At 38.6% G+C, this 144,179-nt stretch overlaps 2 protein-coding genes across 4 annotated transcripts; both read left to right on the top strand.

Moving 5' to 3' along the window:
* The first annotated feature begins 31,363 nt into the window (after nt 1-31,363).
* Nucleotides 31,364-54,573, top strand: FMO3 (flavin containing dimethylaniline monoxygenase 3). Of its 3 annotated transcripts, none has more exons than XM_082833058.1 (9): nt 31,364-31,505; nt 32,381-32,613; nt 41,675-41,863; nt 42,872-43,034; nt 44,058-44,200; nt 44,974-45,173; nt 49,392-49,747; nt 51,958-52,030; nt 52,731-54,573. In XM_082833058.1, exons 2-9 carry the CDS (start codon nt 32,482-32,484, stop codon nt 53,071-53,073), a joined length of 1,599 nt encoding a protein of 532 aa, XP_082689184.1. In that variant the 5' UTR covers nt 31,364-31,505; nt 32,381-32,481; the 3' UTR covers nt 53,074-54,573. The 3 variants fall into 3 exon arrangements, with proteins under 3 accessions (XP_082689184.1, XP_082689183.1, XP_082689185.1); XM_082833057.1 differs by having other exon boundaries at nt 31,365-31,505; nt 32,476-32,613; XM_082833059.1 differs by lacking the exons at nt 31,364-31,505; nt 32,381-32,613 and adding an exon at nt 38,799-38,936.
* Nucleotides 54,574-72,586: 18,013 nt separating this feature from the next.
* Nucleotides 72,587-130,077, top strand: FMO2 (flavin containing dimethylaniline monoxygenase 2; the record flags this gene model as incomplete). The annotated part of the gene is given in 12 exon segments (XM_082858445.1): nt 72,587-72,718; nt 109,217-109,405; nt 111,420-111,582; nt 120,478-120,620; nt 124,676-124,834; nt 124,838-124,897; nt 126,436-126,447; nt 126,451-126,533; nt 126,535-126,788; nt 128,900-128,972; nt 129,725-130,049; nt 130,051-130,077. Coding segments are annotated over 12 exon segments (1,620 nt in total).
* Nucleotides 130,078-144,179: the final 14,102 nt, after the last annotated feature.

Below are 144,179 nucleotides of genomic sequence, written 5' to 3'. Positions count from 1 at the left end.
AATTGCTGATATTTTGGAGTCCTATTTCTTTACAGCTTGATTTCAGTTAATGCCTTTCTCCATTCCTTTTATTCTCCCTTTTTACCACCAGCATATATGAAATTTGTCCCAAATATGTTCACAAACTATCAGCTACAGAGGAAAGTATTCCATTAAGGGGTGTAACTGTGGCCAAGTGTAACCCCCCCAAAAATGACTTTTTAATTGAAGAGAAGGGATGAATGGAGGAAAACCCACAAGTAATAGGAGTCTTCTGGGCCAACAGTGGCTAAAATGAGCATGACAACCACTACAATAAATGAGTTTGGTAATTCACAGCGTTCTTCAGGAAGATACTGAGGATATAAATCAATAAGGCCTGATATGCATGCAATATTAATTGCATAAATCGTTACAAAACATCTTGGAGTTTGGGAGTATATTAGGTCATTCCTTGCTCTTAAACTGGTCTACACTTTACAGATGTCTTTACTGAAAATCATAAAATAACCCCAACAATGAAATATTATCTAACTACTTCAGAAAAGTTTAAAATAAGCAGAATCCACACATTCAGAGGATATTACAAGTATTTCAAACACTTGTTTTTACTAAAGAAATATATTTTTAATACTATTCTCTCAAAGCATTAACATTGACTTCCAAAATTTCTTCGCAATTTTTTTAATTTGCCACGATTACAAAGTAACAGATACCTGCTTGTCTTTGTAGGTTCTATTGGTTTCCCACTCCCTTCCCCAAATTATGTTTCTATATCTAAAGCTGAGCATAACGAACTTTTACTGAACTCTTTGAGTAAACTCTTCCCAAGAGCCAAGCACTTTATATGTATTATATGATTTCATCCCCAACCTCTGAAGGTAATTTTTTTGTTCTCTTTTTATAGACAAAGGAATGAAAGCACAAAGACAGAGATTAATTTGCCCAAGGATACACGACTAGTACATGAAGTTCAAGGGTTCTAACCCAGATTTCCTGACTCTAACACCCAACTCTTGACTGATAAGCTCTGTTGCTTCTAATCTTATGAGGCTTGTCATATGAGGTCATCACACTTTGTGGTTACAGTATCTTATTCATACAAAGATCCTGATTATCAAAAACATTTTACATCTCTTATCTTCACAACAACTTTATTCACTGTAGATAGGATATATCCCTTTTTAAGATTTTTTTAAAAATAAACTTTAGGTTTGTTACCTTTCCTAATTAAGAGCTGGTCACAGACTGACACAGCCCAAGGAGATGACATAAACTGGTTAGAACCAACAGGTCCAAGATGGTGGACATTTTGACTTCCACTAGACATTGAGCCTCAGTATACGCTCATTGTAACACATCAGCATGCTAAATGACACACCCACAGTCACCATGACAGTTCCAAGGCTGACCATAAAAAGTCAGAAAGTGGGTAGCAGCCCAATTCCTGGAAGTCCCCACCCCTTCCCCAAAATAGCTGTAATACTTCTCCCACTCATTAGCCTGTGAAACTACCCACCCCTATACCCTGAAAATCCTATACCCTGGTGCCTCTCACCTTCTGAAATGGCCCACACTCTGTCTGTGGAGTGTGTTTCTCTCCAAATAAATCTACTTCTTACCTATCACTTTGTCTCTCACTGAATTCTTTCTGCAACGAGAACATCAAGAACCTGAGCTTCATTACGTCCTGAGACCAGCTGTGTGGTCTCAGTTAAAAGACCGTGGGTTCAAGTCTCAATCTGGGTTTTGGCTGGGTTCAAGTCCCAATCTGAGTTGCACGGTTTCAAGTATACAATTATAAATTGTTAACATATGCTATGAAAGGAAATACATTGCACTCTGTGATCTAAAGGGACCTACTATGAAAGGTGGATTTGAGAGGTTTCTTTAAGTTGAGGTATGGGGGTTATAAGGAATGTAGCAGTGGAAGAACTGGAGATCACTCAGGCAGCTGGAACGTGTGTGAAGGGATGGAGGCAGCAATGAGTTGGCACATTTAAGAAACAAAATAAATCAACTGCACTCCAATAAAAATTAATTAAAAAAAAAAAGAAACAAAGACGGCCAGGGTTGATGGAGCACAGTGTGTGCAGGAGGAATAGCACAGGATGATACTGGAATTACTGACAGGGGTGAAGTCTGTGCCAAGAATTTGGTGTTTTATTTCAAGTTTAATGAGAAGCCATTGAAGAGTTTTAGGCAGGGAAATGACATCCAATCTGAGGTTTTAAGAAAGATCGCTTTGGCTGCTTTGTCAAGACAGCATTGGAGGTGAGAAAGTGTGAAATCAGGGAGACTAATCGGGCTGTTACACAAGGCCAAGAAAGAGGTGGAGGTAGTGAACTATGCTGCGACTCATGAGATAGATAAAGCATCCCAACTAGGATGTGTACCACAAACCAAGGTCAAATAGTTACCAGCTCATTGCGACCCACATGCTCCAGGAGAAGACCACTGATTAGCTGTTCTAGTAGTAACTGCATAGACTCATGCTTTCCTAAGACCAGCATCTCCTGCCAAGTTCACAAATTCTGACCAAGACCTTGCTTTCTTCTTCTGTCTTAAAACATCCCTTTGCTAATTCCAGCGCCTGAAATGTGTAAGTACCTTTCGCAATTCCCCCCTTTTAAGATACTGTGAAACTCTGTGAAGGCAGACCAGCTTTCCATGGTCTGCAGGCTTCCCTCTGGTATGTGGCAGCTTTGACAGTAACGTGGGCTGTGTGCTATCAGGGAAAACAGAAAGAAGTGGATGGAGTCAATGTGTATCTCAGACGTAGACTCCATAGGTCTTGAAATCGAACATAAGGGTAAGAGAAGCAAGGTGATAAAGATCAGTCCCAAATTTCTGCTATTTCAACTCTAAGAAAATAAATCTGAGGAACTGATATAATATTTAAGAGCAGATGCTTTGCATCTGGTGAGACAGAAACTGACTCCTTACCCTGTGACCCAGTTGTAATTTTGGGAAAGTGACTTGCCTATTACAAGCCTCAATTCCCATAAATGTGAAATGGGGGAACACAAAGAGAACCCCTGTCCTAAATTCATTATGAGGACTAAATGAAAAAACTATTATAAAGGACTTGGCACAGTTCTTAGCATACATCCAACAGTACATGATACTTACTGTACTGAAGAATATTCACAAGCACAAATTCTAATATGCAAGACATTTAGTTTAATATGTTACCTGCATTTTTGTCTATAACAACTTCATTTTTATCACAAGCTCTCCCTTTTCTGCCTGGTAACAGAAACGTCTTCTCAGTTAATTCAGGTTGCTACCCCAGCTTCATCCTGTGGGTCTGATCCTTAGGGGCTCATGTAGCACCAAGCCATCACGTGCTTGGGCAGGGGGCACAGAAGAGTGATGCAGCTGGTCCTGAGCCAGCATCTCCACAATGACATCTCTGAGACCACCTCATGTCTGTTAGGTGTTCAGTCATTCCTCCTGATGGGGAGGAAAAACTGCTTCCTCTATCCTTCTAGGTTTTTTTGACTGGTCTAATAATTAAATTGACATTAGACAAATTAAGAGGAGAAAATAAAATGTTAATTTCATATGTACAGGAGTTCATAGAAATGTGAAACTCAAAGAAATGATCAAAGCAGGCAGCTTTAATAAGTTTTAGACAAAGAAACAATAAATTTGTGAAGAACTGACAAGACAAAGAAACTTAGGCTTGGGTACTAATTATTGAAGAAACTAAGCAGAGATACATAACTTCACAGCCCTGAATTCCCTGTCTCTGGCAAAAGGAGGTCTCTCTACCTCCTAACGCAGGAAGGGTAACTTTCACACAAGAGATTTATTTTCTGCTTTCAGGGGGACAGAGAGGAGGGTCGGAATGTCCTTTCTGCACCAGCTGTTTCTCAAGTAACTTCAATTAACAATAATCAATATGCCAAAGTGATATATTTGGGGGTGGCCTGCCCTGAACCCCATCAATCCATTAGGTCACCACTGCGCCCTGTTCATTCCCATGCCAAGGTCTCATGACACTCAGCTCTCTCTGCCACTCATGCCTCTTTGACATATGATAAAGAATCAGTTCCTGCTGCTAACCACCACTGTGAGAAATTAGGTAGGGCTGCCTAAGGCGTTTTGCCCTTTATGCTCTACTGTTCCCACTCCATGTTGGGCCAGGGAAGGTCTGGGGTCTTACCAGCGTCCATGTACTTTCCTGGGTCTATAAGGATGGGTGCGAGGCTCAGGTTCTCTGTCACAGATCTGCATTTCTCCCTCTCTCCCATGGAGGGAACTTAAGGGACGGGTGGCTAGAACCAGAGGTTCCAGTTCTCTCTCCTCCACTGAGAAGACAAGCTCACCTGGCCTGATGGATGAGACAAAATTATGTCCTTTCATATCTTTTATGTCCGGAGCTCACAATTTAATTTTTGTTTATTGTGTTCTATTCTGTTATGCCTTTCCTGAGGGCACTAAGTTGTAGCTGCTATCGGAAGGAAGGAAAAGATCACAAAGTTCGGGGGATATTGAGAACAAAAAAATTGGTTAATTATCAAAATATTATCCCATTATATAGTTATTATCATTGTTCATATTTACTGTGAATTCACTGATTTAAGGAGGGTTTATAAAGTTGTGAACAAGCACTTAGGCTCTGGAGCCAAATCGCTTGGGTTCAAATCCTAGCTCCACAGCTAATTATTTCTTTGGGTGATTGACTATGTTTTTAGTGCCTGGATTTCCTTATTTGTCATCGAGATGATCATGGTACCTTCCTCCCAGTGTTGTTTTGCGTGTTGAATGATATAACAAAGGTAAAGTGGTCAGAACCGTGCGCATAGTAAATGCAGTAAAAGTGTTTGCTACTATGACTGTTAAGCTTGTCATGCTCTTTTAACACCTGGCACAGATTCACTGAACATATGGGAATTGGTTCTATAACTATTGGGAGAAAACAAACCACTGTGTCACTCCCCAAAGAAATATGGTATATGAATCCATAAGATGGGACTAAAGTCTCTGTTCTTACCAGCATTAAAGTCATATATGAAGCATAAATTTAAACTATTTAACTAAATACAGCTTGAAAAGACTCCTCATCGTCATTTATTTGTTCTATTTTTATTCAATTAAGTATATGTTTACTAGCACTAGCCACTGCACTAGAAACAGGAGGCACAGTTTAGATTTCATGGTTCTCACAGTCTCCTGGAGGAAGACAAACATAAATAAACTGAGAAAGAAAAAACAGCCCTGACAGCTTCCCAGCCTTTGTTCATGGTTCACAGTTCCAGGTGACCAAAATGATACTAAGTCTATGCCAAAATAATAAGGTTCATTCTCTGCTCTTTCTCTAAGAAATTCTATAATTTTTCCATAATCTTGACACCAGTGACCAGACAATAGAGAAAAATTTGTCAAATCCAGCCATGCTCTACCGGGGAGGATGAAGGAGTACTATTCTTAAAACGATCAGATTTGAAAAGAAGACAGATTTCCAGATTCATTACGCACATTTTGGCATAGCTTGTGATCCATATGAACTGTTAAGCTAGCTGTGGCTTAGTAATATTTAGTTACCACAGGGCCAGCCTAGTTAATGTAAAATATCAGTGCCCAAAGTGCTGAGATTTAACATTAACAATGTGAAAAAGAAGAATGAAATATTGCCATCTGCAGCAACATGGATGGACTTACAGATTATCATACTAAGTAAAGTAAGTCAGACAGAGAAAGACAATATTATATCACTTATATGTGGAATCTAAAAAAATAATACAAATCAACTTATTTATAAAACAGAAACAGACTCACAGACATAGAAAACAAACTTATGGTTACCAAAGGGGAAAAGGAAGGGGAGGGATAAATTAGGAGTATGAGATATAGATACATACCAGTATATATAAAATAGATCAACAAAAAGGATTTATTATATAGCACATGGAGCTATATTCAGTATCTTGTAATAACCTATAATAGAAAAGAATCTGAAGCTGTACACCTGAAACTAACACAACACTGTAAATCAACTACAGGTAAATAAATTTTTTAAAAAATCACTGTGACTTGTGAAGTCATTTAAACTGCTCTGAGCTATATTGCTTGTTTGTAAAATGGAAGAGATAACATCTATTTTGCAGGACTATAGTGAGGATTAGAAGCAATGCATGTACATCTCTTAATATGGTGTCCGGCACATGGTAGGGACTCAAGAATTATGTTCTACTCTGAATGCTTGTAGGGTACTGGGTAATGCCACATATACCTCATTTAATCCCCAGGGCATCATTGTAATGTAGGTATTATTATCATGGTTTTGCATTGGAGGAGACTAAGACTCAGAGTGAATTGTTACAGACCCTTATATGCTCTGATATGCTCACAGGTCACTGTAGGGAAACATACTTGCTACATAAATGAAACAGTTCCAAGTAGCATTGTTGCTCCAGTGCAAGCACAGCATTAGTCCTCTAAAAACTTCAGAATGCCTCACTTGGCTTAACTCTTCCTCAGACCCTAGAGAGACCCAAAAACTAGCTCCCAAATCAACCTCCTGGTGAATGGGTCAAAATGGACTCTTGGAGTTGGGGGCAAAGGGATATATTTTCTTAGGGTTTTCAGCTCACATTACCATTGAGTGTGTACTGTATGTCCAGCACTGTTCTAAGTGCTGGGGATACAGCAGCGAAAAAAAACAAAAGGAATCCTCGCCCTGATGAAGTTTATATTGTAGCAGAAAATAGGAAAATAGACAGTAAACAAAATAAATAAATGAAAGATAGACAACGTTGGCTGACGGGGTGTATTGTAGGGAAAAAAAATAAAGTAGGGAAGGGGGAGAAATGTGAATGAGAGTGAGCTGTTCCAGCAGCCTCTTTTACTCTGCACGTGCCTAGGGTGTAAAACCAGAAAAGGACATCTCAGTACTGGATGTATCAGAGCAGGGCTCGTTTGCTTTTTCCCTACCACAGAAGATTATGGCTAAGAGAGCTACTCTTCTTGGAGTTGCTTGGATGAAGAATTTGAGCCTACCTGCTTGAGAAATACAGTGGCATCGGGCGACTGCGGACATTCAGGATGGAGGCTTTGCTTACGTGGGTTGGTAACTTTCTGTTATTGCTAAGGTTGTTTACTTTAGGTGGCCCAGATAACCTGGCAAGCATACTACTGGAAGGGACAATTTGAGGGCACTCTCCTTGCAGAGTCACCTACCAGTTCAACAAACACACCATGCTCCATGCCAGGCTCTGTGCTGTCCCTGGGAACTCTCTACCCATATAATTTAGTTGCCCTATCAAACAATTTAAAGGGAAGGAGAAGTCGAAGGAAGAGAGTACTTTATAAGGCAAATAAATCAGTTCATGCTATACTGGTGCATACCAGGATTCAGAGATTTTATTTTATGATTTGAAATAAAAAGGCACTTTCACATTTATTATCTCATGACCATTTTTGTTATAAAAGATATTTACAAAGCATATTGTAAACTGATCCCTCAATTGCCATCAATTAACTTTCAGTTTCTTACCTCATAATACTGGTTTTGAATTATTTACCTTTATACTGTCTGCTTTGCTCTCTCTGCAGCCAGTGACTTTCACCCTTATGACTTCAGTCCCCAGTCCCACAGCAACACCCTGGATGTTGTTATCACCAGGAATTACCCCACCACTCATATAAACACAAGCAATCCTGCTTTGGGACCTCAACCTCTTATCTTTCCAAAACCCTGACACCTTCTGTATTAGCTGTTAGAGCTGCCATAAAAAAGTACCACAGAATGAGTGGCTTAAACAACAGAAACTTATTTTCTCACACTTCTGGAGGCTACAAGTCCCAGAGGAAGGTGCTGGAAGTTTTGATTTCTTCTAAGGCGTCTCTCTACTGGACTAGTCAGGGTTCTTCAGAGAAACAGAGCCAATAGGATATATGTAGATCTGTACAACAGGAGATTTATTGTAGGAATTGGTTCACATGCTTGTAAAGGTCAAGAAGTCTCACTGTCTGCTGCCTGCAGGCTGAAGAAACAAGACAGCTGGTGGGATAATTCGGTCTGAGCCCAAAGACCTGAGAACCAGGAGCTCCAACGTTGGAGGGCAGGAGGAAATGGATGTCTCAGCTCAAAAAGAGAGAGCGAGGGCTTCCCTGGTGGCGCAGTGGTTGCGAGTCCGCCTGCCGATGCAGGGGACACGGGTTCATGCCCCGGTCCGGGAGGATCCCACATGCCGCGGAGCGGCTGGGCCCGTGAGCCATGGCCACTGAGCCTGCGCGTCCGGAGCCTGTGCTCCGCAACGGGAGAGGCCACAACAGTGAGAGGCCTGCGTACCACAAAAAAAAAAAAAAAAAAAGAGGTCCTCTACCTTTTTGTTCTATTCAGCCCTAAATGGATTGAATGATGCCCACAGGCATTAGTGAGGACAGGTCCTCTTTACTCACTCTATTGATTCGATAGTAATCTCTCAAAAACACTCTCACAGACACCCCCAGAAATCATGCTTTACCAGCTATCTGTGCATAACTTAGCCCAGAAAAGTTGATACCTAAAACTAACCATCACAGGGGCTTCCCTGGTGGCGCAGTAGTTAAGAATCCGCCTGCCAATGCAAGAAACACGGGTTCGAGCCCTGGTCCGGGAAGATCCCACATGCCATGGAGCAACTAAGCCCATGCGCCACAACTACTGAGCCCACGTGCCACAACCACTGAAGCCTGTGCACCTAGGGCCCGTGCTTTGCAACAAGAGAAGCCACCGCAATGAGAAGCCCACGCACCACAACGAAGAGTAGCCCCCGCTGACCACAACTAGAGAAAGTCCACACGCAGCAACGAAGACCCAACACAGCCAAAAATAAATTAATTAATTAATTAACCATCACAGTTGCTTTCTCTCTGTGTCTTCACATAGTCTTTCTTTTGTGTGTTTCTGTGTCCTGTCTCCTCTTTTTATAAGGGCATCTATCATATTGCACTAGGGCCTGTCCTAATGACCTCATTTAACTTTAATTACCTCTTTAAAGATCCTGTCTCCAGATAAAATCACATTCTGAGATACTGGGAGTTAGGACTTCAGCAGCCGAATTTGGGGGGACACAATTCAGCCCATAACCTTCATTCCTTCTTCACTTGGTCTTTCACTTTAGTAGGACATTCAGACTCGAGCCCATCCTCTCACATCTTCATTTTCTTCTTTGCATGGGTAGGACTCTTGTCTTTCATTTCAGCCACCCTGCTAACAAGAGCCACAGTTCCACCATCCCTCTTCCATTGAACCCATCTAAGAAACACATACCATGGATCAATTCATCTGCTGTACCTCCCTTCTCTGCGCCCAGATTGACATTGCTCCTGGAGAAAAATCACACAAGCACATCCAAAATGGTGCTACTGTGCATGAACAAGTCATGTTCTGTTAGAAATTCATGCTCCTCCACCCCAACTAGACCCTGGGGCCCCGGGCACTCCTTACAGCTATTTCCTACATTTTGCACTCTCCTGAAGTCTACTGTTCTACCACTTGCCACTCATTCTCAACAGATGACTTTGCTCTCTGCATTGAAGAAAAATTAGGAGCCATTACCCAAGAAACCACTCAACTCCATGCTCCTGATCTGTGAGCATTTGTTCCTATTCCCATTCTTAACCACCAATCTACTTGACTTGGAATCAATTTTATTCCAAAATTTATGCTTTCTATTTCTATTGGAGGGAGGGGGTAGCAGAGGTGGTAGGAGAGAGGGAGAAACGAGTTAGCAAGATTATTTCTAATGTGCAGTCAAGCATAAAAATAAAATAAAATATTGTGTTCATGTTTTAATGCACAGTTTTGTATTTTATTCATTCTGTTTTAGGAGCTTTGATATAAAATCATATCCTATCAGGATTAAAATATGTAGGCTTCTTCTTTCTTAAGAGGCTATCAGAAGGTCTTATAAAAGTTACAAGTCAAATTTGAAAACCAACACTTAGGAAGTTGAGCAATGGTTGTATATGTGTATGATATGCACTTGAAACAGATATCTACTGGGCCCTGGAACTACTTCTAGGTCCAACATCCAAGCCTATTAGACCAGGTATCAATTGTGTAGCAGTTGGATGAGGAGTCCAGGTGTCCCTGGCCCATCCCTCCAGGCCTCTCCTTCCTTTTCAGCTCTTTCACCACCCTTTGCTTTTCTTAAAATTAAAAAAAAAAACAAACAGAAACTTCCATTCTAATATTTAATAGCTCCTTGTACTCAGTTTTCTTAGAGGTGATCACACATAAATCACTTTTTATCTCCAGTATAGCCATCAGCTTAAAGATATAAACATGAAATAATTTAACTCAATTATTATGTTAGAAATGAAAATAAAAAATCTGAAAAGAAGCTTAGCTGCAAACTTGGAGGAGTTTTTAGATTGCATACATGATATTTTATCAATCACATATTTTTTATACTGCAAAATTTATCTTCTCAACCAAGAAAAATGATTCTTTTCCAAACATTCACCATGCATTATTGCAGATCTACATATCACTAACATATGAAAAATCTGGCAGTCTTTTCTAAAGTCAATTTCAATATCTACCACATTTTTTACTGACTTTGTTTTTTATTCCAAAACTTCTTTACATCTGTTAATTTCCCTTCAATATGTACACATTCTGTGCTTATTTTTAAGGCTACGTCCCTGTAAGGAGAGCCTTTAAAAAAAAAAACAAAACTCAGAAGTAATGTTTCTGATTGTCCTTCCACACCTGGTCAAGGAGAGATCCCCAAACTCCATACACAGATTCCTCATGTTAATCCCACTGCACTGTCCCTAGTGCCTTTCTATTTTCAAAGGCCTTATGCATAATATCTCATTTTGTTACAGTAACAGCATGAGATACATCCTAATGAATGAGGAATCTGAAGTCTAGAGAATCTAAATGAGTTGTGCATGATGAGGTAGATAGCTGGTGAAGAGAGTTAAATCTTTTAACTCCAATTTCCAAGGTTCAATCTACTAAATTCATGTTTCCAATTTGAACTTTATTATAATTATTATTTTTAATTGTGGTGATACCTTTACCTGTCAGACTGTTAACTGATAAAGAGGCATTGTCTGAGACTCTAAACATCCAATAGGATATCTGGATAGTCTATCACCTTTTCTTGAAAGCTAGAAAATCGACAATTATGTGTTGAAGAAAAACTTTATTTTGCTATCCTTAGTCTCCTAGAGCAGCTCTAATGGAGGACAGAAGTATATTAAGTACCTGCAACTCAACTTTCAGCATATATAAAACAGCCAGAAATGGGTTAGAACTAAAGATCCTAGAACCAGAGAATGTCAGAAAGTAGAAATAGTACCAACCAAGTCTTATGTATACTTATCAGACGCTTTCACTTTCCCCAGCTCTTGTTTCCCATAAATTAACACAAACTATCTGACATTTTATTACTTCCTACACGAGAGTGATACCAAGGACAGAGCCAGAGGGCTGCCATTCATAAATCTCTATTATCACCTCTAAGGAGATGATGACTTCTAGGAAACCATTACAGGTCATCATTTCAGAATATTATCCTAGTTACATGCCTAATAGACAAGTCAGGAGGGATTTCCACACATATGCCAAGCACGGTGGCCTACTGACATATATTCAACTTAAGGGAAGACAAGGAAGAATTTATTAATAAAAATAATAATAATAAATCATAATATACTTGATTAAGGACTCTTCCATTTACAGTGAAATTATATTAGTTTCATTTACAGCAATAAAAGCACTAGAGACTTGGCATTTAGTCCAGGGTTCTTCTACATGAAGGAACAGAGACGGTGACCTTCCTGCAGGCAGAATGGCTCTGAAAGAGAGAGTTCAAGGGGCTAAATCCAGCAGGCTCAGTTCTTTACCCCAAATGCTACTGGGACTGCATCTCTCACTCTCACTTCCTGGGCTAGGTTAAAGTGCAACTCTTCTACTTCCTTATAACTTCAATTCTGGCGCTGCCTCACCATTACCACAATGCCACTGACTGCCACCAATGCCTATAATCTGACACAACAGCACAGGCAATTATGTCTATGTGACCCACTCATAGGACTACAGGAAAAATCGCCCAAATGCCTGCCCTCTTTTGGAGTTGTGCCTTAATCTTTTCATGAAGGAGAACATATGTTTTAAACAGTGTGTAAAAGAGTTGTACCTACTGACTAGATGAGTAAGGCACAATTTACACCTGAATGAAGAGCCAATACATCTGGAACCCCAGACACCTTCTCTCTTTAATTTCAACAAACAAGCTGCCCAGAAATTTCCCATAGTAGTAATAATCATCCCAATGCTATTCTCTCAGGCTGTGTTATCACGAAGTCAAATACAAAGGCCTTTACAGAAACAGTAACACCTTTGAAAGTGGCACAAATACGGAAAACACTGATGCTGTCATCTTTGCCACTGGTGATCCCTTCTCAGGTAAAGCGTCATCTAGTCTAAATCCTCTCCTATGTCCAATTATATTATTTGCCTGCTATATACAGCTGACAAAGAGTTATTCCACTCCTCAGGATCCCATTTCTACACCCCCATACCCTCAGTTTGGGCTGATCATTCTCACCAACTGCATCCATGACAGTCTGAATTTCATCAGTCTGAACTCTTCATCCAGTTCCTGCCTTTGAAATCCAGCAAGCCTTGATCCTCCTTGTTCAATTATCCTCCTGTTGACAGCCTTTCACCATATTCCCTATCTATGGGAAGATTTTGTTGGCACTATCCCTGTTGGTCTTTTCTATATTTGTATAGTCCTAGAAGGATCTCCCACCACCCTGATTTGCACTGACACAGAGACACTTTAATGGAAGAGATGACTTTCTTTTTCTTCAAATGGAGATGAGAGTGGTACCTTCAACGTAACTGAATAAATGATATTTTTTTCTTTCAGAGACATTTTTCAACTTTCCTCTGTTCTGCTAATCTGACTAAAAATGAAAGAATGTTTCTGAAATTAAAATTCTTAGTAGTGAGCCTACCTACTTTTATAATCCAGCTTCATAAACAAATTTTATCTGAGTCATGTTCTTCCCCTTCTTTGAAATAAGACATTTGATTCAACTCAACTTATACAATACTTTCATGCCACTCAATTGCTGGGGGTATATCAAGTATAGGTGTATCTGCCTGTCTACACATCCCAGGTCCAATCTATCATATTTAGCCATATTTAGTAATGTTAGCTATATTTAATTTAAAATTATTTATCATAATTTTAGCTTCAAATATGTATCTTTTGAAAATATTTGCACTATTTAAATGCTTTTCAAATATGTATTTAAATTAGGTGATTACATAAAGTTTGGGTAATTATCATGGGACTTTGTAGAAGCCAAAGCCTAGCTGTTGGGAGAAATTAAACATCCCTAGCGCTAGGCTACTCTGTATCTGACACACTTAACTCTGCTTACCACAAACTCCTGTCTTTCCTTTCTATTATTCTTTTTTACTATTTTTATCCCACATCAATTGACACTTTTATTGAGCACTTTCTGTTTCAAGGTCCTGTGCTAGGCACTGGGAATATCACCATGAGTGCAGTATGTATTCCCTTCCTCCAAAGAGTTTAAAGGATAATTTAAAAGACAAGACAAATAGGAAATTAAATAATACAAGAGATAATAATAACTCAGTGCAAAATGACAAGCAAGGAAGAACATAAAAAGTTGTCATGAGTTAGGGAAAGGGAGTCATAGAGAGAACTGGGACTTCTGAGAACCTGCTTTATGGTGGGCTCTGTACTGGGTAGTTTTATCATTTAAAGCATCTCTAATTGGCAAACAAATTTTGTTAATCAGCATTACATAACTAATGCTGCTTCCTTGAGTTTTACCTGTTTGAGACTTCAAAGTACTGATTGTAATTGAAAATAGTAATTTAATGTAGGAATTTACTATTATAATACGTTCCTATCTAGCTGCTACTATTAATATCCTCATTTTATGAAAGAGAAAATTGAAGCTCGGAAATACTAAGTAATTTGGCCAAGGTCAAATATCCAATAGGTAGAAAAAGCAATTTTTTAAATTCTAGACTTTATGTAAGTCACACAAAAATTTAAGAGTATCTCAAACCCACACTCTGGAATAGGAACCAGATGACTCTCCCTGTAGCTAAGATAAGCATAAATATAAGTAGCATCACGCTAAAAGACGTGAAGCAGAATGATGATATGAATGTGCAGTACTCCTTACTAAGATACTGACCAAGGAAGCCAAAACTCCTAGCCTGTGTGAACAAGGGAACCAAATCTAGTGTGGTCTGGTCAAGTTTATGTACTTTCCCTGATCCTTAAACTCAGCAGTTCTCACATCCAGGGAAGGTTTTTTTCTTTCAGGGCTAGTGGGTGAGGTCAGGTACTATGGGGAAAGTGATTAATTCCTGGGCTTCACCCTTCATTTTTGATCTAGTGATCAGAAATGAAACCTAATCATGGTAATCTGTTTTATTTTGATTTGTAATCCATTCAAGTTATCTTGATGTTCACTGCTGTTTAAGAGCAGTTGCTCTAATGCATGTTTCAGGGCAAAACAGATTAGGTTTGGCTTTGGCTTAAGTGACTCAATAAAGATGACTTACAGTGATTTATCACTTGATTTCTAGGGCTGTTTGCTTACTTCTACTAAGAGCTACAAGGTGCACTGCCTTAACCTAAGAAAGGTTCTCTTAAACAGAAAAGTATACTTTTGTGCCTATATTTTTCTCCCCAGCTGTGCTTTCTTCCAGGAAGATCAAGTTTTGCTGCTAAATGAGTATGTGTGCAAAAATACTCTCTGAGAAGAAGCTTATGCTTATGTTCCATATATATCAGCTTATTTGTCCCTGTGGCCACCTTTTACAGTCGTCATATTCCATACTTTGCTGATTAAGAAACATACAAATGAAATCACTTTCTTAAGGGCATTCAGCTGAGTTTATATATGCTGGAGCTGAGTTTCAAAACAGCTCTGTCTGACTCTAAATCATTCTCCTTGGATTCTTCCCTCTTTGTCTTCATTTTCTCTCCTGCCCTATTCCCTGTCCAAGTCTTGAACCCCATAATATTAACCACAAGCATAGGACTGAAGACGTTGTCAACCTTGGTGTTAGGTAGATTTCTAAACAGACTTTCTGCTCATATATGAGTGTTTGGAATAATTTATTGATTTAATGCCTACTAAAAAGACCAACAAGATTGTTGTTTGGTAACCTCAAGTTTCGTTATAGAGATTATGCATAAATGTTGTCTAATCCTTATTCATTCATTTCATGCTTATCTAATAGCATGCTTCTGAGACCAATTCTGACATGTGTAATAATATGCAATCTATTTTTATAAATGAAATATTATTATTCAATGGTAGTAATAACTAAGACATCATAGTAAATGCCTCTGATAATAATAAGCAAAACTGTCATCTTCCTAAAATAGTATAAGATAATCACTTTTAACCAATCCCCTGCCACCTGGAAACCCCTATGGTAACCATCATCATCATCATCATCATCATTGTAAACATTAAACATCTTCCTCGTCTTCACTTTATAAGTCATCCTGTAACATCCTTCCTCTGAGCTTCATACCACTGTTGAGTTTGAAGTCTCCCTGTTCAAGAAAAGTTTGCTTCTCACACAATAAAGTATTAACATCAAGCAAAGCTCTCTGAATTTTATTTCAACAGTAGATAATGGGTACAGTGATAATTCAGATGTCAAAATAAATGGGTGTGTCTTTGAGACTAAGTAATTCCTTGGAAAGAAAGAAAAAATCACTTTACTATAAAACAGGGATCATACAACTTTACCTTTTTAAAATGTTTTTCAATTGAGACATAGTTGATTAACTTTAACTTTTATCACACCAGAAAATGCTAAGTTTTGTGCTTTAAAGGGGTTCATTTTGTGCTCTGATGAGAGATCAAAGAACATTTGATCCCCCAGCACCTTCAGAAGTCAAGCCAACAAAACTAGTTCACAAAGTTTCATATAAACAAATGGAGCTAATCTTCAGACCAATTTAATTCATCTATAGATAAAATCCACAGTAATCATAACTATACCATTTTTCTTATTATATGTAACATTTTCATAAACTTATACTTTCTAAAGCAATTTCAAAACTTTTTATTATAACTTCTTCCTAATTGCTTCTGTATTACTTATGGACCAGTAAGTGATGGGTCTCCTCCTCTTGATGATATTCTGGGGTTGCAAGAGATAGTGAAATTAAAGAATACTTATTTTAAAACTTACTGGAAATATCCTAAATTTTACAGATGCACCACTGTTGTCAGTCATTTAGGAGTAGAATTGGAAAAGTTGCAACAAAGGAGCTCACTCAGATGTAAGCTACATGAGGGAACGTATCTCTAATGCTTAGAACATTACTGGGCTCACAGTAGGCACTCATTTACTAGATTAATGAATGAAAAGTACATATTAATATAGTTTAAGATACAGATGAAAGGTATCATGTGCATTCCCCATGGTTATAAATTCCAACCAGATCCATGAACCTTATCTATTTGCTATTTTGCCTATTTAATATGTCATCCAACTCGGCACACTGGCAATGTGTGTGTATGTGTATGTGTGTGCTGTGTGTGTGTGTGTACATGTGCGTGTATGTGTGTGTGTATTATAGTGAAGTTAACTATTTATGTGTCTGCCTCCTCTGCTAGCCTCTGCACTCTGTCTTATAAATCTTTATATCATCAGCATCTAGCTCAGTTCCTGACATGTGGTAAGAATTATGAAATATTTGTTGAACTCATCAGCTAAGATTTGAATAAATTAATTAACATCTTTCACATTTTTTGTCTCAAAATAAAATAAGTGGGTTGATCTATAGGTGATTCTCAGTGGCAGCAGTACTTCTACATAGGATCACCTGGAAATGTATGGAGACAGGTTTTTTGTTTTCCTAATGCCAGAGATGTATCACTGGCATTTATTGACTGAGTACCAGGCAAGCTAAATACACTGCAATCACTAAGATAGTCCCACGCATTGAAGAACTGCCCTGCCCAAAATGTCATAGTGAGGCCATTCAGAATTTTAATCCTTAATGTCCTTTCAAACTCTAAAATTCTATAATTCTAAGTGGAAAGTAAATTTTGAAAATTATTGTTTTAAAATGCAGGCATGAGTATCAAGGTAACATCAGTTAATAAGGTTCCTGTTTTGCTTCCTATTTGCCTTTAGGTATGTTCCTAGCTGGCGTATTTCTCTCAAGTACAGTATATGGACTCTATGAGTGAAATGGCCAGCTTTTCTGGTGTGAACCTCAAACTCATGTCCTTGTTCCTCATGGATCCAAAACCAGCCTGGGAAATCTTTTTGGCCCTTGTACATCAACCCAGTTCCAGCTGAGAGAATCTGGGAAACGGAACAGGGCCAAAAGGCTCTCTTATTCTCCCAACCCCCCCCAAATTTATCAAAGCCACCAAGACAAGGAATCTCCCTCTAATGAGTCATAAAAGTGATGATCCTTATTCCTCAAGCCTCCTGCTCTAGATGGAAGGCTGGTGGTAATTGCTGCCATTTTCCTGGTGACTTACGGTTATTTGTAACTTGTGCAACTGATGGAAACTCAGAGATGCACGATAAGCTCTTTTTTATTTAGTTTCTTTCATAACAACCCTTTGATTTTCCTGCTCCTGGGGTAATATTAACAGTGTGAGTAACAACAAACTTGCCCTTTTGTAAAAGAACACCAGGTAGAGGAATGACTCAGTGCCTGTGGTTAGATCCAACTTTCAAGCCTATGTTTCTCAACAGTGCATCCAAGGGTCAAAAATCTGTGCAAATCACAGCCAAACTTTGTCATGGACTCCTGTTCTAATTTTTACCTATTTGTTAGCTCCCAGATGAAATGTAATCTTTTATTACCTAAGTTCTAGAACATTTTGGTTTTATTATTTTCCTGATCAAAAATTTTAGTTATTTTTTAAAATTTTATTTATTTATATATTCACATTCATTCATTTCCTTAGTCTTAGCTCTTTCATCCATTCACGTATAATTACCCCCCAAGGTAAAATATGTATACAACTTGGTATATATCCATTCACATTTTTCTCCCAAATTAAAATCTATTACAGATTATATCAATCCTTATCACTATGTTTCTCATAGCCATTATCTTTCCTTAATTACCAAGTTCTGAGAAACCAATAAGTCATTTGGGTTATACCCCTCTTCTCGCTCCAGGCCCAAAATATGTGAAGTTTCTAACGGAAAACTATAGCTACCATATGGTTCTTACTTCAGGATCATTCCACTTAAAATTGTCCATCCATTCCCTTAGATAAGACATCTAGATGGACTAATGACTAATCATCCCAGGCTCCCATGTAACTGTGGTGTCATGCATTTGGTATCTTTTAATTTGAGGGGATGCTGTGACTCAGCTATGACCATCAAAGGCCTTAACACAGTCCAGCAATTTGTAGCTGAGCTTAAATTGAACGTTAATTACCAACATCGTAACCATAAGGGGTTAATTAGTCAATTCTTGTAGGATGTAAAAATTGTAATTATAAACTTGCACACATATTATCATCAAACAAAATTATCTTAGCAAGCCCTCTTAACCTTTAGCTGTACATATTGTACAGGTATCCACCCTGCTTCTCAAAAGTTTGTTTTATGCCACTTTGCCTTCACGAAAGACCTACAAAAGTACCTGTTGTCACTAACCAAAAGAAATACAAAGAAGATTTTCACTTTTATAAAAAAAGACAGGAAGTGAAAATAGCGTTCAGCGTTTGTTTTGCAGGAGCCCTTAGAGAGGCAGCACGCACCCAAAGCAGGGAGAGTGGCACTGGCAAGCTCCTTCCCTGGGAACTATACTCAGCATCTCAGCATCAAGCCACCATAGCTCTGAACTGCGTCTGTGAGCATCTATGCTTCATCTCTATTTATTTTGTTCATCCATTAGCAAGGTAATTGCTTCTTCCCTTTAAGCCATCGGCTTATGAAAGATTTCATAGGAATGCTCTATTTCTGAATAAGGAGACCTGTATAAGTTTATCTTGCCAAACCCCCAAAACAAAACTCTATAACAACTCATACAAAGCCTAAATAATGTTAATTATTCCATAATTTATAGCATATTTTCTCCAGTTATAATCTCAACCAAACATATTCTAGCCTAACTCCTAATTAAATGAAATTTTAAAATGCTAAAATATTTCTAAAAGTTAAATTTAATGGGCTAGAATTTTTTTTATTCTCTAATAGGTTTAACATGACCCCTCCCAATACTGACACAGCATTTAAAATTTCAAGATTTTTATGGAAAGGAATTTCTTTAGATCTGATTTAGTTAATGTAGCTTAACAATTAAAACAAGGCACTGAAAAATGCCTAGATGAGTTTATAAAACTTCATTAACACACAGGACTGGTCCTAGTCTTTCTATTAATTTTTAATAAAATTACACATGCAAGTATCTGCATCCCCTTGAGAATGCTCTCCAGATCAGTAAAAATTAAAAGGAGCAGGAAACAAGCACAATAATAAACAGTTCATAACGCCTTGCCTAACCACGCCCCCACGGGAGACGTCTGTAATCAAAATTAGGCTATAACGTAAAGTTTGGCTGTTATATTAACTTAATGTCAGGGTTTGTAAATTTCGTGCTCGCTACCACAGTCATGCAATTAACCCAAATTTTAAAAAATTTATCATAAAGCATGTTTAAGATAATTTAATGCTAGTTAAGTTTTAATTAAAACGCTCCAACTAAAATTAAAACAACCTACAGGGGCTTCCCTGGTGGTGCAGTGGTTGAGAGTCCGCCTGCCGATGCAGGGGACACGGATTCGTGCCCCGGTTCGGGTGGATCCCACATGCCGCAGAGCGGCTGGACCCGTAAGCCATGGCCGCTGAGCCTGTGCGTCCGGAGCCTGTGCTCTTCAACGGGAGGGGCCACAACAGTGAGAGGCCCGCGTACCACAAAAAAAAAAAAAAAAAACCAACAACCTACAAAAGTGACTTTAATATTTCTGGTTACACAATAGCTAAGATTCAAGCTAGGATTAGATACCCCATTATGCTTAGACCTAAACTCAAGTAATTAATATAACAAATTTCTTGCCACAGTACTACTAGCAATAGCCTAAAACTCAAAGGACTTCACAGTGCCTTTTACATTCCTCTAGAGGAGCCTGTTCTATAAGTGATAAACCCAGAAAAGCCTCACCACTCCTTGCTGATACAGCCTACATACCACCATCCTCAGTGAATTACAGTAAGCACAACTATCAGCATAAAAACACAAGGTCAAGGTGTAGCTGATGGGTGAAAAGAAATGGGCTACTTTTTCTACATTCAGGACATTAAAAATTATCTGAAAGCCTTTATGAAGCCAAAGACTAAAGGAGGATTTAGTAGTAAATTAAAAATAGCTTAAATGAATCATGGCCATGAAGCATGCACACACCATCCGTCACCCTCCTCAAATATTAATTTCATATTTATAATTATCTAACACATGAGACAAGTCAATGTACAAGATAACATACTGGAAAGCGTGCTTGGACAAATCAACATGCAGCTTAAGTCAAGCATATAGTTTACACCCAGGAAGTTGCATCTTCAAATGACCACTTTGAACTAAAGCTAGTCCAAACTTAACTAAACAATTGTATTTAAATCAAAGAAAACATTTTTTTACAAATAAAAGTATAGGCAATAGAAATCTTAATGGGTGCTCTAAAGTACTATAAGAAAATGAAGAAATAAGCATTTAAAGTATTAAAGAGTAAAGTTTACCCCTTTACCCTTTGCATAATGAATTAAATAGAACAATCTCAGAAGGAAGACTTAAGTCTAATACCCCAAAACCACATGAGCTACTGAGCAGGCAGTTTAAAGAACACACTCAACTACATGGCAAAATAGTGAGAAGATATATTAGTACAAATGAAAAGCCTACTGAGCCCGGTGATAGCTGGCTATCCACAATAGAATTCCAGTTCAACTTTAAATTTACCTAAAAAAAAAAATAAGTCCTATGTAAAGTTAAATGTTATCCAAAAAGGTATAGCTCTTTAGACATAAGAAATAACCTTCCTTAGAGAGTAAGTATTAATAAATCCATAGTTGGCTTAAAAGCAGTCTTTGGTTAAGAAAGCATTCAAACTCAACAATTTTAATATCAGTAATAAAAACTGACTTAGTACTGAATTAATCAACTAATAAAAGAAAACTGTTAATAGCAGTAACAAGAATTATTTTTTGTAATAAGCTTAGATCAGATAACTACTGATACCTAACAATAAATTTAACCTAATAATTAACTATTAAATCGAGTGTTAATTCAACACAAGCATGTGCCTAAGAAGATTTTTAAACATAAAAGAAACTCTGCTAACATAAATCCTGTCTGTTGACCAAAGACACTACCTCTAGCATTTCTAGTATTACAGGCATTTCCTGCCCAATGAAATATGTTTAACGCTGCAGTATCCTGACCATGCAAAGGTAACACAATCATTTGTTCTCTAAAGACTTGTATGAAAGGCCATGCAAGAGTTTTACTGTCTCTTACTTTCAATCAGTGAAATTGACCTTCCTGTAAAAACTAAGGAATAACAAAATAAGATGAGAAGAACCTATGGAGCTTTAATTAATTAATCATCCAAATACAAACATTTTAACCAAACTGAGGAATAATAAAAATTTTAATGGATTAATAATTTTGTTTAGGGTGACCACAGAGTATAAAAATAATTTCAGAGTGGTTTAAATTTGGACCAAAGTAGTCAAAATACATTTTGTCCCTTATTGATCCAAAAATTGATCAACAGAACAAGTTACTCTGGGGATAACTGCAATCCTGTTCAAGAGTTCATATTGACAGTAGGGTTTATGACCTCAATGTTGGATTAGGACATCCCAAAGGGGTAACCCCTATTAATGGTTCTTTTGCTCAAAAGATTAGTATCCCACATGACCTTAGGTCAGACTGGAGTGATCCAGGTCAGTTTCTATCTATTTAATATTTCTTCCAGTATGAAAAGACAAGAGAAATAAGGCCAACTTGACAAAAGTGCCTTCAACATAATAAATGATATAATCTAAGTAATTTCTATCAACCCTGACCAAGAACAGGGCTTGTTAAAGTGGAAGAGTTCAGTAATAGCATAAAACTTAAACCTTTATAACTAGAGGTTTAATTCCTCTTCTTAACAGTATGTTCAGAATTAATCTTCTGTTAATTGTTCCTATTTTACTTGCCATATCATTCCTTTATTAATCAAACAAAAAGCATTGGGTTATACATAACTTCATAAAGGACCAAATATTGTTGGTCTTCATGGTCTGCTTCAACCCACTGTCAATGTTTTCAAATTATTTATCAAAGATATAACCTCACACACGTCAGAATGGCTATCATCAAAAAGACAACAACCAGTGTTGGCAATGATGTAAAGAAAAGGAAACACTTGTACCCTGTTGGTGGGAATTCAATTGGTGCAGCCACTATTAAAAACAGTAGGTAGGTTCCTCAAAACATTAAAATAGAACTACCATATGATCCAGCAAGTCCACTTCTGACTATTTACTGGAAGAAAACAAAAACACTAATTTAAAAAGATATACACACCCCTATGTTCATTGTAGCATTATTTACAGTAAACAACTGCCATTTGGTACAAAATAAATGGACCTATAGGGTATTATGCTAAAGTGAAATTTTAAAAGAATATTTGGATATTTTTGTTATAAAACTGGTCACTAAAATTAGCTCTTACACATTTTTAAATGGCTAGGGATCAGCAGGTGTGTAAATGAATTCATATAATGTTGATTATGGAGGAGTTTTTGCCATTTTTAAATTTGTAAAAGTGATATGAAACGTGTTTATAAATAAAAACAGCTACATAGCAAAAAAAGAGGTACAAATTTTCAATTGTAAAAACATGTCATGGGGATGTAATATACAGCATAAGGAATATAGTCAATAATATTGTAATAATTTTGTATGGTGACAGATGGTTAAGATGGTTACTAGACTTACTGTGGTGGTTGTTTCTTAATGTATTTGATTGTCAAATCATTATGTTGTACACCTGAAAGTAACATAATATTGTGCATCAACTATACTTCAATTTTAAAAAATGGGAAAGACGGAAAACAGTTATTAGTCAAAGAAATTTTATGACCATTAACATCATCAATATGAATTTCACTATGCGTACCATATCCACTATTCAACAAATTTAGGTGTATTATTCTTATTATCTGTATCAAGTTTAACTATTTATTCTCTGATCAGGATGAGCTTCAAGTTCAAAATAGCCTTAATTGGTACACTCTGAGCCATATCACAAACGATGTCATATGAAGTTGTTGCACTAGCGATTATTCAATTAACTGTGCTACTTATAAATGGATCATTACACTATCAACCCAATTATTACTCAGTAATACTTATGACTAATTTTTCCATCGTGACCACCAGCCATAATATGATTTATTTCTACCCTAGCAGAAACCAACCGAGCCCCTTTGTTATTAACAGAGGGAGAATCAGAATTTGTCTCCGGTTTTAACGTCAAATATGCAGCAGGCCCCTTTCTCTATCTTTTCCAGCAGGATATGCCAACATTATCATAATAAAAATTTTACCTCTCTCTCCCTCTCTCTCTTTTTCTCTCTTACTCCTCTTCCTCTTCCTCTTTCTCTTTCTCTGCTACGTGAGGACACAACAAGAAAGCAACCATCTGCAAGTCAAGAAGACAGCTCTCACCAGAGCCCAACCACACTGGCACCTTGACCCCAGACTTCCAGCCTCTAGAACTTACGCGGGCCTCTCCCTGGCGGGGCCTCTCCCGCTGCAGAGCACAGGCTCTGGACGCGCAGGCCCAGCGGCCATGGCTCGCAGGCCCAGCCGCTCCACGGCATGTGGGACCCTCCCGGACCGGGGCACGAACCCACGTCCCCTGCATCGGCAGGCGGACTATCAACCACTGCGCCACCAGGGAAGGCCTGAATGTGGATCTTGAAGTTTGAATATGTTTTAACCTTGCACAATGTCTATACTAACAATGTATGGGTTGTCTGATAAATAAATATTTTAAAATATTTAAAAAAATTTACCAAAAACTGTTTTCTGAGGAACATTCTGCAATCCCTATATACCAGAAAATTATACAATTATCTTCATTATCAAAACCCTTCTATTGGGCTTCCCTGGTGGCGCAGTGGTTGAGAGTCCGCCTACCGATGCAGGGGACGCGGGTTCGTGACCCGGTTTGGGAGGATCCCACATGCCGCGGAGCGGCTGGGCCCGTGAGCCATGGCCGCTGAGCCTGCGCGTCCGGAGCCTGTGCTCCGCAACGGGAGAGGCCACAACAGTGAGAGGCCCGCGTACCGAAAAATAAAACCTTCTATTTTATTTTTATGAACTCAGGCATCTTACCCACAGTTCAGATATGACTAGTTTATGCATCTCTTATGAAGAAATGTTTACTCTAACACTAGCCTCATGCACATGGCATATGTCAAATACCGTTACTATAGCAAGTATTCCACCACAAAGAAATATGCCTGATAAAAAAGTTACTTTGATAGAGTAAATAATACAGGCTTAAACCCTCTTATTTCTAGACTTTTAGGAACTGAACCTAGTCCTAAGAAATCAAAAATCTCCATGTTACCATATTACATCACACTCTATAGTAAAATCAGCTAAATAAATCTTCGAGCCAATACCCCCAAAATGTTGGTTTGTATCTTCCTCATACTAATTAATCCTCTTATCTTTATTACGATTTCATTTACCATTACTACAGATACCATAATATTATATTAAGCTGACATTGATTAATAATCTGAATTGGCTTCAAGATAAATATAATTAATATTCCAATCCTAATCAAAAATTATAATTAGTAACATTAAATCCACGACATATCCACCAAATATTTCCTAACACAAGCCACTACTTCTATACTTCTCATAATAGCTATCATTATTAAAATAATAGATTCTAGTCAACGAACAACTACTAAAATTTTTAATCCAACAGCATCTTCTATTATTACAGTGGCCCTTATTATAAAACTTTGACTTTCCCCATTCCATTTTTGAGTACCAGAAGTTACACAAGGTATTCATTCCATTAATATGAAGCTTAATCTTATCAACATGACAAAAACCTGCACTCATGTCAGTTTTATATCAAATTTCATCATCAATTAATCTAGATATATTCATTATTGCTCTAGTATCAATTATAGTTAGGATACTGAGGAAGGCTCAACTAAACACAACTGCTAAAAATGTTGGCCTATTTATCAATTGGCCATTTAGGCTGAATAGCAGCTATCATGATCTATAACCCAACTTTTATAGCTCTTAATCTATTCATTTATATTATGTTAACATTTACTACATTTGTATTATTTATTTACAGTTCATCCATTACAACACTTCCACACATATGAAACAGAATACCTTTAATTACTACCATAGTTCTTCTAATTATATTATCCCCAGGAGGCCTCCCACCAAAAATAGCAGCATTATTATACCAACATTAATACCTATTGTAGCATTACTTAATCTACATATGATTAATTTATTCTATATCACTAACGTTATTCCTATCAGTAAATAAAATAAAAATAAAATGACAATTTGAAAATATAAAGCAATTTTTTTTTTAATCTCTATCCATTACTGTATCAGCATCAATATTGCCCCTAACGCCAGTATTATCAATACTGGCCTAGGGATTTAGGTTAACATAGACCAAGTCCCTTCAAAGCCCTAAGCAAGTGTTATCTACTTTGTTTCTGAGACATGGATTGCAAGACTCTACCTTGCATCAGCTGCATGCAGATCAAACACTTCCATTAAGCTAAATCCTCACTAGATGGGTATGCTTCCATCCCATGAAATTTTAGCTAACAGTGAAATACTCTAGTCAGCTGGCTTCAGCCTTCTCCAGCTGCTTAGCGGAGAAAGGTAGGAGAAGCCTGGCAGAATTAAAGCTGCCTCTTTGAATTTGCAATTCAATCTGTTATTCACTATAGGGCTTGGTAAAAAGAGGATTCAACCTCTGTCTTTAGATTTAGTCTAATCCTTACTCAGCCATTTTACCTATGTTGATAAACCTCTTATTATTCTCAACAAACCATAAAGATATTGGCATATCATATTTACTATTTGGTGCTTGAACCAGAATAGTAGGAACCTTCCCAAGCCTTCAATCCATACTGAATTAAGTTAAATGACAGCTTTATTAGGAAATGGTAAAATTTATAATGTTATTGCTTACACATTCTAATAACCTTTTTTTTATAGTAATATCTATTATGATCAGGAGCTTTGGCAGTTGATTAGTAACATTAGTCATTGAAGCCCCTGATATAGTAACTCCTTGAATAAACAATGTAAGCTTTTACATCTCATATCATCACTTTTTTTTCTGGTTGCACCAGGTCTTAGTTGTAACAGCCAGGCTCCTTAGTTGCAGCACATGGGCTCCTTAGTTGTGGCATGTGAACTTCGGCATGCATGTGGGATCTAGTTTCCTAACCAGGGATCGAACCCAAGCCCCCTGCATTGGGAGCATGGAGTCTTTTTTTTTTTTTAACATCTTTATTGGAGTATAATTGCTTTACAATGGTGTATTAGTTGCTGCTGTGTAACAAAGTGAATCAGCTATACATATACACATATCCCCGTATCTCCTCCTTCTTGTGTCTCCCTCCCACCCTCCCTATACCACCACTCTAGGTGATCACAAAGCCCCGAGCTGATCTCCTTGTGCTATGCAGCTGCTTCCCACCAGCTATTTTACATTTGGTAGTATATATAAGTCCACGCCACTCTCTCACTTTGTCCCTGCTTACCCTTCCCTCTCCCCATGTCCTCAAGTCCATTCTCTACGTGTCTTTATTCCTGTCCTGCCCCTAAGTTCTTCAGAATCTCTCTTTTTTTAGCTTCCATATATATGTTAGCATACGGTATTTGTTTTTCTCTTTCTGACTTACTTCACTCTGTATGACAGTCTCTATGTCCATCCACCTCACTACAAATAACTCAATTTCATTTCCTTTTACGGCTGAGTAATATTCCATTGTATGTATGTGCCACATCTTCTTCATCCATTCATCTGTCAATGGACACTTAGGTGGGAACACAGAGTCTTATCCACTGTGCCACCAGGCAAGTCCTTGCTCTTGCCTCATCTATAACTGAAGCAGATGTTGGAACAGGATGAACAGTATGACTGCCCTGAACCGGTAATTTAGCTCACAATGGACCTTCTATAGATTTGACTAACTTTTCATTACCTTTAGCAGGTGTCCCATCAATTTTAGGTGCAATCAGTTTTATTACTAGAATTATCAATATAAAACTACCAGTCATATCTCAGTATCAAACACCACTATTTGTTTGATCCATTCTAATTATAGCTGTATTATTATTACTTTCACTCCCAATGCTACCAGCTGATATTACTGTATTATGTATCTTTCCTTCAATATTGAATAATAACCTTGTTGGGTAGAGTATCCTAAGTTGTAGGTTTTTCCCTTTCAGCACTTTAAATATATCATGCCACTCCCTTCTGGCTGCAAAGTTTCTGCAGAAGAGTCAGCTGATAGTCTTATTAGGGTTCACTTGTACATGGTCCTTTGTTTTTCTCTTGCACCCTTTAAAATTCTCTATGTATCTTTTGCCATTTTAATTTTGATATGTCTTGGTGTTGGTCCCTTCGAGTTCATTTTGTTTGAGACTTTCTGATTCATGTACCTGGAAATCTGTCTCCTTCTTCAGCATGGGTAAATTTTCAGCCATAATTTCATCAACTATTTTTTCTCCTTTCTCTCTCTTCTCCTTCTAGTACCCCTACTATGCAAGTGTTAGTAAGCTTGATGTCTTAGAGGTCCCGTAAACTATCCTCATTTTTAATTTTTTTTTTCTTTTTACCGTTCTGATTGTGTGTTTTCGTTATTCTATCTTCCAGATCCCTTACGTGTTCTTCTGTATCACTTAGTCTGTTATTAATTCCTTCTAGTGTGTTTTTCATTTCAGTAATTGTATTCTTTAGCTCTGACTTTTTCCTTTCTATATTTTCTAGTTCCTTGTTAAAATTCTCACTGTGGGGCTTCCCTGGTGGCGCAGTGGTTGAGAGTCCGCCTGCCGATGCAGGGGACACGGGTTCGTGCCCCGGTCCGGGAGGATCCCACATGCCGCGGAGAGGCTGGGCCCGTGAGCCATGGCCGCTGAGCCTGCGCGTCCGGAGCCTGTGCTCTGCAACGGGAGAGGCCACGACAGTGAGAGGCCCGCATACCACACACAAAAAAAAAAATTCTCACTGTGTTCATCTCTTCTTTTCCCAAGTTCAATTAGCATTCTTATTACTAATGCCTTAAACTCTTTATCTAATAAATTATTTATCTCTGTTCCATTAAGTTTTCTTTTAGGGTTTTTTTCTTATTCTCTCCCTTGAAACATGTTCTTCAGTCTTCTCATTTTGTTTAACATTCTCTATCTCTACGAATTAGGTGACAAAGTTACCTGTCCCAGTCTTGAAGGAGTGTCTGTGTGGAAGCATTCCTATACAGTCCATGTGTACTCAGTGGCTTTGGTGGGAGAGCTGCCATGTTAGAAATCAGTGATCTCTTATAAAGTAGGATTCAAAGAGTTTCCTGGGATTCAACTAATCTTGAAGGGAATGTATAAACAGTGGAACATGTTAATTAAGGACACATTTGACTTGGATTTGTCTTTATTTTGTTGGACTTTTTAAACTTTCATTTTACATCATCCTTGGCCGTTGTCACAGCCTGTTGGGATTCATGATCTCTGTGTATAAGCAGATAAGTAAATAGATGGAACTGATAACTTAATTATAGTCCCAGAGAATGGGTAAAGTTCCCAGCCATACCTCCACTAATTGAAGGGTAATTCTGCCTCTTCTCATTTAGGAAGCAGGCAGGAGTGTGAGAACACCTACTATAGAGGAATACATCAACATAGGTACATTGAATTCGCAAGAGGCATATCCACTTAGAAATTCTCTTCCCTAGGAAATTTCTTAAAAACACAACGACATCCTCACACTTTGAAGCTTTTTAGTAAGATCACCTCACAGAAGACCGGTAACACCCTGAACAACGGTTCACTTCAACAATGTTGTTTCTCTAAAGCAGGGGTAGAGCTGTAACCAAATCTGGTCCCATTTGTTTTGCACAACTTGCAAGCCAAGAATTGTTTTACATTTTGAAATGTTTGGAAGAAAATCAAAAGAAGAAGAAGATTTCATAACACATGAAAATTATACAAAATTCACATTTCAGTGTCTAGAGATAAGTGTTATGGGATTACACCCATGCCCATCAATTTTCTATGGCTGTTTTCACACTACAGCATGGTGTGGAATAGTTGCAACAGAGACTTTATGGACCACAAAGGCAAAATATCTGCTATTTGGCCCTTTGCAGAAAAAGTTTGTCAACCTCAGCTCTAGAGCTCATGTGAGGAAAGGAGGCACCGAATCCCCCTGGGTATGTACAAAATGAGCACCTCTTTACAAGCTTGTATGGGCATCTTTGTATGCAGTTATGGGGATTGTACAAGACAAGGAATAGAGAAGAGAGTGAGCTAGTAGGGTCGAGGTGCTTAGTCCCAACATTCCTTCAGGAAATCAGTTGTCATTCCTCTCACTGATGCACCCACTTTTAAACTACCTCCTAGAACCTTGAAACTACAGGATCTGGGAGAAGAATAGTCAAATACAGTGTGTAGGGAATGTGGCCAGGAATCAAGAGTAATCTTATGACCAACAAGGGATGCCTCCTTGGGGTGCCACATGCTCTAAGCTAAATCGTTCTTCCTAATGTTCTCTCTCACCCAGCCCTACTCCAGAGAACATGAAGGAAACCATGTAAAAGAGTGTGGAAAAGAGGGGCAATGAAGCAGGTAGTGGCCACTCCCCCAGCCAGGTCCTGGGCATTTGGCATTCTGAAGATGAAAGAGGTCTTTGCAGAAAGATGCAGCAAGTAAAAACTAGGCAGAGGTGTCCAGGAGAGGGACTGGGGTTAATAAATGGGTCTGTTACAGATGAAATATACTCCTGCAAAGGGAAGAATTGGGAAGAGTAGACTTTTTTACCTTGTGGAGAGAGACAATAGCATTAGAGGTCAAGCTAGAATTGGGTGAGTCCTGCTCATCCTTAGATGAATAAACCTATAGGAATGGTACTGCTTCCTAAGGAAGGTATCCATAATCACTATAGTTTGAGTAGCATTAAAAACTAAAAAGAGCTCTATGTAAAACGAGAGGAGATAAAAACATGTGATCCGAATTGCAGCTTAGAAAATTTAGTGAGCCTGTGATTAAAAAGAAAAACAATTTTACCTACAACATACCTTTACCATTTGGTAATTGCTAACTACATGCCAGGTTTACATATGCGTATATATAAGTGTATAGATATAAATACGTGTGTGTGTGTGTGTGTATATATATATATATATATCCTCTATATATATATATATATATATATATATATATCCTCTAAGCCTTGTAACAATTGAGCAAGATAGATAGTATCCTCATTTTATTAATGAAGAAAACAAGAATTGGAGAGGTTCAATGACTTACCCAAGGCCACACAGCTCTAAGTGACTGAACTAAGATTTGAAGTGTCTCTGACTCTCCACTTCACCACATTTACTTTATAGATGAGCATCACCACCTCCAAGAAACATAAAAAGGCAATTCCTCCAGAATTAAATATATGCCAGTTCATGCTAAGTATTACCTGCTTAATGAGGGGACTCACTGAGTCAAATAATTGAGGTATCATCATTTTAAGTGATAGAGGAATATGGTTGGTAGGGAAACAATTTTTAGAAACTTCAATATACTTCATGACCGGGAGTTAAGTGCAGTTTATTTAGTCTCACCACCAACATAATTTTACCTGGTGCTAATGGATCAATTTATGGAATTTGATCTTTTCCATGACTACACACTGACCAGAATCAAAGAAATACAAATTTGAGAAATCTAGGCCTTTGACCACAAAGGTCCAAAGAGAGGATAAGAGGAAAGAGAGAAAACCCATCTTCACTGCTGGGATATCTCAATTAAACAGCTAGTTTTCAACAGTATTGGGGGGCTACTATGAGATACCCAGAGAAGAATAAGAAATGAGAAAAATAAGGTAAATTTTGAATAACACATCATAAAATGGAGCAGAAAACTGCAGAGTCATCTATCTGGGACAAATGCCGGAGTCCCAGGCCAAGAGTCCAAGAGTGTAAGCAGTAGATTGGGTTTACTAGGACTAAAGGGAAAGCAGGGATTGGGCAGCCAAGAGACTAGAGCAGAGCCCCACCCTTGGCAGGGAGCTTGCTGGAGGACTGGGAAACGAGTTCCTCTTTAAGAGCAGCTCCTCCCATTTTGCAATAATCCCCCCGAGTGCTGGTTCAGGGAAGCATTTTCTCTTTCAAACTGCCCAAATATCTTGGACAAGACTTAAACCTTCAGAAGAACAGAAGATAAAGAAAAGGTAGAAAAAGAAAAAAAGGATGATACTGTAATGATGCGAGAGGGAGGAGAGTGGGATTGGTAAATGGAGAAGGCGCATGCTATATTTATACCAAATATGGCCAAAATGAGAATGACGTATAATTCAAGTAGATATTTTTTACTTTCTGAGAATTAAGGATTATGACTTTTGTCATCCAAATCTACTTCTCTGCATACCTATGTGATTTTGTCTAAAAAGAAAAAAACAAGAGAAAAGTAATAGTCAGGTCTAAAGATATTGTCAGGAATAGGAAAAGATTAGGAAACATAATTTTTTTTAGAAGAGAATGGAGGTTGAGGGTAGCAGCTAGTGGGAAGAAGTTGTTTTTAGATAAAGAGACTTGACTTTTCTTTTTAATTGAGAAGGTGAAGAATATTATTAGGGGAGAAAAGAGGGTGACTTCCTGGCATACCAAAACACAGATATAGCCAGACTTTATTCCTCAAGGCTTATGTTAAAGTAGAGAGAAGAAATAAATATGTGTATTTATATGTGTATATGTATATGCATTTATATACATACACATATATATTTGTTTCTTCCTTCATACATACATAAATGTTTGTGGGTATAAGTGTGTGTATATGTGTTTTAGTGGTGAATCTCCTCTTTCTCCCATTTACTGTCTCTAGTACAGAGTAACTGACAAAAGGCCAAAGGCAAAGAAGACAAATATTTTGCCAGATCACCAGCCTCTTAATTTTGGAGAGTTGACTGAAAACAAAGTGCTTCTTTTGGGAGGAAAAAATATTCTCTTTAGAAATTAAAGAGAAACGCAAAGTATAGTTAGATAACTTAAAAAAAGTTCTGATCTATTTTCTTTCAATATTGCTTTTCTTGGTGCAAAAACAAAGTTGCTTATTAAGCCAAAAAGTGATACCAAAAAAAAATCCAAAAATGAGTCTTCAGCAATACTGTTGCTGGAAATGTTCCCTGGGCCTTTGCACAGGCAACCATGGTGAAGAAAGTGGCCATCATTGGAGCTGGCATCAGTGGCTTGGCCTCCATCAGGAGCTGCCTGGAAGAGGGGCTGGAGCCCACCTGCTTTGAGAAGGGCGAAGACGTTGGGGGCCTGTGGAAATTCTCGGTGAGTGGGATGCCACTGCAATAGACTGGGGAGTGAAATGGGAAGTGTGAGAGCACATTGCTTGAACACAGCCTTCCAAACAAGCTGTCGTGGCAGTTACACTCACTCTATGAAACACAACATCAGAAGCAGGTTGGAAAGTAAGTCCCTTACTTACTTCAAAAGTAAATGAGGTAGTGGGCTGGTTAGTCTCTGTGTACAGAGCTCAACTCCAATAAATCATTAATAAGTGAGCCACTTGGGGATAAAATATATGGTCAAATATTGGTTAGGTTTATGTAATGGAATTACATGAGTTATTCATTTAAAAAGCAATGGCTCTTTCCATTCTTTTGTTGGGGTTCTGGAACATCCTCTTAGTGATTCAGACCACAGATTTTAAGATTTCAGGTGCTGACTTTGGTCTTGCCAAAAACGCATAATTCATGAGATAGCTACGAGAGGAACCAAGAGTAGGACACACTGATTTGAAGTTCTTCAATGACTTTTTACTTCTATGCATTTATATGAAGGACTCTGTCAGCAGACATGCTTGTAAGCTGACGTTAAATCACTTCCTGCGTTGTCTGACAAGCATATCATAGGGTGTGCGGGCTGCCTTGTGCCCCCAACTCCCTCAGTGTCTCCAACCTTAGGAATGCTGTCTGGCTAAGCCTACTCCTGTTTTCTTCTTCTTCTTCTGATAAACCATTAACACATATGCAAACATAGGAAGATCATTAACCCTTTTTAAGTCACCATTTCCTTCTCAAATGCAAAATTAGTATTAAACTTTATAACTTAATGAAAGGTTGTATTTAAGGAGACAGTGTTTGTGACAGCTCTTTAAATATTATAAAGATACGAGAATTATTCTTATTAATGTAGATATTTTCTAGGCTGTAAAGAACTCGTCAAACCATGCAGTATCTTTTATAACATTGTGGAGCCCAGCGTGTCACTGGAATGTGCTGACAGATCTTCAGATTAGCACACTGATGAATCGTAGGGCTATTTTATTGAGCACTTTCTATATGCCAAACACCTTTCCCATTTAATTCAGTCTTTATAATAATCCTATAAGCTAGGTATGAGTTTTTTTCTTTTACAAATGAATCTGAAGCTTAAAAAGAAAAGAAAAAATGATAAATGGCTGGTAAATGGTAAAGACAAGACCCCAATTCAATCTGACTTGTCTCTCCAGCCTGAATTCTTAACCTCTTTTTAAACTACTGGGTGACATTTCAACAAGTGGCTTATTGAGCAGGCAAGTCTTCTACACAGTGATCTTAACCAAATCCTCATATTCAAACTTACTTTGCGGACTTCCCTGATGGCTCAGTGGTTAAGAATCTACCTGCCAATGCAGGGGACACAGGTTCCAGCCCTGGTCCGGGAAGATCCCACATGCCGCAGAACAACAAAGCCCATGTGCCACAACTACTGAGCCTGCGCTCTAGAGCCTGCGAGCCACAACTACTAAGCCCATGTGCCACAACTACTGAAGTCCATGCGTCTAGAGCCCGTGCTCCGCAACAAGAGAAGCCACTGCAATGAGAAGCCTGCGCACCGAAGCAAAGAGTAGCCCCCACTTGCTGCAAGTAGAGAAAGCCCACACGCAGCAACGAAGACCCAACACAGCCAAAAATAAATAAATATAAATAAATAAATAAAAACTTACTTTGCAAAGCATTGCTGAAGAAAGACACTGCTGATATAGCTTTTGAGAGCAGCTGCCTCTCTTGTTATTCAAGGAAGACTTTAAAATTTTGAACCTAGCATCATAGAGTGATAAAACTACACAGCTGCAAATATGTGCTACTCTTCAAGAAAAAGAAAATTAACCCCAGAGGCTGGAACCTCAAACACAGAAGCTGAAGCCTTGAGACACAAATGCTTATTACCAGGTCTTGAAACCTAATAAAACTTGCCCTGCTGGATTCCAAAATTGCTTGGGACTGGTGACTCCTTTTTTCCTTCCATTTTCTTCCTTTTGGAATGGGAACATTTGTAACTGGTACCCTGTGCCTGTCCCATCACTGTATTTTAGAGGAAGACAACATGTTTCCTTGTTTGGTAGGTCCAGAAATGGAGAATTTTATCCCAGGGTGAATCATACTCAATCTCATTCATACCTGATTTAGATGATGAGATTTAGGACTTTTAAGCTGATGATATATAAGTGAGATTTGGGACTTGATTTGATGCTGCAGTGGATTGAGACTGTGGGGATGTTGGGCTGAAGTGAATGTATTTGGCATGTGGGATAAATGTGAATCCTTAGGGGCCTGACAGTGGACTGTGGCAGGCTTTTCAAACAATGGCACCCTCAAAGATATCAGGTCCTGATTCTAGCACCTGTAAATGTTCCTAATAAAGACAAAGGATATTTACAGACATGACTAAATTAAGAATTCTGAGATGATGAGATTATCCTGGATCATCTGGGTGGGCCCGAGATGCCATAACATAAACCCCTAAAATAAAGAGGCAGAGAGAGATTTGACACACAAAGATAGAAAAGAAAATGCGACCTCATCAGAAAGAGAGATTTGAAGATGCTACGTTGTGACCTTGAAGATGGAGAAAGGGGACATTAGCCAAGGAATACAGGTGGCCTCAAGATGCTAAAAGAGCCGAGGAACGCTGGCATCCACCAGAAGCTGGAAGAGACAATGATTTTCCCCTAGAGCCTCTGGAATGAACATGGTCCTGCCAGCACTTTGATTTAGGCCCAGTGATACTGGTTTCCAACTCCTGGTCTCTGGGATCATGAGGGAATAAATTCCTGTTGTTTCAAGCTGTCAAGTTTGTGGTAATTTATTACAATAGCCTCACGAAGCTAATAGAAACTAATATACTTGGTTATTCGGAGTTTCCAAACTATTTCACCTCTGTGAGAGGACTTAAAGATTGCAAATGATGTTGTGACTTGCAGTGTTTCTCAAATACCTCTAGGAGTCTGTAGCAGTATACCTAGAATTCACATCATGGGATTATATTATAAAATCAGGTTAAATTTTGTATTTTCATTATCTTTAGTTTCTAAAGATAGCTCTTTACATTCTCTCAACTTTTTTTTCTTTCAGAGAGATCCAAATATTAGCTATGTGTAAAAAGGGTACAGTGCAGATAATTCACACTTTTGTAGCTGTTTCCTATAGCACTTTCCTATAGCCCTTCTACTTCTTTCTTCTAACGCCGATCTAAAGGCAAGATGATGTATTTCCCTCACCTGCTCTGATCGCTGAGAAGATAAAGTACGTTGTGACTAGGATGCAGGTCTAGGGGAAAGGTCTTTCCTTCTCAGGAGTCCCCCAAACAATATGTGAGTAAACTGGATTTTGGCCTGAAGTGTCATGAATAAAGTCTGTTTTTTTCTGGGCATACAACCCATTGTTCACTTCCCCTGACTTTTTTCTAGCTTATGTATCTATTTGATCTTTAATATTTAGTCTCTCCTTGTGTTAATTATAATCACTATCAAGCTTCCTAAACTCACCCAAAGCTATGAATTCGTCCACCTCTGCATCCCAAATGCACACTAGCAGAGTCAACAACCTAAGGGAGCAGCAGAAAACTCACACCATATTTCAAGATCACATTGCTTTCTGACGCAAACTTGGCAATTAATCTACCATTGAATTACTTGTCAAGAACAAGGCCACAGCCACATTGGCTTTTGATGTGATTGGAATATTCTAGTATTATATTAAAAATTTATATTCTACGGGCCTGAAAACTTTGAGTTATATGAGCCCTAATTCTAAATTTCTAGTGCTCAGTGCTTTTCATTATGAACTGGCAACTCTACATAGAGATCTACAGTTTGATCTTTCATCAGAGGGAAAATCATTTCAGATAGAAAACAATGTTAATTTTTTTAAGGAAAGAAATGTTTTTCTTTGGAGCCCCTTTTGGGTATTTTTTTTTTAACTTTATTTATTTATTATTTTTGGCAGCATCGGGTCTTCGTCGCAGTGCGTGGGCTTCTCATTGCGGTGGCTTCTCTTGTTGTGGAGCACAGGATTTAGGTGCATGGGTTTCAGTAGTTGTGGCATGCAGGCTCAGTAGTTGTGGCTCGTGGGCTCTAGAGCGCAGGCTCAGTAGTTGTGGCGCATGGGCTTATTTGCTCCACGGCACGTGGGATCTTCCCGAACCAGGGCTCAAACCCATGTCCCCTGCATTAGCAGGCAGATTCTTAACCATTGTGCCACCGGGGAAGCCCCTATTTTGGGTTTTTTTTTTTTATTGGCTCTTTAAATTTGAAAGTACAATCTGAAGAATTAGACTAATGTTTACTTTGTTATTTTATTTTTTAAGGATCATAGTTTTGGTCAAATAGTAGCTTAACAACTATTGCATCTTGCACTTTGGTCTGTCACTAGTTGATATACAACACTATAAAAAGATGAAATATGTCTTATTTTCAAGTGCCCATGGAACATTTCTAAAACTGACTCAACCAAAAAGCCTCAAAATTTTTGAAAAAATGTATAAATAAAATGAAATTCTCTGTTGCCAATACAATAAAATAGAAATTTATACCAAAATGATGGAAAATACTGCCTCCAGGAAATTTTTAAGTTCTCTCTTAAAGATCTATTGATTAATGTTCTTTTACAAGTTTGAGCCAATTCAATAAGACAAGCGATTGATAATAAAAAAGAGAAACTGGAAAGGAGGAAAAATTATCAGTTACTGCCTATCTGATTTTATACCATGAAGGACATCAATTGGAAAATGGCTGCAAAAAATAAGATAATACAATGAGGTTGGAACTACCAGACAAAAATCAATAGTTTATACATGTTTTAGAGTTAGCAAACTGGCTCTTTTTATACTAAAGTTGTTCTGTTTTATTTGGTCTATACATTTTTTAAATTTTTTGATCCATTATTTTAAAATCATGATATTTCACATAAAAATCTAGGGATATATCTTCTTTTGAAAAATTAGAAAATCAGGCAACACTGTATCTCCTCTTACTCTAATACCTGGCCTCTTTTAGGCTAAATTTGAATTCTCTGTTCCACCATATTCATTTTTGACCCATTTCTTGTAACTTCCTCTGTATTTACAGAATTTTTTTTGATTGGTGCTATGTACAAACAACAATCCCTTAGAATATTTCAAACAAAAGACACACCCATTTACAAGATTTTCCATCTTCTCTTGTTCATATAGTTATACCATTCTTTTCGTTTAAGTAAACCTTCATGCTTATATTATTATAACCATGTAAATACTGTTCATTGCTATATTTTCTTTCTTAAATAACTTTTTGTTTTCACTGGAGCTAATAACTGCCTTGTGCCCTTTGTTGGTTTAATTTTATAAATGCTATCTCTAATTCAAACCCCAGGCCATCCCACAGAATTCTCTCAGCATGTTTAAACACACAAGGTGTTTCACCAGCTTAATTCTTCTCTCAACTATCTCTTAAAGATACTCTTTCAGATTGTCTTCCTTCTTTTCCCTAGGCTAGCTACACTGCTTTACCCTGGGTAACCCTATTTTCTGGAAACCTTATCTTTCTACTATTTTGTTTATTCTCTCATTTTAGTAGACTATATGAGAGTACATTCTCAGTAGTTTTCTGAAAAATTATATATGTGAAGTAAAAGACTGTAGACTTTGAATGTCTTAGCGTATCATTATTTGATCCAGATTCCCAGTTGATTAGATCTAGTCTTAGCTTTCACCTTTCTTTGGTCTGTTAAGTCAGTTATCACTCATGCATCTATGTTCTACTTTCAAAATATTGTTGTTATTTCTTGTTTGCTTTTACTTTTTTTTCTTTTTTTTCCTTGTGGCTTCATACCTCTGATACCTTTACAGTAATTTTAGTGGAAAAAGAGTTAAATGCATCTACATAATCTTTCATGTTTAATCAGAAGTCTGGATTACTTAAGTAATCAAAAATAAATAAATAAAGCTACTTCCATAAATAACCAAGGTTTGGTTCTTTGTTGAACACTTGCCCCACAAAAAACTTATATTTGAAAATGCAATTTATGACTCTATAGTCATTCTCTTATGAACTTCTTATATCATCAACTTAAAAGAATCAGTCTATAAACATGGGCTCTGAGATACACTATAATACCAAATAGGAACAGTAAGATGTTCATGACATATTTTTGTGTGTTTTTTTTTTTCTTTTTTAAGCAAGTCACACATGATGTGGTTAGTTGATGCTGCAACTCCTCTCTCATTAATCATGGCCTTTTCGGAATCCAAGAAAAACTGAAGACCAATCAGCTCAGCATTGCTAGGGGGATTTACTGAATATTATCCTGAAGCAACCAAAGTTGCAAAAGCACCTCAAACCTGTCTCAAAGGTTTGCATCATTTTTATTATATGAAACTCCTCCCTTGTTGTTACATTACATAATTTTCCCTGACTTTGGCTTGCTCCAAAACCTTACCTTTGGCCTTGTATTAGTTTTCTATTTCTGCGTAGCAAATTACTGCAAACTTTAGCAGCTCAGAAAAACACTTACTTATTACTCTCAGGTGTACAGCATAGTTCAGCTAGGTTCTTTGCTTAGGGTTTCACGAGGTCAAAAATAAGCTGCTAGCTGGGCAGGGCCCTTATCTGGAGGCACAAGGGAAGAATCTGCACCCAAGTTCATACAGGGTGGTGACTGAATTCAGTTCCTTGCTGTGGTAAGATTAAGGTCTTTGTTACCTTGCTGGCTGTAAGTTGGGATTCCTCTCAGCTCCTAAAGGCTGCTAGTATTCCTTGGCATATGGCACCCTCCATCTTCAATGCCAAGAACAACAAGCTGAATCCTCCTCATACTTTGAGTGATATGATATTTACAGGTTTCACCCAGACTCAGAGGGCAAATGACTGTACAAGGCTGAGGAGCACTAAGGGTCACTCTTAAAATTCTGTCTACCAAATGCCTCATGTTATAAGTTGAGGGAAAGTCATGAAGCATGTCAGCGAACCCTAAAACTCTCACTCTGTCCTGGGAGATCCTCTCCCATTTTCTCCTATGAGGTCTTGACATGTTGCAATGTTTCGTCAGTAAGTAATACTAGACTACTAAGTGTTCAGGTCACTCGTTTATGTCTAGCATAAATAGAACAACAGACAAATGTCCAGAATTACATAGAGAGAAGCATAAAAGCATTCTAAGACACAAGGAGTACCCCCAGTTGGCACAGCTTAATCTCTAGGTCTCTTTTGGATCAATGCTCAGTCTTTCAGCTCCCCTCCTTGCCCCTCAGCTCTTTCCAAAATTGTATCTGGGCTTATGGAGAAGGAGAACTTAAATGACCTTGGGGTAAAGGGAAGCCAAAGTTTCCCAAATTCAAACACAGGTCTTGGGACTGTCCTCTGGCCGCTCTGGTCTCCTGATGTTTCTATTCTATTTGGTTACCATTCACACTCATCCTTCAAGAGGATAAGACAGCAGTTGATGAACCTGGAGACTGTCCTCTCTTAACTTAATCAGGAGCCACTGAATCTGCTTGCTGAATAGACCTCACTTGCCAGGTCCAGTTTTCTCACTGAGTCCCTGACTCAAGTGGTCCACTCTGCATCTCTCCTAAAATGTCACTTAGCTTCCTCCATGGCAACTCTCTGGTAAACTACGTACTAAGATTCTCAGATAATTTCTGCATCCCTGTTGGGAGCAAGCAGGAACTCCTATGTTTTGTTCAAACTGAATGGGTTCAAGAGAACTAAACTAAACTAAAGTTCTACCTCTTCCTAATCATTGCTACTTGACTCTCCTGTGTCAACCTCCCCCTACCCAGGCTGGTTCAGGGGGAGGCTTTGATATGTATTCTGGTATCTTACCAGAATTTCAAACGTGAAAACAAAAGCCCCTCTTCCCTCAGTGTTCCCCTCAATGTTAATTTCAGAATTCCAGAATAAAGCTTAGGACTTAAGTAATCCACCATTACCCCTTTTTCTGCCTCTATTCGCCTTTCTCCTTACCCAGTTCTTTAAACCAATGTTTTTCAGACTGGAGATTATGACTCATTAGTGTGCTATGATATAAATTAATGAATCAATCTGCATGTTTAAATGAAATGTATAGGAAGTATGTGTGCAACTCAACTTGTTGAAAATGATTTATTTCATAAAACTTTTGTCCCCACTGTGTGTGTGTTTGTGTGTGTGCACGCACTGGGTTGCAATATAAAATATATTACTAACTATGGGGTATGGGCAAAAACATTTGAAAAACTGTTCTAAACATAACCAAACTTCTCTCTGCCCTAGGTACATAAGAAAATATCATGATCTAATCCACCAGAACTACCTCATGACATGCTAAAGGAAATTTTTTTCATTGTTGTAAATAAACCACAATAAAGATTTGCTGTTTAACCATTTTAAAGTGCATATAGTTCTGTGGCATTAAGTTAATTCACATTACTGTGCAATCATACCACCATCCCTCTCCAGAACATTTTTAATCTTCCCAAAGTAAAATAATACAGAAATTAAACAATAACTCTCGATTCCCTCCTCTCCCTGGTCCCAGGCAACCACTGCTCTTTCAGTCTCTATAAATGTGATCACTCAGGGTACCTCAGCTAAGTGGAATTATACAGTATTTATCTTCTTGTGACTGGCTTATTTCATTTAGCATATATCCTCAAAGTCAATGCCTATCACAGCATATGTCAGAATTTCCTTTCTTTTTAAGGCTGAATAATACTCCATTGTATGTATATATTACATTTTGTTTGTCCATGCTTATGTGTTGACACACTGAAATCATGCATGGGTGAATTTTGGAAAATATCTATCACTGTATTTAATGGCTAAAAGGAATAAAATTATTCCAGTTACATGTTCTTTAAAGGACATGATGAAATTCAGAATTTGTTTCCCTTAGAAAAGCAAAGATGTTAAGCAAGATATATTTTTCCACATTCTAAGTTCCTTTATCATCAAACTGTTTAAGTGAAGTTAATTTATGCCTCATCTTATTTCACTTACTTGTGGGTAAAGGCCGACTGAAAATGAGTGCTAATTATTTGGAACTGGCCCTGACTGTGATAAGTATACTCATTCACAAACTCTCTTCCATTTAAAACCATACTTTCACAGGACCATGCCGAGGAAGGCAGGGCCAGCATTTATCGGTCAGTGTTTACCAACTCTTCCAAAGAGATGACATGTTTTCCGGACTTCCCTTTTCCTGATGACTTTCCCAACTTTATGCATAACAGTAAGCTCCAGGAATACATCACTGCGTTTGCCAAAGAAAAGAACCTCCTGAGATACATTCAACTTAAGGTAAGATGTTATCAAGAAATTAATTCGGGGCATTGCTGTGAGGAATTTTCTTTTTATTAGTAGATTCCCATTAGTTCTTTCAGTGTCTCTTTCTTACTTGTCAACATTTTTAACAATGTGGCTTCTCTGACCCTAGATTTAGAGAATACACATTCTTCTCAAGAATATGTAGGAAATTTACAAAACTTGACCACATTCCATTAACTTAAGAACTCTTTTTTCCTAAACAATTTATGGGTCAAAAAAGAAAATGCAATGGAAATTTTAAAATATTTAGAGCTGAACGATAATTTAAATTCTACATATCGGTATTTGTGGGAAGCAGAGAGAGCAAAACTTTCATGAAAATTATAAGCTTAAATGCTTATATTAGAAAATAAGCTGGGGCTGGGGCTGCTTTCTCCTTTTAGGCTCTGAAACTCCCCCTCCATCCAGTCTAATTTCTCCACTGGTGAGGAGCCTTCCCAAGGTGTGGGAACCTTTCCTCCTTTACAGCTCCCTCCCCGGGCCGCAGGCGCGATCCTGATTCCTAAGGTTTTTCACATAATCCTTACACACACTAAAATTTGAGAAGAACTTATGCTCTGAATACAGACATCTTTCATTTTAAGACAATAATGTTAAAAATAAAATGGCTAATAAAATACGTTAGGAAATGTTGTTACTAAAAAAATTATTGGCCACCAGATTATTTACTACATGTGCTACATGCCTCTTGTAAACTATGATTCAATTCACTGTCATAGCTCCGAAAGGAATCACTCTTCTACTGCAGAAAATACTGGTCATACACAAGGAACCATGTGGGGATAAAAAACATATAGACCATTTAATGTTTTGAATTATTCTGAAGGAATTTTGAATTTGTAATATGTACCTTCATAATGAATTAAGTATTTTTCCTAAGACACTATTAAAGATTTTTTTCAGCCTATTTGATCAAGTTGGTGCCAAACCTACCTGTTAGCATAGAAAAAAAAGAAGGCTATCTTTCTGTGTTTCTCTTAGACACTTGTATCCAGTGTAAATAAACGTCCTGATTTCTCAGTCACTGGCCAATGGGACGTTATCACTGAAAAGGATGGTAAAAAAGAATCAGCTGTCTTTGATGCTGTAATGATTTGTTCTGGACATCATGTGTACCCCAACCTACCAAAAGAGTCCTTTCAAGGTAAGGCCAAAATTTAGGGTGCCATCTACAAATCTGACACGAATGAATGACCTTGATAATGTCTTTCTTACATATATAAAAGTACAATTTATAAAAGTACACATTAAATTAAAATATGCTTCCACTGTATCTAACATACCTGGTGTGCTAAAATTCCAGATTACTGCAACTATATTCACCCACAAGATCTGTTACAGCAGTTTTTTTTTTTTTTTAACATCTTTATTGGGGTATAATTGCTTTACAATGGTGTGTTAGTTTCTGCTTTAGAACAAAGTGAATCAGTCATACATAAACATATGTTCCCATATGTCTTCCCTCTTGCGTCTCCCTCCCTCCCACCCTCCCTATCCCACCCCTCCAGGCTGTCACAAAGCACCGAGCCAATATCCCTGTGCCATGCGGCTGCTTCCCACTAGCTATCTACCTTACTACGTTTGTTAGTGTGTATATGCCCATGACTCTCTCTCGCCCTGTCACAGCTCACCCTTCCCCCTCCCCATAACCTCAAGTCCGTTCTCTAGGAGGTCTGCGTCTTTATTCCTGCTTTACCCCTAGGTTCTTCATGACATTTTTTTTCTTAAATTCCATATATATGTGTTAGCATACGGTATTTGTCTTTTTCTTTCTGACTTACTTCACTCTGTATGACAGACTCTAGGTCTATCCACCTCATTACAAATAGCTCAATTTCATTTCTTTTTATGGCTGAGTAATATTCCATTGTATATATGTGCCACATCTTCTTTATCCATTCATCCGATGACGGGCACTTAGGTTGTTTCCATCTCCGGGCTATTGTAAATAGAGCTGCAATGAACATTTTGGTACATGACTCTTTTTGAATTTTGGTTTTCTCAGGGTATATGCCCAGTAGTGGGATTGCTGGGTCATATGGTAGTTCTATTTGTAGTTTTTTAAGGAACCTCCATACTGTTCTCCATAGTGGCTGAACCAATTCACATTACAGCAGTTTTTTAAATGGAAATCAAATGATTCATATGTTTCCCACTTTTCACTCAGGTCTACAACTTTTTAAAGGCAAATGCTTCCACAGCTGGGACTATAAAGAACCAGGAATATTCAAGGGGAAGCGAGTCCTGGTGATTGGCCTGGGGAATTCGGGCTGTGATATTGCCTCAGAACTCAGCCACACAGCTGAACAGGTACGCCTCCCAGATACTAAGGGAGCTCTTTAAAGGGACAGACACACCATTTGAAAGGTGTGATAACGAAACGGGAGAAGAGCAGGGTGCTTGACCGGAAGACTAAGTAGTGTTTCATATAGCTCAACTTCCCTGGTAACTTGTGAAATTTTAAATAGCTTGTATGGCAAAGGCAGAACATCAGCAAGGAGTGATGTTGCCATTCAACAATCTTCTTCTTTGGGACATTTAGTGTCTAACATGTGTCCAGTAAATTCCTCCGAAACTAATGGGATCATTTTGGGATCATCAGATAAGCACTAGAAGAAATATGACTAGAATGCAGTTATTCGTCATCAACACCAGAGAAGATTTGATTAAGATATGAAAATTTGCCTGGAGGAGCATAACAGAGTGTTGACCCTAAGATGTAGATTATAAGGCAGGGAGTTTATTTGGGAGAGCTCTCTGGATGAATACCTCTGAGGGAAGGGAAAGAAGTTTTCCTTTACTTACTCTGAAGCTAGGACAGTCCTTTAGAATTGTCTCTAGTTGAAGTGAGAGGCTGGGCCTTTATATCCTTCCATGAACCAGTCACTGAATGCAGGGAATCCAAAAAGAGTATAAGTTACCAAACTAACTGCCAAAGAGGGCTGACAGCTGAGGGTTGCCTTCTGGCAACACTCCCAGAAGCTGTTATAATAACTCCATTCCTAAAGGCAGATCTGGGGGATATATCACAATATCCAGTACAAATGGTCACCACTTTAATGGTTGAAATGGTGTTTTTTAAGGTCATCGTCAGCTCCAGAAGTGGCTCCTGGGTGATGAGCCGGGTCTGGCATGGTGGCTATCCATGGGACATGATGTTTATCACTCGATTTGAAACCTTCCTCAACAACAACTTACCAACAGTCATCTCTGACTGGTGGTACGTCAGGCAAATGAATGCAAGATTCAAGCATGAGAACTATGGCTTGATGCCTTTAAATGGGTAAAGTAGACTTAAACATGATATGCCTGCTAATTTTTATTTCAGTGTCAACAACCCTAATGTGTGTTGTAACCCCCAAACAAATCAAAGTGAAGTAATCACCTCTCACTTTTCAGAGGATAAAGAATTGCAAAAGTTAAGGGTATTTTCCTATTCACAATCCTCCTTACCAGATTTGCACAGCTGTGAAGTTATATAATATCAGTACCTCAGGAATTAGTCCCTAGAGTTATGATAATAGTAGTCAACATGTTTTAAGCCCTTAATACACGCCAGAGTCTCTGACACGCATTACCTCCCTTTGTTCTCACAACAACTATGAGGATGGCTCTGTTATAATCTTCATTTCAGAGATGAGAAAACTGTGGTTCAATGTAGTTAACTTTACCAAAGCCGCACAGCCAGGAAGTTAAAGCCATGTCCAAATTTGCTGACTCTAGAGTCCCTCACTCTTAGCCACCTTGCTCTACTGACTCTTTCTTAATGACAAAGTTAAGCAAAGCAGAACTTTCCCTGTGCTTCGCTCTCAACACCTGCCCCTTAATGGAGCCCTCGCACTGAACTATGGCCACAATGTTTACATCTTCAGTCTCCTCCTCACTCTCTCCTATAACATTCCCCAAGCCAGTCACATGATAAGAAATTACTTCGACGTGGGTGAAAAACCCAAGTTTATAAGCTGTTTACATCAAAGTTAATTCATTAATTCAACAAATATTTATTAAGCATTTATTATGTGCCAGGACCTGTGTTAAATCCTGTGGATATAGCAGTGAACAAACACATAAAATCCCTGTCCCACATTCTAGTAGTGGGAAACAGACAATAAACAAATAGCAGAAAATCATACGATGACATGTATCAGGGAGGAAAAACAAAGCAAGCAAGGGTAACAGGGAGTGCCATCAGGACAATTTTAAACACTCCGTAGGGGAGGTCTCACTGAGGAAACTTTTAAGCAAATTCCTGAAAGAGATGAGAAAATGAGCCATGAGGATATCTAGAGAAGAGTATTCTGGACAATGGGAACAGCTAGGACATCACCTCTTCAGGGGTATGACTGGTATGTTCAACAAACTACAATGAGCTTCTCTTCCTGGAGAAGAGGGCTCAGGAGAGTAGCAGGAAATGAAACCAGAGACATCAAAATAGCCAGTTGATGTTGGGTCCTGTAGGCCACTGTAAGGAGTCTGGCCTTTACTCTGCAATTGCAGTGGGAAGCAATTGCAGGCATCTGAGTAAACTGAAGACAAGATCTAAGTTAATTTGAAGAGATCACTTTGGCTTTTATGGTCATCACTCATTATAGATGGGTGGGTCAAGGAAGGAAGTGGAAACACTGGGTAAGAGGCTATTGTCAAAGAGTGTTATTCCTATGTTTTCCTCTAAGAGTTTACATTCTCTGATATAAATCACAACAAGATCTTTTTTGACCCACCTCCTAGAGAAATGGAAATAAAAACAAAAATAAACAAATGGGACCTAATGAAACTTAAAACCTTTTGCACAGCCAAGGAAACTATAAACAAGATGAAAAGACAACCTTCAGAATGTGAGAAAATATTTGCAAATGAATCAACGGACAAAGGATTAATCTCCAAAATATATAAACAGTTCATGCAGCTCAGTATTTAAAAAGCAAACAACCCAATCAAAAAATAGGCAGAAGACCTAAATAGCCGTTTCTCCAAAGAAGACATACAGATGGCCAAGAGACACATGAAAAGCTGCTCAACATCACTAATTATTAGACAAATGCAAATCAAAACTACAATGAGGTATCACCTCACACCAGTTATAATCGGCATCATCAGAAAATCTACAAACAACAAATGCTGGAGAGGGTGTGGAGAAAAGGGAACCCTCTTACACTGTTGGTGGGAATGTAAATTGATACAACCACTATGGAGAACAGTATGGAGGTTCCTTAAAAAACTAAAAATAGAATTACCATATGATCCAGCAATCCTACTACCTGGGCATATAGCCAGAGAAAACCATAATTCAAGAAGACACATGCATCCCAATGTTCGTTGCAGCACTATTTACCAGGTCATGGAAGCAACCTAAATGCCCATCGACAGGCAAATGGATAAAGAAGATGTGGTATATATATACAATGGAATATTACTCAGCCATAAAAAGGAAGGAAACTGGGTCATTTGTAGAGACATGGATGGACCTAGAGACTGTCATACAGAGTGAAAGTCAGAAAAGAGAAAAACAAATATCATATATGAACACATATATGTGGAATCTAGAAAAATGGTACAGATGAACCGGTCTGCAAGGCAGAAATAGAGACACAGATGTAGAGAACAAATGTATGGAAGCAGAGGTAGTGGTGGTGGTGGTGGAATGAATTGGGAGATTGGGATTGACATGTATACACTAATATGTATAAAACAGATAACTAATAAGAACCTGTATAAAAAAAATATATTTTAAAAAAGAGGCTATTGTCAAACATCCAGATGAGAAGGGTAGGTGGCTTGAACTAGGATCGTCAGTGCTCAGAAGTGGTCAGATTTTGGATAGTTTGAAGGTAAACCCAAACAGCATTTTCTGTTAGATTGAATAACAGATGTGAAAGCAAAAAAGGGGTCAAGGATGTCTTCCAGACTTTTGATCTGAGCAAGAGGGCAAGGATGGAGGTGACATCTATTGAGACGTGGAAAACCATGGGAGGAGCGGAAATTTAGTTTTAAACGTATAAAAGTTGGAATGTCTATTCGACATTCGCACAGAAAAATGTGGAAACGCAGTGGGATACACAAGACAGAAGAGACATTCAAACCGTAAGTTTAAAATGTGAACTGAAACAACAACAACAAAAATGTGGACTGGTCAGAATATAGATAGTACTTAAAGAAATGAAAACTAGATGATGTCTCTTGAAGAATGAATGGAGATGGAGAAAACAAAAGGTATGAGGGCTGAGTCCTGGGGCACATCATCATTTAGAGGTCAGGAAGAGGAGAAGAATTCAGCAGGAGACACTGAGAAAGAATAGCGAGGTAGGCAGAAAGGAATCAAGAGTGAGTGATGACCTGAAAGCAAAATGAAGACCGTGTTTCATGGAGGAGGACACCATCAAGTGTGTCAAATGCTGCTAATAAGTTGAGTAAAGTGAGGAGTAGGAGTAGACCATGGGATCTGGCAGCTTGAAGATCCTGGTGGCCTTGACAAAAGAAGTTTCAACACAGCAGTGGGTTTAAGATAAATGGCAGGTAATTCGAGCAGTTGAATCCAGCCTTTTTCCAATCAGCATTCCAACCAATCTCATTGTCTGGCTCAGTTTCCTCCCCAGTGGAGTCTACCTATGGCTCTCTCACAGCTCTCACCGTCCTATAAGAACAAAGTCTTTTCCTCCAACACTATTCAGTTCACCCCTAACTTCAGATTTATGCGCACTCACTAGAGATGTTACTGAATAAAAGTAATCAGAAGTTCTCTCTTTCCAGATTTCCAGCGGCCTCTTCCTGCTCCTGGCCTTATCTAAATTCCTAGATGCTCCCTCCCTCACCTGACTTGTGCCTTTGTCTGCACGGGGCTCACACTTCACATTTTATGATAGAACCTGACTGCAGTCTTCCCACCTTTAGCTTCCTTCCGCCTATCTGATCTTCTTTACATCACGATGACCACTTTGGAGTATGCTATGTTAAGAATAATGTCTAACATTTCGAACACTATGTATGTGCTACAAACTATGCCAAATTCTTTATATTACTTAGGTCTCCCAATGACCTGTGGTAGGTATAACTTTATTGCCACTCCAGATGAGAAAGATGAGGCAAGAGAAAGTAAGAAAACTTAATTTGATCAAGGTTCACAGTTGATAAGTAGCAAAGAAAAAAATCTAAAGACCCAGGTACTCTGACTTAAAGAGTTTTTCCTGCTATAGGTTTTAACAGGGGGAAGGGCCTGAGTGCTTATTCTGGGATTTAGAGAGAGCTCTGTGGAAGAGAAGAGAAAGATCACAGGAAATAGAGAAGGGATCAGCAAACAAACAATTTCTCTTACTCCACAATGTTGCCTTACATCAGTTTTGTTCTTCAACCATATTGGTGACACTCCATGGCACATTAAAAAATCTTGAGTCGTTTTCTCCTTCCTTACTAATTAACTATTAACAATCATTAATTAATTATTATGGACCAATAAAAGAAACAGGAAATGTTACTGTTCTAATGGTCATCTCTGTTTTCCATACAGCACCCTGAGGAAAGAGCCCGTGTTCAATGATGAGCTCCCGGCTCGCATTCTATGTGGCACTGTGACCGTTAAGCCAAATGTGAAGGAGTTTACAGAGACTTCGGCCATTTTTGAGGATGGGACAGTGTTTGAGGCCATTGACTGTGTCATCTTTGCAACAGGCTATAGTTACGCCTACCCCTTCCTTGATGACTCCATCATTAAGAGCAGAGACAACGAGGTCACCTTATTTAAAGGCATCTTCCCACCTTCACTGGAGAAGCCAACCATGGCAGTGATTGGCCTTGTCCAGTCCCTTGGAGCTGTCATCCCCACAACTGACCTGCAGTCTCGCTGGGCAGTACGAGTAATAAAGGGTAAGCAGACAAAGAAGCTCATTGATGGGAAAGATGGAAGCCAATGAGAATGGCTTTGAGTCTTTGTGAAAACAATAATCCTAATAACAAGGGACAAATCCTAGGTCCCATCCAGTTTCCAGAATCTATAATTCTACATTTTTTAGTATTATATTTTATAAACAATTAAAAACATATTACATTGAATTGTCATAAACAATAGTACAAGGTATTATTCAAGGAGTAGTTTGTGATTAATAACTCCTTAGAACTGTTAATTACCCAAGACCTTTCATTAAACTTGAGAACACCAGAGACTCTCATCTTAAATGCATGACAACTTTATAAAATTAAGATTTCAAAACTCAATAGAATGACATTTCTTGAAAGGTTAATAAAAGATGTTTCAAAGCCAATATCCAGCCAACTTTAAACATCCACAGTCATGAAAAAAAATTATCATTGCTAGAGAGGAAGTGGATTTCCTGCTCTATTTTCTTCCCTGCCATGGATCATTAGAAGCAGAAAGCACTTGGTGTGGTAGACAGTCTCTAAGGAATACTAAATCCCTGTATTTTAAAAAGAAAAAGGAAACAACAAACTTGATTGGGGCCAAGCAAAGAAGGCAGGCAGCATCATCCAGCCCTAGGCACTGGGATCAGATTCACACTAAGCTTTAAATGCAGTTGTGGGCCAATTCAGACAATAAGACCGAACAGGGCCATGGTTAAAGAACAAATAGAGATGTCAAAGTTTAGTGTGCAAAGTCTAGTTGGTCTTAAAGGTATGAAAATTATGGATAAGGAATCTTAGCCGGTCTGCTTCCTTTGAAGCCACATCTAAGGCTTCCAGTCCTACCTGACTTGCTGGGGTTTAAATGTTCTTTTATACTGGTGGTTGGAAACTGCAACTACATAGCCTGCATCATCGCCCACCACCAGGCTACTATCCACATCATTACAGTCCTTTATATCAGTGATCTCTCTGAATCTCCTTCCCTCCCTGGTCCCCAAGCAGAGATGTGTTGCAGGATGATGTTACTCCAGTGAGGCAGCAGCCAGGAAGGTGAGGGCATGAAATTCTACTTAGAAAGAGCTAGGCTCAGGGTCCAGGTTCAAAGAGACTGGCATTAAAATGTGGGACACTTACTCTCTGTGTGGACAAGAGTTGTAACCTGGGCTCTGAAGAAAGGAGACAAGGCAGATACCCAATCAACAGAGAACTGATGCACAAGGCAAAGACTCAGTCTTGGGGGAAATGGAAGATAAGGCAAACAATCCAATTCGGGGGAACCAGGGTACCAGGACAGAGGGGTCAGCTACAAGCAGCCCAATGGCAATAGCTGGTGGGCTATGGAATATAGCCTCTTCTCCATCTCTCCTCCTGCCCAAGGACAGAATGAGTTCCAAGGTTTGAAACAAGGCCATGTCTACAGACTGTTCACATGACCCTGTCTATAAGGATTTCAGGAATAGGGAGTTAGGCAAGTCATTGTAGGTCTTGAGCAATCAGAGCTAGGCTGGGAATTCTGGTTCCAGGTGATCGCAGAATTGCCAAAGAAACCACATTAATTTGAAGCATCTGGGTACAGAAGTTTGGGTCTAGATTTCAGAGAATTCTGTAAATTGATGCCAGAAAGAGCGTGAAATCTTGGGGCAGCCTCAACTCAGATTTGGTCTCCTGGGATTTCCCTATATCCTTGGTGACTTACGGACAGTACATATCTTCAGTCTCATTCAGGAGCTATTGGCTTTTCAGAGAGAACCCTGCGGCTTCACTAAATTCTCTATCTTATCTGCTGGAAATTCCCTTTCCTGGCAAAGCAAGATAACTTCCTATGAAGATTTTTTTTCTTAAATCTTAAAAAAGAGATGCCTATTTACCTTTGGCTATAACTTATTAGATAACATACTTAAAAATAAAGCTGAGAGATTAGAATATATAATCTAATATTTTGAAACTGATTTTTTAAATCTGATAACTGGTTTAAGTGCAAAGATACAAAGATAAAAGATTATTTGGGTAATGGCTTTTAATTCTTGTGATGAGTATCATCACTGAGAAGATTGGGAATGACCTGTATGTTTGTCTCAAAATTTTATTTTGCTAGACAGTGACCAAAAATTTGGAAATACTAATATGATTCATAACTCACTATTAAAAAGGAAACATTGCAAGCTGGTCCTGTGCCAGACTTATTTAACTACTATCATGTCTTTCCCTTTTTATAGGAACTTGCACTTTGCCTTCTGTCAAGGACATGATGAATGACATTGATGAAAAAATGGGGAAAAAGCTCAAATGGTAAGAGCAGCTATTGTAAAGGGGATGTAGAATTTTCATAGAAAAAGCAGAATTTGTGAATCCTTGGGACTGTTTTAGTTTTAAATGGCCCTGAGTGAGGTCATTACGTTGACAGCTATGAGCTAAATTCAGCCATTCAACAAATATTTATATCCAGGATCTATTTTGCACCTGATACCCCACTAAATCCTGTTTTAACCCTCCATAGCTCCTGCAATATGTCACAGAAAGGAAACCCAGAAAGATTAGAAGTTAGAGGAGTTTGGGAACATGTGGGTGTGGACTTCAATTTTCTAGCCCATAAATCCTCTAAGATGTAAAGGCTGCCTTCCAACAGATGGCTCTAATAAAATGAGAACTAGTCAGAAGAACCGGGCTCCAGTCCTACCTCTGTCACTAATTAGCTCAGTGGCCATGAAGTAATAACCTCACTTGAGCAAGAGACAATTTACCTACTTGTAAATGTGAATAAAAATGCCTTTCGCAGCTGCCTTGCCGTGTTGTGGAATGTCCAAATGAGATCAGTATGAAAGTCCTTTAGTAACAACTACAAAGTACAGGATAATGAGCAATAGTCCCCTTACCAACACAAAGGATAGATGCTGATTCCCATGGATAAAAAGGTGTGAGGCATTTTCCCCGTTCTTGTTCCTATACAAAGCGTGGATGACCACAGTCTTGTTTCCTCTCCCGCCCCTAGGTTTGGCAAAAGCAATACCATACAGACGGATTATATCGTTTATATGGATGAACTTGCCTCCTTCATTGGGGCAAAGCCCAACATCCCATGGCTGTTTCTCACAGATCCAAAGTTGGCCTTGGAGGTTTACTTCGGCCCTTGCAGCTCATATCAGTTTAGGCTGGTGGGCCCGGGGAAGTGGCCAGGAGCCAGAAATGCCATCCTGACCCAGTGGGACCGGACGTTGAAACCCACGACGACAAGAATTGTTGGGAGTCCTCTGAAGCCTTGCTTATTTTGCAGTTGGTTCAGGCCCATTCTTATTTCTGTTCTGTCAATTGCTGCTTTCCTTGTGTTGTTCTAATCATCATTCCATCTAGGATTCTGAAAGTTACTAACACTACCTGGGAAGAAACTTTGCTATTTAAAAATTAGGAATTGCACACCTCCTACTTTCCTATTTAGCAGGCGTTAGTCAGTAAGACAGTACTATTTCTAGGCCTTTAAATAAGCCCCTGTAAGAATCATGTCATGATCTAAAGAACATTAATCAATTCTCTTCAGGTCCCACTAACATTTCATAATTCCATAACATTTCCATAACATTTCATAATTAGATATATCCTCTTTATCTCTAACCTAAGTCATCTCCTGAAACATTTGACATGATTCCTTTTCTCCTTAAACAATGTTTGAAATATGTATTTCAAATCTAAACAAAGAACAGATTAAGCAGAGTAGCTGCAATATGATAGTCCCAGCCTACTTCTACAAACTATTTGCAGGGAGAATTTGGCTATTATGTTCTATTTCTGTCCTCCAGGTGATTCCTCCTGTCCTGGCCAAGAAACATAGCATGGAGACCCCATTTATAATGAAAGTTAGCAAGAAGTAACTCATTTTATTTAGATTCTCAATAAGGAACCAACTTTCCAACATGTAGCAGCAAAATAATGACAACAATAACAATAATAATGAGTAGAGCACCAAATATACCTTTTAACTGAATGGACAGTCTTTTAAAAAATTAAATATTTAGCCAAAGCTATGACCCAAGCCTAATAAAACCTGATACAGATCATATAAAATTATATACCCTTATAGAATGGGGTGCCAGAATAAATCTAAAATTTTATTTTTTAAAGTATTATTACATGTTACAGATAAATTTTGATAGCTAAAGATTTTCAAGTTTGACATTATGGAGCAGATAAAATAATCTGTCAGCGTCACCAGCCACCAGAGGGCTCTGCATGTTGTTGAACTCCATATTTCTTACTATACCTTCATTTCTTTTTTTTTTTCCCCAAACAGACTTTATTAAAAAAAAAATCTTGTGCTATACTTGGTTATAAAGGGACAGTCACAAATTTGGGGGAAAATACCATTTTATCTTTCTTATTCATTATTCCTTTCTTTATTATGCTTCTTTAGACGAAATACTCCTTACAAAATCCTGGAATCCATATTCCTTATGAAATACTCCTTACAAAATTTCTAATGAAGCCATTAGAGCAACAAGAGAAGGAGGAGATCACATTTTTCTCTAACACTTTCTCCTTTTCTTTTTTTTTAAATTCTCTTGATATTTTAATCTTTGGAGCTAAGATTTATTATGGATGTTGTTGCAGACAACTTTAAATCGTTCCCTTTTCCTAATTGTTTAAGGTAGCAAAATAATATTCTGCTTTTAAGGTCTTCTCACAGATGTGAAGTATTCCCAAATATTCCCAAGTGAAACAGAACTTTTCTTGAAACCCTGTGGCCCACATGGAATCAAGTAAACAAATTAAATACAGCACATAAAATTTATTTTGTTTCATGTTATAAATGCTAGTATGCAAAATAAATTGAAGATTAAAATTGATATGATAGTTTCTTTTATTCTTCCTCATATGATTCTTTAAGTTTTTGTAAACATTAATTGGCTCATTAACAGTTTTCCTAAACTATTGTAGCCAACATACTCTCTTAATAGTCCTATTAACATCTATCTATTCCCATACTAAACTGAACTATTATCAGTCTTAATTACTTTGGTACATAACAGTAATTCTCAATCATTCAATTCCACAAGTTACTCTGATAAGACTAAATATGTGTGTGTGTGTGTATTTCAACTGACACACAATTTGAACATATGAAGCACAAAAGATTTTTTTCACTCCCAGTTTCATCTAGAAATTCTTACCAGTTCTTAAAAGTGCATAGTCAGATATTAAAAATAAAAGCAAATAAGATTTTTTTTGTACAGCTGTCATAGCTATGCTGATTAGATATGAAGCTGACCTGCAGGATCACAGGATTATTGGCCACACCCACTTTCCGCAACGGGAGGAAGGACCTTGAAATGGATTTCGGCAATTCAGCCATTCAGAGGTTTCCAGCTTCTGAAGCCAAGTAGCAGTTTTGAGCCAAATACTGAGACCAAAGTCAGTCTTCAGTGTATTTACCTACCAATCTTCTTCACTTCCTCTTTTCCTTCCTGTCTTCTTCCTCTTTATCTTCCTCTTCTTTCTTCTCTGTTACTATTCTTACTTCTTTTTTTCTTTCTCTAACTTCTTCATCTTCCCTCTTCCCCTTCCTTCTTCCTTTTTCCTTTTCCTTCAGCAGAAATGATTGGAGGCAGGAGTATTCACTTTGAAGGACCCTTGGATCTTCTGGGATGGTGTCCCACATGCTAACCCCAAACTGTCTTCCAAGAAGTGAGCATGCTCCCCTAGACACAATCATGCTACATGCTGTGATGAAGATGCTGAGTTAGATATGGTCCCTGTCTTCAGTCAGGTATAGTCTGGTATGTAACAGAGAACTGAAAAAAAAAAAAGTCTAACTTTGCCTTGAGCAAGCAAAAACTTCTAATTTTTTGTAGAAATCCAGCCTCTGTGTTCTCAATTGCCCAAGATTTTCAGAAATTGCTAGCATCTGCTATGTTAGAGTTTAATTAAAGTAATGAAGCTTAATTCATATTCAGAATAACCCTTTAACACAGGTCTTATCACCAGGGCTTCTCAGAAGTCAAGAGAAGCCTGAGACTTTTTTCTATCAGAACAATTTTTTAAATGAAGAAATGTCAAAAATATTATAAAAACTGTAATTTATTTTAAAAGTTTATATAGAACAAACTAAAACTTTAAAGCAAAAGATATGACACAATATTACATATATATTCAAAAGATAGTTATAGGTTTTATTACAAAAATAGGAATTCATAATACCCTAGCTGTACCCTAAGACACAGCTGCAAATTCAATGTTTTAAGATAGAAAACGTCTTTCAGTTCTATCATTGTGAATCTCATTTGGAGACAACATCAAAAGAATAAATGTGAGGTCCTTTATGAATATGAGTCTTCGGCCAAGTGGTCTCTCTGATGGCCCTTCTGATCAAGATCTCAGAAGTCAATAGTCCTCAACACAATCCAATGCAATGTCCCCCTTTTAATAGTAAGTATTTTACAATGCTCTATTTACAGTCCTGAAGTGAAATTTATAGACAATATAACCTACATACACATATAAAAAATATATCTTAACCACTGTAGCCCCATTGTAATGTTTAGGACCTCTTTGGGTTTTTTACCTACAAATACACAACCACTGGGTTTCAAAAGTTGCTTGAAATATTGGACAAATCATTGTATAGGACTTTACAGGGTATCTAATGTCTAGTACTCCCCAATCATGCAACAACAGAAACTGCCCCTGCAAATTTCAAAAATGTCCTAAATGGAGTGAAATCACCCCTAATAAGAATCATTATAAAATGGTTGAAAAATCTGAGTCTTAGAGATTATAATCCAGGATTACACACTCATCCAGAAAGGGCACAGTTCAAATCCAAAGCCACATCTCATGACATCTAATCCAGTACATTTCTTTCAGAATGTCACAACTGCTCCTAATTTGGAATGGATTTCAAGGTGACATCTGACCTTATTGTGTCTGTCCAAGATCTGTTGATCTTTGAGACCCAGAAATCATGCATCACATAGTTCCCTTCAGTACAAATAACATACAAATCATAGTCCAACTTACCAACACTGATAAATGATATTAGTTCTGTATAACAAGCTCTCTGTGTTGACATCCAAAAGTGATGAGGAATGGTTCTAAATTCCTTTATTTGAACCATTTGTATAACCACTTCTAAATTTTCTAGGTTTACATATACCACTGCCTACTTGATATATTTTCTTGCATGTGGATAGGCATCTCAAACATGTAGTTTTAACTACTAAATTTCACTCTTCATTTTCCCCACCAACAACACACCCATGTATACCCCAAATTGTTTCTTCCTCAGCCTTACTCATCCTGGTAATAAGATGTCTAAATATTCAGTTTCTCAAGCCAAAAACCCAGGCATGATCCTTGATTCCTTTCTTTGTCTCAGGTATTAGTCTGCTAGGGCTGCCTAACATTTCAATTTCTATGTAGCAGCAAAGGTGATCTTTCTCAAACACAAATAGAATCTTGTCACCCCCAAGATTAAATCCCTACAATGGTGAGCCATTGCAATTAGAATAAAATTAAAGTCCCATCATGACCTACAAGATCCTGCTCTACCTTCAACCCCATCTGATACATTTTTCCGCCCTTCTGTATTCCCACCAGACTGGCTTTCTTTCAGACTAAATTCATTCCCAACTGAGAACAGTTACATTTGCTGTCGCTCTGCTAGAAATGCTTTATCTCAAGATCTCTGCATACAGACATTTTCTTATGGTATTCAGATCTCAACTGACATAGGACAATCTCAGGGAAAAAAAAAAACGCCTTTCCTGGCCACCCAATTTACATCAGCATAGCCCTCTTTCAAACCATCCTGTTTTATTTCCCCCTTGGCGCTTCTTTTTTCTGAAATCATCTTATTCATTTTTTTTTTTTACTTGTTTCTTATCTATCTTCCTCTTTCTCACTCCCAGCTACAATATGAACATAAATCCCGCCTGTTTTATTCTCCACTGTATCCTCAGTGCCTTCACTGTGTCTGGTACTAGTGGATACTCTATAAATATTTATTAAATTAGTAAATACATTTGCATGTGTATTCACTACACTTCATAAAAACATGCATTTTAATACATTCTTAATATATATTTATTCAGTAAAATTCTTTAACATGTTCCCTTCAAAGTCATTTTTATTCTGTAAAATAAATAGTATTGTTCATTACTCTCAAATTGTGATATATTCATTATATAAAATGATACATCCATTGGCATTTGGGTAGTGCAATAAAAATACTTTTATAGGTCTTAAATAAGTATTATAGTTACCTTTTATCAAGATGACTAGTATCAAAATTAACCTATCACAACAAATCATATCAATATTAAATGTTAAACCAATTAATATTAAATCAAGAAATATTATGTTTTTTAAGCAATTCTTTCTAATATCCAATCTATTGTTCTTGAAAAGAGGTTTAAAATAGGCCAGGTGATAGATCAGGTTAAGTCAAATTTGTACTCTGTATTTGATACATTCACATTTATAGAAGCAAATGGGAATACTTGAAGGACAAAGGAATCAGATTCTTAAAAACAAACCAGGATATTATTTATTTTGAAGCTGACTATTTGGGGGTTAATAGTCAACTAATGGAAAGAAACCCATGTTACTAATTCATGAGGCTAATCAACTTGCTGCATAAACTCCAGAGGTACCTGGTTGCCCTTGTTCATTATTATTACCATTCCTATCCAGATAGCATTACCTTGTATTTTTAGGGCATCACAGTGTTCTCCAAGTGCATTCAGATTTACTTTTATCGTCCTCTTTTCATGAACAGCATGTAAGCTTACCAGGACATTCTCCATGCCTATATTGCAGATGGGGAAATAAACATGCAAAGAGGTAGCGGTAGAGCCAGGGGTCTTCCAATCCCCTGGCAGGGTGCAGGTTAATTCTGTGACAAAGCACAAGAGGAAAGCAACTATAATCTAGAAACCCAGTTCTCAGTTGACTGTTTTCTTGGGTTAAGAGAACACCATTTAACAAAGAAAGTTCTGAGTACCCTTTCTAATCTTGAGATGGTACCTACACTGCTCAAACCTTTTCTTATAGGCTTTTGTACCTACTGTATTCACAACTGCTTTTCACAAGACTCAGCTACCAGGCTTAGCTATGGAGGAAGGCCTGAAAATATACAGCTTACAAACTTAGAAACACAAGTTGGTCAGAATAATTGTCCATTTCTTCTTGCCAGAAGGATTAGTTGTAATACTATACCCCACATGGAAATGTATAGCCTCCTGCTTGTGGTGTAACTGTGTGGATATCTGGCAAATAGAGATTTCAACTCAAGAGAGAAAGTCCAAGGCACTCCCTGACATTGGGGAAAACTGTGGAGGCAATGAGGTTTGCTTTGAAGTACCAGGTTTTCCTTTCTGCTTTTGTGCTCCTTGGAATATCTGCCATGTTATTCAAATACCCACTGCTTTCATATTTCTCCTGCTTTCACAGTAATCTCAATAAAGAATCTGTAATTCACTCTCATTAAGGATTACTGGAACCAGCTGAAAATATCACCTCTACTGGGGTGTATATTTCAACATCTCATTTAGATGAGTGGTACTTTAATTCTTGATGTATGGGACGCTAGGACCTCAACTGCAGGCTGGTGTGGAAGGCAACAAAGCCCAAAATCACGTAGGCTACAGGCTTGTGCAATTTACCTGCTCATCCTAGGGCTAGCACCACAGATATGTGGCCAGAGGTAAAAGTTCCAGAGTCCAACTTGCCTTAACTAGCTGTTGATATCCAAGAGGAGGACAAGTTGGTGATTTCTTGGTCATAGCAATAATGAAGACAAGGCAGTGAATTTCTAGGTGGTAGCAATAGTCAAAGTCTTACAGATGGTTCCAAAGGACACTGTGATTCTATAGTGTCCACCTATTCAAGTAAGACTTGAGCCAGAAGCAGATGACATGAAAAGATCCAGCTCCTAAATGGAAAGGAGGGAATATTGCTAAGAACCAGACAGGCTATCAGAGTCCCAATAAAGTGGCCTGGAGATCAGAATAGGGCTTCACTTTTGATTTTAAAAACAAAGAGAAAAAGTCCAGTCATACAGAAAGGGTATGTTATTCCAGGGTTCTCAAGAAGCATATGCCAAGACAGGACTAAATGAACACGGATTTTATCAAGAGAAAACTGTTAAAGGTAACAGGGAAGAAACTGGAAAACAGGGAGAGCTGTCACACAGGGAAGCAAGTCTGGGCCAAGCAAAGGAAAGAGGGGAAGAGGGTCGGGTGAAGCATCCTAGGCCGTAGATTAGCCTAAGAAAAGTTTGGCAAGGCCAGGCCATAGGAGAATTACAGATTCAAAGTTGGGTATCAGAGGAGCCCTGTGTCTACAAGGAATAGACTTGCTGAGTATCCCTGCCACACTCAGTCATTGGCTGGGAGCAGCCCAATAAATATGGCCTCAGTTCCAAGGCAGCAAGCAGTAATCAGCTTGAGTCCTTGATCAGTTATGCTTCCCATAGTTGGAGATCTGTTCATTCTTGTGTCTGCCAGAAGGTGTCAGCCCTGTAGGATTTACAGAAGGTCTTGGTGAGGGACCAGGTAAAGACTTTACCAATATTAGTAAACCAAGACTCATTCTAGACCCTGCAGGTGGCCATGTGCACCTTCCACCTTGGAAGCGAATTGGCCCAGGGATTGGGGGCAGCAAAACCAACAGACTGAAAATTCTCTGTGTAGGTAAACAGGTGCCTCTGTGTAAAGGCGCAACTGACAATTATTAATCCTCCTTTCCTAAGCTTATGTAAATTGAGGAAAGGCTGACCCAGACCCAGAGACTTCAAATAAGAAAATTATAACTTGAAACTTTTCCAGCAAGATAATGGTAAACTCTTATCTAAACTTCACTGTGTCACTTACATCCTTCCAACACTAATCCTGTCCAGTGTTTTATGTGGTTCTGCCAACCTCTCCTCTTTTTTTTATATTTATTTATTTTATTTATTTATTTTTGGCTGTGTTGGGTCTTCGTTGCTGCGTGCAGGCTTTCTCTAGTTGTGGCGAGTGGGGTCTACTTTTCGTTGCGGTGCACGAGCCTCTCATCGTGGTGGCTTCTCTTGTTGTGGAACACAAGCTCCAGGTGCACGGGCTTTAGAGCACAGGCTCAGTAGTTGTGGCACACAGGCTTAGTTGCTCTGCGGCACGTGGGATCTTCCCAGACCAGGGCTTGAATCCGTGTCCACTGCATTGGCAGGCAGATTCTCAACCACTGCACCACCAGGAAAGCCCATCCCCAACCTCTTCTTAATCAGTAGTCTTCTGGAAGAACACTAAATACTATTAGTTGCAACACTACTAGTTGCCCCAACTAATAGTGGAAGCAACATAATCTGCTAATTTCTCAGACTGTTACTCTACTGTAAATAGTATTCCAATGCCAGTGTTTTCAACTCCAAAATAATTATCATATTTTCTAGTCCAAAGGTTTTAATAAAAATGATAATAGTAAGGAACAAATAGAATTTATGCTTTCCACCAATAATTATTGAGTACTTATAATGCGCAAGGGCTATACTAAGCCCTGGGGACTCAACAGTAAATTAGATAGAAATTATCTCTACTCTTAAGAAGATTACATTCTACTGGAGGAAAACAGTCAATAAACAAATATACAAAGTAATAAAAATAAAATGTCTTGAATCTATATGAGATGATGGATGTTAACTAAACTTATTGTGATAATCATTTCACAATATTTGTAAGTCAAATCATTATGCTGTACATCTTAAACTTATATAGCACTGTATGTCAATTATATCCCAATAAGACTAGGAAGAAATCCAAAAAAAATTTCATGTCACAGAATAACAGAAAATAGAGAATAAAGGCCTAAAATGTCATCTAGTCCAGTCCTCTAGCTTCAGACCAAAGTGACCCCCAAATTATGGAAGGTTGGTGGTTACCAACCCCAACCCCATTTGAATCCCAGGTGTGTCTTTTTCTTAGCTACTGCAACTATATTCTTCAAGCATATCCGCCCAAGACCTGATGGATTTCTAGTCAATTTTTTGGTACTCTAAAGTCCCAGTTTCCCCAGTAATATCTCTGTAGAGATTCATTCCAGTGTGGAAACTCAGCTGCAAATACATCTATTTTCTCCCAGTAGCATCACAGTCTGACTCAACAGAATGCACCTTTTTGGGCATCTTCACTGCTTATTCCCACCCCACGTTTGCCTTTACCTACTCATTTTCTCATTTACTCCCTCTCTTATATTCGCCCCTCCCCCCCACCTTGCGTGGACTCACATTCACGCCACCAGTTACATAGACTCAAATTTTCACCTCATTTTCCTCTTCTTCCTAGAATCCCCATCTGCAGTGTAAGAATAGATCTTATAAAGTCCACCTTCTACGTGTCCTTTACCTGCCCCCACCTTTTTAATTGTATCTTTATTGTGGAGCACTTGTAGGCTCACAGCAAAATGGAGAAAAATGCACAGAAATTTCTGATATATTCCCTATCCCCACACATGCATAACCTTCCCATTATCAACATCCCTGACCAGAGTGGTACATTTATTACAATCGATGGACCTACACTGACATATCATCACCCAAGATCCATAATTTACATTATGGTTAATTCTTGGTATTGTACATTCTGTGGGTTTGGGCAAATGTATAATGACTTGTATCCACCATTATAGCATCATACAGAATAGTTTCACTGCCCTAAAATTCCTCTGTGCTCTGCCTATTCCTCCCACTCTCCCTGTAACCCTTAGCAACCGCTGATCTTTTTACTGTCTACATAGTTTTGCCTTTTCCAAAGTGTCATACAGTTGGAATCTTATAGTATGGAACCTTTTCGGACTGGCTTCTTTCATTAAGATTCCTCCACGTCTTTTCATAGCTTGACAGCTCACTTCTTTTGAGCACTGAATAATATTCCATTATCTGGATGTACCATTGTTTATTTATACATTCACCTACTGAAGAACATCTTGGTTGCCTCCAAATTTGGGCAATTATGAATAAAGCTGCTATGAACATCCATTTGCATGTTTATGTGTGGACGTAAGTTTTCAATTCCTTTGGGTAAATACCAAGAAGCACGACTGCTGGATCGTATGTTAAGTATGTTTAGCTTTAGCAGAAACTGCCAAATTGTCTTCCAATGTAGGTACACCATTTTGCATTCCTCTCCTCACCTTTTAACTCCTACTGCCAACAAGCTAGATCCAACTACTGTTATTTCCTAAACTATTGAAATGGACCTCTAACTGGCCAGCTAGACTAGTTTCCCTGTCACAGTATATACCCCGTACACCACTGCCAGGTTACCTTTCTGGGATGAGCCCCTAAACACATTACTCCTACTCAAAATCCTTCACCACTTCTTCCTTCCTCCATTTTAATCACATGCAGGGTGCCTCCCAATATAGCTCAACCTGCTTTCCTAGTCTTACTTGCAACCACATTCCAAATTAACTAGATTATTTACAGTTTGATCTCTGAATAGATCCATCTTGATGCCTATAGCTATAGTTATTTTCCTGCTTGGAGTCTAAGCATCTTTCAAACCCGTCTTAAATCTAAACTCTTTCCTCCTGGGTCAGACTTTGTACCTGCTGAGGTTAACTCTGATTATGTGTCTAATGGCAACAAAGAAAGGGTAGATTGGGGTAGAGAACAGAGAATAGTCATCCTGTTGCAAAGTTATTACAGCATCTTTAAGCATCCTCATATATGGGAGGTAGGCTGCTTCCACCATAAGAGAGGCTTAGAGTGACTCAAAAGTTCAAGATTCTCAGGTTTATTGAAAGACTTGATGAGGCTGGGGATTCCACTTATGTTATAATTCTGAAGCCTGCAAAAGTTAAATTTGTTCTGAATTTCAACAAAGTTAGCCCCGAAGAATAAGAGATCCTTTTAAGGTCACCACAGAAGCTCTGCCTCTCTGACCATGCATTGAGCTGAGAGTCTAAAGACTGGAGCCTGTCATTTTCTTTCTTAAGCAGTTCAGTGTGCTCAGAGTAGCCATCCCTCCCCGTGACCTTTCAGTCATCTTTGTTGCCACACAGGTAAGTGCAACAGCCACTTGTTCCTCCAAGGCACTTGCTTTAGTACGTACTTCCCCACAATCAAACATAGGTGATAATATGGTTAGTTGTGATACCACCATTTTCCATGGATCACTGCATCCCAATTCACAATTGTCAAGGGGCTCAGCACTGCATTCAAGTTCAGGGAGATGACCAAACCAACTCCCAAATCTCATTTTTGAGTGTCCATTTCCTTGGACCATTCCTGGCACCAACTTTTGTATCAGTCAGTATCCAGTCAGAAAACAGAAACATCACCACTTATTTTAACATAAAGAATATAATATTAAAAATTGTTGGTGAGGGCTTCCCTGGTGGTGCAGTGGTTGAAAGTCCGCATGCCGATGCAGGGGATGCGGGTTCGTGTTCCAGTCCGGGAAGATCCCACATGCCGCGGAGCAGCTGGGCCCGTGAGCCATGGCCGCTGGGCCTGCGCATCCGGAGCCTGTGCTCCGCAAACGGGAGAGGCCACAACAGTGAGAGGCCCGCGTACCGCAAAAAAAAAAAAAAAAATTGTTGATGAGATATCAGAAACCCTAAAGGACAAAAAGAGAACACAGAATATCATAGAGGCAGCAACTGCCGAAGAAGCTACCACCTCCAGGCCTGAAGAGACAAAGGGGAGAGGCTGGGATTATTGGAATTGAGAAGCTTAGAGGGAACTTGCAGAGCTGAGATGGTACCTCTGAGGAGGCTGCCAGCTGGCTGGTGTTGGTCTCTTTGAAGCAGCATAAATAAATTGGTTCTAGGAGTGTTAGAACAACTGTAACCCGGACCTAGCTATGGCACCAGCATCGCTGCCAGGGGGAAGACAATGCTGCAGCAGTGCTGACAGGAACAGGAAGCAAACAGAAAGGAGCAAGCCCCTTCTTTTCCAGGTTCTAGACACCCCCCAAACAAGGAGCCAGCTGGCAAAGGAGAATGATGTTTGCAGAGTCCCAGGCCCAGCTTCATACAGCAGAGCATGAAAGAACAGGTTTGAGGAAAAGACAACCTACTGAATGGGAAAAAAATGTTTGCAAATGATATGACTAGTAGGGGATTAATATCCAACACATATAAACAGTTCATACAACTCAACATCAAAAAAACAAACAACCTGATTAAAAAATGGGCAGAAGAACTGAATAGACATTTTTCCAAAGGGGAAATGCAGATGGCCAACAGACACATGAAAAGATTCTCAACATTGCTAATCATCAGGGAAATGCAAATCAAAACCACAATGAGATATCACCTCACATCTGTCAGAATGGCTATCATCAAAAAGAACACGAATAGCAAATGTTGACGGGGATACACAGAAAAGGGAACCCTCATACACTGTTGGTGGGAATGTACATTGTTGCAACCACTGTGAAAAACAGTATGGAGGCTTCTCAAAAAACTAAAAATAGAACTACCATATGACCTAGCAATTCCACTCCTGGATATATAGCCCAAAAAAACAAAAACACTAATTCAAAAAGATACATGCACCCCAATATTCACAGCCAAATTATTTACAATTGCCAAGACATGGAAGCAACCTAAATGTCCATCAACAGATGAATGGATAAAGAAGCTGTGATACATATATAATGGAATACTACTCAGTCATAAAAAAGGACAAAATTTTACCATTTGCAGCAACATGGATAGAGGACATTATGCTAAGTGAAACAAGTCATACAGAGAAAGATAATTACTGTACGATATCGCTTATATGTGGAATCTAAAAAGTATAACTACTAGTGAATATAACATAAAAGAAGCAGACTCACAGATATAGGGAATAAACTAGTGGTTACCAGTGAGGGGGAGGGGCAATATAGTGGTGGGGGAGTGAGAGGTACAGACTATTGCATGTAAGATAGGCTCAAGGATGTATTGTACAACATGGGGAATATAGCCAATATTTTTTAATAACTGTAAATGGAAAGTAACATTTAAAAGTTGTACAAAAATTTTAAAAAATAAAATTTTTTTAAAAGAACCTGTTTGAGGTCAAGAGAAAATAATAATCAATCAGCCAGCATTCTTTAAACCCATCTCAAATACCACTTCCCCCATAAAGGCTCTCTTAATTTACCCCTATATAAATGTGTGTTCTCTCTCATTTGAATCCATATAGTAACTTGGTTTCCTTTTGGTGTTACTTATATTTTTCCCTGCACTAGAGTTATGCCTGCACTTGTCTTAATCTCTCCCCTCTCCACCGTCCTTCTCCTCCATACACAAACACACACGTTAGAGATCTGTGAATGCTGGAACAATAACCATTTCTCTCCACATCCCCTGTGACTTCTCAATAACTAGTTGTGTTTACTCACTGCTGAATCCCCAGTGCCTACAACTGGACCTGGCACATAGTAGGTATACATATTTTAATGAAAGACTAAGTAAGTTAGTAAATGAATTTAACTGAACTGAATATCAGTCTAGGCAAATCAGGCTTGGATAACACTAGGGGCTTTTGAATATAGGAACACCTTGGTTAAACGGTATGTCACTTGAGGAAATAAAAGAAAATGTCTTCTTTGTGGAGTGATTGGCCTAATTTCAAACTTAGGAAACTTCTCAGCTTCTAATTCACTGCATTCCCCCACTTCTCCCCCTGACCATATCAGAAGGGAGATGTACGCCAAAATCTCATGGACTTAAGTGGATCCAAATCCTGAAGCCAATTTCATATAACAAAATAAATAGAGAGAATGTATTTTGCAACCAGTACAAAAAACAAACAAACAAACGCATCTGGCATAGACTTGTCTGAAAAGTTAAGCATAGAATATTACATTCAAAACCAAAGAAGAATGGCTCCAAGCATTCCTGTGGAAAGAGATGAAGTCTGTTCCAAATCCCATGATACCAAAGAGTACTTCTGGCAGATGAATTTAATCACTGTTCTGTGTTACTAATAAGAAAACACTTAGAAAGGGGTCATCAAGTTAAATCAACATTTACTTATAGATCTCCTACTGAATACCCAACCCTCTACTGGGTGTTGAGGAAAATAAAATTTAAAGTACACATGATGGTCCATGATAGGAAATATGATATCTGTCTAACAGAGATAAGAATTAACACTCATGAGACAATGAGCACACAACCCCAGAAGTCTACAACATTACGTAGTGTGGGACATCGTATTTGATTTACAGGAACTCAGCAGCAAAGTGTTCAGGTGCCAGGAAGCCTTCTTGAGGAGAGTGAAGTTTGTTCAGGGTTTCGAGATGCACAGGACTTGTACAGACCAAATGGAAGTGGAAGAGTTCCCCCACTCCCGATTTCAGAAGCCTGTGCCAGGAAGGAGCATGATCACAGGCAAAGAGATGAGAAGGAGTGGGGTGTGTGTGATGGACATTAAGGGTGCCAGACATCCTGGCAGACAGGGTATGTGCAGGGAGATGGTGGGATGAGTAAAGCAAGGCAGAGCGTGCGTGCCAGCAGGAAGTGACCATCAACTCCTAAGGAGGAACACGACATAATGGGTGGTTTAGGAAGATTAATTTCCTGAAGTCATTTGAGGTCCCAACTTCAGAAGAATGGCCCCTGAGAAAGAGCAAAAGAAACCACTTTGCTATAGAGATTGGCACAACATTGTAAATCAACTATACTTCAATTAAAAAACAAATTGAAAGAAAGAAAGAAAGAAAAAGGGAAAGAAAGAAAGAAGAGAGAGGGAGGGAGGGAGGGAGGAAAGAAAGACTGCTAACAGCAGAAGAACTCCACAAAAAGAATGGAGTTGAGCCTAAGTTCATTCAACAGGGCAGGGTGGTGCCAAGATGAGGTTGTCACTGAAGAAAGGAACAGGGATCCTGCCATTCTGACCCTTCAGCCTTCCTGACTGAACACCTTTCCTCCGAGTGACCCAGGGCCTCCTCTTGGCTAACCTGACGGGTCAACTTCAAGGTGATGCACCATAATATCCTGTTATTGAAGAAAACTTCCAGGAAAGAGAAGCTTAAACTTTTTCCCTGTCTTCCTCTTCTATCCCTGGGGTAAGCCAAGCAGAGCTAGGCATCAGCCCAGGCAAGGGAGTAAGGGAATATCTCTGTGATCAGAGTGGACCCGGAGATGTGATGGAATGAATCCCAGGGATCTAGAATCACAGTAAAGCAAGGCCTCTGGCTACATTTATGGGTCCCTCAAGACTCCCATAGGTTCAGCAAAATACAATGATGAGAATTTGAAGATGTAGAGTAAGCTAGACCGTCTCCCCAAACCCTCACATGTTCTGCAATAATCGGCCTGTCTGTCAAGCATCAGCACTTCTCACATCTTATACAAGATTGACAGTAAATTTTCCCATTCCCCCCACCCTCCAAACATTCTAGTCTCCTGCCCAGAGAAGCCAGATAACAGGCAGCCTGTTCAAACCACTTCTGCTCTGTTCGGTATTCAAACTACGAACCACCTATGGAATTTAAAAAGTGGAGTACTGAAGTCTATAAAGGTTTAAAACTAATTCTTACTTACACAGATGTTTCGGCTTATACTTCAGAGGCCCCAAAACAATGAAGGTCTCTCCCCAATAGTTCCTTTGACCCAGAAGAGTGGACCCTATTCTGGAAGACACTTCCTCAGCAGCCACTCCTCACATTGGGGTCCCATCGTGCCTCTAGGCAGCCCTATTGGACAGGATCTAATATGACGCCATGTTAGCTCATCTTGGGTGGCTCACATCTGGCCCTCAGGAAACCCTTACACATGCTTTGTCTCAACAGCTCTGGGAGTGCAGGCCAAACCCAGCACAGCAGCAACTGTCCTTCATAGATAGCCAGTCAGAATCTCATCCTCTAGATTTCCCAGGTAGGAAGAAGGTAGACAAAGTCCCCTCAAGCCTCCAATGTCTCTCCAAGTGGTTGGATGGAGCCCCTCCTATGCTTGTGGCAAGAAGCAAGTCTTCTGATCCAGTCTCTTCATGGGATGGGAAAGGGACACACAGCACACCAACAGCTCTTTCCAAAGAGATTCATTTCAAGATTCTATCTCAAGCTTCACTTTCTTTGTTTGTTTTGTTTTTATTTTTATTAAAGTATACTTAATTTACAATGCTGTGTCAGTTGCAAGTGTACAGCAAAGTGACCCAGCCATATACACACATACATATATTCCCTTTCAGGTTCCCCCTTGCTGCATAGGAGGTCCCTGCTTTCTGCCTATTTTGTATATAGTAGTGTGTATATGTTAACCCCAAACTCCTAATTTATCTCTCTCCCCACCCCGTTATCCCCTTTGGTAACTATAAGTTTGTTTTGTATGTCTGTAAGTCTATTTCTGTTTTGTAAATAAGTTCATTTGTATCACTTTTTCAGATTCCACATGTAAGTGATACCATATGATATTTGTCTTTCTCTGTTTGACTTCCTTCATTTAGTATGATAAACTCTAGGTCCATCCATGTGACTGCAAGTGGCATTATTTCATTCTTATTTAAGGCTCAGTAGTATCCCATTGTATATATATGTGTGTGTGTGTGTATATATATATATATATATATATATATATATATATATATACACACCACATCTTCTTTATCCATTCATGTGTTGATGGACATTTAGGCTGCTTCCATGTCCTGGTTATTGTAAATAGTGCTGCTATGAACACTTGGGTGCATGTATCTCTTCAAATTAGAGTTTTTCTCCAGATATATGCCCAGGAGGGGGACTGCAGGATCATATGTTAACTCTATTTTTACTTTTTTAAAGAAACCTCCATACTGTTCTCCATAGAGCCTACACCAATTTACATCCCCACCAACAGTGTAGGAGGGCTCGCTTTTCTCCACACCCTCTCCATCAAGCTCCGCTTTCTTGATGCTCTTATACTTTCAGTTGCATCAGCTGAAACTTCCAATTTAACTTGGCTCTCAGCAGCCAAATTAAATCAACTTTTGGACATCAGGGGCACATAGGTTAAGGAAGATCCTCTTAAGCAGTTTAAATATATTTGTGTTGTCTTGAGCTTATATTTTCTATCTTTGAAAAGGTTTAGTAGGATTTATTCACAGATAAATTAAGAGATTCACAGAATGTCAGAAGGACTTTAGTAATAGTTCAATTTGCTCATTTTACAGAGAGGAGATCTGAAGTCTTGCAAGAATTATCACAAAATATACAACCAAAGGGGTTAATCACTGAGCATTTACTATATTGATATTAGAGAAGAATATGAATATGTTTAGGTGTTCTAGGAACGCAGGACTGGCTTCCATTTCATACCACATAACCCACTGTGCTAGACACTGCTTAGTGACCGTTGGCATATTGACCCTCCTCCAATGGGCTCCCTCCTGCATCCCAAGGACTGGAAGGCTCAAAACTACATTTCTAAGACTTCCTTGGAGTTAGAGCTTGGATACAATTTAGGTTTTTCCATCAAGATAGACATCTGTGGGCTTCCCTGGTGGCGCAGTGGTTGAGAGTCCGCCTGCTGATGCAGGAGACACGGGTTCGTGCCCCGGTCCAGGAAGATCCCACATGCCGCGGAGCGGCTGGGCCCGTGAGCCGTGGCCGCTGAGCCTGCGCGTCCAGAGCCTGTGCTCCGCAACGGGAGAGGCCACAACAGTGAGAGGCCCACGTACCACCAAAAAAAAAAAAAAAAAGATAGACATCTGTGCTTGGAAGGCAAATGGAAGCAGAGGCTAAATTTATGTGATGTATTTATGGGCAAACATGTTCCAACAGATGTGTTTATATCAGCCAAACTCCATACCTCTCCATGTGGAGGCATCTGTGGTGGCAGCAGGAGTTTCCTGCCCTTTGGGTGGTTGCTCTAGTGGTCTGGCCTTATAAGGCCCATGGCAGCCTCCTGGTTTCTGTTCCTCCGGACATTCCATCTATTGCAAGCACCTAATTCCCTGTGCTATATCCCTTTCATTGTGAAATAGAATGTTTTCTGCTTCCTGTACTAAATCATGAGTGATATGCATATAAGCCATAAACATAAAACCTTAAGGATGGAAGGACCTTCTCTGAGGCATCAACTCTATAATCAGTCAGCAAATCCCCAAACATCTACTTCCTATATATCTCGTATGTCCAGTCTCTATGCTCCTTTCCCCTGACATTGGTCTAATTTAGGTCCTCCATATCTCTGCCTAGACTATTGAAATAACCTCCTGACTACTTGATTGTAGTCACTGTTCATTCTAGTTTCCATGTGAATCAGATCTTTTCTGATCTTATCACTTCCTTGTTCAAAATTCTTGAATGGATCACCATAACCTAGAGGATGGTAGGTATCCAAACGCTTGAGTGTGGCACTTCAATACCCTTCATAATCTGGGCCCTGCCTCTTTAATTCATCTGCTATTCCCGACACCTTATGGTTCAGCAACACTGAGCTAATTGCAGCTCACTCTATCATGTTCTCTTACTTTTTTGTGTATTTGCATATATTTTTCTCTGTGGCTGTTCTATGTTCCTTGCCCATAGTCTACCCAGCAAGCATCTATTCTTCCTTCAAGACTCAGCTCTCTTCTTACTTCCTCTTGAAGTCTCTCTCATTCTTCTCCTCGGTGGACCTAGATGTTCTGGCCTGAGTGCCAGCACTCCAGTGAATTACACTTACATTGTGATTTTGATCATCTCTCTCCATTAGACTGCATGTTTCTAGATGGAAACACTGTGCTTTTTCATCTTTGATCCCCCAACAGACTGCTATAAGGCATAACTTATGGTAGGTACTCAGAGAAGTGGAAGGACGAGAGGGAGGGAAGAACAGGAAGAAGAAGGTCTACAGAAGCAGGAAAGGTGGGTACAGAAATGAGAGCCAGAGACAAGATTAAGTGACTTTGCAATTCTGTCCTTTGAGTTCACTACTTTTACAAACGTATTATCTCCAAGAGTTAGCTCACCTCCTCAAATCAGTCCCTCCTAAATTTCCAGAAAATTACGCTGTTTTTTTTCACTGTTGGCACAACAAAACCTTTCATTATAGTCCAGGTGCATAGCCTTTGTTTATATAGTCTATACTTCCAAAGCAAAAAGAAATAGAAGAACCATTGTTCCTCTGATCTCCCAGGGGCTTCACTTTACAGGCTTACTGACCATATCAGTTATTGTTTTAATTTTTGGAACCAGGACCAGTGATCTCATTGTTTCCCTTACCCCATTCCTTTCTTCCTCTGTTCCCCACTCCCCCTCCCTATTCTCCTATCCCTACCACACTTAGCCCTTCTCTTCCAGGTTGTACCAGGGCTGTACATCATGAAAAATACAAGGAAAAAAGACATTTTACTTTAAGAAAAATAACTTCTCCCCCTTTCCCAATGTTTACATCAAAAGACGTTGTTAAAAGCCATTCTCTTCTACGTTCTGAGAACTGCAAGTTCTCTGGGGAAAGAAGGTGGTTGTTTAAGAGTAAGTCCCCTTAAAGCCAAACATTCAAAATAAGTAGGGGTGATTTGGTACAGTGGATTTTATGTAGAAGGCTTGAGTTCTTGTCCCAACTCTTTTACTTGTTAGCTCTGAGACCCTGAAGAAGTAATTTCTAAACTTCTTGGAGTGACAATTGTTTCATTTGCAATTAAGAGGATTAGATTGATGATTTCCAAGGTCCTTCCTGCTCTGGGGTTCACTGGCTCTGCTATTTTTGGCACTTTGAATAATCAGAAGAAACCAGATTTAGTGTCTTACTACAGCAAAAGTGGTAAACATAATGAGCATAAACTCTTAACATGCATCTATTTCTTGTGTTAAGGTGAGGATCCTGACATATATGCCTAGCCTGGTTATTTCTACTCAAAAATTTTAAGCATCCAGGGAAACTCTTCTGAAAAAGCTCCTCTAGATCCTCCTGCAGATGACCATGGTGAAGAGAGTGGCCATCGTTGGAGCTGGTGTCAGTGGCTTGGCCTCCATGTGGTGTTGTCTGGAAGAGAAGCTGGAGCCCACCTGCTTTCAAAGGAGCAATGATGTTGGAGGCCTGTGGCAATTCTTGGTGAGTAGGACAATAGAAGGTAGATGGGACCTACTGTACAGCGTAGGGAACTCTGCTCAATATTCTGTATTGACCTAACTGGGAAAAGAATTTGAAAAAGAAGAGATACTTGTATATGTATAACTGAATCACTTTGCTGTACACCTGAAACTAACACAACATTGCTAATCAACTGTACTCCAGTATAAAATAAAAGATTTTTTAAAAGAGAAGAAAAAAATAGAAGGTAGATGGGTTACAATGCAAATCAATCTTGATCAGTTCCCATTCAGACTTGGGAGGTAGGTCACAAATGACCTACCTCATTTTCAGATCTGGAAAATAAAATCTTATCTCTCCCATCCTACTAAAGTCCTATCACTTAAAACTATTTCACACCAGCAAGGCTTATCCTGGAGAGGACTTCTCCAACTCATTAAACATTGTCACCTATATGGCACAGCCCAAATCTCTAGGCAGTAAAGGGGGTGAAGGGGTCAGTAATTAACAGAAAAACCATACCACCGCCTCCCCATGTAACTGAAAGATTCTATTCCTATTGCTCTTAACTCCTGAGAACCTGGGCGTGCTGGTGGGGGGCGGGGGGATGTAAAAAAGAAAAACCTAGACTGAGGTCATAAGTCTCAACTCAGAATTTTTAAGAAAATAGATTTCAGGAAAGTCACTTTTTCCTTTCTGGACTTCAAATGCTCATTAGTCAAATGCAGAAGATGGAAATTAAGTTACCTCTAATCTGCCTCCCAATTCCAATAGGATACGATTTTATAATTAACTCATGTCTATTGGGTACACATTATGTTATTATAAATGATGATTATACGTGTGGTGTGTGTGGTTAGTAAATACTCTGTCAGGCCAAATCCAGAGAGAAAAATGATTATCTCTGCCATTCAGGCTCATTGCTGGAGAAATAATATAATCAGGAAATATTCATTATAAACACAATTTTTACATTTCAAAAGCCAGGTTTGGGGAAACTTCCAGCTTTTCTGTCCTGAAGTTCCCAGCAATTAGGATTGGATGTAGATGATACCTATTTGGCTTGAAGACATTATATCCGCATGATTTATATCGTAACCATAGTCTGTCCTCATATCTGTCACTGCCCAACCTGAAATAACAGGTTGCTCTGGGGGTCATAAAACTCTGAAAATATTACATGAGATATAGATCATTAATTTGTATTTTCCATTAGAATAACCAAGAGTTATTTTTTATTAATTCGATTTTTTCATTCACATTTGCTCAGGGAGATACGACCTAAATCAAGAAATGGTTGTTTATTATTTTATTAGCAACAATTAAATGCTGCCTGAGCATCTATTTTGACAGAGTTTTGTACTAAGTCCTGGGATGACAAATATGTGACATAATCACTATACATAAATGATTTCTACTTCATTTGGTGTAGCAAGTCTTAATATAGGTCCACAATCCTTGACAGAAAATGATCAAGAACTCATTTAGTAGCAAAACCTGTCCTGAAGTCATATGGTCAAGAAACATGATTGAATTGCACCAGATCTCACTAGGACTATTATGGAGAAAAAACCCAAAATTTACAAATTCTAAAACATATCTGGTCCTAACAGTTCAAACAAAAGAAGTCAAACATTAAAAAGTAGATATTTTAAGATTTCACCTCTAACAAAGTACAAAATTGAAGTTAATCTATGCTCTTAGTAGCCATAATGGTTGTTATCCTTGAAAGGGAATGGCACAGAAATAGGGGCAGGAGAACTAGTAATGCTTTGTTCATTGATTTCGGTGCCGATTACATAGACATGTTTCATTTGTGAAAAATTTATCAACCTATAAACTTATGCACCATATTTAAGAATGCTGTATTTCAAAAAATGTTCAAGTAAGAATATATTCATCTAAAATACAGAAACCAGGCTTCCCTGGTGGCGCAGTGGTTGAGAGTCCACCTGCCAATGCAGGGGACACGGGTTCGTGCCCCAGTCCGGGAAGATCCCACATGCCGCGGAGCGGCTGGGCCGATGAGCCATGGCCGCTGAGCCTGCACGTCCAGAGCCTGTGTTCCGCAACGGGAGAGGCCACAACAGTGAGAGGCCCGCGTACCACAATAAAAAGAAGAAAAATAAATAAGTAAATAAAATAAAATAAAATACAGAAACCACAACAAAAAAAACTAAAAAAATAAAAATTTAATTTCATGACCCCCCCCAAAAAAAAAAAAGATTATAGAACTTTACAACAAGACAGCCCTTGGTGACTGTGAACTAAATAAACAAGTGCCTTGAGATTTAGATGAGGCTGGACTACTAGAATATTAGCAAGTCAAAAGAAACTTCCTACAGGGATAGCACTTAGCTGAGATTTGAAAGATGTTCTCAGACAAGAAAAGTACAGAACCATTATGTGACACAACTCCAGAGAGTGGCATTCTCAACAGTGCAGAACACAACAGTGTGCCAGTATCAGGTAGGAAAAAGGGGTTGCTGGTCACCCTTCTAGATAGGGGTGACCAGCAATCCATGAAAGGCACAGAAGAAGGCAATGAACATGGTGTATCCAGGAATCTGTGAGTCAACTAGTGCAGCCAGATCAGAACATTTATTTGAAGAAGCATTAGATGATAGATCAATAAGATGCAAAGTCAGACTCTGGGTTATCCACAAGAGGGGAATGTCTCTTTTCCATAAAGTCACTGTGCATAAGCAGAATTATACTCAAAAACCCTGTGGGGATGTAAACATATACAAATATTCTAAACTTTAGCCCTCTCCATACACCCCACCCCTTCCTTATTTTCTAAGAAAAGTTGCTTGGTACGCTGCATGATCAGAGAGGAATTTTTGAAAAATGTGTTACATAAGCTTTCATCTTGCAAGTCCTGTTAGGCAGAAGGTAATCCAGAAGAGAGAAACCTGATAATTCTGAACTCTTCACAGTGTGCTTTTTCTGTAAAATGAAAACCAAATGGAGTTTAAATGCTAGCACGCTGAATGTGAGCATGTCTTAGGTTTAATGTACTCCAATATAGGACCTCATGACCTCTCAAGATTTTATTGTTGCTGTAATAAGAGGTTGCTCAACAAGCCTTGTACAATAGGTCAGTATCACTTGGATTGCAAAGGGGAAAATAATAGAACCAGAACTATCTGAACTTTTGTTTCACTCATTCATTCATTTATTCATTCAGAAAATAAATATTTGAGTTCATTATGCATAGGGTACTATGTTAGGCATAGCTGCATATAAGAAGTACAGCAGGCAGACAGTATTCTAAAAGCAAGAGAAAAGAAGTATTAGAATAATCATAATATAAATGAATAGGACAGAGTATGATTAGGGCAGTAAAGACAATTAGAGCTTGGTGGAATGACTTCCAATTGGTGGGAGGGAAGACAAGCAAAGACATGAGAAGGGAGACAGCTTTTAAGCTGGACATTGAGGGTATATCTAGACAAGCAAAAATAGGACTTAATAAGCAGAGATGGAATATCAAAGACCACCAAGGCAGACTGCTAAAATGCATGCACAATACTCTTGAATTAGCCTCTGACCTTGCCCTCAAGTGCCTTATGTTCTAGTGGGGATGATGGGAGATGGACACAGTTATAACCCAAGACAGACAGTGATAATGTGCCCCAGAGCTGCTTGGCATCTAGGTCTAGGACAAGCTCTCTCATCCAGAGGCAGAGTCTGAGCTTAATTTCCTCCTTACTGGCTCAAACCACCCACATATTGAAATAATGAAAATGTGAGCTCTCTGGAGCAATTGTCTGTTGTTATATAATACTTCTGTTTTCCTTTGTTTGGAGAACATCCTTTTAGGGAAAATTCCAAGAAGCTGTAGGGCACATACTCTTCTCTCCTCATGTTACAATTGGCTGGAGTCCAGGAACGAAAGAGCAGGGATTCATTAACGATGGAAATAATGTGAGGTCTTATCACCTTTGTTTTCCGAAGCAGAATCTTACATGTTTTTTAACCAGTCCGCAACCTGCAGCTCAGCCCTCCTTTCAGTGGGCAGCTGAGAAAGCTCCTTCTCACAACCATCAACAGAAGTTACCAGCTACGCATGAACGGTACAGACTCAAACGTGAGAACCTTCCAAGCGTGAGCCTTCACCCTTTTTCTGACCTTAGCAGAAATTTCCAAGTGAGGTTTTAAAAAATTTTAAATCTCTGAGCTTCGCCATTATAAGAAATACAGCAACCATGAGTAGAGGATGCTTTTGTCATGTAAGAGGGAACAGTGAGGCCTGAGGCAGCCCATCAGAGACACAATCCTTTCATTTGGGGTTGTTGGGATGGAGGGAAATAGATGTCTTGAATCCAGGAGCAATATAACATTCCATACTTTTCCTTCATTTCATGAAAGTTCCTTCAGAATATGGGGAAAGAGAGGCTGCCAGCTTTTAGATGTACTTTCAAGGCAGCACATTGTGTGAATTTTTATCCTGTTCTTGAAACAGAGAGGAAATGTTTATTTTGAAGTTAGCCTTCAACTGCTCCTCAAAAGAAACCACTTTTCAGTTACACAGAGGTTTTTGGGTTCTTTTTAGCATCTTTATTGGAGTATAATTGCTTTACAGTGGTGTGTTAGTTTCTGCTGTATCACAAAGTGAATCAGCTATACATATACATATATCCCCATATCCCCTCCGTCCCACCCTCCCTGTCCCACCCCTCTAGGTGGTCACAAAGCACCAAGCTGATCTCCCTGTGCTATGCAGCTGCTTCCCACTAGCTATCTATTGTACATTTGTCCATGCCACTCTTTCACTTCATCCCAGCTTACCCTTCCCCCTCCCTGTGTCCTCAAGTCTATTCTCTACATCTGCGACTGTATTCCTGTCCTGCCCCTAGGTTCTTAATAATTTTTTTTTTTTTAGATTCCATATATGTGCATTAGCATACCGTATTTGTTTTCCTCTTTTTGACTTACTTCGCTCTCTATGACAGACTCTAGGTCCATCCACCTCACTACAAATAACTCAATTTCGTTTCTTTTTATGGCTAATATTCCATTGTATATACATACCAAACCTTCTTTATCCATTCATCTGTCGATGGACATTTAGACTGTGTCCATGTCTTGGCTATTGTAAATAGCACTACAATGAACATTGGGGTGCACGTATCTTTTCAAATTAGCATTTTCATCTTTTCTGGATATATACCCAGGAGTGGGATTGCTGGATCATATGGTAACTCTGTTTTTAGTTTTTTAAGGAAACTCCATACTGTTTTCCAGAGTGGCTGTACCAATTTATACTCCCAGCAACAGTATAGAAGGATTCCCTTTTCTCCACACCCTCTCCAGCATTTATTATTTATAGAATTTTTTTATTGAAGTATAGTTGATTTACAATGTTTCAGGTATACAGCAAAGTGATTCAGTTAAATATATACATATTCTTTTCCAGATTCTCTTACATTATAGGTTATTACAAAATACTGAATATAGTTCCCTGTGCTACACAGTAGGTCTTTATTGTTTATCTATTTTATATATAGTAATGTGTATCTGTTAGTCCCAAATTATTATTTGTAGACTTTTTGATGATGGCCATTCTGACTGGTATGAGGGGGTACCTCATTGTAGTTTTGATTTGCATTTCTCTAATAATTAGCAATGCTGAACATCTTTTCATGTGCTTGTTCGCCATCTATGTCAGACAGATATTCCTAAGGATTGTTACTAGCAACAGGAAAGGACTTTCCCAAAAGAAGAAAGTTTAGTTGTCTTCATGCTGACGATTAACTGCTTACCCTGAAATTTGTTCAGTGCTATGGACTGTTGCAAATATTTTTTGGAAATGAGGTACTTTAGAGCAAGGGCCTTTTTCTCTTGTTTCTCCATAGCACCCTGAGGAAAGAGCCTGTGTTCAATGACGAACCACCATCCCACATGCTATGTGGCACTGTGTCCATCAAGCCCAGTGTGAAAGTGTTCACAGAGACCTCAGCCATGTTTCAGGATGGGACAATGTTTGAGGGCATTGACGTTGTCATCTTTGCAACACGTTATGGGTATGCCTACCCCTTCCTTGATGACTCCATCATCAAAAGCAGAAACAATGAGGTCACCTTGTTTAAAGGCATCTTCCCCTTGCTGATGGAGAAGCCAACCTTGGCTGTGATTGACCTTGTCCGGTCCCTTGGGTCTGCCATCCCTACAGCTGACCTGCAGACCCACTGGACAGTTAAAGTGTTTGCAAGTAAGTGGACCATTCTGTCTTTCATTCATTTAGTCAACAAATATTTACTGAGCACATACTATACACCAAGCACTGTGCTAGGTGCTAGGGATATAAAGGGAATAAGATAGACATGATGCTTGACCTCACAGAGCTTAAAATAAGGTGAGGGGAATGCTGCAATAGGGAAAGTTCTACAGTGTTCTGGTGAGGGGAGTTGGGTAGTGAGTTATTCCACAAAAACGGAACAGCATGAGGAAAGATATAAAGGTAAAGTACAGCATGGAGTGTGTGAGGAACCAGAAACATTTTGGTGTAAGGAAATATAAAGCAGAGGCAGGCAGCAGCAAGAAATAGAGGAAGGAACCAGAGCATGGAGGGCCTTATAACCTGTGTTAAAGAGCTTAGACTTTTCATAGGGGAATTGGTAGGACTTTGCAAGGCTATAAAGGCAAGAGAAGGACAGCAGTGGATCACTGCAATGTCAAGGTACATTGCAAAGGTTGAAAGGACCCTGGTGGGTGTCAGGACATGCTGGAGGCATTACCGATGTCAACTGTGTCAGAATAACAGTGTTGGACCACTCCTACTCTGTTGATAATCTTCTCCCCCCTCCTCCCCCTGGACCCCATGGGTTTCAGGAACTACAAGTATGTTTGTGTGGGCAAATCAAGGATATGAGGAGAAAGGCAATATCTCAAATATCAATTTAATTTACTCCAATCATATTGATCACCACTATTATTGAAAGTATCCTTTTACTCAAGGGTTTGAGAATCTTGGCCAATATAGGTGTACCTTACCTAACTTACCGTCCGTAAAAACTTAGACTACAAGTAATGAAGAAAAAGTTAAAATCATAGAGTATATGTGTATGTTTTCTTAAAATGTTGTGCATAAGTAAGCTTCTATTTCAAATGTACCATGAAAGATTGTTATTTTAAAAAACCCATTATGCTTTGTTGTAGAGCAGAAACTAATACACCATTGTAAAGCAATTATACCCCAATAAAGATGTTAAAAAATAAATAAATAAATAAAAAATTAAAAACCCATTATGAAATCTTTTGTAAGGGTGCTCACTTATAAAATGATTCTATTGTCTTTTTCTCTTGAAAAGCAAAACAGTGCCAAGCATCTGAGGTTTTATGGAAAAATCAGACATAGTTCATAAACCCAAGAAATTTACATAAAACAATGGGCATCATTTATTCATCCAGCAAATATTTACTGAGCACCTGCTATGTGCCAGGTTCTGTCTTGGCACTTAAGATACAACATCAAACAAAATGACCAAAATTCTGGTCCCTTACTTTCTAGCAGGGGCACAGCAAGTATCTGACCACAGGGTACCAGCAGGCTGAGGTGAGATGCTAATAATGACTGGGAAGTATTCATGGGAATGCCATAACTTCTCCTGCCATTATTACAAAGGCAAATGAGCTACAGTTAGCAATTAAAAGAGGCCTCCACTAATATAGTGAAATTTATTAAAAAAATAAAAACTTTTCTGCTGCCCCTTAAAACATCTTCCTTGGCTGCAGGCTGATGCTGGAAAACCCAGGTTTCCTTCCATTGTCCAATTTTAATTGCCATAGACCTTAGATTGAATTATTTTACCAGACTATTTCTTGAGAGAATTCTTAGTAAGAGGATGCAGAAAGAAATGATGAAACTGATAAGGTATTATATGCATGAGGAATGTTGAGGATTGACCCTCCATAATGTCATCAGAAATGTAAGATAGGATGACTTGAAGCTAAAAATTTTTCCACTGTCACTATTTCATTGTAGGCCAGCTTTGCCATTCTCAGAGCAGGTTCATTGGCTTCTCAGATCTTTGTTTCCATGAATTGTTATTCTGCTAAACATACTAAAGATACCTCCTCTTGATACAAAATCTTTTGGGGACATAGTTCATAAACACTGAATGAAATTAATCAAGTATAATTACATATTTCTGATTTCTTTGTCTTTTTCAATATTTCTGTCTTCATTTCTTTTTTAGACTCATGCACCCTGCCAACTACAAATGAAATGATGGATGATATTAATGAGAAAATGGGGAAGAAACTCAAATGGTAAGAGATGGTACTTGCTAATAAACAAATCCTAAAATTTGCCTATATGTGTAGGGAAACATTAATAGATTCTATAATCTTGTCACTAGTCAAAGTTCACATTTTTTAAACACTTGCTATAATCAAGCAGTATTCGATGGGCAAATAATTGTTATTGCACTTCTCCTGTGTAACTCTAGAGCACAGGTTCTCAGATGGGTGATTTTGTCCCCCAGGGGATATTTGGCAAAATTTGGCAACATTTTTGGTCATTGCAAGTGAAGAGGGCATGCTACTAGCATCTAATGGGTCGAAACCGGGGATGCTGCTAAATATCCTACAGTGCAGAGAACAGTCCACCTAAACAAAGAATTATCCATCTCAAAATGCCAATAGTGCTGAGGATGAGAAATGACTCTGACTCTTTCCCCAACAGCTCCTTTCCCACCAGCCATGTGTCTGTCAGCAAACTAGCTAGCTGGAAACTGAGCAGTGGCAGTGATGTAACAAGAAAACCAAATGAAGAATTAAATTGAGTTCACCTGCCCTTGTATTTTCTACTTATTACCCTTTATGTTAGAGGCCAATAGGAATAATGAGGAGGAAAAAGAGCAGCCTCAATGTCAATCTTATTGCTTAAATAAGGGTTTCTAAAAGCAAATGAGATCACACTCCAACTAAACGTATGAAACAATTTATATTAGTAAATTGCAACAATATTAAAACTATACATAAACTCAATTTTAAACACATTGATATAAAAATCTAACATTAGGGGAGATCCTAAGCAATGTCATATAAAGAATAATCATGTATCAAAGAGTAAACTAAGTTAATCAGTCACCTTGAGACCCTAGGGTCAGTTCACTCCAGGCTTCATGACTAGAGACAAAAGCCCAAAATGACATCACACTTGAATAGAGGTTAGGAAGGAGAGGGAAAAAAACAGCTCACTTACAGTCAAAGAACAAATGATAAATTCTGTGTTGTGGAAAAAGGGAGGAGTGGGGGTATTACTGGAGGTGCTGACTAAAATGTTACTTTTCTGAGAGTAAAAAGTAAGAAATTTGTGCTGCTGTTTACAACTGTGGCACTCATTCCAATGTGTTCTTTTCTTTCCCCAGGTTTGGCCAGAGCCAGACTTTGTAGACAGATTACATCACATACATGGATGAGTTGGGCTCCTTCATAGGGGCCAAGCCTAACATACCATGGCTCTTCCTGACTGATCCTCAGCTGGCCCTGGAGGTGCACTTTCGTCCTTGTAGCCCATACCAGCTTCGACTGATGGGACCAGGAAAGTGGGATGGAGCCAGAAATGCCATCCTGACCCAATGGGACAGGACAGTAAAGCCAACCAGAACAAGAGCTGTCAGTGAATCTAAGAGACCCCAACCGTTTTACAATTTGCTTAAAACACTTTTATTCCCAGTGCTTCGTTTGGCTGTTTTACTTGCATTTTATTAATGGGAAAGTTCTTTGGGTTTCAGAGTTCAGCCCAGAAGTTCAATTGCAAATATGCATATACAGATATTAAATTTCATAGCTGCTCTTTCCCTTCCTGCAGACTTAAAATGAATCCTAGCCCATTTGACTAAAGTCTAAATAAAATGGATAATAGCATCTCTCTTTAGATAAGAATCTAAATTGGCAAGTTTGGAGATACTCAAGATAAGGTAAAAGATGGGGCGATAAATGGGAGTGAGCACAGATTTGCTGGCTGAGCAAAGTTTAATCAACTTTTTAACGTGTGTTTTGTCATCACAACAATGTTGAGTCTTCTAACCCATGACACAGTATAGTTCTCCATTTATTTCGATCTCCTTTCTCTCAGTAGTGTTTTGTAGTTTTTGGTGTCTTACCATCTTATGTCAGATTTGTCCTAAGTATTACATATTTTTGAATATTATAAATAGTAGTTTAATTTTGTTTAATTTCTTATTGTTTATTGCTAACAAGTGAACTTATTTATTCTAGGAACTTTATGTAGATTCCATATTTTCTATATAGACAATCATGTTGTCTGAAAATACAGTTTACTTCTCCCATTAAAATTGAATGTATGATATTTCTTTTTCTTGCCTTACTGCACTGGCTAGAAACTCCAGTATTTTGGATAGAAATGGGGAGATCAGACATCCCTTCCTGACCTTAGGATTAAGGCATTCAGTCTTTTACCATTAAGTATGATATTAGCTCTAGATTTTTCATAAATTCCCTTCATTAAGTTGAATAACATTCCTTCTATTCCTAGTTTGCTGACAATTTTCATCAGAATGGATGTTGTCTTTTTTCAGCTGTTTTCTGCATCTATTGAGATGATCTTATGTTTAATTTTTAGTTTATAAATATGGTGAATTCCACTGACTATTAAACCAATCTTGCTTTCCTGAAATAAAACCCACTTGATCATGATATATTATCCATTTTTTATGCAGTAGAATTATATTTGGTAACATTTGTGAGGGGTATTAATCTGTCTTTAATTTTTATAATATTTTTGCCTGGTTTTGGTAACAGTATAAGGATGGCCTCATAGAATGGGTTGGGGAGTATTCTGTCCTCTTTAATTTTCTGGCAGAGTTGTATATAATTGGAATTATTGCTTTCTTAAATATTTGATAGAATTCACCAGTGAAGCCATGTTTAACCTGAAGTTCTTTGTAGGAAAAATTTTAAACTACAAATTTGTGTTCTTTAATAGATGTAGTGTTACTCAGGTTATGTGTTTCTTCTTGAGAGAGCTTTGGCAGTATATGTATTTCAAGCAATTTGTTCATTTTATGTAAGGTAATTCAATAGCTACAAGACAGTCTTTTCAACAAATGGTACTGGAACAATTGGATATTTACACGATATGAAAAAATAGTGATGTGGAAACTGATACAGACACTTGAGGAGAACAAGAAAAGTGATATTTTGAGTGGAGATGTCTATGTTTCAGGAACATGTTTTAGGGTGTAGAAGTCTCCTCCCCATCCAGACCCAGTACTGGAGGGTTGTTTTCCCCAACCAAGATTCTGGTGGAAATGTGGCTAAGTGTAGTGTTGACTCTTCAGAGTTAGAATATTTAAGCCGACTGGAAATTTAGTTGGTAAATTGGAGTCGTTGGTATCTTATTCAATCAAAAGGACAAGATTAATTTTCATCAACCTAAATTTGATGGAATGCTACTTACAACCTCTATGTACTTTGTCCTGTGTAGTAAATAGACATAAGCATGTATCTTCCCAACAGCTTTACCAGTTATGCAAAATAAGGTGTGAACAAAGGAACACTGAGGAGCAACAGAGGTCTAGAGAACAAGGTAACTCAAGGGCATTTTATTCTTCTGACTGGGTACTTAGCTGGATTGCCAGTGAAATTTGTGTTTGTGTGTATGTAAATGTGTATATGTAGGCGCGTGGATATGTTTGTGACTGAATCCAGTGTAAGGACTATAGCAGGCAAGCTCATTAACAAACTGAATAAACAAAACCATTTTTATCAGTTCATTAGCAATGATAATCACTGATTTTTTACAACAGATAGGGAGAAAGGCTAACAGTTAAGAGACTGCTTGGTTTTGTGTCATCAGATACAAAACAAACTATTTTTTAATGTTCTCCTTACCCCTAAAATTCTAGCATAAAGTAATAAACTAAATTGAGATAATATATTTAGTGCTTCAATCACAGGAACTTTTTAATGTTGATTCTCTTTCATGTTTGAGAGTACTTCATTAATCTTTATGGCATTTCCTCTAACCATTATCATCACCTTGCCCTATTTTACAATGAGGCTGTAAAAACTTTGAGGTAACATGGGGATTGAGGGCAGAACTAAGGAGTTATGCCTCTTGCTCCCTATTTCAGAGTTCATTCCAAGAGCTATTTGACTAGTTCCTATCATTTTGTCTAAATAGCACATGAGGGCATTGAGAACAAAAAGGACATACTTATATCACCACCCATGTAATATTCTTCATATATGGTAGTACTCTTCAGGAATATGATTAAATGCATTGTGTACATTTTATATATATACATGTATATACATATATGTTTGTGTATTTGTTTATATAATACATGTGTACATGTTTGTATCTATAAATACATATGTATACATATATATACATGTATGTATAGGTGTATGTATAAATATGGCACAATGCATTTAATCCGATTTCTGAAAAATATATGAATATTATGAGAATATATTATACTGTGTGTTTACATATATATTACATAGTAAAAATGTGATCAAGATTAAAAAGGCAATGTGAAGGAAGTAGTGTAGGAAACAGTAATATTTCCTGGGCATCTCTAGAAAAGCTTCCCAAAGGAGGTGTCATTTGATCTGGACTATGAATAATATGCAGGAGAAGATGGAAAAGAGTATTCTAATAAGAAGGAATGGAATCATTGAAGCCATGAATAAAACAAATTCAAGCTAAGTGATAGGAGTAAAGGGTATTAAAAGGCAAGTGATAGAAAATAAGGATGAACGGGAAGGTAGGGCCAAATTAGATACAGTCTTACATTTTGTGCTAAGGAGTTTAGAATTTATGACACTGAAGAGTAGCACATTATGCCACCACAAAATATGCCACTATGGCATAAGGATTATCTTGAGAAGAAGCCAACTGAGAATCAGACACAAGACAAGCTCTCTACCCTCCTCCTATTTGCCTAAAAGCAGTACATAAATTCACAAAGCAGGGCTCCCCTGGTGGCGCAGTGGTTGAGAGTCTGCCTGCCGATGCAGGGGACATGGGTTCGTGCCCCAGTCAGGGAAGATCCCACATGCCGCAGAGTGGGCTCACTGAGCCTATGCTCTGCAATGGGAGAGGCCACAACAGTGAGAGGCCCACGTACTGCAAAAAAAGAAAAAAGAAAAAAAAAAAAATTCACAAAGCCCTCGTCCTCTCTCTACCAGGAAGAACAAATGTTAATACCTGGAGACAACTTTAGACCCTATCAGCCTGGAAAAGGCACCAGAGGAATCTACATAACAAACTTTACTAAATAGTGTTTACCTTCACCCTTGGAAGCATAAATCTGCTTTATTTTGTCCTGTCCTTTCTCCACAAATTTATTATTCTTTGTTGAAAATGCTATATAAACTGGAATTCCACCCCACCTTGGGGAGTTACTCATTTTTCTCTGGGCATTTCCCATGTACACATGAGGTATACATGTTAATAAACTTCTGTTTTTTTCTCGTTAATCTGTGTTTTATTACAAGGGTCTTAGCCAGGAACTCAGAAGGATAGAGAGAAAATTAATTTTCCTCCCCTATAATGTCTACTGCAGAGAGCCAATAGAGGAAAAGGCAGATGATACGATCTGAATTTTTTGAGATATTAGGAGGTCAAAATTAACCTCAATTTATTTATTTTTTCATGCGTACATTATATCTCTACTTCTGTATACCCTACAGCGTGCCTACCACCGAAAATTGCGTTTCCATGCATCACCATACAGTTGATCCCTTTTACCCATTTTGTCCTCCCCTCGCATTCCTCCCCCTCTGATAACCACTGCTCTGTTCTCTGTATCTACATGGTTGGGGGCTTTTGTTTGGTTTGTTCATTTATTTTGCTATATTTCACATATGAGTGAAATCCTAATCCTGTCTGACTTATTTCACTTAGCATAACACCTTCAAGGTCAATCTGTATTGTCACAAATGGCAAGATTTCATCTTTTTATGGCTGAGTAGTATTACATTATATATATATATACCACATCTTCTTTATCCATCCATCCATTGATGGCCACTTAAGTTGTTTCCATATCTTGGCTATTGCAAATAATGCTGCAATGATTATAGGGGTGGATATATCTTTTCAATTAGTGCTTTTTTATAGTCTTTGGATAAATACCCAAAAGTGGGACACTTGGATCATATGATAGTTCTGTTCTTAATATTTTGTGGAATCTACATACTGTCTTTCAGAGTGGCTGCACCAATTTCCATTCCCACCAACAGTGTATGATTGTTCCCTTTTCTCTAACCCTTGTTATTTCTTGTCTTTTTGATAATAGCCAATCTAACAAGCATGAATATCTCACTGTGCTTTTGATTTGCATTTCCCTAATAATTAGTAATCTTGAACATATTTTCACATGCCTGTTGACCATCTGTATGTCTTATTTGGAAAAATGCCTCTTCAGCTCCTCTGCCCATTTTTTCTTTTTTTAGGTCTAACATTTAATTATTTATTTAGTTAGTTATTTTAAACATCTTTATTGGAGTATAATTGCTTTACAATGGTGTGTTAGTTTCTGCTGTATAACAAAGTGAATCAGCTATACATATACATATATCCCCATATCTCTTCCCTCTTGCATCTCCCTCCCTCCCACCCTTCCTATCCCGCCCCTCTAGGTGGTCACAAAGCACCAAGCTGATCTCCCTGTGCTATGCGGCTGCTTCCCACTAGCTATCGGTTTTACATTTGTTAGTGTATATATGTCCATGCCACTCTCTCACTTTGTCCCAGCTTACCCTTCCCCCTCCCCATGTCCTCAAGTCCATTCTCTAGTAGGTCTGCGTCTTTATTCCCATCCTCCCCCTAGGTCCCTCATGACCTTTTTTTTTTTTTTTAGATTCCATATATATGTGTTAGCATACGGTATTTGTTTTTCTCTTTCTGACTTAATTCACTCTGTATGACAGACTCTGAAACTTAAATGCTTTTGCACAGCAAAGGAAACCATAAACAAGATGAAAAGACAACCCTCAGAATGGGAGAAAATATTTGCAAATGAAGTAACTGATACAGGATTAATCTCCAAAATTTACCAGCAGCTCATGCAGCTCAATATCAAAAAACAAACAACCCAATCCAAAAACGGGCAGAAGACCTAAATAGACATTTCTCCAAAGAAGATATATAGATTGCCAACAAACACATGAAAGAATGCTCAACATCATTAATCATTAGAGAAATGCAAATCAAAACTACAATGAGATATCATCTCACACCATCAGCAAAAAATCTACAATAAGTGCTGGAGAGAGTGTGGACAAAAGGGAACCCTCTTGCACTGTTGGTGGAAATGTAAATTGATTCAGCTGCTATGGAGAACAGTATGGAGGTTCCTTAAAAAACTAAAAATGGAACTACCATACACCCAGCGATCCCATGACTGGGCATATACCCTGAGAAAACCATAATTCAAAAAGAGTCATGTACCACAATGTTCATTGCAGCTCTATTTACAATAGCCAGGACATGGAAGTGACCTAAGTGTCTACTGACAGATGAATGGATACAGAAGATGTGGCACATATACACAATGGAATATTACTCTGCCCATTTTTAAATTGCATTCTTTGTTTGTTTGTTGTTGAATTGTATGAGTTCTTTATATATTATATATATGACAAAGATATAACTCCTTATCAGATATGTTATTAACAAATATCTTCTCCCATTCAGTAGGTTGTCTTTTCACTTTATTAATGGTTTCCTTTGCTGTGCAGAAGCTTTTTAGCTTGATATAATCCCATTTGTTTGTTTTTGCTTTTGTTTCCCTTGCCTGAAGAGACATATCTAGAAAGATACTGCTAAGACCAATGTCAAAGAGTGTACTGCCTATGTTTTCTTCTAAGAGTTTTATGGTTTCAATGACCTGAATTTTTTAGGAAAAGAACACTGGCAGTAGTATGGAGGATGTCCTCACCAAAGAAAATATTGGTAGGAAGGCTCATAGTTAGGAGTCTGTTCAGTTGTCCAAACCAAAGATGGTAATCCCCTAACCTAATACGATGCAGTGGTGGTGATATTGGAGATGAGAGGCTAAATTCAAAGTGGAACTGTTGGAATTAGTGTCTGCCTATATGTGTTGAGTAAATGGAAAGCTAGAGTCAGAGATGACATTACAATTTCCATTGGGAACCTAAGGGATATTAACTCTTCCACTTGAACTAAAAAATCCCAAAGGAGCAGATATGGATTAGAAAACAGTGATGATAAGCTAGGGTGAGCTAAATTTGAAATGCTTGTGAAAATGTCCCAGAGGCAATTGGAAGTATGGATCTACAAGGCAAAAGTAAGAGGTTTAACATTAGCATGGATATGTATACATATAGCTGATTCACTTTGCTGTACAGTAGAAACTAACGCAACATTGTAAAGCAACTATACTCCAATTAATAAAAAAAGATTAGCATGAGTAAAAATAGTTGTTGAAGCCAAAGACATGAGTGAAATCAGCCAGGAAAAACATGTAGAATCAAAAGAAAATAAGAAGACAGCCCTAGTTGGCAAAGTAAAAGAAGGAAACTAGAAAGAAATAATTAGAAAGACAGGAGTGGAAATCAGGAACGACTAACATGCTGAAATACAAAGAAAGGAGTTTTGAGATGTTTGTAAACCCAACAAATTGCTCATTAATGTGACAATTCCAAAATCAATCTGAAATAATTCATAAAAAAGAGCAGTCTAGAAAATTTTGATGAAGACAAATCTGGGAGGGAAATTGCTCTGTCAGGTGTTTAAATATAGTATAAAGATACAATATTATAAGTATATTATTATTTCAAATGAATACACAGATTAATGGATCAGAAAAAATGGACCAGGAAAACATGGAATTCTCAGGAGAAAATTTTTGTTGGCTACAACAAGTCTACCTCAAAGTGCCAAGTCCAGACTGGTTTTCAGGCTTATTTTCCTGAATCCCTCAGGGAATAAGATTTATTTTCCAAGGTTTATTAAAGCTCAGGTTGTCACCTCTCCTCCCATGTCTAATTGGCTCTGTAGCTACAAAATGGTAGACCAAGGGACTGAGATCTTAATCACAAGACTCAGATCCAAGACATGGAATTCATGAATATTTCCAACTCCTTGGTGTCCATTCTACAAGTTGAGGCAGAACTGTGTCCTGTTTCAGCAGGATGTAGCCAGAACAGTCAGCACCCTGTTCCCTCAAAGACTGAGTGAAGGTTGAAACAGGAGTGGGGACTGAAACCAACTCCCCCTAAAACCTAGCTCCTCTGCTGAGTTTATGATTAACCTCCCTATTCAAAACTTTATCCCCTTTCTTGTCCTGTTACCCAAAAACTGGATTTGCCTCTGGGTGGGTGTCGAACCAAAAGACACAACCAAGCCAAAGATCAGGAGAAGGAATGACTTATTATTACTTACAGCAAGTAAGGAAAACACCAGGGATCTTTCCCAAAGCAGTGTCTCCTCAAACAGCCAAATTGGGGAAGTTTTAAGCTAAGGGTACATGCATATTCATGAAGGGGTTTGAGTAGGGGAGAATTCAGCATAGAATTGGGGAAAAGGCAGACAGAGTCCAAGCTTTAGTTGACTGAAGTCAGGAGGGTCAACATCATCATTCCATCCTCCACCTGAGTGGGAGCCTTAGTTCCTACAGTACTGAAAGACTGATCAGATTGTCATGAATATCCTTTGAGGAGGAACTAGGACTCTGTTCTTCTGCTGAACTATTGTTTCTTGCCTGCTTTTCCTTTGTTCTGCATTCCTTTACTTCCCTTAAGATCATTAAATACTGAGATCTGTTCAAGGGTAAGCACTGTAGCCAGGCTTAGATCACAAAATGTCTTAGGCCAAAATGGCTTCTCTATGTCAAGAAAGCCATTCCTGGTTCTCTTTCTCTGGGGACCCCCTAACCTATCTGCTTACAGTCCCACACCTGTTAACCCTCAAGATTGAGGAGTATCAAAGAAAAGGGGGGATTGAAAGAGCAGGACCCTATGGGGCCCTCATGGTTACAAAATCCTTTGTTTCCCCCATTTCCTGTTTATAGGAAAAAGGTTTCAGCCTCCTAAACCATCTCTGAGTTCCAAAAGGCAGATTCAAACTGTCCAATTAGGGAGGTGAGGTGGAGGATGGTAACTTCAGGCTAAACACAAGATTCCTGGAACACCACCCTGTTACCTCACCACCAATCAATCAGAAGAAAGTCATACATCATGCAGCCATCACCCCAAATATTGCCTTTAAAAACTCTTCCCCAAAAACCATCTGGAAATACAAGTCTTTTGAGCATGAACCACCTGTTCTCCTTGCTTGACCCTTGCAATAAAACTTCCTCTGCTTCAAACCCCACTTCTGTTTGTTTGGCCCCACTCTGCATTGGGCACATAACCTTGGGTTTGACAACAAGTCCAACAAGGAGATATAATAATTGTAAATATATATGCACCCAAGATAAGAGCACATAAACACATAAAGCATATATTAACAAACATAAAGGGAAAAATTGACAGCAACACAATAACAGTTGTGGACTTTAACACCTCACTTACATCAGTGGGCAGATCATCCAGACAGAAAATCAGTAAGGAATCACTGGCCTGAAATGATGCATAAACCATACAGAGTTAATACATATATGTAGAACGCTGATCCAAAAGCAGTAGAATACACATTCTTTTGAAGCACACATGAAACATTCTCTGGGATAGATCACTTGTTAAGCCACAAAACAAGTCTCAAGAAATTTAAGAAGACTGAAACAATATCAAGCATGTTTTCCAACTACACCAGTATGAAATTAGTCATCAACTACAAGAAAAAAACTGCAAAAACCACAAACACACAGAGGTTCAACAATATGCTACTACACAATCAATGAGTCACTGAGGAAATCAAAGAGGAGATCAAAAAATACCTGAAGACAAATAAAAAAGAAAATACAACAATCCAAAATCTATGTGATGCAGCAAAAACAGTTCTAAGAGGAAAGTTTATAGTGATACAAGTCTGCCTCAGGAAACAAGAAACATCTCAAATAAACACTCTAACCCTACACCTAAAGGAAATAGAAAAAGAAGAACAAACAAAACACAAAGTTAGTATAATAGAAGGAAAGAAGTGATAAAGAGCAGATCAGAAATAAATGAAATAGAGACTAAAAAAACAATTTAAAAGATCAGTGAAACGAAGTTGGTTCTTTGAAATGACAAACAAAATTGATAAAACTTTAGCCAGATTCATCAAGAAAAAAAGAGAGAGGGCCCAAATTAAAAAAATGAAAGAGGAGGAGTTACAACTGACACCACAGAAATACAAAAGATCCTTAAGAGAATACCACAAACAATTTAGGCCAATAAAATGGACAACTTAGAAGAAATGAATAAATTCCTAGAAATGTTCAATCTCCCAAGACTAAATCAGGAAGAAATAGAAGATATAAACAGACCAGTTGCCAGTCTTTAAATTGAATCAGGAATTTAAAAATTCCCAACAAACAACAGCCCAGGACCAGGTGGCTTCAGCTGAATTCTACCAAACATTTCAATAAGAGTTAACAACCGAATTCCCTGGTGGTCCAGTGGTTAGGATGGTTAGGACTCGGTACTTTCACTGCCATGGCCCGGGTTCAATCCCTGATTGGGGAACTGAGATTTCACAAGCTGTATGGCATGGCAAATAAATAAATAAATATAATGAGTTAACACTGATCCTTCTCAATAATTCCAAATTCCAATAAACTGAAGAGGAAAAAATGCAGGCCCAGCACAATCAGATTTTCTAAAATTTTTAGAAAGCTTTGTATTGATATCTGTATCTGTTATTTTCTGGATTTTTAATGTTTAGCAACTTTTTTTTTAAGATTTTTAAGCCTTGGACAGGTCAGATAAAACTTGAGTGAGCACAGTTTTCAGGGACTTCCAGTTTAAGATCTCTTTCTTGCCTTCCTTGAAACAATGGATATTGTCTTCATATAATCACCATTTTAAAGTTCAAAAGGATTTTACAGATCTCCTAATTCAACCCTCGATAGATGTTTGTGTTTTCTCCACAATACCCAGTCTCCTCTTTCACACCTATTTAGACATATAGTTCATTTGTTACCCTCTGGAGCAGACTTCAGATCACTGACTGCCTCTGGCATATATCCAGCGTGACCACTATTCACTCACAGTGATGGATACTAGCCCTGTGATAAGTCTGTAAGTGCCAGACTCAAATGCAGGAGTCATGTTCTACTTGCTCAACAACCAAAAATGAAGCACTGAATTCATTCCATACTGTGGTTTTAATAACTTAATTGAATATTGAAAAAGGCAGGACTACTTCCCATAATCTGTCCTATACAAATGTTTGTATAAATGCCCAAAGATGGATGAACAAGGACATTCAATGCAGCTTTGTTTATAATCATGAAAAACTAGAAACCACTCAAATACCCACCACAGTGTAAAATAATGTACTGTAAAACATATGAAATCAACTGACATGGAACTCTCTGCAAAACATATTGCTTAATGAAAAAAGCTAGTAACAAAATAATACATGCAATATTTTCTCATTTATGTAAACGCACATGTGTTTTCAATGAGAATATGTTCGTATATGGCTTTTATAAAATTTTTAAGAGGTATCATTTAGCCTAGAAAGCACCTACAAGATGTCTGGTTAACCTCATGAAGACAAGAGGAAATGAAAGATTTTGTATATATGAATTCCAGCCTCAACTGCAAATTAATCTTCCTGCTTTCTCAGTGACACTGCTTTCTCTTGTGTGTCATATTACCATTCCCTGTGTTCAGATGACTGAGTTTTATCCATTATATAACAATGTTTATTGTAATTCTACCTGAGAGGGCTGTAATTAGTGAATTTTGTACTCACTATTGGAATGCACTTCACTGAAGTAAACAGTCATAGATGGGTTAACAAAAGGTTAGGCAAGACTGGGGACAAACTCACAATGCCCAGCCTATGGATAAATACTCTGGGGTCAGAGGATCCCAGGCCAATAGCAGTATACTTTGCCCTGTAAATAAGAGAGAGGTAAGAAAAATGACATTGTTAAAGTCTCCAGGTAACTGATATAAATGATGCTTCATAATAAATCATCCAGACAAATGGTGAGAGCTGAAAAACAATAGGTGTTGATAATGCCCTGGTACTCCAATCCATCCTCCACACTGCAACAAGTATGGCATGGCAATCCCATCCTCAAAACCCTTCCAAAGTTTCCCATCACATTCTGGATAATATCCAAGGTTGATAACATACAAGATCCATTATCTGGCCCTAGTCTACCTTGTTCTTACTTCTCCCTGCTTCCCTTGTTATACTCTGGTGATATTGGACTGGTCATATTTCCTAAACTCATGCCATAATAACTCTCACGCCTTTACCTCAGTTCATGCTGTTCCCCTTGCTACCCTCCATGACCCCACACTCATCTCCACCACTGCCCCCTTGGATAGCTCCTGCTCTTTTGTTATTTATTCTTTCTCCATAGTGGCTGTTCCTGCAGGCCATTGTCCTGACCCTCCACATCTCTTTCTGACTAACAGGTTTGTGCATTTTTTAAAATACTGGCTGTGACAGAGTTCGGTGTTGATTACATTCATCATTTCATTCATATATACTGCAATTTTTTGTTTTGTACATTTGTTACACAAAACAAAATGTAACTGGCCTAAAATATTTATAACATACACTAAGACTCAAAAATTTTTTAAATGGGAAACCAAATGAGGTTTTAAGCAGAGAAGTAGCATAAATTAAATTAACAATATAAGAAATTTATCTGGCTTCAGGGTGGAGAATGTATTGTAAGTGGAAAAGGGTAGAAACAAGAAGACTGGTTAGAAGCCCACTGTAATAATCCAGGATTTATTTCAATAATTCAGAAGATGTGATAATTTCAATAATGATGTGGCTAAAGTACCCCTTTATTTAATCTACGAAAGGGAAGTTTCATGAACAGTTAATACTATAAACAAAATTGTAAGAGAAAACTTAAACTATTACAGAGTACAAAATATTTTAAATACATTGGAAGCTATCATGTCCTCATGACTAATGTGCTAGTTTTAAATGATTATTTATTTTTGAAAGTATGTTCCTGAAAGACTTTGACTGGGCAACAATTTGTGCAGTAGTTCAAGTATGTGCAATATTTGGCAATACTATGTACTCAATAAATATTTACTACATAAATACACATATTCATTATCTCTTTAAAAATATCCCCTTGAACTGCTGAACAATCATCAATAGGAAGACACTGGAACTAACCAAAAATATACCTCACATCCAAAGACAAAGGTGAAGCCACAATGAGATGGTAGGAGAGGCACAATCACAATAAAATCAAATCCCATAACTGCTGGGTGGGTGACTCACAGACTGGAGAACACTTATACCACAGAAGTCCACCCACTAGAGTGAAGGTTCTGAGCCCCACGTCAGGCTTCCCAACCTGGGGGGTCCAGCAACGGAAAGAGGTATTCCCAGAGAATCAGACTTTGAAGGCTAGTGAGACTTGATTGCAGGAGTTTGACAGGACTATGGGAAACAGAGACCCCACTCTTGGAGGGAACACACACAAACTAGTGTGTGCACCAGGACCCAGGGGGAAGGAGCAGTGACCCCACAGGAGACTGAACCAGACCTACCTGCTAGTGTTGGAGGGTCTCCTGCAGAGGTGGAGGATGGCTGTGGCTCATAGTGGGGACAAGGACACTGGCAGCAGAAGTTCTGGGAAGTTCTCCTTGGCGAGAGCCTTCCCAGAGTCTGCCATTAGTCCCACCAAAGAACCTGTAGGCTCCAGTGCTGGGTCTCCTCAGGCAAACAACCAACAAGGAGGGAACTCAGCCCCAACCATCAGCAGACAACTGGATTAAAGTTTTACTGAGCTCTGCCCACCAGAGCAACACCCAGGTCAATCCACCACCAGTCCCTCCCATCAGGAAGCTTGCACAAGCCTCTTAGACAGCTTAACAGAGGGCAGACAGCAGAAGCAAGAACTACCATCCTGCAGCCAGTGGAACGAAAACCACAGTCACAGAAAGACAGACAAAATGAAAAGGCAGAAGACTGTGCACCAGATGAAGGAACAAGATAAAACTCCCAAAAGACAAATAAATGAAGTGGAGATTGGCAACCTTCCAGAAAAAGAACTCAGAATAATGATAGTGAAGATGATCCAGGACCTCAGGAAAAGAATGGATGCAAAGATCGAGAAGATGCAAGAGATGTTTAACAAAGACCTAGAAGAATTAAAGAACCTAGAAGACTTAAAGAACAAACTAACAGAGATGAACAATACAATAACTGAAATGAAAACTACACTAGGAGGAATCAATAGCAGAATAACTGAGGCAGAAGAACAGATCAGTGACCTGGAAGACAGAATGGTGGAATTCACCGCTGCAGAACAGAATAAAGAGAAAAGAATGAAAAGAAAAGAAGACAGCCTAAGAGACCTCTGGGACAACATTAAATGCACCAACATACGCATTATATCGGTCCCAGAAAGAGAAGAGAGAAAGGAACGACCAGAGAAAATATTTGAAGAGATTATAGTCAAAAACTTCCCTAACATGGGAAAGGAAATAACCACCCAAGTCCAGGAAGTGCAGAGAGTCCCAGGCAGGATAAACCCAAGGAGAAACACGCTGAGACACATAGTAATCAAATTGACAAAAATTAAAGACAAAGAAAAATTACTAAAAGCAACAAGGGAAAAACAACAAATAACATACAATGGAACTCCCATAAGGTTAACAGCTGATTTCTCAGCAGAAACTCTACAAGCCAGAAGGGAATGGCACAATATATTAAAAGTGATGAAAGAGACGAACCTACAACCAAGATTATTCTACCTGGCAAGGATCTCATTCAGACTTCACAGAGAAATCAAAGTTTTACAGACAAGCAAAAGCTAAGTGAATTCAGCACCACCAAACCAGCTCTACCAAAGATAGTAAAGGAATTTCTCTAAGGGGGAAACACAAGAGAAGAAAACGACCTACAAAAACAAATCCAAAACAATTAAGAAAATGGTAATAGGAAATATATATGGATAATTCCCTTAAAGGTGACTGGATTAAATGCTCCAACCAAAAGACACAGGCTTGTTAAATGAATACAAAAACAAGACCCATATATATGCTGTCTACAAGAGACCCACTTCAGACCCAGAGACACTTACAGACTGAAAGGGAGGAGATGGGTAAAAGATATTCCATGTAAATAGAAATCAAAAGAAAGCTGGCGTAGCAATTCTCATATCAGACAAAATAGACTTTAAAGACTATTACAAGAGACAAAGAAGGACACTACATAATGATCAAGGGATCAATCCAAGAAGAAGATATAACAATTGTAAATATTCATGCACCCAACATAGGAGCACCTCAATACCTAAGGTAAAATGCTAACAGCCTTAAAAGGGGAAAACGACAGTAACACAATCATAGTAGGGGACTTTAACACCCAATATTCACCAATGGACAGATCATCCAAAATGAAAATAAATAAGGAAACAAAAGCTTTAAATGATACATTAAACAAAATGGACTTAATTGATATTTATAGGATATTCCATCCAAAAACAACAGAATACACTTCCTTCTCAAGTGTTCATGGATTATTCTCCAAGACAGATCATAAATCAAGCCTTGGTAAATCTGAAATGTGAAATCATATCAACTATCTTTTCTGACCACAACGCTATGAGACTAGATATCAATTACAGGAAAAATCTGTAAAAAATGCAAACACATGGAGGCTAAACAATACACTGTTAAATTACCAAGGGATCACTGAAGAAATCAAAGATGAAATTTAAAAAAATACCTACAAACAAATGACAATGAAAACATGATTATCCAAAACCCATGGGAGGCAGCAAAAGCAGTTCTAGGAGAGAAGTTTATAGCAGTACAATCCAACCTCAAGAAACAAGAACTGTCTCCAATAAACAACCTAACCTTACACCTAAAGCAATTAGAGAAAGAAGAACAAAAAAACCCCAAAGTTAGCAGAAGGAAAGAGATCATAAAGATCAGATCAAAAATAAACAAAAAAGAAATGAAGGAAAGGATGGCAAAGATCAATAAAACTAAAAGCTGGTTCTTTGAGAAGATAAACAAAATTGATAAACCATTACTCAGACTCATCAGGAGAAAAAGGGAGAAGATTCAAATCAATACAATTAGAAATGAAAAAGAAGAACTAACAACTGATACTGCAGAAATACAAAGGATCATGAGAGATTACTACAAGCAACTATATGCCAATAAAATGGACAACCTGGAAGAAATGGACAATTTCTTAGAAATGCACAACCTTCCAAGACTGAATGAGGAAGAAATAGAAAGTATAAACAGACCAATCACAAGCACTGAAATTCAGACTGAGATTAAAAATCTTCCAACAAACGAAAGCCCAGGACCAGAAGGTTTCACAGGCAAATTCAATGAAACATTTAGAGAAGAGCTAACACCTATTCTTTTCAAACTCTTCCAAATACAGCAGAGGGAGGAACACTTCCAAACTCATTCTACAAGGCCATAATCACCCTGATACCAAAACCAGACAAACATGTCACAAAAAAAGAAAACTACAGGCCAATATCACTGATGAACATACATGCAAAAATCCTTAACAAAATACTAGCAAACAGAATCCAACACCACATTAAAAGGATCATAAACGATGATCAACTGGGGTTTATCCCAGGAATGCAAGGATTCTTCAACACACAAAAATCAATCAATGTGATAAACCATATTAACAAACTGAAGGAGAAAAACCATATGATTATCTCAATAGATACAGCTTTTGACAAAATTCAACACCCATTTATGATAAAAACCCTCCAGAAAGTATGCATAGAAGCATGTTTCCTCAACATAATAAAGGTCATATATGACAAGCCCACAGCCAACATGGGTCTCAATGGTGAAAAACTGAAACCATTTCCACTAAGATCAGGAAGAAGACAAGGTTGCCCACTCTTACCTCTCTTATTCAGCATAGTTTTGGAAGTTTTAGCCACAGGAATCAGAGAAGAAAAAGAAGTAAAAGGAATCTAAATTAGAAAAGAAGAAGTAAAAGTGTCACTGTTTTCAGATGACATGATACTATACAAAGAAAATCCTAAAGATGCTACCAGAAAACTACTAGAGCTAATCAATGAATTTGGTAAAGTAGCAGCATACAAAATTAATGCACAGGAATCTCTTGCATTCCTATACACTAATGATGAAAAATCTGCAAGAGAAATTATGGAAACACTCCCATTCACCATTGCAACAAAAAGAATAAAATACCTAGGCATATACCTACCTAGGGAGACAAAAAGACTTGTATGCAGAAAACTATAAGACACTGATGAAAGAAATTAAAGATGATACAAACAGATGGAGAGATATACCATGTTCTTGGATTGGAAGAATCAGCATTGTGAAAATAACTATAGTACCCAAAACAATCTACAGATTCAATGCAATCTCTATCAAACTACCAATGGTATTTTTCACAGAACTAGAATAAAAAATTTCACAATTTGTATGGAAACACCAAAGATCCTGAATAGCCAAAGCAGTCTTGAGAAAGAAAAATGGAGCTGGAGGAATGAGGCCCCCTGACTTCAGACTATACTACAAAGCTACAGTAGTCAAGGCAGTATGGTACTGGCACAAAAACAGAAAGATAGATCAATGGAACAAGTTAGAAAACCCAGAGATAAGCCCACGCACATATGGTCACCTTGTCTTTCATAAAGGAGGCAAGAATATACAATGGAGAAAAGACAGCCTCTTCAATAAGTGGTGCTGGGAAAACTGGACAGCTACACGTAAAAGAATGAAATTAGAACACTCCCTAACACCATACACAAAAATAAGCTCAAAATGGATTAAAGACCTAAATGGAAGTCCAGACACTATAAAACTGTTAGAGGAAAACATAGGCAGAACACTCCATGACATAAATCACAGCAAGATCCTTTTTGACCCACCTCCTAGAGAAATGGAAATAAAAACAAAAATAAACAAATGGGACCTAATGAAACTTCAAAGCTTTTGCACAGCAAAGGAAACCATAAACAAGATGAAAAGACAACCCTCAGAATGGGAGAAAGTATTTGCAAGTGAAGCAACTGACAAAGGATTAATCTCCAAAATATACAAGCAGCTCATGCAGCTCAATATCAAAAAATAAACAACCCAATCCAAAAAGCACAGAAGACCTAAATAGACATTTCTCCAAAGAAGATATACAGATGGCAACAAACACAGGAAAGGATGCTCAACATCACTAATTATTAGAGAAACGCAAATCAAAACTACAATGAGTTATCACCTCATACCAGTCAGAATGGCCATCATCAAAAAATCTACAAACAATACATGCTGGAGAGGGTGAGTAGAAAAGGGAACCCTCTTGCACTGTTGGTGGAAATGTAAATTGATTCAGCTGCTATGGAGAACAGTATGGAGGTTCCTTAAAAAACTAAAAATGGAACTACCATATGACCCAGCAATCCCACTACTGGGCATATTCCCTTAGAAAACCATAATTCAAAAAGCGTCATGTACCACAGTGTTCATTGCAGCTCTATTTACAATAGCCAGGACACTGAAGCAACCTAAGTGTCCATCGACATATGAATGCATAAAGAAGATGTGGCACATATATTCAATGGAATATTAGCCATAAAAGAAATGAAATTGGTTATTTTTAGTGAGGTGGATGGACCTAGAGACTGTCATACAGAGTGAAGTAAGTCAGAAAGAGAAAAACAAATACCATATGCTAACACATATATATGGAATCTAAGAAAAAAAAAGAAAAAAATGCTTTTGAAGAACCTAGGGGCAGGAGACAGGAATAAAGACCCAGACGCAGAGAATGGACTTGAGGACAGGGGGAGGAGGAACAGTAAGCTGGGATGAAGTGAGAGAGTGGCATGGACATATACACACTACCAAATATAAAATAGATAGCTAGTGGGAAGCAGCTACATAGCACAGGGAGATTAGCTAGGTGCTTTGTGTCCACCTAGAGGGGTGGGATAAGGAGGGTAGGGGGGAGATGCAAGAGGGAAGAGATAAGGGGATACATGTATATGTATAGCTGTTTCACTTTGTTATAAAGCAGAAACTAACACGCCATTGTAAAGCAATTATACTCCAATAAAGATATTTAAAAAAACCTAATATTAAAAAATAATATAAATAAATAAGAAATAATGGCTGAAAACTACCCTAACTTGGGGAAGGATACAGACATCTGCCAGAATGTTTATCATTAAACACACACAGACACAGACACACACGCACACATAACAAATGTTAGCGAGGATGTGGAGAAAAGGGAACCCTCGTACACTGTTAGAGAGAATATAAATTGGTGCAGCCACTATGAAAAACAGTAGGAATGTTTCTCAAGAAACTAAAACTAGAACTACCATATAACCCAGCAATTCCATTCCCGGGTATTTATCTGAAAAAAATCAAAAACACTAATTCAATAAAGATACATGCACCCCAATGTTCACAGCAGCATTATTTACAATTGCCAAGATATGGAAGCAACCTAAGTATCCACCAACAGATGAATGGATAAAAAAGAAGTGGTATATGTATACAATGGAATACTATTCAGCCATAAAAATAGAATGAAATTTTGCCATTTGCAAAAATATGGATGGACTTGGCGAGTATTGTGCTAAGTGAAATTAGTCAGAGACAGAAAAACAAATACTGTATTATATCACTTATACATGGAATCTAAAAAACAAAACAAACTAGTGGATATAACAAAAAAGAAAAAAGACTCACAGATTTAGAGAACAAACTAGTGGTTACCAGTTCTCTGGCACCCCCTAGTGGCCGCTTTGGAACATGGGAAGGGTGGGTAATTAACATATATTTTAGCACTTTCTCCAGCAATGGGAAGCACTTGCCATGCTTCATCTCATTTTTCTTCACAATAATTCTAGGACGTAGGTGTTATGATTATCCTCACTTACATATGAAGACAAAACTAACGTTTGGGATAAACAACTTGCACAAGGGAACATAGGTAGTGGAAAAAGAATAAAAGTGAAGGTCTGTAGGATTCCTGAGCCCTCACAATTAATAACCTTACTGAGGTACTGAAAGAGGAAAGCATGTTCCTTCTTCAGCCTCTAACCTGCTCTGCCTCCTTTACTGTTCCTGATACCTATGCTCATACAGAACTTACCGATATACATTGTTTTTTCTTTCCTTTTTACATTTGGATATAAATATGTCTTTATCCCAGCTACATATATTCAATTATTTTAATTACTCCTCGTGTAATAGTCTCTAAACGTCTCTTCGTCTTGGTTTCCTTCCTCTAGATTCAATCTAAAATGTCACTTTCTCTCTTAAAATGTGACTCCCCCAAGATCCAATGTTCCAAGCCAGTTTATCTCCACAACATATACTTTTTTCAGAACCAAAGCGGTGTTTAGCAGTGCTTTAGACAATGGAGAGTGAATCAGACATAATCACTGCTCTCAAAAACTTTATAATCAATTCGTTTGACACATTCCCACTATAGCTTATGCTTCCCTTGGTTTGAATGCTACACCTCTACTAAAACAGTTTACTGTTGCACCAGCTTTTTCAGAATCCGCAAAATTAAAGCTATCATTTATATAATTATTTTCATATGAATTATCTCATTCTATACTCACAATACTCTCCTACATTAGTTATTATTAATTCCAACTGAAAAGTGAGAAAGCCAAAGGTAAGTGGTTTGCCTATAGTGACTAATAAGTGGTAGATGGTAGGTCTTAGAACCAGCCAAAATAGTGAGATTAAACTTATGTTGGTTTACCATCACGCTTTGTCTCACATAATTCTAATGATTTATACTAAGCTTGGGATCATTTAAAACCCCTCGGTGTTTTTCATTTGAATCACTGATGACTTGGGTCACTATCTTTGTGAAACTAATTCTTTAATCCTATTTGTAGGAATTCACATTTGTGCATGTTAAACATTATTTAGTTGGTTTTATCTTTAGTCAAAGAGTGTTTATTTGAAGTTTCAATCTTCTGTCAAGTTTGCTATGTAAAAGAGTATTAAAACTTCCCTACACCATATACAAAAATAAACTCAAAATGGATGTAAGACCTGAAACCATAAAAGTCCTAGAAAAAGAACATAAGGCAGAACACTCTTTGACATGAATCACAGCAATATTTTTTTTGGATCTGCCCCCTAAAGCAAAAGAAACAAAAGCAAAAATAAACAAATGGGACCTAATAAAATGTAAAAGCTTTTGCACAGCAAAGGAAACCATCAACAAAACAAAAAGACACCTACTGAATGGGAGAAAATACTTGCAAATGATATGACTGATAAGGGGTTAATATCCAAAATATATAAACAGCTCATACAACTCGATAAAACCCAATTAAAAAATGGGCAGAAGACCTGAATAATATTTTTCCAAAGGAGACACACAGATGGTCAACAGGCACATGAAAAGATGCTTAACATTGCTCATCTACAGAGAAGTGCAAATTAAAACCACAGTGAGATATTACCTCACACCAGTCAGAATGGCTATTATCAAAAAGAACACAAATAACAAATGTTGGCAAGGATGCGGAAAAAAGGGAACCCTTGTATAGTGCTGGTGGGAATGTATACTAGTACAGCCACTGTGGAAAACAGTATGGAGGTTCCTCAAAAAATTAAAACTACCATATGATTGAGCAATTACACTCCTGGGTATATATTCAAAAAAACCAAAACCACTAATTCAAAAAGATACATGCACCCCAATGTCTGTAGCAGCATTATTTACAATAGCCAAAATATGGAAGCAACCAAAGTGCCCATCAAGAGATGAATGGATAAAGATGCGGTATATATATATATAATGGAATACTATTTGGCCATTAAAAAGAATGAAATTCTGGCATTTGCAACAACCTGGATGGACGTGGGTAGTATTATGCTTAGTGAAATAAATCAGAGAAAGACAAATACTCTGTTATCACTTATATGTGGATTCTGAAAAATAAAACAGACAAATGTATATAACAAAACAGAAACAGACTCACAGATGTAGAGAACAAACTAGTTGTTACCAGTGGGGAGAGGAAGCAGGGAAGGACAGGATACGAGTATGGGACTAAGAGACACAAACTACCATGTATAAAATAAATAAGCAACAGGATATACTGTACAGAACAGGGAAACATAGCCATTATTTTGTAATAACTTTAAATGGAGTATAATCTATAAAAATATTCAATCACTATGTTGTACACCAGAAAGTAATATAATATTGCAAATCAACTATACTTCATTTTAAGCGTTTATTTGAAGTTTCAATCCTGTGTCAAGTTTCTATGCCTCCATGCTTTGGGTATATACAAATTTGATCACCTGTATTTGTCTCCATCAAAGTCATTGATTTAAATGTTGATAATAGAAAGATAAGACTGTGAAGCAGGCACGTGGGATATCACCAAATAGAATTTCCCATGTGGTGCCATTTCCACACTGACTTAACATATAGTTCATCTATTTTTTTCTATGCCTTTCTTCTGTTTCAACTGGCATGTTCAGTTTAACATCACATAGAACTAGCTTAGAACAAAGAGCCATTTCCTTCGCGGAAAAGATAACCACCTTACCCTTGTTTTACTTTCAGAAGTTCCCTTAGATAAATTTATCCGAAGAATCTATCACAGCATAATTCAATATAAGTTTTTGTACACTGCTACCCATTTAATAGAACTAAATTTAACATGTTAGATATTTGTAACTCTCCAGACAATCAAATATAAAATACCATGGTTCTTAAGCCTCTTCTCCAGCTTTTTAAGATATACTTTGGTTAGTTTTCCCTAGTATTTTTAAAGATGTAATGTTTGCATGAACACAATAAAGTTTATAGCATAATATTAGCAAAATCATAACATTTTCATGCATAAAACAAAACAAAGTTTATAGCATACTATCAGCAAAACCATTTACTTATTCCCATTACACTATTAAACGTCCATTTTAGTATCATTAAGTCCAGTTTGCAATGAGGGAAAAAAGCTTCCGGTTAATATTACTTCTTTCACTCATTCAACAAACATATTACCTGATTGCATACTACGCACCAGGCATGTACTAGGTACTAAAAAGACCCAAATGCACCATCCCTGCCGTCAAAGGGCTCATTTTTCAGTGGGGTGTCGGTGGGGGGCTGGTGGGGTGGAACTAAAGCAAATCTACAGAGTGCAATTGTATAAGGGCTGATACACTAAATGTTATGGAAAGCATGGAATCTCACTCAGCAGAGAATAGGGCAAGCTTCCTAAAGGGTGTGATGCTTTTATTTGTCTTGACAATGTTCAGAGATCAGGTACATGAATATGGAGAAAGTGTTCTAGGCAGAGCAAATGGTATGTGCAAAGGTATGGAAGCTTGTGAAACCTGATACACTTACAGAATAGAAAGTCGTGTGATGTGGCTGGAAAGAAGGATGAAAGTGGCTGAGTGATAACTGATGAGGCTGGAGAGAATAGCCAGGGTCTCATTGTGAGGACCTTGTGTCCCACGCCAACGACTGTACTGTTTACCCTGAAGTCAGTGAAGAAAGTGGGCAATATCTGAGTCAGGGAGTTTAATTAGGGGGCTCTGTCAGTGATCTAAGCCAGAGATCAGGGAAGTACCAGCCTAATGGAGAGATGGCAGAATGCAGTGATGCTCTAATAAAGATGGTGTTTTCCAATGTTCACTATGCATAAGAATCAGCTGGGCAGCACTTGTAAAATACAGATGTCTGGGCCCAAACCAGACCTACTCACACTTTATATTTTTCAAATCTCCCCTGAATTCTTCTAATGCAACTAGTCCATGGACTAGCATGTGGGAATGACAATTTTGCCTCTAACTGTAGGACAAGGAAGTAAAAAGAGTTTCAGTTACACTTATTACAAACAATGGAGCAGAGAGCTATGAAGTCCACCTGAAAGAGTGAAAATATGGAATGATAGAATATTTTCAAAGAAATAAATTTTATTTATTTCCAAACTGGTTAGAGTAACTAGCCATGAGAACAAACTATTGATTGGTAGAGGTCAATATAATTATGCTTCATAATGAAAAAGACTAGTTTATAAGATTTTGTATTTACATTTATAATAAGTGAATATATTTTTGCTTTGTAAGTTGCTCCCTCTAGTAGATTAAATATTAGCCTTATAGTCTTTCTTAAGCTTAATTTAGTTTTTACAGCTTTTTATTTTTATACAAAGATAAACTTCAGTCCAGCCTATAATCAAAAGATCATAAATTCCAAATCAGTACTGTCTGAACTAACTTGGTTTTGCTATATAGTCTTCTGACCTTCAGAAAAATTTATATTAAGAAAATGCTTATCATATGACCATTTATCTCAAACAAGCAAATTGTAGCAAATTCTATTTGCTAGGAAATTCAGGCTATTTATCTGTATTTGTGCTTAACTATCATTTTTAGGCAGTGCTTGTATTTTAAGTAAATATGTGAGTTAAATTTGTTTTGAAAACTGTCTCCTGTCCTTGACTTGGTTGAGCAAAGCCTCTCATCTTATTCTGTCTCCACTTTCCATCTTCAAAGTCCAAATTGATTTTAATTCAATATAACAGTAAGCTCCATAAAGATAGAAGCTGTGTGTCCTGGTTACATCTTATCCCTAACTCCAAGCTCAGGGCCTGAACAGGAGATATAGTTGATATACATTTGTTTATTAATAAGAATCATCTTCCCTATATAACCCTGGGCAAACTCAATTTTACCCAGATTTGTCTAAACATATAGACATCTACTTCAGCCAACACAGGAAGAAGCACACATGAGCACAAAGCTTTTTTTTTTCACAGCTGTATACCAATCAACCCAATGATAAAGATTATTACTTGATCTTCAGAAGAAGAATTGTGATGTCATCATCAATTGTGTCAAATTACACAAGTAAAATCCCCAAAGGAAAGCCTTGCCCTGGCTCTGAAATTACCGTAGGGGCTGAGACATCAAACCAGTTCTCTCCACTCGAAATCCCCTTAAGATTGACCTGACAGAGGAGCCAACCACATTTTAAAGCCAATTTAAAGCACTTGAAAAAACTAACATGTTGGCTCTAGTGTAACAGTCGATCTTAGTTTAGCTGTTTTAAAACTATGACGGGTTTAGTAAGACTAACTCTAGTGACCGGTAATAATGGCAACAGAGGCAAACATGGATGGCGCAGTTATTTAGAGTCAGGCATTGTACTAAGCACTTTAATCTCATCAAAGCCTCATAATGATTGTTTAATGTTGGAACAACTGAAGAACCCCATTTTACAGGAGAAAATGAGGATTCTGCCTTACATAACTTGCATAGGTTCTCTGCAAGTTCTACACCATTTGATATAATGGACTTGAGCATCCATGGATGTGGGTATCCACAAGGGGTCCTGGAACTAACCCCCTGTGAACATTAAGGGACAACTGTATTATGCAATTTGAAGCTAGTGTTTGAAAATAAAAATACCATGATTTATTCATCCAGAGTTCAGATCATTGTATCCTTGTATATGAGACAGAAAGCACTTCAGATTCGAATACAAACTCCCTTTGCCTTCGAATATGTACATACAGTTAATAATAACACCACACCAAATTAATCACCCAGAAAGCTGGCGTACCCTAATCTAAGTTTTACCGAGCCACTTAAAACTGTAACAAAGTTATCATCTAAGCCTTGATTCTGGACTAGGAAGGTTAAACACTTTGCTCATGGAAAAAAGGCATCTGACTCCTGGCCTACAGTAGACACGAGGGAATGAATGGATGAATGAATGAGGAAGAAAGAGAGAGTGTGAAATGTATGAGGAAGGATCTTTACAAACTTGGACTTTTTATTGCTCTTAAATGGCATGATCTGAGAGTAAGCATCATCTTAGCTGTGGTAACTCATGTTAGTACGGATAATCTCTGAAATTTGGACACAGTGAAGCCCAATACATATAAAGAGCTTTGTTGATAACAGAGGCAAGATTCCACAGTTTAATCTTTTTTAACTCTTTGAAACTGAGCACAGCCTCTGGTAAAGGAAATATCAGAAAACTCAGATGTGATAGTGAGTGTGCTTGTATCACTTCCTTTGGTGTCAGAGCAGCTGCCTGGTTGCCTTTCTTCTACTGTGGTGAACCGTGAGGTGTAACTGACAGCTCTGCTGAAGCGCACCGCTTCCTCAGTAACAATAAACAATACTCTTGAGCACCTAGCACCTCCCTAGTTTACAGATGAGAGGACTGAAGCTCAGGGGTACTGACAGGTCCAGGCTCACACAGTCTGAAAGAGATGAACTCAAACCTGTGTCTAACTTCAAAGACCAGGCTCCTTCTGCTAGTCCAGGCTGCCTCTTTTAATTGTTGCAAAAATGTAAGGAGTCTTGATCTAAAGATTTGGCAGGAAAGTAATGATTTTCTGTGAATAATGATGAGAAAGCAACATATACAACTGATTTATTGCAGTGGTGGGATTAGAGTTGAATATTTACTTTCCTTTACTTACGATTCTGTGAAAGAGGCCATAATGCCATTTATATAAGATTAAGGAACTTATTTCAATTAATTTATGAGTTCCTACAGCCTTTCCATTTCTTTATATCCTACCCCAGTACTAAGTCATAACAGCAACTACTGTGTGCCTGGATTATGCTTAGTCTCTGCATATGCAGAAGCATCTATTGAGGAGTTCTTGGGCGACATTATGTAGATTTCTTATAAAACTTTCTTTGATAACATGCTGATTTCACAGACACTGAATCACCATACTTGGCTCTTGTATGATTTAACATTAAATCATTACGCAGAGCACTTTTGCAGAGGGAATTATAAACTCAACCACGGCATGTGCTGCCTCCTGATTTACCAAAGCATACTCGATAACATTTAGAATCAAGTTTAAGATTTGATCGGCATTAATACTACTTACCTGTGTCACTTGAGGAAGGCTGATTCACATAAAGCATAAAATAAAGGCGGGGGAGGATTCAAATTAAGATGCAAAAACTTCCTGCCCCCAAAAGTACTCATTTTAATTGAAATTCTCCATTGTAGTCTCTGACCAGTGTCCCAGGGTGTATTGGTTCCTAACGAGGTGGAGGATGGGTACGGCCTCCCCAGGGGGAATTTCAGAAGAGGGCTGGTTGTCACAATGATTGACATTAAACAGGTAGAGATCTGGGATGCTACATATCCTGCAATGTGTCAGAAGAAGGACTGCCCCCACTCCCGATCCCACCAATGGCAACAGCCCCTCCAGTGAGCAACACTGGAAGGCCCCAGCCAGGTCATATCACACAGGATGATGAAGCACATATGCTGCACCTCATCAGGCAGACATTTCAGTCACACTACAGCAATGAAAGAGGTTCATGTCATGCAGGGGTTAGATTTGGAAGAAGAGAAGGAAACCAAGGGATTTTTTTTTTTAATACAAGATTATCGCTCTTTTATTTCAATAGGAAAATATTGAAGATGGCCTAGCGAGTATCTATCAATCTGTCATCACCAACACCAGCAAAGAAATGTCCTGTTTCAGTGACCTTCCAATGCCTGAAGATTTTCCAAACTTCCTGCACAATTCTAAGTTCCTGGAATACTTCAGGATTTTTGTCAAAAAGTTTGATCTACTAAAATATATTCAGTTCCAGGTATTGTATTTTGGGGAAAGAATGGTTTTCTCTACATTAGCTCACATTTAAATAGAGAAGTTACTCTGATAATGAAAGAAATTGGGAATAAAACAAAACATTCTAATTCAATTATTTTCTGAAAAACAGCACAGTAGAAAACCCAAAAAGTAGTGTCATTACCCCTGATATCATAGATTATATACATTAACAGAAGAAAAAAATCTGTTAAAATTAATGACTTGAATGATTATATTGATGGTGAAACTGCACTTAATACCTATAACCACTGAGGACTCCTAGCCTCATTTCCTCTGAAAGGATATATGAAAAAAAAACCACATTATTATTTCATTTTCTTACCGTCTCCATAAAAATGAAATTTCTTAAAAAAATGTACTAAATAAGCTCACAGCTCTCCATTCATCTCAGAAGCCTGTACAAACCATTTTGGCTAATTTTTTGATGCATTCTTTAGCAACAAAAGAATAACCAGACCATTTTGAAATACAATTATAACCACCTTTCCTGTGTTTCCTTGAAAACAAATAATCAATGAGATTAAAAAAAAAATTCTCATTAAACATCCTGAATTTTTATCAGTAACCTACACTCTGAAAACTAGTAACTGTGCCTAGGAAATAAAATTTAAATTATAGCCTTGAATAAATAACTGTTAGTGGAACTTATTTTTTTTAACACAGCTCATTTTCTCAGTAACTTTAGTTTTGTTCCAGATTTGTAGCACATTAATTTGTAATCATTGATTTGATAGACATCAATATATGTAAATACCATTAAAATATCACATTCTATCTAATGTAGTTTTTCCCCAGCTTCCATTTCTCTTGTTTATGATTTTACTGAGGTTGTTTTCTGGAGGTTGGAGAGGGCTTAGGAAAACTCACTTCTGTTTATTGGCCTCTGAGTTAGTACAGCCATAAGATGATGGAACTAACTCAAACTATAAAAGGAGGTGTCCTGAGTTCTGTATTAATATGGTGACCTCCCAGGAGGGGAAAACCACCAGGTTGCCTGAGGAGGGGTGAACTGGCTCAGGTCAGTCACATTTCTAGTAACTTCCTCAGTGATACTGAAGGTTGGTCCTCAAACCACATTTTAAATAGCAAGAATCCACAGTACTTTAGAGAATATACTACCCGGAACTTCAGATCTGAATCTTTCAACTGAAAATGCCCAGACATTTTATAGCCTTTTCATAAGCTTTATACTAATATTCCATATACATTTTTTAATTGGAACAGCTTCAAACATTGCCAACCCAGCATTTTGAAAAATATATGAAAATTTGAAATGCATGTATAAGGGACTCAAACACTTGCCAACAAGAGGAGAAGCATGCCATTCCTCTAGAAGTGAGAAAAGCTTTGTTTCCTTTGACACTGCTTCTTAAATACAGCAGACACACATTTATGTACACTTTCAGAAATTCATAAACCTCCAGAGAGCAAAATGGCATTCTAAAAAATCATGAACTGATAAATTATTTCATCCAAATGAGACCATGAAGTGTATTGCTAGCATGATGTTTTAAAAATAATAAATATGAACTTACCATTCATGGAGTGATGTCACTGTGCCAGGCGCTATGCAAACTGCTTCACGTGGAATATCTTCTCTAATAGAGAGTCTACACGGAGGTCAACACTTTTAAAGCTTCTTGATAAATACTGATTGTGTAATCACCTGAATGATGAACATGTATTTTGTATCTTGCCCAGACACTGTCTTGCTTCTTCTGGGTCTCTCTCAAGTCCTTATTCAGTCCTTAACACTGGTAACCACTGCTGAGTCAGGCTCCTTGCACAAAGCACATCCTTGGCTGCACCTGCCAAGGAAGAAGCAGCAGGGCGCACTTAGCAGTCTTTGCCTTAAGTGGCTTGAAATGGATTCAGACGGGACCTAAATGGAATCAGACATTGCACTCTACCCATCTCCACTCCCAGGGCACTGGACAAGGCCCCTGTTATGCCAGAGTAACTCTCAATGATGCCTTCTCTGTGTTCCGTTCAAGACAACCGTCCTCAGTGTGAAAAAACGCCCGGATTTCTCAACCACTGGCCAATGGGTGGTTGTTACCGAGAGCAACGGCAAGGAGCAGAGTGCTGTCTCTGATGCAGTCATGGTCTGCAGTGGTCATCACACACTCCCTCACCTCCCACTGGAGTCATTTCCAGGTGAGGCCTGTGGAGATCCCCAGCTTTTGGGAGTAGATGTCCAGGTACTGTATATTCAAGTTGGACTGTCAGGCAAAATTACCTAGCTACTGCAACAAGGCATAATATTAAGATCAGGATAGAGCTAGAAAGATGAGAGACTCCAAACACCATCTCTGATTCTGTTGAGCTCTTTGAGTCTTCATTATCAGCCAGCCTCCCTCAAAGTCACTAAATATTACTCAGTATTTCAGAGAATTCTCACCCAAATTGGTTCTCTGTTGGAGAGGTCCTTTCAGCCATGTGCTTACCTTGTCCTTTTTCTATCCTGCCAAACACCTGCGACTTTGCTACATCTTTGGAGACTTCCGCAGAGCCATGCCCACAGCCAGGGTTACTGGGGAGAGTTTCTGGAAATAAGTGCTGCTACAGGACAGTGATGTTTCAGGGAGCACAGGGGAAGATGGTACCTCCCAGGCCCTTCCCTCAGAGACCGCATCTCCTTCCCACGGCCTTCACGAAAACATCTCATACGATGGTTCAGTCCAAACCCCACATTATTCAAACCACCTGAGGAGCTTTTAAAGTTCTAATGACCTTCAAAGATTCAATTGGTCTAGGGTAGGCCTCAGTCAATTAAGGGCTACTCAGGTGATTTCAATATTCAGCTGGGCTTGAGGCTTACTGACCTAACGCAGTGGCAATCTCAATCAGAATCACCTGGAGGGCTTTTAAAACCACAACTTGCTAGTCTCCACCCCTAGCATTTCCAACTCTTTAGGTCTAGTATGAGGCTGAGAAATTGCCTCTCTAACAAGTTCCCAGGTGATGCTGAAACTGCTGGCCAAGGGACCACACTTTGAGAACTAATGATCTAAAGGCTCTTTCAAGCAACCCACCATCAAACACAAATACTTTAACAAAGTCATATTTCCTGGGAAAAGACAAAGAGATGCTTATCTTCAAAAAGGCTTGTCCAGTAAGTTGCTGATTGACGGCAAAGTGGAAACTATCCTTCACCTTATAATGTGCCTTGTTTTTAGCTTATTTTGGTTTTTGTTTGCTTTTGCAAAATAAAGAATGATGAATGTTATTCTAATTATTACACAACTGCGATAACAGTACTTCATAATATGCTTAAGAAACATTTAAAAGAATATATGCTAGGGCTTCCCTGGTGGTGCAGTGGTTGAGAGTCCGCCTGCCGATGCACGGGACACAGGTTCGTGCCCCGGTCCGGGAAGATCCCACATGCCGCAGAGCAGCTGGGCCCGTGAGCCATGGCCGCTGAGCCTGCACGTCCGGAGCCTGTGCTCCGCAACGGGAGAGGCCACAACAGTGAGAGGCCCGCATACGGCAAAAAAAAAAAAAAAAAAAAGAATATATGCTATGTGATAATAAAATATCATTGTACAGTCCAAAATAGGATAATGGGTAGCTGGAAACCAACACCTGACTCTGCTCTATTCATCAAAACCAACTGTTCTGGGACGAAGGGAAGATGGTGTAGGAGTAAGCCGCGGGGATCACCTTCATCCCCACAGATACACCAGAAATACATCTACACGTGGAACAACTCCTACAGAACACCTACTGAACGCTGGCAGAAGACCTCAGACCTCCCAAAAAGGCAAGAAACTCCCCACGTACCTGGGTAGGACAAAAGAAAAAAGAATAAACAGAGACAAAAGAATAGGGACGGGACCTGCACGTCTGGGAGGGAGCTGTGGAGGAGGAACGGTTTCCACACACTAGGAAGCCCTTTCACGGTTGGAGACTGCGGGTGCTGGAGGGGGGAAGCTTCGGAGCCGCGGAGGAGAGCACAGCAACAGGGGTGCGGAGGGCAAAGCGGAGAGATTCGCGCACAGAGGTTCGGTGCCGAGCGGCACTCACCAGCCCGAGAGGCTTGTCTGCTCACTCACCGGGGCGGGGGGGCTGGGAGCTGAGGCTCGGGCTTCGGTCGGAGCGCCGGGAGAGGACTGGGGTTGGCGGCGTGAACACAGCCTGCAGGGGGTTAGTGCGCCACGGATAGCCGGGAGGGAGTCTGGGGAAAAGTCTGGAGCTGCCGAAGAGGCAAGAGACTTTTCCTTCCCTCTTTGTTTCCTGGTGCGCGAGGAGAGGGGATTAAGAGCGCTGCTTAAAAGAGCTCCAGAGACGGGCGCGAGCCGCGGCTAAAAGCGCGGACCCCAGAGACGGGCATGAGACGCTAAGGCTGCTGCTGCCGCCACCAACAAGCCTGTGTGCCAGCACAGGTCACTGTCCACAGCCCCCTTCCGGGGAGCCTGTGCAGCCCGCCACTGCCCGGGTCCCGGAATCCAGGGACAACTTCCCCGGAAGAACGCACAACGCGCCTCAGGCTGCTGCAACGTCACGCCGGCCTCTGCCGCCGCAGGCCCGCCCCGCACTCCGTGCCCCGCCCTCCCCCCCCACCCCCGCCCCGCTCCGGCCTGAGTGTGCCAAAGCGAAGAACAGGCGCCCTCTGGTGACTTACACGCAGAGGCGGGGCCAAATCCAAAGCTGAACCCCGGGAGCTGTGCGAACAAACAAGAGAAAGGGAAATCTCTCCCAGCAGCCTCAGAAGCAGCGGATTAAAGCTCCACAATCAATTTGATGTACCCTGCATCTGTGGAATACATGAATAGACGAGTCATCCCAAATTGAGGAGGTGGGCTTCGAGAGCAAGATCTATGATTTTTTCCCCTTTTCCTCTTTTTCTGAGTGTGTATGTGTATGCTTCTGTGTGAGATTTTGTCTGTATAGCTTTGCTTCCGCCATTGGTCTAGGGATCTATCCGTTTTTTCTTTTTATTTTTTTTCGTAATAATTATTTTTTATTTTAATAACTTTATTATATTTTATTTTATTTTACTTTATCTTCTTTCTTTTCTTCCTTCCTTCCCTCCTTCCTTCCTTCCTTCCTCCCTCCCTCCTTTCCTTCCTTCTTCCTTTCTTTCTTTCTTTTTCTTTCTTTCTACTTCTACTAATTCTTTCTTTCTACTTTTTCTGCCTTTTATTCTGAGACGTGTGGATGAAAGGCTCTTGGTGCTGCAGCCAGGAGTCAGTGCTGTGACTCTGATGTGGGAGAGCCAACTTCAGGACACTGCTCCACAAGAGACCTCCCAGCACCACATAATATCCAACGGCGAAAATCTCCCAGAGATCTCCATCTCAACACCAGCACCCAGCTTCACTCAACGACCAGCAAGCTACAGTGCTGGACACCCTGTGCCAAACAACTAGCAAGACAGGAACGCAACCCCACCCATTAGCAGAGAGGCTGCCTAAAATCATAATAAGTCCACAGACACCCCAAAACACACCACCAGACGTGGACCTACCGACCAGAAAGACAAGATCCAGCCTCATCCACCAGAACACAGGCAGTAGTCCCCTCCACCAGGAAGCCTACACAACCCACTGAACCAACCTTAGCCACTGGGGAAAGACACCAAAAACAACGGGAACTAAGAACGTGCAGCCTGCAAAAAGCAGACCCCAAACACAGTAAGATAAGCAAAATGAGAAGACAGAAAAACACACAGCAGATGAAGGAGCAAGATAAAAACCCACCACACCTAACAAATGAAGAGGAAATAGGCAGTCTACCTGAAAAAGAATTCAGAATAATGATAGTAAAGATGATCCAAAATCTTGGAAATAGAATAGAGAAACTGCAAGGAACATTTAACAAGGACCTAGAAGAACTAAAGAGGAAACAAACAAGGATGAACAACACAATAAATGAAATTAAAAATACTCTAGAAGGCATCAATAGCAGAATAACAGAGGCAGAAGAGCAGATAAGTGACCTGGAAGATAAAATAGTGGAAATAACTACTGCAGAGCAGAATAAAGAAAAAAGAATGAAAAGAACTGAGGACAGTCTCAGAGACCTCTGGGGCAACATTAAACGCACCAACATTCAAATTATAGGGGTTCCAGAAGAAGAAAAGAAAAAGAAAGGGATGGAGAAAATATTTGAAGAGATTATAGTTGAAAACTTCCCTAACATGGGAAAGGAAATAGTTAATCAAGTCCAGGAAGCACAGAGAGTCCCATACAGGATAAATCCAAGGAGAAATACGCCAAGACACATATTAATCAAACTGTCAAAAATTAAATACAAAGAAAACATATTAAAAGCAGCAAGGGAAAAACAACAAATAACACACAAGGGAATCCCCATAAGGTTAACAGCTGATATTTCCGCAGAAACCCTGCAAGCCAGAAGGGACTGGCAGGACATATTTAAAGTGATGAAGGAGAAAAACCTGCCACCAAGATTACTCTACCCAGCAAGGACTTCATTCAGATTTGATGGAGAAATTAAAACCTTTACAGACTAGCAAAAGCTGAGAGAGTTCAGCACCACCAAATCAGCTTTACAACAAATGCTAAAGGAACTTCTCTAGGCAAGAAACACAAGAGTAGGAAAAGACCTACAATAACAAAACAATTGAGAAAATGGGACTAGGAACATACATATCGATAATTATCTTAAATGTAAATGGACTAAATGCTCCCACCAAAAGACACAGATTGGCTGAATGGATACAAAAACAAGACCCATATATATGCTGTCTACAAGAGACTTCAGACCTAGAGACACATACAGACTGAAAGTGAGAGGATGGAAAAAGATATTCAATGCAAATGGAAATCAAAAGAAAGCTGAAGTAGCAATTCTCATATCAGACAAAATAAACTTTAAAATAAAGACTATTAGAAGAGACAAAGAAGGACACTACATAATGATCAAGGGATCGACCCAAGAAGAAGACATAACAATTGTAAATATTTATGCACCCAACATAGGAGCACCTCAATACATAAAGCAAATATTAACAGCCATAAAAGGGGAAATTGACAGTAACACATTCATAGTAGGGGAGTTTAACACCCCACTTTCACCAATGGACAGATCATCCAAAATGAAAATAAATAAGGAAACACAAGCTTTAAATGATACATTAAACAAGATGGACTTAATTGATATTTATAGGACATTCCATCCAAAAACAACAGAATACACATTTTTCTCAAGTGCTCATGGAACATTCTCCAGGATAGATCATATCTTGGGTCACAAATCAAGCCTTGGTAAATTTAAGAAAACTGAAATTGTATCAAGTATCTTTTCCGACCACAACGCTATGAGACTAGATATCAATTACAGGAAAAGATCTGTAAAAAACACAAACACATGGAGGCTAAACAATACACTACTTAATAACGAAGTGATCACTGAAGAAATCAAAGAGGAAATCAAAAAATACCTAGAAACAAATGACAGTGAAAACACAACGACTTAAAACCTATGGTATGCAGCAAAAGCAGTTCTAAGAGGGAAGTTTATAGCAATACAATCCTACCTAAAGAAACAGGAAACATCTCTAATAAACAACCTAAACTTCCACCTCAAGCAATTAGAGAAAGAAGAAAAAAAAAACCCAAAGTTAGCAGAAGGAAAGAAATCATAAAAATTAGATCACAAATAAATGAAAAAGAAATGAAGAAAACAATAGCAAAGATCAATAAAACTAAAAGCTCGTTCTTTGAGAAGATAAAAAAATTGATAAACCATTAGCCAGACTCATCAAGAAAAAAAGGGAGAAGACTCAAATCAATAGAATTAGAAATGAAAAAGGGGAAGTAACAACTGACACTGCAGAAATACAAAAGATCATGAGACATTACTACAAGCAACTCTATGCTAATAAAATGGACAACCTGGAAGAAATGGACATATTCTTAGAAATGCACAACTTGCCAAGACTGAATCAAGAAGAAATACAAAATATGAACAGACCAATCAGAAGCACTGATTGAAACTGTGATTAAAAATCTTCCAACAAACAAAAGCCCAGGACCAGATGGCTTCACAGGCGAATTCTATCAAACATTTAGAGAAGAGCTCAAACTCTTCCAAAATATAGCAGAGGGAGGAACACTCCCAAATTCCTTCTACGAGGCCACCATCACCTTGATACCAAAACCAGACAAGGATGTCACAAAGAAAGAAAACTACAGGCCAATATCACTGATGAACATAGATGCAAAAATCCTCAACAAAATACTAGCAAACAGAATCCAACAACACATTAAAAGGATCATACACCACAATCAAGTGGGGTTTATTCCAGGAATGCAAGGATTCTTCAATATATGCAAATCTATCAATGTGATAAACCATATTAACAAATTGAAGGAGAAAAACCATATGATCATCTCAATAGATGCAGAGAAAGCTTTCGACAAAATTCAACACCCATTTATGATAAAAACCCTGCAGAAAGTAGGCATAGGGGGAACTTTCCTCAACATAATAAAGGCCATATATGACAAGCCCACAGCAAACATCATCCTCAATGGTGAAAAACTGAAAGCATTTCCACTAAGATCAGGAACAAGACAAGGTTGCCCACTCTCATCACTCTTATTCAACATAGTTTTGGAAGTTTGAGCCACAGCAATCAGAGAAGAAAAGGAAATAAAAGGAATCCAAATCAGAAAAGAAGAAGTAAAGCTGTCACTGTTTGCAGATGACATGATACTCTACATAGAGAATCCTAAAGATGTTACCAGAAAACTACTAGAGCTAATCAATGAATTTGGTAAAGTGGCAGGATACAAAATTAATGCACAGAAATCTCTGGCATTCCTATATACTAATGATGAAAACTCTGAAAGTGAAATCAAGAAAACACTCCCATTTACCACTGCAACAAAAAGAATAAAATATCTAGGAATAAACTTACCTAAGGAGACAAAAGACCTGTATGCAGAAAATTATAAGACACTGATGTAAGAAATTAAAGATGATACAAATAGATGGAGCGATATACCATGTTCTTGGATTGGAAGAATCAACATTGTGAAAATGACTCTACTACCCAAAGCAATCTACAGATTCAATGCAATCCCTATCAAACTACCACTGGCATTTTTCACAGAACTAGAACAAAAAATTTCACAATTTGTATGGAAACACAAAAGACCCCGAATAGCCAAAGCAATCTTGAGAACGAAAAATGGAGCTGGAGGAATCAGGCTCCCTGACTTCAGACTATACTACAAAGCTACAGTAATCAAGACAAAATGGTACTGGCATAAAAACAGAAAGATAGATCAATGGAACAGGATAGAAAGCCCAGAGATAAACCCACACACATACGGTCACCTTATCTTTGATAAAGGAGGCAGGAATGTACAGTGGAGAAAGAACAGCCTCTTCAATAAGTGGTGCTGGGAAAACTGGACAGGTGCATGTAGAAGTATGAGATTAGATCACTCCCTAACACCATACACAAAAATAAGCTCAAAATGTATTAAAGACCTAAATGTAAGGCCAGAAACTATCAAACTCTTAGAGGAAAACATACGCAGAACACTGTATGACATAAATCACAGCAAGATCCTTTTTGACCCACCTCCTAGAGAAATGGAAATAAAAACAAAAATAAACAAATGGGACCTAATGAAACTTCAAAGCTTTTGCACAGCAAAGGAAACCATAAACAAGACCAAAAGACAACCCCAGAATGGGAGAAAATATTTGCAAATGAAGCAACTGACAAAGGATTAATCTCCAAAATTTATAAGCAGCTCATGCTGCTCAATAACAAAAAAAAAACAACCCAATCCAAAAATGGGCAGAAGATCTAAATAGACATTTCTTCAAAGAAGATATACACACTGCCAACAAACACATGAAAGAATGCTCAACATTATTAATCGTTAGAGAAATGCAAATCAAAACTACAACGAGATATCATCTCACAGCAGTCAGAATGGCCATCTTCAAAAAATCTAGAAACAATAACTGCTGTAGAGGGTGTGGAGAAAAGGGAACACTCTTGCACTGCTGGTGGGAATGTAAATTGGTACAGCCACTATGGAGAAGAGTATGGAGGTTCCTTAAAAAACTACAAATAGAACTACCATATGACCCAGCAATCCCACTACTGGGCATATACCCTGAGAAAACCATAATTCAAAAACAGTCATGTACCAAAATGTTCATTGCAGCTCTATTTACAATAGCCTGGAGATGGAAACAACCTAAGTGTCCATCATCAGATGAATGGATAAAGAAGATGTGGCACATATATACAATGGAATATTACTCAGCCATAAAAAGAAACGAAATTGAGCTATTTGTAATGAGGTGGATACACCTAGAGTCTGTCATACAGAATGAAGTAAGTCAGAAAGAGTAAGACAAATACTGTATGCTAACACGTATATATGGAATTTAAGGGGAAAAAAAGTCATGAGGAACCTAGGGGTAAGACAGAAATAAAGACACAGACCTACTAGCGAATGGACTTGAGGCTATGGGGAGGTGGAAGGGTAAGCTGTGACAAAGTGAGAGAGAGGCATGGACGTATATACACTATCAAATGTAAGGTAGATAGCTAGTGGGAAGCAGCCGCATAGCACAGGGAGATCAGCTCAGGGCTTTGTGACCACCTAGAGGGGTGGGATAGGGAGGGTGGGAGGGAGGGAGACTCAAGAGGGAAGAGATATGGGAACATATGTATATGTATAACTGATTCACTTTGTTATAAAGCAGAAACTAACACACCATTGTAAAGCAATTATACTCTAATAAAGATAAAAAACAAACTATAAAGATGTCTTTGCTGCTAAAATAAAAAAAAATTGTTTGTTCTCTAATAAATATCTAAGCTGCAGCCTCTGAAATCAACTCTTTTGGTCCTGTACCATATGCTTAACCTAACATTTCTTATGTGGTTCATACTTTGAGTTTGCCAGTTGGCCTTGATAATGTAACATACCTAAGAGGGGAAGAGACAAAACAAATGATTTTCCCCAGAAAGGAAAAGCTGATGGTGCAGTTTTATTGAACTTAACTTGACATAGTTCATGGATTTCTCTTTTCTTCCCCCTAAAGGTATTCAGAAGTTCAAAGGCCAGTATTTCCATAGCCACCAATACAAGCACCCAGAGGGATTTGAAAGAAAATGGATTTTGGTGATTGGAATAGGAAACTCAGCCTCAGATATTGCAGTTGAGTTGAGTAAGAAGGCTGCTCAGGTAAGATGTTCCCTGATTACCTTGTACGGTGGAGGAGAGGAAAATCCCAGCCATGTAACTAAAGCTCCATTACTCATTAATTGATTTGTTGTTTGGTTGCCCAGTGTGGTATCGTAGAAAATCTGGAAACCAAGAAGCCAGAGTTTATCTCCCACCTTTGCCACTAATCAGCCTTGTAACCTAGAGGCAGTCATTTTACTTCTGTGGGCTATGGTTCCCTCACTTAAGTTTGCATCAGATGACTTTCAGCACAGGAGGCCTTGTTTCTACCCAGGGGGCTTTATGAGTTGACCTGTTCATCTTTGGAGGAGTGCCTTTTAGAAATTTAGTGCATATTTGAATTCTATTTGAAATGTAAATAATCCTTAGCTTCCAAGAATCATTAAGGGAAAGATTAAACAGACAGACTCCCAACCATAATCACAAATATTTAGGTGCTCCCTGAGGCCTTCCAACCACTGTTATCTTTGCACCTGCTCAGGAATGACACAGCTTAGCTTCCAGAGTCAAACATTACAAGGTACAGATAATGCTGACAGAGATGGTTGGGAATAGCAGAAAATAAAACCCTTTTACAAGGACAGAGCTAGGCAAAGATGGAAAAATAGCTAAGGTTCTTCTCCCCAAAGCATCCCCTCTCAACAGGGCCCTATCACTCTGATGTAGCCCAGCATCTTCTGGCTACACAGGAGTTGCAGTAGCCATGTCTACAACCAGCAAAACTGTCCAGTCCTGAGACTCACACTGTCAGGGCTCAAGATGCCCAGTAGCAAACGTGATAAAAGAACATAGTGCCTCCCCAGCAGGTTGATGAAGGGGTTCCACTGGGACCTGTCAGAATTACCACCCTGGGGATGAGCAGGTCACTAACACCAGAAAGAGATTTACTAGACCCAGGAGGTCCTCACCTTTTTTGTGAAAAGAAACCACTTTTCACTTTTCAAAGCTTTTAAGACCTCAGTGTGAGGTGGCTGGACCTAGAGTTGTCATACAGAGTGAAGTAAGTCAGAAAGAGAAAAACAAATACCATATGCTAACACATATATATAGAATCTAAAAAAAAAGTGGTTCTGAAGAACCTAGGGGCAGGAGACAGGAATAAAAGATGCAGACGTGGAGAATGGACTTGAGGACACGGGGAGTGGGAAGGGTAAGCTGGGACAAAGTGAGAGAGTGTCATGGACATATATACACTACCAAATATAAAACAGATAGCTAGTGGGAGGCAGCTGCATAGCACAAGGAGATCAGCTCGGTGCTTTGTGACCACCTAGAGGGGTGGGTTAGGGAGGGTGAGAGGGAGACACAAGAGGGAGAAGATACAGGGATATATGTATACATATAGCTGATTCACTTTGTTATACAGCAGAAACTAACACAACATTGTAAAGCAATTATACTCCAATAAAGATGTTAAAAAAAAAAAAAGACCTCAGTGTGAGGAACAAGTGAGGAGGCAGTAACTGTAAAGTCTTGGAGAAGAGCCAACTCAGGTAGGGAGGCAAAAGGTCCAGTCTCTTTCCTGTTGGGAATGCCTGCCAAGCTTGAGGAAGGGAGTATGATAAAAGGAGCTGACTTAGCTGTCAGCCAAGGAAAGCTCCGTACTAGACCACTACATGTTACAAGTCAGTGATCTGGACTTAGAACAGATGATCCAAAGATATCAAATCTTAGATTGCAAGAGTCTATTTCCTTATATTGGCCTTGCCATGTAAAAGCCTGTCAGTCATGCCAGATTCAATATTAAGAAACCACCTTTGCTATATTTGTGCGCCTTTCACCTCATTAATCTTTAAATAGGATGTCTCTTCAATATTTATTGGATTAATAACATAATTGATAATTATGATAAAATGTCTTACACAGAGTAATGCACTCTCAACCCTTCTGTGAGAAGAGATACATAGGAGCTATGTATGTAAGGGATAGAACCAGGTGCATCTGCAAAGCTTAAAATTATAGCCTAAACTCACCTTAGTCCTGAGTGTGCCCTGCTTCTGTTAAAGGAGGTTCATGTTCACAAGTATATGGCATGCTCTACCACAGTCTAAAAGCACCACTCAAAATACTATGGGATGGTGCTGAGCCATCCACACACTTTCTCACCAAAAACCAGATCTCTGACCCTTGGCCTGAAGTATGCATCTCAGGGAAAGAAGCCTGATCCTAAATCCTGAGACATATCACACTGTTGCAGCTAGTACAGCTAGCCAGATTAGACTCCCCGCTGTAAAGATGGTGACAGCAGAAAGAGAATAAATAAAATAGGCAGAGCTTTCAATGTGAAACATGGATTGATCCTAAGGAAGAAGGGCAGACAATAAGTAATGGAAAGAGACATTCATGGAAATATTTGAAGTATATTATCTAATACCTAACCAAAGTAGTGCCAAGTCAACAAAAGGGAAACAGCAGGAGAAAATCAGGATATAAGGGTATTACCACTCACAGACCAACAATTCAACACCATTATACCATTTTATGTAAGTGCTACTTCACAAGATAAGGAGTTGAGGCCCCAGCAAAACTTGTCTCCAAATTCTGTCTCACTCCAGATATGTGGCACTATATGAAACTCCTCTCTTCCAGGCTAACTTTACAAAATGATAATACCTAGCAGTACTTATCACTTGCCAGGCAATATTTTCAGTACTTTACATATATTATCTCATTTAATCTGCACAATAATTCTATGAAGCAGGTACTATTTTAAAGAGAGAGAGAAATGGAGGCACAGAGAGGTTGAAGTAACTCACCAAGGCAACACAGCTTGTAAGTAGTGGGGCTGAGAGTCAAACCCAGGCAGTCTGGATCCAGAGTCCTAGATCTAGAATCCGTGATCTTAAACTCCTAAGTGAATCAGTTTCCTTGTAAGTGAATCTTATGTGTTTATCAAGGACAGCCTTGTATAGCAGAACTCATAGAGTTCTGGCATGTAAAAGTACTGGCATATAAAATTTTAAGACGCAAGTCAAATATGCATTTGGTCAATGGCGGAGTAACAGTAAACAAAGTAAAATATATATTTGAAACGAGATATAAATGCACACCTTGAAAACTAGGGAAATATAAGTATACAAGGTAAAGAATACATCTGACATATACACACTACTATATATAAAATAGGTAATCAACAAGGAACTACTGTATAGCACAGGGAACTAACTCCACTCAATACTCTGTAATAACCTATATGGAAAAAGAATCTGAAAAAGAATATATATATATATATGTATAACTGTTTACCTCCTATATTAACTTCCATGTAAAGTAATATCTATGAATAGTAAATGTTAGATTTTTAAACTCTGAATTTTTAAAATAAATTCAAAGTTAAAAATCTGATAACTCAATCAAGATCTAGAAACTGATGGAAGGAATCATAACATATATGCTTTTAGAATTTATGCAGTAGTTAATAAAATAATGCTACATTTTTTTTTTAAAAAAAGAGTACATATGAGAGGGGATTCAGAAGTACACTTGAAGAGAATGGAAATCACAGTATAAGTTCAGAATTTTTAACTTTTAAAATATATATAACAATGTTCTTTCAAGTATGGGAGGAAGCTGATTTCCCTTGTTATTCCCTCTCTGGGGATATACAGATCCATATATTTGTGCCTATCTAGACATTAGGCTGTAATCATACATTTCCTAGGATTGTAATTGTATACCTTCCCTATAAAAACAACTTGTGGTGGATGGAAAAGGTAAGAGGAGGGAAGGAGCATTGAACCACAACTTCAAACATGGCAAAAATTTGTGGGTTTTATGATTGGTTTGGCCCAAAGATTTTCTCATATTTCCATGAAGTTCTCAAGACTATGGTAGTCTTCCTCTATCAGCATAAGTACTACTGGTTCCCACTTGTATGATAAAGCTGCCCCAGAGCAGTGAAAACTGGAAGGTACTTCACTTTGAGGTCAATCATCTTTAAAACAAAGCATTTCAGCAAATTCTGGGGCCATACATGTGATGTATTATCTACACAGTGGGTTCCTCCCAAAAGAGATGATGCCCTAGTTTGAACTGCATCCTTTTTTGCTCACCAGGTGTTTGTCAGCACCAGACATGGTTCCTGGGTCATGGGCCATATCTCTGAAGATGGCTATCCCTGGGACATGGTGTTCCACACCCATTTTAGCTCCATACTCCGAAATGTCCTGCCACGAAGAGTTGTAAAATGGGTGATGGAACAACAGATGAATCGGTGATTCAACCATGAAAATTATGGCCTTATGCCTCAAAACAAGGAGAGTTACTTTGCTTTTTTATGGTATACTCATTGGTAATCAAGGATGTCAGAGGGGTTTCTTTTTGCAAAGAGCTAAATTGCTAACATGGTAGTTCAAACTACAACCTAACAATATGTGTATCATGTAGCTCCTGGATTTTGAATTCCAAATTTGTTCTGTATGCCTTTTAAAAAGTAAATATTTAAGAAGATGAAGTATAAATATTATGAGCTGCTCCAGAAAGTAGAACTAGGATCATGGGAAGGACTTCCTAATACCCAGAGCTGTCCAACATTGGAAAAGGCTGTTTTAAGAGATTGTGACCTTCCTTTCAGAGGGAGGATGGGAAAACTGATCCAAATTCTACATCTGTTAATTCATACTTTGCTAACTCTGTACACCACAAGGGTTCTTCCTGTGGGTAGCTTTTGAGAACATACTCACTGCCTGTTAATCTGTTATACATCACTGATCTTATAAACACAAGCAAAAAATATGGATGTTTATTTTTCTTTATTTGATAACAGGCTCCTTCCCTTAAAAAAAAAAAAACAGAAGAGGTTTGCAATCTTTCAACAAATGCAACGTGGCTGCTATCTTCTGAGATCTGATACATGTACCATGTATCCTTATTTTTTTAACAAAATGGTTCTCAAATCTACAAAAAAGGAAATTCCAGAAATACAGCCAGACTTTGCTCCACTATTCATGCTATCACATACATACAGAGACTCCATGTATATTTGGGATCAAGAAATATCCCCAAACTTGATTCTATGCATTAATTTTCACACTAATCCCTTAATAAGTTTCAAAACTAATGGCAATTTAACAAAGCTTTCCTTACTTACTTATGATCAGATAGAAATTAAATGGAACATCAAGATAATTAAAGGTAGATAACATAAAACAACAGAAATTATCAATGGGATAATAACAACTGGAATGCTCAGGAATTGACCACAGGCACTGGCATTTTGTCTAAGCCCTTAGGAATGCCTCCTTTTTTGAAATGTGTTTTGCCCACATCATCTACATGTTTTTCCTTATTTGTTGAGGGAAGAGATATGCGACATGAGAATAAAGTCAGAGAGTAAGGCTTGGGGTAGCCCAACTAGTCAAGTTAGAAAGTTTTATGGATATTTGAAAAACCTCTTTATTCCCAGAGCCAAGCCCATAAAATATCAAGAGAGTTCAAAACCCCTCATTAAATACTCTTTCTGGGGCTTCCCTGGTGGCACAGTGGTTAAGAATCCGCCCTGCCAATGCAAGGCGCACGGGTTCGAGCCCTGGCCCGGGAAGATCCCACATGCCGCGGAGCAACTCAGCCCATGCGCCACAACTACTGAAGCCTGTGTGCCTAGAGCCCGTGCTCTGCAACAAGAGAAGCCACACCAATGAGAAGCCCGCACACTGCAACGAAGAGAAGCCCCGGCTCACCGCAAACTAGAGAAGGCCCACGCACAGCAACGGAGACCCAACACAGCCAAAAATTAAAATTAAAATAAAATAAACAAAAAATTAAGAAAAAAGAAAAGAAATACTCTTTCTGAGTGTTTTCTTCTGCATGTTTCAGATACCTTATGAAATAGCCAATACTAAGTGATGATCTTCCAAGTCATATACTCTATGGAGCCATCAAGGTGAAATCAAGAGTGAAAGAGCTCACAGAAACTTGCCATCTTTAAGGATGGAACAGTGGAGGAGGACATTGACGTCATTGTCTTTGCAATAGGATATACTTTCTCGTTTCCTTTCCTTGAAGATCCACTTGTTAAAGTAGAGAATAATATGGTCTTGCTGTACAAATACATGTTCCCTCCTCACCTGGAGAAGTCAACCCTTGCATGCATTGGTCTTATCCAGCCTCTAGGTTCAATTTTCCCAACTGTTGAACTTCAAGCTCGTTGGGTAACAAGAGTTTTCAAAGTTAAGTGAGTGGGCAAGTGAATGGCTGAGTGTTTCACACCTGGTGGATTTTGCTAAATAACAAGTTTAGAAAAGGAGGTTGCCAACAAGAAGGTTGCCAACCTTGGCTGCTCTCACAAAACTGACATCCTAAAAAGTTAGAAAATTCACAAAATAACCAATACTGGGATATGACAATAATACATATCTGCAATCATTCCTTTAAAATATTAGAAAATTCAGAGAATTTCAGTTGGCATAATGTTAAGTAAATATTATTTTTTCTTGGACTAATGAGAGAACAGAAGGAAGGAAGACATCTATGACTCCTAGTTTTACCTATAATATGTTTATAAACTCCTCAGAATATGTGCAAATCAAGAGACCTAGGGCCTACTCCATACTTAACTCCAAATTAACTCTTAATACCTAAGCAGCTCAACCTCACAGATCCCTACAAAGCTATAAAATTATTAAAATATTTCTCTCTGACCATTGTGTAGCACTTTGTACTTCTCAGAAGGCTGTTACTATCTCCCTGATCCAGGGCTCAATTCAGCTCAACAAAATCTTATTGAATACTTAGCCCTCTGCTGGAACTTGGTAGGATACAGAGAAATTTAAATGGGTCATTTTAAGATAATAAGACATGTGCTTTGTCAGAGGACTGCATGGAGTGTCTGGAAAAAGAGAAAGGGTGCTTAGCGACAGCAGAGTTTGGATAAAGGAAGGGCATGTGGTCAAGGAAAACTCCCTAGATAACTGGGTTTCCCAGGTGCAGAAAAGGGAATCAGAGCACAGAGGTGTGATGCAGATGAGGAATTATTACAAGATACTTGACATTCCTAGAACATGAGGTGTGAGGCAGAGAGGGGTGAGAGATTATTCTTAGAGAGGAAGGGACCAAGACACAGGAACCTTTTAAGACATGCTAAGGAGCTTGAATATAAAATGTATATCAGCTCTTCCCAAATTTAGCTACACATAAAAACCATCTGAGGGACTCTTAGGGACCCTGATTACGTCTGGCCTGAGGACCTAGTGTCTCCATTTAAGAAAGCTCTTCTGCCAGAAGACCCAATGAAAGGTTAAGCAAGGACCAGACATTATCAGATTTTCACTTTTGATAGATTATTTCAACATTAGTGTGAAAGACAGATTTGAAAGGCAAAAGGAATAGAGTCTCAGAGACCAGTGAGAAGGCTACTGTAATCGTCTGTACTAAAATGTGATACAACCTCAGCCAGGTAAAGAGACAAAGTGGAGAAGAGAGCTAGTTAAGAATCAAACCAGCGGGACGTAATGCTTGGCTCCACGTAGAAAAATTCGAGGAAAAGAGCAGAATCAAGGGTGACTTGATCAAGGCAGACCTCAGGTGGTGGAAACTGGGTGGGGAGCAGTGCTGGGGCTAGAGGGAGCGTGTGGAAGAGGATGCAAGTCTGAGCAGTAGGACTTCAGTGATGAGCTCAGTTTTGGATTCATTGAATCTGAGATGTCTGATGACTAGCCATATCCAGGGACGCTCACCGTTCTTCAGCATGTCTGAAGTTCCAGGGACACCTGTGACAGGGGACGGAATCACAAGCACACAGTGATAACTGACATCAATCTTTCTCTCTCCCCACTGCCCTACCTCAGTTTGTGCCACCCCTTCCCTCACCTGGTTTTCTTCAACAGCCTCTTAACTTGTCTTGCTGCCTTTAAACTGACCTGCCGGGAGCCCATTTCCCAAAATTCAGCACCTCAAAGAATCTTTCCAAAAGGCGAATCTCATCTTGTCCCCCACGGCTTCCCACCACTTTCAGAATGGAGCTCAAGCCATCTGGCACGGCTTCCCAACTTCTCAGGCTCACCTTCCCTCTCCACCTTCTTCTCTAACCCCCCACTCCCACCCCAGAGTCCACGCTGTAGCCTGGTGATCCCTGGGCAACATTACATAGAACTCAATGCGGGTGGCGCACCCTGGAGTTCAACAACACAGTAGCGCTGACCGGTATCTCATGGGTAAATGGCCAAAATTTAATTGTAGGAATCAACTGATTGTAGGAATCAGTTGATTGTAGGAATCAATCATCTAGATAAAGCAATGAAATTGAATCAAACCCACTACTCAACCAACCTTTTATTTTCTAGGCTTGTGTACTTTGCCCTCAGAGAGAACTATGATGGCAGACATTATCAAGAGGAATAAAAAAAGAATTGACTTGTAAGAATTTTTTTTAAATTCTTTACATAGAACAGTGTTTCTCCAAGTATAGTGATCTAACTACTCACAAGAACCACCTAGCTGCTTCTAAAAAAGCAAATTCTTATACATACTACTTTAAGATCCAACTATTTAAAAATAGTAATTTCACCAAACAAGAACATTTATCCTTGACCTAAATTTATTTGTTTTATATATTGCCCATGTTAGATTCTGTATCCTCTCACACTCTGTGGTAAAGAGGAAGTGGGATGGGGGCAGTGGTGGTGACAGTAGCCTAAGTATCTCTGGAAAGTTAGCTGGAGGAACTCCCATCAAAGCAAATTAGAAAGGAGTTGGTGTGAAGTGAAGGTCAAGGATTTACATTTTGTGATGAAGTGGAATGGAGTTCAATAGAGATCAAGTACATTGGAAAGTAGACTTGGGGGCCTTATAGTGTAGAGGTTATCTCACATTCAAATTCTAGTTCATCTACTATATGCCAGTCAGAGTGCAAGGTACTTTAATAATTCAACAAGCAAATATTGTGTCTCTTCTGGGCAAAACACTGAGCTATGCTTTCATCTGTGTTATCTTGTGAATCTTTGCAGCAATCCTGACTAGTTTTACTTGCCAGGAGACTTGGAGAGTTATTCAAAACTCATTTATTCATTCATTCATCACTTCATTCTTTCAATAGCTAATGAATACCTAATGTTCTTATATAACTTAGAACATTTTGTGAATCTGTCCTTTATTCTTTCTTCATTAAGGTTTGGAGAGAGCAACAACCAGATACTGCAGACCAGTTACATCGACTACTTGGACGAGCTCGCCTTAGAGATAGGTGCAAAGCCAGACCTCCTCTCTCTCTTGCTAAAAGAGCCTAAACTGGCTGTGAAACTTTATTTTGGGCCCTGCAACTCCTATCAGTATCGCCTGGTTGGACCTGGGCAATGGAATGGAACCAGGAGTGCCATCTTCACCCAGAAACAAAGGATATTGAAGCCTTTAAAGACACGGGCTCTAAAAACTTCATCTAATTTCCCAGTTTCCTTCCTGTTGAAAATCCTCGGGCTTCTTGCTGTTGTGGTGGCCTTTTTTTTTCCAACTTCAGTGGTTCTAATATGTCAGCATAATGCTTTTGGCTTTCATGTCAGTCAGTACCTCTTAAAGAGAAGGAAAAAAGACTAAGAGAAAAAATATTAAATCTAAAGTCTAAATTTTAGAGTTGAGGAAAACAGAGTGAGAGAGATAATTGTGGACAGTTAGCAGACTTAGGTCTATGTGTAAAACTGAAATTGTGTCATGAAATTTCTTTGCCATTTCTACCCTTCCCTCAAGTCCACTAGACTCTCAAAAAAAGACAATAAAATAACACTGGCTAAACAGTGCTGCCAAGCCCTGGTAAAGGAGAGTCATGTGGAAAAATAGTAGAATTACACAGAACGAAAAGCACCCATGGTTTAAATCACTGGAAAATTTTAAGTGTGGGAAAATATTAAAATTCCTGTGTGTTGTTTTTGATAGTCTTCTTAGCCAGACTCTATACGGTAACAAAGTTCTCAGATGTTAGGTCATGCGCCATTTGCTTCATGGGGAATCACTCAAAAATACTGGAGAAAAAAATGAGAGGATAGACTTAGAACATGGCAATGCTCAGACAGACTTTTAGGGCCTCACATCGGAAGCTGAGCAAGTAGCCACATTTCTTATATTTGTCTTATATTTTGACAGAAACACTGCTGTGAAAATAAAAATAAACATGCCATAAGAGATAGATATATGTGTTTATAATATATAGAGTACTTATCATAGACCAGACAATTTGCACATTACATGTATTATTTCATTTAATTCTCATGCCAATTCTGTGAGATGGGTGCAGCTCTTCTACCCATTTTACAGATGATGAAACTGAGACGCAGAGAGTTAGGTAACATGCCCAGGACCAGACAGCTGATCTTGCAATGGAGCTGGAATTGGAGCTCAGGTTTGCTTGACTTTAGAAATGAAGACTTGCCCCATAATATACATTTTTACAAAAACCTCCATTATTAATCAAGTACTTAATAAGAGTTTATTTATGATCACATATATGTTACTTTTGGAGGACCTTTACATAGAATACATCACTCTTCTTACAAATAAGATCTGATTAGTTTTATTTATAATATTTGGGTTACATTTCAGCTAGATCTAAAATTCGTTTGAAGGAATTTACAATAAAAACACCTATATAATAGCATTTAAGATAATCATTGACATTTTCAAAAAACAAGTGTCGAGGAAGAAAAGTATATCTCCCAAGTAGATGAAAAGTATTGTAATGACTGGACCTTGTATTTAGCTCTAACCATACAAATAACCAAGGCAAAAAGCAAAACAATATTTAATCTTGGTCATCTGATAAAAGAAAGCATGCTGGCTTGTTAGGAGAGACAAACATTTGCTTAAAACTGAGCTTTAAAAATGTCACAAGCAATTCAATGTCAATAGACATTGAGCAACATAATAAACACCTGGTTATAAAGCAATCGCTACAGCCATTCTTTGCACAAATTGTGCTTTGGGAGATTAAACTGTGCCATAAGTCCAGAACAAGACCTTCAAAGAGAGGGAAAATCTCAGAGACTCAAGATTTAGACAAATTTCTCCTCTTATTCCTCCAAAGCCTTTTGTGGTCATCACTCTTCACATTGGCCTGGATTTCTCTCTCAAGTGCCTAGAACAATGTGATGGCAATCCCTATCAGTGGAAACTCTTTAAAGGCCATTGAAATGACACCAGCATTTAAATACAAGATTTTTTTTTCATTGCTCCTATAAGCAGATTCCTTTGAAAAAAATTGCAGAGGGTATATATACTTAGTTATTGGTTAAAAACTGATTACTTTTCTAATTATTAAAGATTATTTGCAAGCCATTATATTATTAATAATAATAATAGAATTTATCAAGACTTTATAGCAAAAGTAGGCAAACTACTGCCTATAGGTCAAAACCAGCCCACTACCTATATCTGTAAATAAAGTTTTACTGGAACACATCCACACCTATTCTTTCATTGTCTGTGGCTGCTTTCAAGCTACAATGGCAGCACTGAGTAGTTGCAAAAGAAACAGTATGGCTCAACAAAGCCTAAAATTTTTACTATCTGGCCTTTTACGAAAAGTTTGCGAATCCCTGCTTTCTAATGTGCAAAGCATTGTCCTAGTTGTTTTTTCATAACTCATTCATCATTACCACTACCTGGTGAAATAACTATGGTTGTTATCCTATTTCTACAGTGGAAGATTGGGAATCAATTGTCAGGTTGAGGCTGAATCAGTGGGGAAAAAACTAGCACCATTAGGACAAAATGGTTACTAAATATATATCCTTGAAAAGTTTTAGAAAGGAGATGATCCCTTGAAATCATTCCAAGTATTCTGATATCTTTTTAAAACATAAATAGTTCCTTTCCAGAGCCTGAGATTGACTAAGGAAGACTCATTCAAGTCTATTCCTTTGCCTCCATACATCCTGAAACATGAAACTATCCTAGACTAACCATCTAGGATAGCTTGTTCCAAACTGTGATCCACAGAGATATTCTCTGCATCAGAATATCTCAGGGAGTTCACAGAAGTGCAGATTCCTGAATAAGATGTAATGATAATTCAGACCTCCTGAATCAGAACCTCTGCTGGAATCTATAGTCTTGATAATTTCCCTGGAGGATTCTTGTGCACATTAAATTTAGGAACCATTGGTTTGAGGCTTCTGGAAAAAAAAAAAACCTGCTGCTTTCAGAGATTAGTCCATCACTTTTTCCACACCTCGGGGCCAAATTCCTCCTTAGGTTCAGCCTTAGTGTTTCTTGCTGTACAATGTTTGTTCTTCTCCTGTCAAGGCTCTTAGCTAGCTACCATCTTCTTGCAAAATTTCTCCCTGTGATGGTTCCCTTTCACTAAATTTTATTTTAACTATCCTTTTCTAGATGATAGCTCCTTGATTTTCTATTCCCAAAGCCAAATGTTTCACATTTGTTCTTTGCAGAGAGATAAAGATTTTTTTTAATAAAACTCTTGGACCATGATATGTAACAAAATTTCAAGTAATAAAGATTTTAAAAGCTTAACTGAGGTAGAATCCAGCATTCACATTATAATGAGGATGGCAAAGGAAGATTCTACCTTATAACTAGTCTTTCATCCTGGAAGATGGTGCTACTGACCTGCAACCCCCAGTAAAGAGCGTTTGGCTATTTCCTGGGAGGGAGAATGTGTTTACACAGAACATACCTCACTTTCTTGTCCAGTCTGCCTTATGACCAGATCATGGATCAAAGAAGCTAAAACAAAGGCTCCTGAGATTAGATTCTACTTAATTCAGGTTGGATGCCAGAATGAGATTAAACATGCAAGGGTTTTATTAAGGAAAATAACTGTATGAGGGAAAAGAGGGAGAGTGCAGGAAAAGGCTGAAACAGCTATCAAACTACAGTGCAAGTCTGACCCTGAGTGAAGGAGAGAGGGAAGAAGGGTGGATAGAAACATAGAAACATTACAGACTGTTGTGCAGTCTACAGAAGATTCGGCAGAGCCACTGGGGAGTCCTCAAGCCATCAGAGAAGCCCTAACTCTCCTGTGAATGACCTGCTTCAGTCTCTCCGCCGTGTCATCACTGACTGAAAGCAGCTCATGGGAAAAGGGGCCTGAGCACAAGCATAGCAATGCATCTCAAGTACAGCAGCTAAGACCCTTGGTTAATTATACCCCCTATAGCTAGAGATCCATAAAGCACATTCTCAAGGTTACCAGAGGCTCATAACATCATTTTTATATTCTTTAATTAATTGAATCATAGTTTTTAAATTAGTTTACCTAGTTCATCATCAGTTGCTTCCATAGCCATCTCTTCCACACGCCCTCACCTTGCTCCAAAACTTCCAGTCCCTAGAAGCCAGACTTGAAGGAGTTTATGACAGCACCAACAGAGAGAAGCTACAGAATCCTTTCCTGCTGACACTTGACTCCTTTTCTCAAGAACCTTCAGTGGCTTCCCATCACTTCCTTTGTTGTTCAAGATCCTCCATACTGGCTGTAACCTACCTTCCCAGCCTTCCTCCCACTGTGATGCCCTCACACCTGCTCTCCAGCACACTCCACACTGCCTCACTAGCTGCCCTTACTTCATGCTATCTGCTCTTGCTTCCCCAGACTCTTGTAGTTAAGATCCCATCCTTCCTGCAATGCTAGGTCAAATACTATTCTCCATCAAGCTTTCCTCAGTCCCTCCAGCCAAAATACATCTCCTTCGCCTCTGTATTACCAAACCACTTTGTTTTAATCCTGCAATAGTGTTTACACTCTTACCTTCTATTAGGTTACTTTTGTAGTCCCTAAAGAAGTCAATTCCGCTTTCTGGGATTTAGTTTTCTTATCTGAGCATAAAAGAGGGGGTCAGATAATCACTAATGCCCATCAGATATAATATTCTATGACTTTATCATAATTCCTTAACTGTCAATTTCTTAATGGTTAAATAGGATGTCTTTTGTATCACGTTCACTGGCACTAATGGCAAAGGTGACAATTTTGTGCTTAGGAGCCACAAAATCCAGCTCCCAGAAAATACAGAGATTAGGATAATTTGGCACTCTTCAGAGTGAAGCAATAATAGGAATTTTACTTTGGAACCAAAAGATCACTGCAAGTCACTGGGTCATTTTAGGGGTGGGAGAGACTAAAGAGAATGCTCTCAGATAAGAAAACAGAGGTTCAAAGAAGTCGGGTTACCATCCGGGGCCACATGGCTAGTCATGTCTCCTGAATACCAGCTGGTATTGCTTCCACTATCAGTTCAAACAAACTGCAGTAAGGATTGGCTGCTTTACCTGGTGGATGAGAAGTATCTAAAACTTGTATTTTTACACCTAGATGTCCATCTACATCTGCTACATATTCTGGGAGAGGAATTTCAATTATAACCATTAAACAGAGTTTTATTGTTAGACATTTCTATACCTTGGGCTACTGGCCAGTAGAAAGTAACTGATTCTCTAAGGTCATCAATATCTCTTAATGTTGAATTATTTCAAGTCTAGCAACCTAAGGAAACTGGATAAAATAGTAAAAAGTCATTATTTACTGATCGTCTATTATGTTCTAGATATTATAAAGAATTTGATTTTATTTCATCATATTTAATCCTCATAACCCATTTTATGCATCAGGAAATTGAGACAGAGTGGTAAAATGGCTTTCCCAAGTTATGTGGCTTATAAGTAAGCCCAGCTGGGTTTTACTGCCAGAACTGTCTGACTCTGCAGCCTGTGCTAAATGATGGTGTGCAGGATGATGAATCACTTTTTTTAAAAATCATTTATTATGTCTTCATTTTCCAATGTCTGTCTTATATCCAAGGTAAAATATCATGTTAATCAATTTTATTCCCTCTCTACACACCAAAAATGGAGCTAATCACCAGGAGAACTAAGAAGGTGATGAAATACAAGTTGTCAAAGAAGGTTCAAAAATGGTTTTAATATGTTTGTGTCTAATACAATAATAAAAAGTTGTATGAATGACTACATTACTAAATATATTAATTTAGGTATTAAGGTATCTAAATAAGAATGGGAACCACATTTGTTTGAAAAAAAATATTCTCACAGTGCCAAGGGGGAAAAAAAGAGAGACTTGAGTTTTGGGCAGAATAGGGTTCTTCAGGAGAAAAGGTTCAAGTTATTTAAAAGAGGATGGAAGGAAAGAAAATAAGAACAAAAACAAAGAATAGAGCCAGCAGAATCGCAGAATGCTGGGTAGGGTGCAATGCAAACTCTCCTTGTGATTCCTCAGTAAAGTCACTGAACACAAAAAACACTGAGTTGAAGGTGGACATTTTGTGGAATAGAGAAGGAGCCAAGCCCCGCACTTATATTGCTTCGAGACAAAACAACAGCACAGAGGCCAATGCAGATATAGAGAAGACCATGCTATTTCTAGGAATACCAAGATGAGCAAGAAAAAACAGATGCAAACTTTTAAGATTTAGATTGAGGTCTGTAGAATTTACAAAGCACTTCCACAATTATTATCTCACCTAATCCTCACCACAACCTCGTGTTTTAGGCAAAACAAGGATGATTATCCCACTCTGCAGACACAAATACTAAGGAAACCTGACTTCTTGCTAGTGTTCTTCCTGCTTCACCCCACCACTGCTATTCTAGATATGTCACCATGTAAGTATTGCCCATTAATTACAAACTCCTTAGGCGGTTACAAAATAGCACCTTAGGGCTTCCCTGGTGGTGCAGTGGTTGACAGTCCGCCTGCCGATGCAGGGGACGCGGGTTTGTGCCCCAGTTCAGGAGGATCCCACATGTCACGGAGTGGCTGGGCCCGTGAGCCATGGCCGCTGAGCCTGCGCGTCCGGAGCCTGTGCTCCGCAACGGGAGAGGCCACAACAGTGAGAGGCCCGCATACCGAAAAAAAAAAAATAGCACCTTAAGTAATATGACAGTTTCTAAGTCACTGTTGCAGATTTTCCCACAAAATTCTCATCAAGCTACAAAGACATTTAAGGGAACTTAAAGTCGCTGCTATTTGCTCTAGTCCTTAGATGGTAGAGGTTTGAGTCACTGATTCACCACTGTTGACTGAGAAAAGACCCATTTCAAGCAAAATGATTGGCCTTAAGTAGGCATGGTACTATTTCTACCTCTCCTTTCAGTGCTACTATTCTGCAGGTGTATTCTCACAAAAAGAAAAAGAACAACCTCAACATGCAAGAGACTTAGGGAATTAACCCACTTTAGAAGATGTATATTTTTTTTTAAATCTATTGAGAATGGCATAGGGAGCTTCTTGATGCTCTGGGTGGAGGGGGGCGGTGTTGAAGGGTAAGGAGTTGTGGTTGTTTTAACTTTTTTTAGAGGGAGAAAGAAAAAAATTGCACTGGGTAGGTCCAGTTTACAACTGTGACTAAAACGAAGTAAGTTCTATGCTCTCTTTCAACTTTAAGATCCTATGGCTGTAAATATGAATCAGAGCAGGGGAAGAAAGGAAGAGAGGTAAGACTTCAGAAGATGATTTAAAGGGACTTCCCTGGTGGCACAGTGGTTAAGAATCCACCTGCCAATGCACGGGACACAGGTTCGAGCCCTGGTCAGGGAAGATCCCACACGCCACGGAGCAACTAAGCCCATGCGCCACAACTACTGAGCCTGCACTCTAGACCCTGAAAGCCACAGCTACTGAAGTCCATATGCCTAGAGCCCGTGCTCCGCAACAAGAGAAGCCACCGCAATGAGAAGCCTGCGCACTACAACAGAGTAGCCGCTGCTCACCGCAACTAGAGAAAGCCCGTGTGCAGCAACGAAGACCCAATGCAGCCAAAAATAAATAATAAATAAATTTATTTTTTAAAAAAGGAACTCAACCCAGTAAAATTTTAAAAATAAATAAAAATAAACAATTTCATTAAAAATAAAAAGATGATGTAGAAATACAATGAAGGAACAAGAAACACCCCTCTAGTGCAACAGTCATTACAAGATAGGTATGATGCATTAACAACTAATTCTCAAATCTCAAGACCTTGAAATAAGACAAAAATTATTTCTCTTTCATGCTATGCATCCATTGGCAGGTAGGCTCTGCTCATCATAGTTACTCAGGCATCCAGGCTAATGGAACAGCCATGCTGAAAGTTGCTGGTTAACACACTGAAGGAAAAGAAAGTGCTATGGGATCTCACACTGGCAATTAACTCCTCTGAGCCCAGAAAAGACACCTGTTACTTTGGCTCACAGTTCAATGACCAGAACTAGTCACGTGTTCCCAACAAACCACTAAGGGACCAAGAAGGGACCCTGTGCTCAAAGGACAGAAAGTCCAAATTACTCCCTAAAGGGCATCATTGTCTATCAATTTTATTTCTCAGGGTCTAGGTTCACTTCAAAAAGGGGTCTGGAGAGCTTTCCCCATTCCAGGGCCTCAAGTACAATTGACAATAAACCCTAAAAATAGCAGAAAGTGAAGGTGCCACTGAAGGCCAGTCTTCTCATTTTTAATTACTGTAAGTTTCTTGCTAATTATAGAAAATGAGATGCTATGATACATGATCATGTTTATGCTCAGCAAACACTATACAGTTTTTGTTTCCACTTATGTTAGCAGCATGCCTGGCAAGGCCCTGGGACCTCCTTGGTGTGCTCCAAGGGTGCATGTACAAATCAGTGTAAGTGCCTAAGTACTGCGGTTTGGGACACTAATTGTGGCCCTGGCCATCAAGGTATCCATGACTCAATGTCAAACATATTTTTATTTTTAAAAACACACTTGAACTAATAGTAGTCTTGAAGGCTTAATTTCTGGGTAAAAATTAAGCTTTGAAATCATCCAAATACTACCATCTTCATAGCTACAGGAAGGTAGCTGAGCTCAACAGAACAAACAATGCTGTCTCTGTGCCAAGTCTTTAATAAACCGGAAATAAGGCAAAGGGTGAGCCTAATGAACAAGCAACAGACACAGTGATACAGAAGGCCCTCTGCATGTAGGGCCAAAGGGTGTAGTGATACTATGTCCAAATTCAGGAAAAAAAAAAAAGATTTATCCTTCCAGAACCTTTCCCCTGCTTGGGTCTTACCAATCTGTCCTGGAGTTTACTCTCTGTACCTGTGGGAGTCATTTCAGTATTATGAATCAATAATCAAGACAGCTTATCTGTTCTGGCAATGGCATCACCATCATCATCCTCATCATCATCATCACCATCACCATCATCGCCATCGCAGCCACTTGCAGAGTGTGTACTATGTACAAGACGCTCTACATAGATTATCTCATCTAGTCCCTACCACAATCATCTGAGGCAAGTATTCTTATGCTTATCTTAAATTGAGGAAATTAAAGCTTAAAAAAGTTACATAATTTTCCCAAGATTAAAAGTAACTGGCGAAAACATTACTTAAACCCAGGTCTTGTGACTCCAAAGGCTATGCTCCTCCCATATATTTGTCATATTTCCCAAGTGCCTGGGCAATCATCTGTGCTCAGGAAGGCTTTAAAAATTGGGAGATTGGGATTGATATGTACATGCTACTATATGTAAAATAGATAACTAATGGGGATCTACTGTATAGCACAAGGAACTCTACTGAATACTCTGTAATGACCTATATGGGAGAAGAATCTTAAAAGGAGTTGATATATGTATATGTATAACTGATTCACTTTGCTGTACAGCAGAAACTAACACAACGTTGTAAATCAACTATACTCCAATAAAAATTAATTTTAAAAAACAATAAGATTCCAAAATATAGCAGAGGGAGGAACACTCCCAAACTCCTTCTACGAGGCCACCATCACCTTGATACCAAAACCAGACAAGGATGTCACAAAGAAAGAAAACTACAGGCCAATATCACTGATGAACATAGATGCAAAAATCCTCAACAAAATACTAGCAAACAGAATCCAACAGCACATTAAAAGGATCATACACCACGATCAAGTGGGGTTTATTCCAGGAATGCAAGGATTCTTCAATATACACAAATCTATCAATGTGATAAACCATATTAACAAATTGAAGGAGAAAAACCATATGATCATCTCAATAGATGCAGAGAAAGCTTTTGACAAAATTCAACACCCATTTATGATAAAAACCCTGCAGAAAGTAGGCATAGAGGGAACTTTCCTCAACATAATAAAGGCCATATATGACAAGCCCAGAGCAAACATCATCCTCAATGGTGAAAAACTGAAAGCATTTCCACTAAGATCAGGAACAAGACAAGGTTGCCCACTCTCACCACTCTTATTCAACATAGTTTTGGAAGTTTGAGCCACAGCAATCAGAGAAGAAAAGGAAATAAAAGGAATCCAAATCGGAAAAGAAGAAGTAAAGCTGTCACTGTTTGCAGATGACATGATCCTATACATAGAGAATCCTAAAGATGCTACCAGGAAACTACTAGAGCTAATCAATGAATTTGGTAAAGTGGCAGGATACAAAATTAATGCACAGAAATCTCTGGCATTCCTATATACTAATGATGAAAAATCTGAAAGTGAAATCAAGAAAACACTCCCATTTACCATTGCAACAAAAAGAATAAAATATCTAGGAATAAACCTACCTAAGGAGACAAAAGACCTGTATGCAGAAAATTATAAGACACTGATGAAAGAAATTAAAGATGATACAAATAGATGGAGAGATATACCATGTTCTTGGATTGGAAGAATCAACATTGTGAAAATGACTCTACTACCCAAAGCAATCTATAAATTCAATGCAATCCCTATCAAACTACCACTGGCATTTTTCACAGAACTAGAACAAAAAATTTTGCAATTTGTATGGAAACACAAAAGACCCCGAATAGCCAAAGCAATCTTGAGAACAAAAGAAGGAACTGGAGGAATCAGGCTCCCTGACTTCAGACTATACTACAAAGCTACAGTTATCAAGACGGTATGGTACTGGCACAAAAACAGAAAGATAGATCAATGGAACAGGATAGAAAGCCCAGAGATAAACCCATGCACATATGGACACCTTATCTTTGATAAAGGTGGCAGGAATGTACAGTGGAGAAAGGACAGCCTCTTCAATAAGTGGTGCTGGGAAAACTGGACAGGTACATGTAAAAGTATGAGATTAGATCACTCCCTAACACCATACACAAAAATAAGCTGAAAATGGATTAAAAACCTAAATGTAAGGCCAGAAACTATCAAACTCTTAGAGGAAAACATAGGCAGAACACTCTATGACATAAATCACAGCAAGATCCTTTATGACCCACCTCCTAGAGTAATGGAAATAAAAACAAAAATAAACAAATGGGACCTAATGAAACTTCAAAGCTTTTGCACAGCAAAGGAAACCCTAAACAAGACCAAAAGACAACCCGCAGAATGGGAGAAAATATTTGCAAATGAAGCAACTGACAAAGGATTAATCTCCAAAATTTACAAGCAGCTCATGCAGCTCAATAACAAAAAAAGAAACAACCCAATCCAAAAATGGACAGAAGACCTAAATAGACATTTCTCCAAAGAAGATATACAGACTGCCAACAAACACATGAAAGAACGCTCAACATCATTCATCATTAGAGAAATGCAAATCAAAACTACAATGAGATATCATCTCACACCAGTCAGAATGGCCATCATCAAAAAATCTAGAAACAATAAATGCTGGAGAGGGTGTGGAGAAAAGGGAACACTCTTGCACTGCTGGTGGGAATGTGAATTGGTTCAGCCACTATGGAGAACAGTATGGAGGTACCTTAAAAAACTACAAATAGAACTACCATATGACCCAGCAATCCCACTACTGGGCATATACCCTGAGAAAACCAAAATTCAAAAACAGTCATGTACCAAAATGTTCATTGCAGCTCTATTTACAATAGCCCGGAGATGGAGACAACCTAAGTGCCCATCATCGGATGAATGGATAAAGAAGATGTGGCACATATATACAATGGAATATTACTCAGCCATAAAAAGAAACGAAATTGAGCTATTTGTAATGAGGTGGATAGACCTAGAGTCTGTCATTCAGAGTGAAGTAAGTCAGAAAGAAAAAGACAAATACCGTATGCTAACACATATATATGGAATTTAAGGAAAAAAATGTCATGAAGAACCTAGGGGTAAAGCAGGAATAAAGATGCAGACCTCCTAGAGAACGGACTTGAGGTTATGGGGAGGGGAAAGGGTGAGCTGTGACAGAGCGAGAGAGAGTCATGGGCATATACACACTAACAAACGTAGTAAGGTAGATAGCTAGTGGGAAGCAGCCGCATGGCACAGGGATATTGGCTCGGTGCTTTGTGACAGCCTGGAGGGGTGGGATAGGGAGGGTGGGAGGGAGGGAGACGCAACAGGGAAGACATATGGGAACATATGTTTATGTATGACTGATTCACTTTGTTATAAAGCAGAAACTAACACACCATTGTAAAGCAATTATACCCCAATAAAGATGTTAAAAAAAAAAACAAAATAAAACAAAAAAAAAAACAAACAAACAAACAAAAAAAACCAAAAACAGTCATGTACCAAAATGTTCATTGCAGCTCTATTTACAATAGCCCGGAGATGGAGACAACCTAAGTGCCCATCATCGGATGAATGGATAAAGAAGATGTGGCACATATATACAATGGAATATTACTCAGCCATAAAAAGAAACGAAATTGAGCTATTTGTAATGAGGTGGATAGACCTAGAGTCTGTCATACAGAGTGAAGTAAGTCAGAAAGAAAAAGACAAATACCGTATGCTAACACATATATATGGAATTTAAGAAAAAAAAAATGTCATGAAGAACCTAGGGGTAAGGCAGGAATAAAGATGCAGACCTCCTAGAGAACAGACTTGAGGTTATGGGGAGGGGGAAGGGTGAGTTGTGACAGGGCGAGAGAGAGTCATGGGCATATACACACTAACAAACGTAGTAAGGTAGATAGCTAGTGGGAAGCAGCCGCATGGCACAGGGATATTGGCTCGGTGCTTTGTGACCGCCTGGAGGGGTGGGATAGGGAGGGTGGGAGGGAGGGAGACACAAGAGGGAAGACATATGGGAACATATGTTTATGTATGACTGATTCACTTTGTTCTAAAGCAGAAACTAACACACCATTGTAAAGCAATTATACCCCAATAAAGATGTTAAAAAAATAAAAAAATAAAAATAAATTTAAAAAAAACAATAAGAATAAAAATAAACAGAAAAAATTGAATTTAATAATGTAGGTGATGTATGATTTTAAAATAATAATGATTGTCTCTAAATGAGAAATGGATCAAAACACTTAAAAGTGAATCTTTGGTGTAGCAGTTGTTGTCATGATTGCTTTATTTTATTTATTCCCTCCCCTTTGAAGAATGAAATCTATGAATAATGAAGATGCTGCTGTGACTCCTTAAAATAATTTCTGTTTTGCAGGGAGAAGGGTAAGTCTAAAGTACATATCACCAGTGTTTCTCTTAGCATGTCACTGTTGCAATTAATCAAGTTAAAATATAAACAATGGCTAACCTTAGGTTCCAAATTCTGCACAACATTCCTTATCTCCTAGACAGGGTTCATCCGGTATACTGGGGACTCCTAGGCCAACACTGGCTCAGGATTATCCATTTAGATTTCTGCAAGCTCGAGTCCTAACTGTGGCCAGGACTTGGCACCAGGAATTTCAAGTACATAAAGTAAATAACAAGATATAATCTCTGATTCCTTTGGATTAGGGAGGTGGGGGCCAGATTTTTCCTGTTTTGTTATTATGCTTCAGGACAGAATCACCTCACCAGAGTGCCACTCTCTCAGTCTGTGGAGGAGCTATAAAGCCACTCCCTGCCCCAAAGTACAAAGAGAGCGGTAAATGCTTGAGTACTTGTAACGGGACAGTAAAGTCAGATATTATCAAGTCTTCTGTGTACACTGGTAAGTACATTGCTGGTCAGACTACTAAGTGGTTAATCAAAAGGGAAACTTAGATTCCTAATGCAAAGGGAAATCAGTCATTTTTCTTAAGTGCTTCCACTAATAGCTTCTGACATGGTGTCTGACAATGCTTTGGGGGTTTGTCTACCAAATGATGGCATTTGACACAAGCTGGGAGAGAGAGGCAATCCACACTTTCAGATCTGACTACTTTGTGTTGGCATGTTGTCTTCTTTCCTGTTGTTAAAAGTGCTCCATTCTACGCATTATGACAAAATTTCTTGATTCTCGTACTGTTGTCAGTTCTTTTTGCTAATTCTGCTCACAGCTGAATTCACAAGATTATAAACTTTAAGGGTTTCAAAAATCTCTTGTAGATATCCAGTTGAACGCCATCTGATTTACAGATGAAGAAACTAAGTCTGTCCTTTGTTATTGCCTAGTTTCCCCTCCAGCCTAGGGAATACCTATGGCCTTGTAACTGGTACGGTGAATTCAGAGCCGGGCAGAATTTTTCTTATCAGGTGGTGTGTTTAGGAATAGGCTTGAGGAGGTGGGGAACGGCTGCTGGAGGACTGAAATCCCAGAGCATGGCCCTGCTCTAACCCGAGTTTCTTACCAGTTTGTGCTCGTTTGTTCCCAAGGGCTAAGTGGGCACCCTCATTCACCCCTAACTGCATTCAACTAAATCTACTATCTCTGATCACTCCTGAAATGCACAGCCCACTTCAGGATATTGTATCATTGTGCAGTCCGTGCCAGT

Source organism: Leucopleurus acutus (assembly GCF_964270905.1).
Source record: "Leucopleurus acutus genome assembly, chromosome: 2".
Lineage (NCBI taxonomy): Eukaryota > Metazoa > Chordata > Mammalia > Artiodactyla > Delphinidae > Leucopleurus > Leucopleurus acutus.
Note: the sequence above shows the minus strand (reverse complement) of the source record. Positions and strands in the feature narration are given on the sequence as shown.

Bases quoted from the DNA above. Each gene is read 5' to 3' on its own strand.
- FMO3 (XM_082833058.1), top strand. From the start codon at position 32,482: ATGGTGAAGAAAGTGGCCATCATTGGAGCTGGCATCAGTGGCTTGGCC. The intron at 49,748-51,957 runs GTAAGCAGACAA...CCCTTTTTATAG, and splicing joins GGCAGTACGAGTAATAAAGG to GAACTTGCACTTTGCCTTCT. The intron at 52,031-52,730 runs GTAAGAGCAGCT...TCCCGCCCCTAG, and splicing joins ATGGGGAAAAAGCTCAAATG to GTTTGGCAAAAGCAATACCA.